At 35.7% G+C, this 144,179-nt stretch overlaps 7 protein-coding genes across 14 annotated transcripts; 6 read left to right on the top strand and 1 right to left on the bottom strand.

The window, feature by feature from the left end:
* The first annotated feature begins 6,755 nt into the window (after positions 1 to 6,755).
* On the top strand, positions 6,756 to 33,521 carry serpin-10 (serine protease inhibitor 10). Its single transcript, XM_028316628.1, has 9 exons — positions 6,756 to 6,917; positions 10,871 to 10,912; positions 29,279 to 29,400; positions 29,834 to 30,548; positions 30,956 to 31,158; positions 31,714 to 31,899; positions 32,320 to 32,394; positions 32,536 to 32,599; positions 33,143 to 33,521. Exons 2-9 carry the CDS (start codon positions 10,894 to 10,896, stop codon positions 33,313 to 33,315), a joined length of 1,557 nt encoding a protein of 518 aa, XP_028172429.1. The 5' UTR covers positions 6,756 to 6,917; positions 10,871 to 10,893; the 3' UTR covers positions 33,316 to 33,521.
* Positions 33,522 to 33,734: 213 nt separating this feature from the next.
* LOC114361557 (uncharacterized) lies at positions 33,735 to 44,533 on the top strand. The gene is made up of 5 exons (XM_028316631.1): positions 33,735 to 34,468; positions 35,843 to 35,988; positions 36,348 to 36,581; positions 37,503 to 37,741; positions 43,772 to 44,533. The coding sequence occupies exons 1-5, from the start codon at positions 33,853 to 33,855 to the stop codon at positions 43,986 to 43,988; spliced, it is 1,452 nt and encodes a 483-aa protein (XP_028172432.1). The 5' UTR covers positions 33,735 to 33,852; the 3' UTR covers positions 43,989 to 44,533.
* A 3,638-nt stretch (positions 44,534 to 48,171) lies between these two features.
* Positions 48,172 to 52,427, top strand: serpin-12 (serine protease inhibitor 12). The gene is made up of 7 exons (XM_028316627.1): positions 48,172 to 48,347; positions 48,667 to 49,214; positions 49,656 to 49,829; positions 50,176 to 50,389; positions 50,865 to 51,079; positions 51,399 to 51,581; positions 51,879 to 52,427. Exons 1-7 carry the CDS (start codon positions 48,335 to 48,337, stop codon positions 52,158 to 52,160), a joined length of 1,629 nt encoding a protein of 542 aa, XP_028172428.1. The 5' UTR covers positions 48,172 to 48,334; the 3' UTR covers positions 52,161 to 52,427.
* LOC114361556 (facilitated trehalose transporter Tret1) lies at positions 52,269 to 64,594 on the bottom strand. The gene is made up of 8 exons (XM_028316630.1): positions 64,283 to 64,594; positions 59,750 to 59,885; positions 58,002 to 58,230; positions 55,406 to 55,562; positions 54,803 to 55,023; positions 54,091 to 54,262; positions 53,220 to 53,506; positions 52,269 to 52,803 (listed from the first exon to the last, which is right to left on the bottom strand). Exons 1-8 carry the CDS (start codon positions 64,352 to 64,354, stop codon positions 52,524 to 52,526), a joined length of 1,554 nt encoding a protein of 517 aa, XP_028172431.1. The 5' UTR covers positions 64,355 to 64,594; the 3' UTR covers positions 52,269 to 52,523.
* Positions 64,595 to 66,412: 1,818 nt separating this feature from the next.
* LOC114361549 (uncharacterized) lies at positions 66,413 to 73,252 on the top strand. Of its 4 annotated transcripts, XM_028316618.1 has the most exons (5): positions 66,413 to 66,764; positions 67,882 to 67,922; positions 69,837 to 69,975; positions 71,588 to 71,665; positions 72,548 to 73,252. In XM_028316618.1, the coding sequence occupies exons 1-5, from the start codon at positions 66,743 to 66,745 to the stop codon at positions 73,213 to 73,215; spliced, it is 948 nt and encodes a 315-aa protein (XP_028172419.1). In that variant the 5' UTR covers positions 66,413 to 66,742; the 3' UTR covers positions 73,216 to 73,252. The 4 variants fall into 4 exon arrangements, with proteins under 4 accessions (XP_028172419.1, XP_028172418.1, XP_028172420.1 ...); XM_028316617.1 differs by lacking the exon at positions 66,413 to 66,764 and having other exon boundaries at positions 67,806 to 67,922; XM_028316621.1 differs by lacking the exons at positions 66,413 to 66,764; positions 67,882 to 67,922 and adding an exon at positions 68,196 to 68,304.
* Positions 73,253 to 78,504: 5,252 nt separating this feature from the next.
* Positions 78,505 to 116,581, top strand: LOC114361551 (uncharacterized). The gene is made up of 7 exons (XM_028316623.1): positions 78,505 to 78,768; positions 96,191 to 96,351; positions 99,525 to 99,699; positions 100,717 to 100,948; positions 103,117 to 103,266; positions 114,911 to 115,731; positions 116,253 to 116,581. Exons 1-6 carry the CDS (start codon positions 78,745 to 78,747, stop codon positions 115,702 to 115,704), a joined length of 1,536 nt encoding a protein of 511 aa, XP_028172424.1. The 5' UTR covers positions 78,505 to 78,744; the 3' UTR covers positions 115,705 to 115,731; positions 116,253 to 116,581.
* A 4,718-nt stretch (positions 116,582 to 121,299) lies between these two features.
* On the top strand, positions 121,300 to 141,743 carry LOC114361547 (uncharacterized). 5 transcript variants are annotated; one of them, XM_028316616.1, is made up of 8 exons: positions 121,300 to 121,526; positions 131,599 to 131,795; positions 137,599 to 137,756; positions 138,940 to 139,034; positions 139,151 to 139,252; positions 139,359 to 139,505; positions 139,590 to 140,679; positions 141,025 to 141,156. In XM_028316616.1, exons 1-8 carry the CDS (start codon positions 121,518 to 121,520, stop codon positions 141,042 to 141,044), a joined length of 1,818 nt encoding a protein of 605 aa, XP_028172417.1. In that variant the 5' UTR covers positions 121,300 to 121,517; the 3' UTR covers positions 141,045 to 141,156. The 5 variants fall into 5 exon arrangements, with proteins under 5 accessions (XP_028172417.1, XP_028172416.1, XP_028172415.1 ...); XM_028316615.1 differs by having other exon boundaries at positions 121,301 to 121,526; positions 137,599 to 137,747; positions 138,961 to 139,034; positions 139,590 to 140,687; positions 141,025 to 141,743; XM_028316614.1 differs by having other exon boundaries at positions 121,301 to 121,526; positions 137,599 to 137,750; positions 138,961 to 139,034; positions 139,590 to 140,687; positions 141,025 to 141,743.
* The last annotated feature ends 2,436 nt before the right edge of the window (positions 141,744 to 144,179 follow it).

Below are 144,179 nucleotides of genomic sequence, written 5' to 3'. Positions count from 1 at the left end.
TGGCTGCATCAACCGCAATTTTCTGCACAAGAATTTATAATTATCAGCCAACGTAACTTACCGTGTAAATAAACGGTGATTGATGATTTAATTAAATCAAAACCTGATATACCTATGTGTATGTTGCTCCATCCCAGATTATTTATTTCCTTTAATTAAAGCTATAGGAATTTTGATTTCGGTTGTATAATAATATTACCAATTATTACAAAAAGTGGCTTTGATTACTAGGTTGTAACTAATTTATAACATTTGGAGATATTTTCAATACTTACCTGCCTTAAAGAAAGCAACATTCTTTAACTTTCATTTCATTCTTCATAACATTTATAAAGGTAGCCCTAGCATTCGACTCCTAGGTTACGAAGAGTGCAATATCAAAATTGGAAATCCAAATAGTAATTTGATATTCGTACCGTGCAGCCATAACGGCATAATCGGATTAATCCGCGCCATATTTTAATAATGAAACAAGATGTCGCGCGCCAGTAATTAATTCCGCGCCGGTGATCCGTGATCCGTGCTCGGTAACGACACAATTTTAACTCTGCTCAAAAATCACCCCAATGACTATCGATTAGGGCTAGCTAGAGACTATAGATACCTACTTACAATGTGGATGTATAATTAATTATGTTCGATATACTTACAGTGTAAACTTTTTATAACGTCACTCGATTTGTACATTGATTTCCAGTTTATGACTGTAGTCACTGGATGTAACGACAAACTTGTTAAAACATCGACTTTGGTTGACTTTGTTGGTTTACTTTGTGTTATATCTGTCTACTGTCTCTCTATTTAACGTTCACACTCTGAAAAATGAAGTGTTTGATCTGTACTTTGAAAGTTAATTTCAAAGGATTTTCTTCTTTTTTAAGTCAATATTGACTCCGATCGAAACTCCGAACCCAATTGTATTCTCCGTATCCCTAACCATTATTTTGTTGATCAGGCGTTAAAGAACAAAGGGTCCTAAAAGTAGTCCGAGGGTTCTTAGATGCATACATAATTGTCTAGGCATTAATCCATTATGTTACTAAAGTAATCGGATAAATCTTAATCATCATCTGCAAAATATGCATCTGATAATAAATTAAATAATGTAGAGAAGTATCGTTAGTCATAGTTTGCCTAAAATTAGAGCAAGACCATTTTGTAACAAAGTTTCATAAGGTTACTTACTGCATATGGTGCGTTGTGGTTTCACCGTTTTTGCTCTCATGTCGCGTATGGAGTGTTTACTGCAACCTTAGTTGGGGCACAAAACTCTGTATTGTGGTTGGGGCCCGGGTGTCATCATTAAGGGCATGATCCGGTCGCATGAGCGGATAACTTATGGTCGCACGTAGAATCTGCATATAAATAGGATGAGCACGGCGGATCGTGAGCGTGGTCTCGAATTGAGACCGGCTTTACATGTTAATAAGTTGTTTGAAAGAATGCTCGCGTTTGTTTCTGGTATGGATTGGGTTGTTTTAAAAGAAAGAACATTAGGATAAAATAACAGACCTATTTAGTAACAAGACCAAATCTATATTATCATTTCGAGTTCAAGACTAGAAATGTAATTCTGCTACCATGACTGACGACCAATGGGTTCAGACATTAGCTCATTTTAAACAACGTGGGGTACGTACTTCAATTATGTCTATGTTCTGCGTGATGCAGAAAAGAAAAGAAAAACGTGCAAAAATACTTCCAGGAAAGTATTTCTAAGCATAAAATATGGTACTGAAGTAAGTGTGAAACAAAACATATTAGGAACGTACCTACATAAAAGGAAAATTCGCTTTTATGACCAATGGAGACGTAGAGTACAGTCAACATGTTACGAATGAAATTAAAAAAATAGAAAAAATCGTATTTTATTCTTGTGATGTTGAATATTTTTAACTGCTATTAAACGAGGGACAATTTTTCGCAGTTAAGTTTATTTTTTGCTTTAGAACAATTATTCCATGTCTTGTTTATTTTAGACAAAACAGTTTTCATTTAATAAAATTAAGAAAAGATGGCTATTAAGAAAACTAAGAAAAGATTACTTATGACCAAAATATTGCATTACCTACATTGGTTTTTTTTTCAAGTTTTTTTAAGAAAGAAGTGTTTTGGCCGTTTCTGCTGCCAGTACCATGTTGATCCCTCCGTAATGGAACGTATGCGCGCCGCGCCGGGGAGAGAAAAAATAATTACGAGGCGGTTTAGTACAAATCGGATTTTGTAGCCTCCTGAGCTTTTACTACTTTCGCTCTTTGACTTTATATGACACGTTGTTTGGGTTTTTGTACAATACAAATGTCAGTACCAACTTTATGATATAAATATATAAATAATAAGGTTACCCCACAAAACAAAAAGGTATGATAAGTAGTTTTTGTAGAATAGTTATTTTTTTACTTCAGTAGTTGTAGTTAAACATTTATGAAGATATTTGCAATGAAGAATAAGTCTGTCTTTGTAATTAGAAGACATTTAAATTTGAATTTTATCTCTTACACGAACTTATATAATTTTAACTAATTCATTGATTCAATCGATACCTGCAATAACCAAATTACTTTTTAAACAAGTTAACTCAAATCAAACGAAGAGTAAGTAGAGTATAACATTTATTTTCACTAAATCTTTTATTTTGCTAAATCGCCTAAAGGCATTTCCCCTGTAGGCAAAGCACTTGTCTGTACGAAGCGATGAAACTAAACCCTTCTTTAAACTGTCGAACACGAATCTTCCGCGCCAAAACCCCTAAAGCGCTCTAACAGTATTATGTTGTAATGCAGGGGAGTGCAGTGTCAGTAGTTTTCGGCCAGTGCTGCACCGCCCAAATCGCGTTCCAACTCGATTGTAACGCTCGCTCGTTTGAATACTCGTTTAGATAAAGCTCTCACTAGGGGTACCTATATACTCATATAGCATTGTTTTCTGGGTTCTGTGTGCTTACCATGAGTTTACGTTACGTATGCTCGCTAGCGACTGCGTAAAAAAATGACATTAAATGTATGACATATTGTGCAGCGCCCCGTAGCGGCTACTTTCAAGAAATAAAATCTTCATAGATTTTTTTGACGTACTCGCTAGCGAGCACACCTAACGTGAACTCATGGTAAGCACACTGTAGAACGTTTGAAACGATATCATTGGGAGATCACTCATATTATGGCGATTAGTGTCCTCAATCCGCGTAAAATGGTCATTTTGTAAAGCCTACTCCTCTTTTACTGCTGCACAGAAATAGTTGAAAAAAATATATCGTCAGTGGAAAGGAAAAAAGACTAAAGCGCCAAAACCGTACTTGTGGGAAATGAGGATCAAAGTTTTTTTTTTACGAAAAAAATTCGTATCTCTTTTGATATTAATGTTAAACAGTTCTTTTAAAATGCAATCGTGTTCTTGATTTTTTGCCTAAATTTTAATGAAAACACCAGGTTTGTAGCTCTTTTAGATCGTAAAATAGGTGTCGCTTTAGAAAAAGAGTCATGAAAATTCATTAAATGTTAGTCAGGGTAAAACTGCTAACCTCCATTTATAATCAAATATCCAGCAACCGANCACCCGCAGTCGCCACTGATAAAATGAAACAACGGTCTGTTTGCTATTACGTCTATTTGCGAACTGGCGAACCACACATCATACAGGAGTATTTATAATAAGTTTAAGGTTTACCCTCCATACATAACATATTGAAGAGAAAATCTTGCCAAAATCAATAAGCACCGGTTGATAAGACCTTAGGGTTTGTAGTTTGTTGACTTGGATTTCAAATACCTGAGGTTCGTATTTGACATTGAACCAATATGGAGACCGTCGAGTATAATGACGCGCAAACGCAATAAAAACAAAATGCATGTGGCCCAGATTTTATTTGACCATTTTTAGCGTGCAATCTGCAAAACTGGCTCCTTGTAAACTAATTAACTGTAACAGTAAATTAAGAAGTAATCTTCTCGCTCTTTGTTGGAGATATTTTGCACTTCAGTGCTTTAATAAGAACTGCATCAAAGTGGACTGTTGTGGTAAGTGTAGGTTGGTGGGAGCAGTCGCCCGGCAAGCGAAAGGTCATGGGTTCGATTCCCACCTTAGAAAATTGAGTCTATTTTATGTTTTCAAAATATGTGGTAGAGAATTGTGTAGTCTGCGCCAGTAGAAACCAATAAAATCTCGTTGAAAACAAACTTTTACCTATAGGTAGATGTAATCGTACTGTATACACTGTGTCCCAAAATTTTACGATGATATGCCGGCGCCGTAGTTTGTACATGTATAGTCGTGACTAGTACTACTTTGGGAAAAATCTATCTATATAAATAAAAATGAATTGATATTCGTTAGTCTGATTAAAACTTGAGAACGGCTGGGCCGATTGAGCTGATTTTGGTTTTAAAATGTTTGTCGTAGTCCAGGGTAGGTCTAAACGGTGAGCAAATAAGTTTTTCTGTAACAGACAACATTCCACGCGGGCGGAGCCGCGGGCGGAAAGCAATAAAATTCTATCTCAAATTTTTTTTTTACTTTTCCTTACTACTTAAACTTACTAGTTAAACTTTAGGAAAATCTTACTTGTTTTTTTCTTATTTTTCTTAAAGTAGTCATGACCGTGTCCACCCTACGTTGAATTTTGGGACAGTATGTAGAATATGAATATGAACCAATTCTCTAAATAAAAGAGACTTTAAAGAATCGCAGAATAGGCACATTATTACCTACTCGTACAAGCCTTTTTACTTATGATAGGAACATCAGTTTTTTTCATCATGATGATTGTAACATGCAGTAATTGACACCTAATTTAATCATGTATATGAGAATTAGAAAATCAGAATGCGAATAAAATAACTATGTTATGTACCTAATTGGGCGTAAGTAGGTAATTAAGAATTTATAAATAGACAGAAAACCTAATTTTTTGAGTGATCACTCGTGGATGAAGGCGCCTATGGACATGGTTTGAAAACGAATCACTTCTTTTTAGTCTGTTAATTATTTTAGTATATTTGTTTTTGTAAAAAACAGCCAACTATTTAGACTAATGACAAGATAAGTATCTATAACTAAGATTAAATAGAGTTTCAGTTGTTTTTTTTGTAATATACAGACGTTATAAGAGGTCTTATATACTTAGGACACTTAGGTAAGTAATGTTGAGCAAGTAATAAAACAACTTTAAATGGATCCATGACTCTACAGAGTCATTTTGTTTTGGATTATGGTTTCGTGTGGTTTGTTGTACATTTAGCCAATGTTTCGTGGGTCGAATCATGAAAAGATGGAAAAGAAAATTTGAAGTACATAGAAAATGCATTTCGGGCCATTTCCTGACAAGAATTCAGTCTTATTTACACTGTGGACCTACTAAGATTCCTAAGGAAAGAAGCCACTTGTTATCTGACTTAATTTGTAAGTAAGTAATGGGTATCCTAGCATCATCCTCTCTGTACAGTCAGCGTCTAAAAGTTCTTGACTCTCAAAGTAGCCATTAAGTTCGCAACACGTCTGTTACAGTTGGAATAAGGTTGTGTTATCATTTTTTTGGTCACTTTTGGGTGTCACGAACTCGTGAAGAGGTGTGACTCTGACTGTTACCTCTTTACAGTGTCATCTCTACCGATAGAGACGTCTAGTGGATGCCAAGCGGCATGTTTACAAGCTTTTCGCGCAAATCCTCTAGCCAATTAGCATTTGATGCGTTTGCGAATTTTTTCTGCATTATGAATCAATAGATGCGGCAAAGAAAAAATAGGAAATTCTAAGTTTTTTACTACTTGTACAGCACTCATCTTACTAATAAATATTATAAATGAGAAAGTTTGTGTGGATGTTTGTTACTCCTTCACGCAAAAACTACTGAACGGATTCTGATGAAACTTTACAGTAACCCAGTAACTTTACAGTAACATTTGTTTATAACCCAGAATAACACATAGGCTATAATTTATGACGATACGTGACAAACTTAATTGGACGCGGGAAGCCAGTCTATTAGGTAATTTGGAACTACGTTTTTAAATACCCAATTTCCTTTTTTAAATTTTAATTTAACTTAAAAATAATCACTAATATTATTATTTGAAACGCAAATCCAAATTGTAAACAGAAACAAAATGACATTGACCCCGCTGAATAGAACTATGTAAATCGTCAACATGCACGGTTCAGTGAAAAATAAAATTATCATAATTTATGATGAAAAACACAAAGGATGCAATTATTTACTAACGGAAAATGCCTGAAAAACCATTTTTGGTAAGCATTTGTAACAATAGTGCAATTAGCAGATTTGATCAAGATTTATTTATTTATAAAATTTTATATTGTTTTGTATCGGGTATAGTAAGATCAAAGCCTAACGTAGGTACACCTACAGTGTTAACAAGAAAATTACCTGAACTAATCAATTTAAATTAGACGAAAAATAACATAATACGAGCACTATTTAAAAAAAAATCAGGCTGGTTACCAACCAAAAGTCATAATATTAATATTAAAGCACAATTCTGTGTAATTTTCTGAATTACGTACTATTGCATAGGTACATCTTAGTACCTACATAGTGGTACTTTGACGCTTACGCCGGAAACTATGCGACTCTACAGTGTCTGAATATTAATGGATTCAGTGTCTGTAGAGTCAGGACCTCTACCACACGGCTTCTAAACAGATAATTGTAAAAAAAACTATTTTAAATCATTGTTTTACGGAGTCAGTTCTATTTCTACTACGGTTCCTTCAGATATAACTGTTAAATGTCTACATATAAACATTGAGCCCGCTTCCGCGACGTCACTCTCGACCGAGATCGGCGCACGCGCGGCCGCGTTCCCGCGCTTTTTTGACGTTTTACTTTTTTTCAACAAAAAGTTTGCGAGTATTTGAGTTTTTAATTATTGTGCATCTGTGTTGCAAGTAGCCAGTATAACGTAAGTATTGAGCCGGTCGTTCACATTAAAAAGTAGGTCATGCTTGCTTTGTTGTGGACATTAACGGACCTTTCCTTTATAGTTGAGCATTATGGTGCTTAATTTTAAAAAGAACTGTCGATTATCAAGTGCCATTGTTTTGTTTTATAAAAAAAAATAAGTTCTTATTGCCGAGTTATTTAGTTTTAAAATCCGCATTAAATACTTCGCTAGAAACCCGTTTCAATAGCCATTTGAGATTATCATTAATTAATGTTTTTTAAACAAAAACCGATCCGCATATTTTAGTAATGTAAATAATATTTGTCCTTCGAGCCGGTTTTACGAAATAAAATTCGATAATGAGGTGTCCGCTCCTTGTTTGACCGTCCATTTTGTTAAGCTTAGGACATAATATTGCAATTTTAAAAAATATTAGGATTCATAAAATATTTAGTTAAAACTTTAATTTATTTTTACAAGGATTTACAGCTATTTATAGAAATAAATAAAAAATAACATTGGTTTAGTTACACATTAAAAAAGTCTGTGTTTTATAGTAAAATGTAATATCTTTAATAATCTTTAATAAATCTTTATTTGAAACCAGAAACAATTTTACACAATCATTTTAGCGTTAACATTTGCAGTAGTCTAAGACTGTGTCGCAGATGTTAGCGCCCACCTCTAAGTAGACGGGCGTTTCAGACAAAGACATTAACAAATAACATTAAGTTGGTATACATTTAACTAAGAACAAAAATAGCAGTGTGTGAGTAATGTGTAGTGTATGATGTGTAGTGTGTTATAATATGATCTACTGACATCTTTTAAATGTCTTAATGGACTCAGATATTGCTTTGCGACCCTTTATGAATCGAAACTATGCCACAGAGACCGTTCTAGAATTGGAGACACACAGGAATTAACACAATGGCCATTCGCCAATTTAATGGAGTGACAGTTATAGGTTTCTCAAGTTGACTTACGCTGATCATCGGTGATAAAATGTTATTGATGTAGCTATCTGATTAAGAACAATCACAGGCTTGAAAATATTGAGTATGAGATGCATTTGAGTATCATGTTAAAATATCTTAAGGCTAAATGCGAAGAATAATTTACAATTAGAAAAGTCAAAACGATAGTTTTAAGTATGAAAAGGCCCTGGCCCTTTATGCCTTTATAAATTAAACCAGAAGTATGAATCTACTTAGGGGATTCAGGATTAAGAGTAAATTACTTTTAGATCAATCATAGGCTTGAATATTTTCTTGAGAACACTCGAACAAAATGCTCAAAGACTGTCGTTTCCGAATACCATTCTTAAAATAGTTACGAATATACTAAAAATAACCACTTAAATATTCATAATGTTTCTTATGTTAGTAACTTTAATGAAAATCACCCTTTATTACTAAACCTACACGCAGCTACGCATAATGAAGAATGTTCACTAATTTTGTTTTTTAGCTTTCGGTATTCTCTGTTAAAAATAAAAAATACACGTGAAAGAATTATTTCGATACGTCAATTAATTTCCAAGATATTGAATTTTAAAAGTGCGGGCGGCGGCCGGCCCGCCATTTTATGCGCGTGACGTCATATTACAGTGACTGGCTCATATTTGTATGGGTGGAATCTTGCAAGCTGAATTAAGACCCACTTCCGGGCAACCGATTAAGCTGAAATTTCGCATACACATGTGATTTGGATGACCATGCAATATTATGATGACATGGAGCTGATATGATGATGGAGCTGGAAGGTGGCCATAGGAACTCTATAATAAAACGACTTAAATCCATCGAGTTTGGGCTCGTTCGTTTTGTATTGATGAGTACTTTAATTCTATATAGTAATCAGGGTCTGATGATGGAGCTGGAAGGTAATTCGCAATAAAACGACACAATCGCATCAAGTTTGGGTTTGGTTCAATTTTAATTTCTGTGATGGGTCTGGGTGTTAATGTGTATAATAAGTATGTATTTACAAAAAAAAATGTATTTAAGTATGTTTATATCCGTTGTCTAGTGAGCGGACACTGTGAATGTACTATCGGGGACTCTTCCGCCTGACCACTTTGTAGAAATTTTAGCGTAAGCGCATCGCTCCGGTCACGTGCTCACCCCGTCTCTAATTGGTTACGCATTTTACTATATTTTTACTACGACCAATAAGAGACAATCAGGGCTTAGGTTGCAATACGAAATACCATTGTGCACTTTATTGTCATAGGGTTAAGGTTTAAAACGAAATGTTTCTTTTTCTTCAATCTTTCTTAGTTTTAGGCTGAGTTGCACCATCTAACTTTGACCGTAACTATAACGGTAACCGGTGCTTTTTGTATGGAGTTTGACAGAATTTTGACGTTTGTTAAAGTTAAAGTAAGATGGTGCAACTGAGCCTTAGAATTTTAATAATAGAATTTGGTTACAAACAAATAGATATGTATTTTTTTTAATATTGTGTTTTTATACGAGGTCTGTCTGCTTTTTGCTTTGGCGATCTGTCGACATATTCTCTCCTTTGTTTTTTTGTGAAGTTTCGTGATCAATAACCGATTGATTTGTGTTGACCCGTGCTAGTAATTGGACTGTTTGATTGCCTTTTTATTGACCTCCGCTCGATTACTGAACCATGCCTCTCAAAATAATTCTTATATTTACTTACAAACTTATCTATACATTGTTAACTGTTTAAGTGTTATTTAGTTTGAAGTTTAATTGTTATAGATTTAAGACCTTGTGTAAAGACACTTAATGTGCAATAAAAAATTGAATTTGAAATAAAACTAACTTAATATTATAATATTTACGATAACCAATTACCTGGATCATTGCTACCTAGTGCAATATTTATATTAAATTTTAATAACGTAGATAAGTGTTTCTTTAAAACGGAAAACAAAATATGCATTAAAAATAAATAGAAACCTATTATAAGTTTTTATTAACATTCAAGGATTTAAGAAAGTTATAGCCAGATCTTACAATAATTGTTTTTAAGCCACAAATATTCCTTAACTCTTTACTAATTAATTCAATAACATATTGTTTTAAATTATTAGTTCCGAATAAATTAAATACCTATTAAATAAGTAAAATTCGAAAGTAATTGTATGATTTTGTATTTCTCGCCCTAACTAGCTAAACTAATATCATGAGATTTACACTCATAATATCAACAATAATTGTAGAAAGGGCTACTTTTTTCTCGGGAAATTGCATAGTTACCTCGGAATGTGCGATAGCAATTTTGTGACCCGAGCGGGCAATCGCTAGTTCAAATTTTACACGAAGCCTCATATAATATTTTGTAGCGATTCTTAATTGGGCTTCAAATTGACTAAAATGCGACGTTGCCAAACGAGCGCTACGGATGCGGGTAATAAGCAATACTCAATCCTAAGTGCTTTACATAGAGCTTGGTTTGCTAGGGCAAACATCTACAGTGGTGCGCCGACGCTGCTTAGACTCGAAACATGAATGAACGGGGGCGGAGCAAAATCGAGCGTGTGTGTGCAAACAATTTAGGCCCTTAAGGTGTCAAGGCGTTCGAGTCCCCGATAGTACGTCACGCGGGGTCACGTGACCGTCGGCGGGACTCTATATTTAAGCGAACTTTGAATGCCTATAAAATCATAACTACTTGGTATTTTTGAATGAAATAAAAACAAATGTATTTGTATATGTAAAAGCTTAACTGTAACATAGGTTTCAAGTGATTTTGCATACCTAGTAACATTCTCAATTTACATTTATAACGTAGTACGGTTCCTATAGTAAAAGTACTTAAAATTAAAATTAAAAATTACAAACCATTGTAGTCCGTGAGAACCCAGCTTAACTGAATTTTATAATAGAACGTGGAAGGCAGTAAACGCATAAAATTTTCGAGTATTACAAGCTATAAAAAGAGCGTCGCATATTTGTATGCAGTTTGAAATTTAAAGTATGCAATTTTAATTTCAGATTGAGAGCAGCGCACTTTCAAGATGCGCCATTTTATATTGGGTGAGTAGAACAACAAATACTTTAGCATTTTACAATTTAAGGTTTGAAATAAGAAAAATACTGTAAGGCTGAGTTGCACCTAACTTTGATCATAACTGTAACGATAATTGGTGTTTTTTGTATGGAGATTGACAGATTTTGGACGTTTGTTAAAGTTAAAGTAAGATGGTGCAATCCAGCCTTAGTGATTTTGTTTGGTATTGTAGAGTTAGGAAAAATAATTAATGTTAGCGAACCATCTAACGAGAGAAAGCAAATAATGTAATTTTATGATGCATTTATAATTTTAAGTATATTATTACGTAATTGCCTATAAATATTGGCATTGTTGATCATGTCACAAATCGATGTCTGCGAAAATCAATTAACTCATTAACTACATGATAATTAAGTTGCATGTACATGATAAGTTGCATGTTCATGATAAGTTGCATGTATTGATTTGTATTGATAAGATGCATGTTCGAATAGCATCATGTTTACGTCCTAGTTAATCTTCATTTTAATTTTCATATAGTACAGAAGTGAGATTTAGAATTGGACAGTCGTTACCAGTTGTAAAAAATGTATTTAATATTTACATTACTTTGTTTAAAGAAATCACAGCTACATATCACACGAATGACGTCATTGATGAATACATAAACAGTTGTCATAGTAACAAAGTTTATTGTCACTTATTAACTAAAATTCATGAATATATTTTTTAATTCTAAGCAGCGACACTAAAAAAATGTTTTACTCTTTATTATTAAAATAGGTTACCTACGCAAAATAAGTAGTTGAGGTTTTCATAAAATATCTAAACAACAAGAGCAAATATATTTAATGTTTTCTAGTAAAAACTTTTTTCGTTCGTGCTAGTAAACTGGATTTCGAGAAACGATCAATTAATTAATCTAGCTAATAATCAATTGACTATACCAATCAATAATATGTGAGATCGATAAAGCTGAAAATTGGTTCAGAATTATCTAACGTACGAGTAGTTATATCACACACTTGCTATTACGATTATTTCCTATTCGAGCCTATTAATTTGCAGAACCATTTATATCATGTTATGAATATAATTAGGAAGGCGCTGGATGCAGGCCGCCACACGCAACCGGCCATTGTGGAAATCATTGGGGGAGTCCTATGTTCAGCAGTAGACTTCCTATGGCTGAAATGATGATGGTGATGATGAATGGGTGCTTGACATTACCTATTCATTTATGGTCTGTCATAATCAGGTCTAGAATTGATCATTTCATGATGTAACTTAACATTCCATGATAAATTATTATAATCATATCAAGAAACGGATAAACCCGCCGTCCACATTATGCCGCGGTCGGGCTAAGTACGATGTGCGCCGTGATAAAATCTTATCGGCGATTTTATGACAAATGTATGGGCTTATCGCGTAAAATCGATAAAAATAAATCAGCCCGGCTACTGTGGGCCTAGGAAGCGCGCCGTGATATACTTTATCGACGTCAAAATGTATTAGTCCAGTAGAATTAGCTTTTAAATCGGAAATAATTCCTACAAAAGATTTTATTGTTTTAATGGCTTCTTTGGTTGCCCATTAAGACTCTCCTAAGTTTTCGACTTCGACGGAGTTGTGCTTAAGTGGTGGGGGCCCCCGAAAGAGGCATTTTTTCGGTTTTCCGGTTATACCGCGTAAAGGACTTACCCTATCAAAAAGTGGTCTTCATGACGGTTGAAGGGCACTTAATCTTGCATTGAATAAGACCAAATTCATATGTTTTGGACAAACCGTTCTCGCGCTAAAGTTCGGCAAAGTAGAAAATATACGTATAATTAATGACCCTCTCCACGTCCAATGGTTTGTTACCCACAGGCTTCCAAGTCTTGAAAAGGGCCACCTCAACCAGTGTAACCCTATCAAGGCTTACGAGCTTGATGCGCCTATCCTTGTTCGTCCCAGCCGTTCCTTAACTGCGGTTGCTGCACCTCTTCCTGGCACTCACCTGAACGACTCTGTGTTACCTACTGTGGCTGCCCCTCTTCCTTGTATCCTCCTGCATGACTACGTTGCCTAGCCGTATGCCTGGTCTAAGGTTCGACGCCAAAAATCAACAACAACAAGTTCATATTAAAACGCTGAAGAGTTTTTTGTTTGTTTGTTTGAACGCGCTAATCTTAAGAATTACTAGTTTGATTGAAATCATTATTTTTGTGTTGAATAGCTCATACATTGAGGAAGGCTATAGGATATATACAATCACTCTACGACTAATAGAGGCGAAGCAGTAAAGAAAAATGTTGCAAGCACGGGAAATAGTATTTAAACTATTTTCACTCGTACGAAGTTGATTTTGTGGCGTCGAACCTTGGACCAGGCATATGGCTAAGCAATGAAATCGTACAGGAGGGTACAAGGAAGAGGGGCAGCCACATTAGGTAACACAGAGTCGTTCAGGAGAGTGCCAGGAAGAGGTGCAGCAACCGCAGTTAAGGAACGGCTGGGACGAACAAGGATAAGCGAATCAAACTCGTGAGCCTTGTTAGGGTTACACTGGTTAAGGCGACCCTTTACAAGGCTTGGAAGCATGTGGGTAACAAGCCATTGGACGTGGAGAGGGTCATTAATTATACGTATATTTTCTACTTTGCCGAACTTTAGCGCGAGAACGGTTTGTCCAAAACATATGAATTTGGTCTTATTCAATGCAGGATTAAGTGCCCTTTAACCGTCATGAAGACCACTTTTCGATAGGGTAAGTCCTTTACGCGGTATAACCGGAAAACCGAAAAAACGCCCCTTTCGGGGGCCCCCACCACTTAAGCACAACTCCGTCGAAGTCGAAAACTTAGGAGAGTCTTAATGGGCAACCAATGAAGCCATTAAAGCAAAAAAATCTTTTGTAGGAATTATTTCCGATTTAATCAATTTTTGTGTTTAATTCTACTGGCCTATATGGGCAAAATCGATATAATAATGGAGTGATAACCGCCTATAGCGGTGCGCATCCTAGGCCTAAGGCACAACCTGGCAACGAGTGCAACGACATATCCAAGGATTTAAGGTCTCAAATATATAAAATATTTAAAAAGCTTATTTACAAAGCTCGATTTTGTACCTAAAATTGCCACCACTATTATACACTAAATAATATTGTTTATAACCTATACCTTGTCCTCTAATGTGGAATCCGCGAACTTTTTCTTATTGTAAATAGTGATCACTGATCAGGTTTGGCTGACCTCTAATCAAGTCAAAGTAAAATACGAGTTTTAGGTTTTTGAACAACATTCTCTGAGAATCAACGCTATTATCTTTTTTCTTGGATTTCATGATAAATCTAGATATTAGACTTTCAAAACTTTTAATAAGTACTATCCTAGAAATAAAAAATATTGAGGTGCCATAGGAACAATAAATATTTTTTTCTTAGTTAATTAAATAATTATAATACCTAATAGACTCTATCGACTCTCCTTAGGGCACAAAACAATCTGGTGTGGTTTAAATACATAAGTATAGTAAAATAAGTCCATAAAATTGTTATGCATATTAATATGAGACGTCATATTGTACGAGGCAACACGTACGATCACCGATGACATTTAAAGAGATGAGCTCATGAAGGTAAGTATTAGATAACGGACGCAAATAGCACAAATCAATTCAAATATTTATCTTAGTTTTTTGAGGTCAAGCGACACAAGTAATAATAACTTAATAATTATACTTTGTTTCGACGTCTAGAACTGTGTCTGACTGTTAAACCCTTCGCCCACCTTACGATACATAACAGTTAACACTGAAATTCTACTGGCTCTAAACGCTAAAATAATGATAATCCTATATTCCTGTTTAATATAGCTCTCCTGAATAATTTTACAAAATGAGGTACGCCCCTTTGCGGCGTTGGCGACGAATTATGCTAAATAAGAAAGGTAGTACACAAAGTTAACATTGTACTTTTGAATTATANAGTCATCGGATTGAGTTGAAACCTAGATAGATCGACGCAGAAAAAAAAATCCTATCCAACAATGTATATAACTCATTTTGGCCAAAATGGCGCTTTAGTCCTTTTTCCTTTCCACTGACGATATGTTATAGGGGAGAGGGTGGCAAGATGGGGTACTTAAGCTTTGAACACCAATAAAAGAAAAATATACATAGTTAGACAATCATACTTATTTTTTAATTAACAATTAGTTAATACTCTTTTAATATTTGGCAATATTAGGAACTTTTAACTATCCATTTTAGGACAAAAATAAAAATAGAAAAAAAGGGGTTTCACCCCGTCTTACCCCATGGTGCTGGTAAGATGGGGTACCCCCCTGAGGTAAGATGGGGTAGTGAGAACTATCAGGCAAAAAGATAATTATTTGGAGTGGCAGAACTCGCAGACATGATCGCTGGCTTCGTCATCATCGTCACAATTCCCACACCATCTTCTACAATGTGAGCATGATATCCACCCCTCAATGGAAGCGGAATATACTTCACTGCATCACACATGGTGTATCCTCTTATTCACTTTAATTTTCAGATAAAGTCTCTGTAACTCTTCGTCGTTTTGCTGTTTTTGCTGGAGTTTCTGTAGTAGCTTTCTCCTGTATTTTTCAATTCCTCTTTTCTCTTCTATGTTTCTACTTTCTCAATTTTCTTCTGTTCAGCATCTTTTTTCTTTTGGGCGGTGACTTATAATTCTAGTTTGTAGGGAGACGACGTGATAATTTGTGTTTTCCCACGTTTTTTAGTAACACGAAAGGTTTTTTTGGTAACCGGAAGGGAAAGGAGATGTTTTGGAGAAGTCATTACCCCATCTTGCCTGCTAAGCCATTTTCTAATAATATTCAAAGAAAAAAAAAAACAAACGGCAATCTCTAGAAAACACAATGCCTACCTTATTATAGGTTTGTTTAAGCATCAATCACAGCCACGCATCATCAGCTAGCGTTATTAAACAATCTATAGTCACGTGCCAAAACAGAAGAAAATATAACAAGCAATTTGCAGCAAAACAGTTTTTTCAAGATATATTTTACACGCGTGCACTTGTGATGTTAATGGCCAGGCGACTGATAGGTGTCATGGCGGAGCATCAAACGATGTATAAACGAGCGTGATTGGTCAGTTTAAACTGTGATTTTTGCTGGGTACCCCGTCTTACCCGCCATCCCATCTTACCTCCTTCTCCCCNCAATTGCCGTCCTTCACGTTGAATTCACTCAATTTCGACATAGTTCCGAATCACAAGTAAATTAAGTAACACTACGAGTAAATATAACGGTCGCGTCAATTTTCAAGTCCACCCGCAGTCGCCACTGATAGTATGAAACAACGGTCTGTTTGCTATTACGTCTATTTGTGAACTGGCGAACCACACATCATACAGGAGTATTTATAATAAGTTTAAGGTTTACCCTCCATACATAACAAATTCTACTGGACTAAATGAATAAGCTAAATTTATCAAAACTGTTATAACCCTCTCTTAAATAATGTAATCTAACACAAAACGGACAGGACGTAACAATTCGCTGTATGTAACTACTAGTTGATTGAAAAAAAAATAGAACGATAATAACCGATTAAAAACCGAAAACCGGTTTTTTTTCTTGGAAACCGAAAAAAAAATCGGTTTTTGATAAACTTTCGGTTTTGCATACCCTATTCAGTACCTCGATGTAACGAGAGTCGATACGGCCGCGGTGCAGGGAGAGATTGCAGCACTGCCCAAATCTCGATCAAATCGAAGGCTTTCTCATAGTCCACGAACTCCAAGCATAGTGGCAAGTTATACTCTTCGATCTTCTGCATAACCTGCCGCAGTATATGGATGTGGTTTATCTATCCTTGATTTTTGCTAATATTNAGCGTCACCGCATCACGTGAACGTCAACGTTCGGTATCCGCGTGCTCAGCACATAAGTGCGCAACAAACAGCGTACGCTGAGTACACTGACCCACAAAAAAATGATGACAATGACGAAAATGCACTTAATGCACCGAATAATAATGAGTTTTTTCGTGACTAACAATCTAAATAATTTTATCCTGAGTTGTAATACTTGTAATAATGTAACTTTTCAGTTAGATAAAAATATAAATATAGATTTATTAATAGACAGCGGAGCAAGTTTATGCGTATTAAGATATGAATGGATAAGCCAACATTACGAGAGTTTATTAAATGATGTTATATGTGATCAATTAACTATAAAGGGTGTTAGTGGAAAACTTGTTTCCGAAGGATACCTATTTTTAAATTTAACATATGCAGGTGTAACATTCACCGAAAAATTTTATGTTTTTAGAAACATGTCATGTACTTCTAGTGGTATATTAGGAGAAAATTTTCTTGCAAAGTATGATGCTATAATAAACTATAAAAATAGCACCTTACAATTGACTTGTAATTATAAAAACGTTTGTATACCTATAAAAAATAATAGAAACACATACAAACACATTATTCCCGCCCGATGCGAAGTAATTAAATATATAAGCAGTAAGGGCGTAAACGATTGCGTTATGTTAGCAAGAGAGTTAGAAGAGGGAGTTTTTCTAGCGGGTGTTATTGCAAGTCCAAAAAACGGACGTATCCCAATCAGAGTGCTTAATACAACTGAGAAGGATGTAGAAATAGACTTTTTCAATTTAGAAATTTTAAACTTACACGAATTTAATGTTTGCCACTTCAATAAGTATTATTCTTCGGTCGAAAGAGTAAAAGTATTATTCAACCTATTAAACCTAGATTATTTGGATAAGGAAGAACGTTTGAACATTGAACAAATATGTGCGAAATATTCTGACGTTTTTCATTTGCCGGGTGATCGGTTAACAGTTACAAACTTAATGGAACATAAAATAACATTAAAGGATAATACACCGGTCTATTCAAAACCATATAGAATTCCTCATTCTTTAAAGTCAGAAGTACAAAAGCAAATCAAGGAAATGTTAGATAATGATATAATTGAAGAAGCAGTCTCAGAATGGTCCAGCCCAGTTTTGTTAGTGCCAAAAAAGTGTGACAAATCTAATGAGAAAAAATGGCGACTTGTTATAGACTATAGACAGTTAAATAATAAGCTCGTCGATGATAAGTTCCCGCTGCCCAATATTACTGATATTTTAGACTCCTTATCAGGTAGTATTTATTTTTCAAAACTTGATTTATCTCAAAGTTATTACCAACTTAACTTAGAGGAAAATTCACGGAAATATACCGCATTTCAATTAGATAAAATGTATCAAATTACGTTAGATAAAGGTTCGAGACAATATACAGCTTTTACTGCGGACAAAATGTATCAAATGAAACGTTGTCCTATGGGGTTGAAAACTTCACCTAGTGTTTTTTCAAGGTTAATGACCATAGCGATGTCTGGGATTAATTATCAAGAAGCAATAGTTTATTTAGATGACATAATTGTTATAGGAAAAAGTTTACATTCTCATTCACAAAATCTTACTAACGTATTAGAACGTCTAAGACACGTCAATTTAAAAGTTAACCCACTTAAATGTGAATTTCTTCGCACTGAAATAGTTTATTTGGGACACAAGATTACTTCCAATGGAATTCTACCAGACCCAAACAAAATTGATGCATTGAAAAATTACCCAGTCCCACAAAACGCTGACGACGTTAAGAGATTTGTTGCGTTTGCTAACTATTACAGACGTTTTGTACCACAATTTGCTAATATTACTTACCCGTTAAATAAATTGTGTAAAAAACAGGCAGTTTTTCAATGGACACTAGATTGTGAAGCATCTTTTAAGAAAATTAAAGAAATACTTATGACCCCCCCAGTATTAGCGTACCCTGATTTTTCAATGAATAATAAGTTTGTGTTACAAACTGATGCATCTCGTATTTTAGGAGCTATACTATCAAATAGCGATGGTCAAGTAATAGCTTATGCTAGTAGAAATTTAAATCCAGCAGAAACTCGCTACCCGATTATAGACCTCGAATTGTTAGCCATCGTATGGGCTGTCAAACATTTTCGACCATACTTGTATGGTAGGAAATTTAAGGTTTGTACTGACCACAGGCCACTTATCTATCTTTTTGGCCTCAAAGACCCATCTAGTAGACTGACTAAGTTCAGACTATACATAGAGGAATATGATTTCGATGTAGAATATATCCCCGGAAAGACAAACGCAGCCGCGGACGCACTAAGTAGAATTGTAATAAATTCTAATGACTTAAAAAGTATGCAAGAACAAGTCGTTTCAGTTGTGACTCGATCTATGTCACGAAGATTAAACCGCCCTTCAACTGATACGACCGCCGACCGCCCTACCACCCAAACAAATGATAACCCTTCTGTTGTTGAGGTTTTGAAAAAACCTAATAACGTTGTAGAGCTAAGATTCTGTTCCTTGATTGATGATAGGCAGAATAACCCGGAATATATTTATTCCGACTTAAAATATTGCGCATATGTACCAAAAGAGAATAATATTTTCTTAGAATCTCGATCATTATCTACCATGCCGGTGTTAGTGAGAGATCTAGAATCATTATGTAATAAATTAAATATCGCTGAACTACTAATAATAAAAAATAAAAGCAGCGAAAAATATATCAATACATTCGCCAGTTTATTGGCAAAAAATATTATAAATGCGCCACGATTATTAATATTAAAAGATGTGACTAGAATCACAGATAAGGACCATAAGAGAGTCATCTTAAATGATTTCCACCTATTACCCACAAGTGGTCATGCAGGGACCAATAGAATGCTAAATAATATTAAAAAATTCTATTATTGGCCAGGGTTATCGAATGATGTAATTGACTACGTTAGGAGGTGCAAGCATTGCCAAATACAAAAACATACGAATAAATACATTAAGGAACCAATGGTTATTACTTCAACTGCAACAAGCGCATTTGAACATATTAGTTTAGACATTATGGGGCCCTTATTGCCTGACGATAACAACAATAAGTATATCCTTACAATACAATGCCATTTATCAAAATTTGTCGAAGCCTACGCACTATCGACCAAAGATACAGAAACGGTCGCTAGAGCTTTTGTTACCAATTTTATTTTGAGATATGGAGTACCAAAAGAAATATTAACTGATAGGGGCACAGAATTTATGTCTTCCGTCATGACCGAGGTATGCACTTTACTCAATATAAAGAAACTAAACTCAACTTCTTATCACCATGAGACCGTTGGTGCACTAGAAAATACTCACAAGAATTTACGTGCCTATCTCAGAATCCAATGTAAACAAAATAAGAGTAATTGGAGTAATTGGCTACCTTATTGGTGTTTCTGTTTTAATACTACTGTCCACACAGAAACAAAATATTCACCTTATGAACTTGTTTTTGGAAAACACTGTGTACTACCAAATAACTTACAAACGGGTATAGATCCTTTGTATAACTTCGATTCTTACCCAAAGGAATTAAAATTCAGGTTGCAAAAAGCGCAAGCGGACGCCAAAGCAAACCTTATACATAATAAATATTTAAGGAAATATAATTACGACAAAACTTGTAATCCTATCGTTTATAAGCCAGGAGATCTTGTATTAATAAAAAATCATTTAGGAGATAAATTAGATAGTTTATTTTCAGGTCCATTTGAAGTAATAGAAGATATAAGTCCTAATGTTAAAATTATAAAAAATAAATTAGAATATATTATAGTTACATAAAAATAATACAAAACCATTTATTGGAAATTGTATAAAAAAAAATGATAATTTAGTTTAGTTCGACATTATAATTAAGTCTATAGTATTAATGTATTAATCATTTAATGTAATGTTCAGCGAATCTGTCTCGCTATGCTACANAAGCTACAAAAAGTGTCCTACAAAAATTTTCGAGTCTCATCGGATAGCCGAGTTATTGCCGAAAAACAAATTTTACCCCTTTTTTCAACATGGCGGCGAAAGCTCCTAGGAAAGTTTGGTCGACAATCTCAAGTTAAGCTTTTCTAGGCATCCCCTACAACATATTAAAAAATTAGAAGCGCAAATTCATTTTCTTTTATTTGCCTTTTTTTCGGACGAAATGACTGGACTATTATGCTAATTTATAAGAAAGGTAGTACACAAAGTTAACATTGCACTTTATGTACCTACTAATTTTCTTATAAATTAGCATAATAGGACAGGCGACGCCATATCTTTTGTTACTTCCATTCCATTAGAATATCCATTGCCTAATAGAAAAAAAATATTTTTAGGTTGTTAAAATATGAACAATTCGCTAAACAATATAGCAAAAAGTAACTTAACATTATCATCGTGCGAAGTTGTTGAAAGTGACACACATTACCTACCTAATTTAATTATGAAAAATATAACTATAACATTGTGGTGACTGAGTTTGTTGCGGCGCTTCTTCTCAGCACTTGCCAAATGTTGGTCTCGAAGCGCTGGTAGGGTAAAAAGATTATGAGACATGTAGTATGCATGTTGTAAGAACTATTTATTAGTCTAAACAAATAAAGAAATTTTGACTTTGACTTTGATTTTACGTCATCTTAGAATTCAGTAAAAAGTTGGATTCTGTGAAATTTTTCTTTTTAACCGACTTCAAAAAAGGAGGAGGTTATATGTTCGACTGTATGTATTTTTTTTTTCTATGTATGTTCACCGATTACTCCGTCAATTGTGGACCGATTTTCAAAATTCTTTTTTTGTTCGATAGGGTACACTTCTGAGGTGGTCCCATTGTCACCAAGTCAGGGTCTGATGATGGGAACCTAGGGAAATCGAGGGCAACCCTCAAATTTTATAGGCACGTATATCGTTTTTCAAACTTTTTCTTAAGTTATTCAAGTATTTGCTCCTGGAAATCATCATCTCATATTGATGAGCTGATGATAGAAGGTAAAACAACTTAATGCTTAAGAGTTGAAAGATAATTCTTTTAATTTTATAGATAAGTATAGTTTCTAAAGTTATTCAAGTGTTTACATCAGATATTCATCATCTCATCATGATGAACTGGTCATGGTAGGTACAACTCCTTAATGCTTAGGAGTTGGAGGATAATTCTTTAAATATTATAGGTACAAATAGACCAACAGTTGTATTATTTCATGTTTTTAAGGTGGGCTGACGGTTTAAGGTCTTTTTAGGTTTCCTATATGGTAACCTGTATTTTGTAGGGAATATTATTCTACACTAGACATGAAGAATATGGTCTCAATGTACTGCCTACCTTCTGTGGTAACATCAAGGTAATAATTAGTTAACTAAAAAGCAACAAATAAGTAAAATTTTATAAAAAAAAAAAACCGACTCCAAAAAACCTACACTAAAAAGTAGAAAAATAATTACTAATTACCTAGTTATTTACTAGGACGAATTAATATTTATGTAGGTATACCATGATTGGTACTTTTGGAGTCGGTGCAGGCAAACTTTACATGTTTCATAATCTTGGCACCGACTCCAGAAGTATCAATCATGGTATACCTACATAAATATTAATTCGTCCTAGTAAATAACTAGGTAATTAGTAATTATTTTTCTACTTTTTAGTGTAGGTTTTTTGGAGTCGGTTTTATTTTTTTGCGTTTTCTTTTCGTCACGAAGGAAAACAAAAAAAGCTCTTCGCTGACTGAAAGCTCTTCGCTGATATTTCCAAACACAAAAACTACTTTAAAAGGTTGGCAATCTAAGAAAAATATTATGATTGGATGTTCACAAGGTGTATTTAATAGGCACTTGTGAGCTTGCTGACCTTAAGTCCAATAAAACAAACATAATGCTCACGCAAGTAAACGTACTAATATTATTAGAATTCCATCTGTTTTATGTTTTATAGCAAAACTGGTTTGTGGTACACAATTTTATTATTTTACAAGAGCATAACTATTTTATAATAAACTGTGGTAGGTAATTGATAACAATCACAAAGGGATTTTAATTATAAGCTTTTAAATAAAAAGCGCTTGTGGATCAATTTTTTTCTTATCTGTTCGTGTGATTCTTGAAAAAGGTTTAAATAATATTATATGCAATTTGTAAAAAATAACGTCATATTATTAGGTATGAATTTTATCAAGGATAGATGAGGCACACGGTAACAGACTTCGTAGTTATTTTTTCGACTTGACATTAAAAACCAGTTCTTTAATCCTCTTGAAGTCTTGACTTATTAAAATATTATACTGAAGCATAAATTGTTCATTGAACCAGAAAGAAACAGTAAAGTGGTCATCTAAACGTTTCGTACTTTTTTTAGTTAATCAAATGTAAAATGTATCTCACAAAAATGCCAGATTTTTATGCTTTCCAATCAAGTAAATATGACTGTTTATTTGGAAAGAACCGCTAGCATTTAGCTTTACAGAACTGTAAAGATAATAACCTAAGATGTTTAATATAAATATGACATCCGTTCAATAATATTCTCATGTTTAACTCACGATTTTATTTCGAAGGAAACACGTATAGTGATTCCTTGAATTTGAATTTAAAATTCAAATATTTGCTTGTCTGTCCGGCAAATGTATTCATATGCAAGTAAATACGTAGTGATATAACCATGTGATATTTAATATGGTATTAATAAAATTAATACGCTATTTACCGGTAGCGTATTTGTTATATAATATCTTGTATGTAAATGATACCTAAGTATGTATGAGTCATCGCAAAAGCTCTTTAAAAAAATCACGTTTTATGAGTTTTGGTTGAATCATACTTTCATGAATATTAATATTTTGGCTAAAAACTGTTTTAATGGTGTTCAGTAGCGTGTGCGAGGTTTGCACGAAAAGGTCAAAGATTAATTATTTGAATTTCTCTAATATTATTTTTAAACAAAAGTAGGTACCTAATTATAACGCAGTTCTTCAGAGCTTATGGCAATTTAACTACGAGTACTTGAGGCTTGAAAATGTAAATAAATAAATAGTAAAATCGTACGAACATCGTAAGCAATTACTAAAACAATTTAAAACGACAGAGTAATAGGAGAATAGCCAGTCTAGTTCTTAGACAATAACTGCAAGTAGCGATTATTTACTTGAACGAGTACTAGCAATAATACTTTCCCAGGCGGAATGCGCTAGATTGCTTAGACTGGAGTACGGTCAGCAGATAATGCCTAAATAATATTTTAAGTAAAAAGCCTTCAAAAAATGCTGAAGAGATATTCAGCTGCAATAGCCGGTCGCTTAGTCGGTGCTTAGTCGGCCGTTTGGTGTAGTGGTTCGAAACGGACTACTATTCCGGAGGTAGCGGGTTCGATTCCCGCACAGTACAAACATTTGTGTGCATGAACATATTTGTTTGTATTGGACTGGGTGTTTTCTATGTATAATAAGTAAGTATTTACAAAAAAAAAGTATTTAAGTATGTTTATATCCGTTGTCTAGTACCCATAGTACAAGCTTTGCTTAGTTTGGGACTAGAAGCGCAGTGTAAAATGTCCAAGGATATTTATTTATTTATAATTTATTTATAATACCACTCTTCATTATTCCCATTCATCATCAGCATCTGATCGTTTAGTTTCCACTGCAGGATCACGACATTCACGACCCTCTCTAATTTATCAGAGGAAAATGGAGGAATTGGCCTACACTCTCATTAGTTAATCAATATTAGGAATATTTGGATAGAAAGTTCTCTCAGATGCGACTAAGATATTAGAATATAAGCTTAAGGCCTTATAGTTCTGGCCAGCATTTCATGAAATTTAGTATGATAATTATTACATTATTTTGATCTCACTCTAACACCACCACGATATTTTATTTTCAAAATTTTTGCAAACCGTACCAACTGCAATAATTGGAACTGAATGAACACAATCTCTTAACAATTTTTTAATTCATTAAACTATTTTCGTATTTCGGATGCAGTTTTGTTTTGCTATCGCTACGTGCGCCCGAGCACAATAGCTAGGGTCAGCGCAGTGCATTCACCGAGCGCATGCGCGTGCCTTACTTTACTGCACCGCGGTATACAACGCAACGGTGTTATATGGAACATAGAGATACCAACGATTTCTGGGCTGCGATTTTCCTAAAGATCATAAATTAGATTGTCCATATACAGGGTTACAAAAGTCTATAATGAGTTCGAAGTGTCTTCTTAGGTCTTGTGTTGTCTATTGTTTCTCCTGAGTGAAAATTAGTTTATCACAGATCGTCATAAATTATAGCTTATATGTTATTCTGGGTTATAAATAATGATACTGTAAAGTTTAATCAAAACAGTTCAGTAGTTTTTGCGTGAAAGAGCAACAAACATGTTAACATCCAGACATCCACACAAACTTTCGCATTTATAATATTAGTAGGATCATCGGTTCTTGATCTTGGTATTTCCCATAATCCCTGAAGCTAGTAGGGGTTCGCAGAGTCGTGGTGTAAAACGTAGGTAGGTACGGGGGGCAAACTGAAACTAAAGGCTATGGGAGAGAAGGAGGCGCTTTGTGAAAAAAATAAAGCAATATTTTGTCATTCTTGCTGTAAGTGAAGAGAATTTACTGTAACGTAATTTTACCGTTAATAACATCAGCATTAAGGTTGATTGCGCAGTCACGCTAGATGCGCGGGAGTTGTGGGACTCACTGCTCTGCAGTATGGAAACGTAGTATTAGGAAGTATAGTTAGTATCTACCAGAATACTGTGCCAGCAACAATGGGTCTTTTGTTTTACTAAAGGTATACAGGGTGTTAGGAAAATGGGTATATGAGCCGACACTAGCCCATGTTAACATGGTCATATAAATGGTATGGCGAAGTCAGAAATTTTATATCATCATTTTTTTTTTTAATTTTCATACAAAATTAATTTTATAAAATCCGATTTGTATGAAAAATAAAATAATTAAAATGAAGATATAAATTTTCTGACTTCACCATACCATTTATATGACCATGTTAACATGGGCTAGTGTCGGGTCATATACCCATTTACCTAACACCCTGTATAAGCCTACATGTTACCCAATGTTTACAAAAGAAGAGAAGATAGGTACAGTAAAGGAATTGACGTCTTAAGAAATATCTCTTTTATCGATATGCCTATTTACCGACACCTTCTTTATTACATAGTTTTTAAATCCAAGTATTCATCTGGAAACTGGATAAACAATGTACGGAGCCCTTTACATCTCACTATTATTAACTCACACATACCGCTGTTTTATTGTCATCATCATTGTTCATCATCATTTCAGCCACTGGACGTCCACTGCTGGCTGACCTTAGGCTTCCCCTAATGATTTCCATATCGCCCGGTTGTTAGCGGCCTGTATCCAGCGCATGTTTTATTTTGCAATGTAATAAACTGGTTATTCATATTTTGCATTGTAACAAACCGGTTATTCATATTACTGTGGCATCTCAATAAATGTACTTATTAGAATAATTATAACAATTATTTCGCACAAAGCTGCAATACGTTGCAGTATGCAACCTAATTATCTTTGGACTTATACAGGATGCTGCAAGATATTACATAATCTTTTATCACATTGCAATAAGGTTCAGAATTGTATGGCATGATCAGCCCATAGCTGCATGATAGTCATAGTAAACATTAGGTAAGCGACATTAAATCTGTTTGCTTAATTTTGGATTTCCGTATTTGTATACTACTTCCGCAAACACCGGTATTAATGAGGAAGACATTTTGATCACATAATGAAAATAAATATTACAATGGAGAGTCCAAATTAAGTGTAAAAAACTAAATCGTGAGAAGATAGCGTTGGCTTGAAATAACTTGAGATCTAGGAGGCTGGGCTATAAAAATTGTCGCTTCCGTATTTCCGCTTCTCGGGTCTATCTATCACTGTAATTAATAACAGCTTAGACCTGTGAGAGAAAAGGACGGATTAAACCGAAAATGAAAATATTGACATTGGGAAACCAATGGTATCGAATGATTTATGATAAATTAAGTTAATTAAAAAGAATGTAAAAGTGTAATTTGTTGCATGACAATTTAAGAATGGACACATTCTTAAATGAAATACTAATAAAAAAACTAAGCCTCATCATTAGAACTTCATCAGGTTTTCAGATATCTCTATCTTTTTGTCCTACATGTTTGACCATTAGCAAGTTGAAAAATTATTAGTGATATTAGGTTTTACCACCACAAAATTAATTCATCTGTCCAGTTAACAGCAAATACTGGTAAAACAGCTGTAGAGAAACAAATATCCTGTACAGTACAGTTAAACGAATGCATTGATACCGCTACGGGACCCAGATCGACACCGATGTAATCGATGCTGGACAGTTATACCGATAAATATCGATTAATTGTTCGCCAGACTCGAGATGTGTCTAATCGATTAACCTTTTGACAAAAAATATTGTTAATTTTGCGAATGTTGATCTTATCTTGACCCCGGTTTTTATTTTGCGAAACGGTTTTCCTTCCACTCGTTTGTCCTCCTATGTTCTTCTGATTAATTTCGTTGCGGGTCCAATGACAGTTTAACTTTCCCCCAGGACAAACTTGACCTTCATTGGTTGGGTTTTTGTGGCGGTGAAGCTGTAGATCCTGGCTACACAGGAGTTGCAGCGGTGGGAACGAGAGGAGGGAATAGTCCCATTCCACTCGTTTGTTTATCTTTCTTCTGTTTCTAGGTAGAAAGTTTTGGATGGAATATTTTTGATCCGTTATAATCTCGGTATTTTTCAACCGGAACAAATATCTGTTTTGAGCAATCATAAGCATTTAGTGAGAATTGGAACGGAAAATTATTCGAATTACAATGAAGATAATCTATACTAATATTATAAAGCTGAAGAGTTTGTTTATTTGTTTGTTTGTTTGTTTGTTTGTTTGGTTGAACGCGCTAATCTCAGGAACTACTGGACCGATTTGAAAAATTCTTTTTGTGTTGGATAGCCCGTTAGTTCCTGAAGGCTTTAGGCTATATATCATCACGCTAAGACCAATAGGAGCGGAGCACCAATGAAGAATGTTTCAAATCAGTGATTTTTTTCCTTTTGAGAGCTGACGCTGCGTAAACGGTTAAAGTTTCGCAAAAATCATGTATGACAGGATTGTTCCCCTTTAAAAGTTCTAAAAAAAAGTCCGCGATAGTATATGTCTATCTTTTAAGGTTGGCTCATAGTAACCCTTTTTATGCAAAAAGAAATCTGTTTTATATTAATGCATTATTTGCGGAGGTTTTTTCATAAACATGATATTAATCCTTATCCAAATAAATAAGTTATTCATCACAAGTATTTAATTTTAAACATACTTGGCCTTTACACCATTCGATTTCAATAAATATCTTAGGAGATATCGCAGTTTTAAAATATCATCGCAGCAAAATAATGATAAAGTACTGCGCGCGCCACTGATGGATCAATGCACAGCCTAAATCGCTGATCGTAGAGACCTGAAACTTGGACGGTGTGTTCTTTGTAAGACGTAAGCATCTGATAAGGATTTTCCAAAATTCTACCCCTAAGGAGGTAAAAAGGGGTGGCAAAGTTTGTATGGGATAACGAGATTCCTTCGTTCAATCTACTTCAAATTTCGCATAAGCATTCTATAACAGAATTAATGGAAGATGTGTTTCGTATTTTAGTGAAATGCACCCCCTAACTATGTTAAAAAGGGGTAGAAAGTTATTTTAGTGGTGTTTTGCTTCAAAGTTGATATTAATTACCTACTCATTAGTGCATTTTTTTTTACAATCATGTCATGTTACAGACTATCATACTCTAGGGGCCTCCACTTAACCAATAATACTGCGGTAGGTGTAGTTTTCGATTTCGTAGTAAAAAGATAATACCACCGAGTAACTTTCACCGGATCAAAGGCCGAGGTGCATATTCATAAAATATAAGAAAAAAATATTTTCATGTTTATTTTACCTTTAAGATTTTTATATTTTATAAGTATTCAAACATTTAGATAATAACGTTAAAAACATTTAAAAATCGTATGAGAACGTTTTCGACTTCTCCGCGGACGAAGTCGCGGGCAAAAGCTATTTGTAAAATAATTAGACTAAATTATTAAAAGTGCCTACCCAAAGTCATTATTCCACGCGGACGAAGTCGCGGGCACAGCTAGTGTTTTTGATAAATATCAACAATTATCTCCTCGTTTAAAAAAACATATCATTATTATGTATTATGAATCTTTATGCACAATAATAATGAGACATGTAAAAGTTCCTTAAAATCATATTTATCGATTTGCAAGTACTAGTTTAGGTAATTGGTCTTAAATAAATAAAAATATTTTTGATTGTGAATTATCATGAAATCAATAATCATGTCTGTTCGTCTGTTTCTTGAATGCTTGCTAGTATGTACAAGTAAGCACATTGATTACTACTAAAATGTCATCAACATACACTAAATGCAATTTTCTGCATCTTCCAGTGCTATGCCTGACGGTGGGGTTAAGCAGCGCGCGGTGGGTGCGCCGAGCCCGCTCCCAGCAGCCAAAGGACACCAGCTTCATTGGAGACGCCACCAATGAACTGTCTACGGCTATCTTCCAGGTGATACGCCATAAATTAGTAAAGAGCAGTTGCGACGCGAATAAGTAAAGCATGTGGAATATATAAACTGCAAAAGTTACCTATATAAAGTATACAGTTTGGCCTAGTTTCTCAATTGACATTAATTTGGTTTCAACTTTTCATATTAACCTCATCCTTGAGTAGAATCTAGATGAACATGCTCAAGCTGTAAATCTTAATCCAGAAACTAGGCCTATGACTATGAAATCTCTGAGATTCATGCGATATATCTCAACCGTGTACTATAAGTAACAGTACATTAAAGAAAATGATACATAACAGAGAATACAGTGGCAAATGTAGAGAAAGTTTCCACTCTAGTGAAATTTGCTATCTGGCTCGACGCCAATTATAACTTTCCTTAGTAACTTTCTACATGACTACAAACTAATATTTAAATTTTCGCTTTCAGGGATACATCGATGATGACAAGAATATTGCATTTTCACCCTTGGGCTACTCTGCTATACTTGCTATATTAGCAGAAGGAGCTACAGGCGAAACCAGAGAACAGCTAGTCTCAGCTCTTCATTTACCAAGTGATCCTAATCTCACTCGGAAAACCTACCGCTTCATCATGGAGAGATTAAAAAATACTCACGATTATAAATACAACCACCCAGAATTGAAGAACTTCTTCTACATTTACAAGAACTACACTATTAATGAGGAGTACAAAAAGATTTTAGAAGATTACTACTTAACTGAAGTCAGGTCTGTAGAGAAATATAATCCTGATCAACATTACACAAAGCCAGATGAGACTGACGAAAACAGCGAGTTTGTTATCGATATACCAGAAAGAAGGCCTGATGATAACAAAAATGATGATATTCCTGAGCTCATGCCACCTAAAGAATCAGATGAGAAACTAATTTTGTTTGCTGTTGAAGATAAGCCAGAGAAAGTAGATGTATCACAGGTAGATTATAAACCAGCCAAGAATATTAAAGAGAAAATTAAATTAGTTAAGACTTACCCCAAAAAAGATGAATCAGGGGATGAAGAAGAGACCATGGTGGCTGTTGAAGCCAGAAATCATGCCAGAAGTCTGAAAGTTTTGGAAGACAAAAATGATATCACATCCAGTATTTCCGTGAATAGCGTTGGAAAGAAATCTAGTAAAAGTAAGTTATTATATCTTGCTAAGCATATTAATTAAGACAACAATTTTAATTTGAATTGTGATATACATTTATTGCTGGATTAGATTGGATGCTAAAGGAAAGATCAGTGCTATAATGCTGCTATCTAGCCTTGAGTGAAAAGATTGTTTATTATTAATTTTTTTTAAGAAACGTATTTGTCGTCTATCTGGCGTTGAGTGCATGTTTTGTGGTGCATGTAACATCTGGTTGTATTAGGTACTCATTGAAAATGTTTAATGTTTAACAAGTCTTTATCAGATGTAATCAAAATATCATTGGGGGAGGCCTATGTTCAGCAGTGCACGTCCTATGGCTGAAAAGATGATGATGATGATAATAATAAATCAAATCAACGTTACCAAATCTATTTACTTACCTAATTACAGCGCCATCAAACTCCTTGATGATCATCTTCAACGGGATGTACTTCCGCGGTTCCTGGAAGCAGGCCTTCGACATCGTGGAGCCAGGAGTCTTCTACAAGTCGAATACCGAGAAGAAGCAGGTCCCTATGATGAAGACCAGAGGCGTCTTCAAGACTGGCTTCTTGCCTGGACTGGACAGCGAGGCCATTAAGCTGCCTTATGATGTAAGTTAATGTTGTGTAGAGCAGTGTATCTGGCACTCAAAAGCTGGAAACAAAGAAAACACAGGTAAATCGGGTAAATCTACATAAGTGTAAATTAGATAGGGTAATAACATCATAATATTACTGTCTATAGCAACTTTTTAAATGTACCTTTCTTAACTAGCATTGATTTCATTTACGGTGAGTAAATGAAATCAATGCAATTCTTGTGTATGAAATTAATACAAGAATTTAACAAAAATAAACATGGTGAATGCTTATTACGATATAAAATTATCATTATCACCTTTCTTAACTTAATAGTTCTGGTTTTTCTTGCCTTCTTACAAAAAAGATAAATGTGCAATAAACACTGGTTTAAAATAATATTTCTATTAATGTCGATTAAAAGTAGTGACAAGCGAGTTTAACTTTTTGTAAGGGGGCAAGGTATTAAGATTAGCGCAAATCTTTTAGGTAATTATAAACTTCTAATAAGATGATTTCAATTTAAACAGTAGGTACATACCTGACAGATTTATGATATATACTCATTGACGTTATTGTTCATTCCAGGGTGGTCGCTACGCCCTCCTCGTGGTGGTGCCCCGCTCCAGAGATGGCCTGACGCGGCTGACTGCCGACCTGCCGGCCACACCTCTAACCGACATCAAGGATAGTCTGCAAGAAGAGGAGCTGCTGGTCTCACTGCCCAGCTTCTACGTGGAGACCACTACTAAGCCTGTTGCGGCTTTGGCTAAAGTAAGTGCATCATATTGGAGTACAAAAAATGTAAAATCCATCACAAATGGAAATATTCATTGAAGGTTTCTAGTTGTTGACTGTTACTATTTACTATTATTTTATTTTATTTTGTTTGGAAAACATACAGTGAAACAATAACAGATTATTAACCACTGCTTAAGAAACTATGATCTGAAATGCATAACATTAGTGTAAAGTTAACTCGTAACGTATAATCTTCAAAATGTTTTTCAATTTTATTATTATCATAATAAGTATGTTTCATTTCAACTCTAAAAGTCTGAATTTCTGACAATCACTTGATTTCACTGATCTATCTAAGTCTATTATGTTCGTCAACCTGTCCCTATTTATTATTTTGAAATGACTTAGGTAAGTAAGTACTCCTAATTTAGCAAAATCTGTTGTATTTTCCAGTTTGGTGTTAGCAGTATCTTCAGCCGCGACGCCGAGTTATCTAAGGTGTCTTCGGCGGACGGACTATTCGTTCAGGTAATATTATTATCAGACAAAATATTTTTTCCTTGCATGCACGCTGCATTATATTAGTGAGTCAGTTATTTTATGAAATGTCAGCCTATATTAAAAAGCTAGATAGCTAGTCTGTAATTCATTGCTTCATTTGTCTTACAGGAGCTGGTACAACATGTCGCAGTCAGAGTCGATAATGCCGACTCATCTGCTTCGCAGTTGTTAGGTAAGGAATCTTTAAGTCTCATTACTTCAAGATAGAAAGGGAATTTCCAAGTCCGAAAGATTAATTATTTATCATCATTGTTATTAGGATTTAATTTTTAGTCTACACTGCAGGAACACGACTCTCTTAAATTTTCCAGAGGTCAATGGAGGGTTTGGCCTGAAAAATTACTTAGAAGTTGAATAAGCCAGAGCACTATAAATGTTGTTTTCAAGCTTTGTAACGTCGATGCATTTGCTGCTGACAAAATACACAGTGCTCGTCATTTGCTATAAGACATAGTCAGGGGCTTTTACTGAGTTTATATTTTTATACTATTGGGATATTCCTGGTCCATTTCCTTGGTATGAATGATGTATTAATTAAACTAATCGTATTTGGGTGCAATACACAAGACTTCTATTCTTACTAATTGGATTGTGATAGATAGTCATGAGATCAGCAATTCTACAAGACAAATGAAACTACTCAATGCAATAGATATAATTAGAGAGAGAGAGCAGGTGAATAACTTATCCAAGTAAAACTATTTTTAATTTTCAGCTGGTGAAGGAGTAGAATCTCTCAAGAATCTGCCGCTAGGGCCGGCGAAGCCCGCGCGGCGTTTCAACGTCGAACACCCATTCCTTTTCTACATCGTCGACTGCTTGGACAATCTTGTCGTTGTCGCCGGAAAGGTCACTGACCCCCAACAACCTACACCTTTCGAAATTTGAACACATAACTCGCGCCAAACGCCAACAAAACTCGTTTGTTTACATTTCAAATTCCATTTTCGAATACATTACGATGCTCATTTTTTTCGACACGTTCAAAAACCCACCAGTCCCTTTGATTTAGCTGTTCAACTATTGTAAACTATTTCGCTGTGAAATCAAACTGTTGTTATTTACACAATTAACTCTAAAAAACCAGATGCATTTGATAATGAAAAAGTACACAGCTTAGGTTAAGTTAGGTTAATTAGTAATTTATTTATTATAAACTTTAGATGTGATTTTATAATGTGTAAGATTAAATTATTTATTTTTGTCAAGTTTTCTTTTATTTGCTGCCTTATTTCCGAACGAAAACATTGATTTTATTTACAATTGAAACTGTAGGTAGATGGAAAATATACTTGAACGGTGACCTCAGAGTTTAGTTAAATTTAGTAAATTCAATTCAATTCAACGGTCACGCTGGTCGTGATCGTACGAGTCGTGACTTCAATTAAAATTCTTTGTGACTTGATAAGTTTATTCGTTCGTATAATGGAGTCGGATAAAGAGAATATAAACAGATTGAAGGGGACAACAAGAATCCCGTTACCTGTCCAACCTTTGCCAGCCTTGCCCAAACATTTGGTGGAGAGCAACAAACGTATGAATAAGGACATCAACGAAAGATATCCATTGAAAACGTTGAATACACAAGCATTGGCTTTACCCGGGCCAAGCCGGAGGTTCGTTACTGACAGACCTAGAATCCCAATGTTTGATCATAAACACGTCACATTAAGGCAAAGAGTGGAAGAACTGGACTGGGAGTATAAAGTGTTTAAAGACGACCGAGCTGATGATGATCAGGTTATCTTGATTAGTGATGATGAAGACGTTAGCAGGGCAGATGAGTTTAAGTATTTTATTGAGAATAAGGACAGAAATTGTCTGGGTGAGGCCAGGGCTGCTGTGACGCCCGCAGTGAAGTCGCCCTCCTTGGAGCCTAATAGGGTTAGAAATATAAAAAGAAGTCTAAAGAGGCCACATAGCAGGGAGTTGCAGGGCCTGTCTCCAGTGTGTAAGGAACAAAAGAAAGTAGATGAGAAGGTCAGACGTCGGCTACAATTCCACGAGCCGCTGCAGGAACGGCTGTCTTCACCAGATTTCTGTAAGTACCATTATTCATATTCTATTAATGAAATAAAACAATCAAAATCATCAATCTAATAGAAAACTTCTAAGTAAGCATAATCGTATAATGTTTCCGTAAACACTCAAAAACTGTAAACTCACATTTTTCAACTAAACGACACACCTAAGTTGCATATGCTTACACTAGAATTTGGACGCGGGGTCATTGGTCTCACAGCAATTAATTGCATAATTTTGTCTAGTAGTTATATGTATACTTCTAACTTAACCAAATCATGGTAAAAGCAAATAAGTTCCTAATGCTTCATAAACTAAGATCTAATCTTCCAAAATTTTATTACAACAGTGAGTTAAAAATTAATGGTTATTTTTATAAAAGCAATGAATGATTACCGATAAGTAGCTAAAGTTTGGCAACTATTCCCAAGGCAGTTCGGTATATTCAAACGGTATATTCCATTATATTGTGTAAGAATACCAATTATTTATTTGGAACTACGGCTGGTACATACTACAGGCCCTTTAAATTTAACTGACGCATCGACCAAAGGCACTATTTGTCGTGATCTTTCGCTGAACACACGAGAAGTAAGGGCCCAAGAGTCAAAAGTAAAAATGCATCCGATTAGGCACATAGGCAGTCATTAGATAGAGTGTGAAAAGATGAAGAAAAACACAATTTTATAGGTGATAGTTTAAATAAGTATATTTAAATTAAGGTTTAACCATCAAATAATATTAAGAAATGGAATAATTGGGTAAATTAAGTTTATGAGTGAATCGTCAACGTATACGTGGATATAAAATGGTAATAAAAGTTATTGAAAACAAATGAAATGATTGAATGTCACCGTTTGGATTTACTTGCCTCAAAAAGGTAACATTTGAATTTTGTTCTTTATTTGCATGCATTTTTTCCAGCCTTTTATTTCTTTACTAGCTGTGCCCCGCGGTATTACCCGCGGTAAAACGTAGCCTATGTGTCCAATAATCCAGGTTGTCAGCTCCTCCAATCAATTTAATTATAAGCCATTTAGACGTGAAGAAGTAACAAACATACACACTCACAAATTGCTTTTATAATATTGGTGTGATAATTACAGTGTGATTTTAATGATTTTAATCTTCATGTAATGTTAGATATTATGATGACTTACTTACGACGGGGGTGTGTAAATACCCCTACATCTTAGTAGGTTACTGAAAATTGCCGTAAATATGACATTGATAAAAAAATGGGTGATCAGTTTAATTTGACGGTATATTTTTCTAAGAATCTCTTTAATAAGGTATTTAGGTTTATCACTTGCGAACTTTAAACGAAGTCTTTTTCTGGACTAGAATAGGTATGTGTGCAACACCAATTTTTATGTAATTTTTTCTCGTACAGTGAAAAAGTCGTACATGACCTCATTATGTCGGGACTATGCCAACGACTTGTTCTTGTACTTGCTGGAGGCGGAGAAGAAGTGTGCTCCACCCAGGATATCCAGCGTCATGCGGGCTTGTGTCATCAACTGGCTGATGAAGGTCAACGTGAGTGTCCTCTTTTTAAAAATCTGGAGTAGTTGACTCATTTGCAAGTCATCAACCGACTTCTCAATCAATAGTTTTTCTGTTGTGTGAAAAAGGTGTGACCAGGGTCTACCGGTTTTTCCGACGTACGAGTAATATACATATCCGCTGTAGTATTGTTATTAATAACACTTAGTGCTATCTTGGTTTACCAGTATCTAAAACAAACAGTTACATTATTTATAATGCTTGACGCTAAAATATATATAGATTCAAATTCTGTTACAGTTTTCTCATGTGGGCCCGCACTGAAGAAAATATTAACGTAACATCCTCCCAGTTATTTTTGTACATTTTAACTTTCATCCTTTTTCCTGCAGGGTCCCGACGGAAACCCAGCAATCATCCAAACCGCAGCTTGGTACTTGGATTCAGTCTTGCACGCTGGCCAAGTCCAAGTGGACAAGCTCCAGCTGATCGCAGCTGCGTGCTACTGGATAGCACACAAACTGCACGGCTCAGGATTGTCAGCTAGCAGACTTGTCAGATACTCCAACCAAGCGTTCTCTCCTGAGAGGCTTCTAGCAGCTGAGAAAGCTATTCTGGAGAGGCTGGTAAGCAATTTTAAACTGGTTTTGATCTCTTCATTTTTGCTGTATTTCTTCTTCAGATCCTGACTAAAAGAGCTTAATTTTTGTTGTACAGTAAGGTCAAAGTTCCAGCTCTCATCAAGTGGTAATTATTTACGATAGATTAAGACGACATAACAGAATTGGGTAGCTGGAACAGCTGGGCTAGTGATGGGAACAGAACTAATTCAAAAAAGTGCGTAAGATCAACAAGTCCTAGGTTGCGCAGACGCGTATACATAGCCCTAGATCAATTATTACTTGAAGTACTACTAGTATGTAACATTTTATACATAATAAAACCTAATTAAATGTGGTCTTAATTTTTAAGAGCTGAAATCTCGGTATTAATAATAATGTATTTATGTTTTGTTGTATAAGTTCATTTGTGTCAGTTAAGAGTATTTACCATAATGCCATGAGCTAACTGTGAATAGTGAAACCTTTGCCCATGCATGTTGTTTACTGTTTACGTCGCTTGGGTGAACGACCTCTTACTTTCGAAGTTTAGTAGAACACATTAAGGCACGCACATGCAGTTTAAATACGCGTGCGAGTTAAGTATGACCACTTATCATTTGGTTGACAAATAATTTGGCACCGAATAGGAACCTGTTTTGATGCCGCACTGGGATTTATTTGATTTGATTCAAATTGGAGTAGTTATATGCGGATTTTGACTGTATCAAAACAGAAGTACGGTTAGTTAATCACCCTTTCCACATTAAATAGCCGATCAGCTAATGATTTTTATAATTAAGCATATCTCATAATAGTTAAGATTCTGACGTTTTTATGTAGGATAACATATTTTTGTAGCAAAATCCTACTTGAAGAAGCCTATGCAATACTCATTCATAATAAGAACTTTTATTAGTCTTATTCTCATTTTACATGTTGTTACAGAAATTCCCTGCCCAACCAGTGGTACCGCAAGAATTCATCACCTACCTCGCCTGGTGGTGTGACAACGGCCACCCCGGTGAGATCGAGGTAGCTGCCACCTTCATCTGCATGTCAGGGACCATGGTGGACAAGAGTCTTTGCTCTGAATGCCCTTCTGTCATCGGAGCTGCGGCTGTCAGGAACGCCCTTCTTCTCCTGAGGAAGAGGGATCTGATGATCAATCTGCAGATGTGTCCAGTGTAAGTTACTTTTGAACTATTTCTGTAAATAGCTGGGTTGTTTCTTGTCACATGCTGGTTCCTTATCTGATAGAGAGAGTGTAGTGGAGTGGAAAATCTGGGAAGTTCCGAGGCATTCTTGTCTGATAGTGGACAAAATTCCGCTGCACTTAGTGTTACCATTGAGTCTACAGTTACTGACTAAAGAAATCTCTACTAAGGTCTATCTAATTTGTGAAAGATTCTAAAGATTCGCCAAAATTGTTTCTACGTTTTCTTAAGCTAAACTTAATGCAAAGTTCGCAACGTGAATCATCTTGCTTTTGAGTTATGTTCAGGAATAGCTCAAATCTTTAACTACTAAACTAAAAGTAATAACGTGAGATATTTTATATCTGGTCTCATCTGATAGTTCGTGTAACGGGCTATGATGAAAGAGGTAGCAGGTTCAATCCGCAGACTAAACAATTTGTGTGCATCGTGTGATTTATTTCATCTTTTGTAAAATCAGACCATTATTGCAGACATAGCGTAGGTATTCGTAAAGTTTTCCTAACATCATCACATCTATGATGCATAAAAGCCACCTATTGTAGATAATTTAAAATGGATGCAAGGCTAGGCTCAGTTCATCTAATGACTCCGGTATTTTCCTACATAGTTGTCAACTAATCGAGATAAAACTAGTTTTAACGTACGTCATTAATTTTAGTATTGTACAAGTATAGATGACCCACGCTGAACTGTCCCACCAAACTCAATGACAGGGGGGCGCTACCATCGTTCAACTATATGGTTTCCAACATGGCAAAAATCGGAACCAGCGATCCGGTATTAACGGTGGCGCCCCCACTGTCAATGTCATGCATAGGACAGTTCAGTATTTTGGAACTATATATGTCTGCTCAGTTTGTACACCGTCGCGCCGTCTTTTGAAAAATAGAAATCATATAAGACTCATCATCATTTCAGCAGTATGACCTATTGCTGAACATAGGCCTCCCTACTATTTGTTGATTTTAATAAAGCATCTATCTCAATTTTAGCTTGCCAGCAATGTATGATAACATTGATAACTTCAATCCGGCAAGCACATCGGATGATAAAAAATATTCTAAAAGTAACATTTGAAAATACCCAGGGCAAATCCAAGTAATTTTAAATATTCATTGCATAAAATACACATAAAATCGTAATCCTTCTCTTAAGGCTCTTCTACTAAAATAAAAGTTTAGAACATGTTTGATCGAGTTATAGTTATTTTTATTCCAGGTATGGGTTTTTCCACACATGCATTTTTAAATTAAGCCGTTGTGTTGTGAGTGTGGGGTTACTATACTGCAATGACACCGTAAAAACATACGCAGTAGTATTTGTATTGAAGATTGTTTGCGGTCCTTCACAAATTAATACAAGTCGTATTATTTTCAATCATAGTAAAAGCAGTTCAGGAAAATATTTAAAATATTTTTACGTTACTTACCTTCTTCTGTACTGTGTCATAATTAAACCGATGCTGATATTCGGTGAAATTAAAACTGTCAAATCTGTGGTGTAATAAATTTTAAAAATACATTGAATTTAAAAATTAAAGCTGTTTACATTAAACCGGTCTGTGGAACTGGTTGAGTAAACCCGAGTACTTAGATGTTAAACGAGTTTAGTAAGGTCAAACACATGACAATACCCCAAGATTTTTAAGCGTAATGATTTTTTTTTCGGTATGCAATGAGCACTACTCAGTAAGTAGGTAATCAACCGGATGACTTTTCTTATCGGTCAATCAACTTTATAATCATGTAACTGTATATTTTGGTGCAAAAAGCACCATTAATACAGTCAGCGTCAAATAGTTTGAGACGGGTCCCGTACGTAGTGGCGAAGGGCGATTTATCGAAGTACGTTTTGGCAAAAAACACTCATGGTGGTACCAGAGTAAATACACAATAAGTATTTACTTGCTGTGTATTTACTCTTTGTATCTACCACCATGAGTGTTTTTCTTTAACTCGGAAAAAGTTAACAGACAATCCATTCCTTCCATTCCAATTGTAACAAAGACGTGTTGCGAACTTGTTGGCTACTTTCGGTCACGAACTATTTGACGCTGATTGTACACAAATAGGTAAGTTACTCAAGATACCACTGTATGCTTGATATGCTGTAAAAGTGATATAGGGACAACTTCATCGTAAAACCATATAATACCTAAGCTACGTCCCTTCCTTTCAAGTGCCTACGTTTAGCCGTTTAGGCTGTGCGTTGATATGTCAGTCAGTCAGTCAGTTTCTCCTTTTATATATTTAGAATGTACTAAGCCTACTACATTTTGCTCTAATATTATGTTATTTTTAATAATAAATTGTAGGTAGGTACCTACATTACATGATTGTTATTGAATACGTATATTATCTTACTGGCCTTATCCTTAGCATATCATAGCTACGTGTGGTTACAGTAACAAGGTACACATATTATACAGGTGTCCCAAAATGGGTGAATCAAACTGCTAGGGGAGGTAGCTCTACTAATGTACTATCCCTAAAAAATATGAAAAAAAATTTGAGTTCGGATTTTTTTTTATAATAATGTGCTCTAAACTCGTAATTAACACTAGAAGTGCCGAAGATTACGACCCCCCTAAAAGCGCCGCTGGGTCAATTTTGTCCCAACATATATTTTGTAACATTTTTTAGTTTCAGGCATGAACATTATGGTTAAAACTATTTGTAGTATCCTTAAAAAATAGTTTATCTATACAGTTAAATCAATATGTACTTATTTCTTTAAAAATATAAATGTATTCAATTTTAATTTTGAATTATTAAAAGACAGATATTTTTGGTTTCATATAAAAATAGTCACATATTACATGGTGTTATACTGTATTAAAATTATGAAATTACTAATTTAACTATTCATTATTCTTTTTGAATGAATAATAAATATCTTACAAATAATAGTGCACATTTTGCACAAAGATTTTTTGTATGGTTTTTTTGTCTCTTTGGTCTACGATGTGTTTAGGAACTTCTATAGGTATGGTTATTTTTCTGTTATCCGTACACATACAGTGAAGTTTTTTACCAGTTACAATGAAAAGTATGTACATTTAATTAAAAAAAAAAAAAAAGTCACACATTTTAAAAATGTATCAAATCATACAATGTATGAACTGGCCCATGTCTTGAAGTCACCTTCCTACTAATATTATAAATGTAAAAGTTAATAAAGATTGATGAATTGATGAATGGATGAACCGATGAACGGATAGGAAGAATGAATGGGTGGATTTAAGCCTTGAACTTGAACTAAGTGAGTGTGGATTCATGGTTAGATCGATTGTTGTTTTTTCAGTCTTTTACGCAAAGAATACTAAGCCGATCTTAATAAAACTTTGCAGTTTTATTGTTAATAATTCAGAATAACATAATATAGTCTATAAATAACAATAATATTCAGTCATTTGGTCAAATAACAACGATAAGTGTCAAGAAATTAGGTCTTTCTATGTTATACTTAATTTCTCACTAAATGAAGTCACAGGAAAAAACTAGTACAATTTAATTACATTTCTGCATTGTGATGAGTCACCTAAACGTTCCTCACCTCCCCATTCTCGTATTTCCTCGAAACAAGGACTCTTCATCGAATTATTGTTGCAAATACCAAGGTGGGACAAAAATGACCCAGTGGCGCTTCTAGGTAAAACCGATTTTAAATTTTTTTCTAATAATGTTATATTATCAAAAACATTAAAAAATGATAAAATTCAATAAATCAGGAAAAGTCAAAAAGTTTCATGGACTTTCGTTGAAAAATAAAAAAGTTAGAGACGATCAAACTCGCTAGTGGGACAAAAATGGGACGGCGGCCTTTCTAGTGTTAAGTCATTATTTTCAAAAGTTTGTTTACAGATAAACAAAGCGATCATGTACAATTAGTAAGAAAAAAGTACAAATAAACTCCAAACGCAGCAATTATAGCCAGATACTTAGGCAAAGCTGATTTATTTTCACTTTTTAAAAAACAATTTTTTGTGTCCTTATGCGCTTTATTTTTTTTTTCACATTTTTAAGGGATAGTACATTAGTAGAGCTACCTCCCCTATCAGTTTGATTCACCCATTCTGGGACACCCTGTAAACATAACAACATAAAGTACTATTAAAATGCAGATCATTTTAAGATTTTGACTTACCAAATCATGGTAGGTACTTACTTGACTTTTTTTTAGTGGAACTAAATAGAGACTCCATGTGGTCTATTCAGGAAACACGTGGTCTATTCAGGAAAAGTGTACCTTTGTATGCGAAAATCGCGTGAATTGCAAACGGATATTTTTTTCTGTGTGCTACGAAATCCCCTTCATGGAGGATATGGAAATTGAAAAATTTGATTTTCCGCTATTTGTAATATTTCAGACTATCTCTGTAAAACTAGTTTATACAAACTAATGGTAACTTTACTAGGGATGTTATGGATATGTAGTTTCGGTTATGGATACGGTTACGGATATTGGAATAATATTATACCGGTTTCGGTTACGGCTATTTTTTTATTTCGGATAAGTATCCGAAAGTTTCGGTTACGGATATCCACAACATGCTTACCGCCTAATGCGAGTTGATTAGTTTTGTTGTCACTGCTGCATAACTTTTATTCACGTTTTTTACACAGCTGACCGGTTGTGTGAGTGACATTAGCAGACCGTAGTGTATGACTGGTTTAACGACATCAGTACGATAAAGGGCTCAGAAAGACCAATAACCCTTTAACTGGATTTTAAGGGCTATATTTCACCGGGACACCATGGCGGCGCAACCAGTCGCCGGCTACCAACAAAATGTATACAGCTCTATAGAGCGTTACTCACCTGGTGTCCGTTTGGTTGCGCAAAGCTCTATACATTTTGTTGGCAGCGGCGACTGGTTGCGCAGCCAAGGTGTCCCGGTGAAATATAGCCCTTAGCACACCTGGACAAAATCTAACAATCGATATCGTTCGAACTACTTAAGCTAGTTAGTTCCAAATTAGCGACATTTCGAATCTGTTGAATCGAAATCTATAGATTTTATTACTTTTATCTAATAGGCACTAGCACTGGACTTCATACTTAATTATCAGTAGACTTTAAACTAGCTAGTATGTAGCTTTTCAAGGCGAGAGTGAATAGGCACTTACAGGGCAGATAATATGTACCATCCTAGACTGCAGCATCCCATTTATCAGGTGCGATTGTGGTCAAATAACTGCCTTGTTATGCATAAAAAAAATGTTACAAAACGGAGTTGCTGAGTAATTTTAAGGTTTACTTTTAAGGGCCCTCTCAATAGAGGAGCCACATTTAAGTGACATTATGAAATAGATATACTTGCTCAACGGAATGACCGATGCAGATCACGTATGGAACAACTAACACCTGTCACAATGTGTTGTACTTGTATGTAGTGACAAGACGTATTTTTCTGGGAATAGTACATAACGTACGAATAAGGGTGGATTCGACCAAATAAGAGTAAATATTAATCTCAGAATAAATCGTCAGTTTTGACATAATTTCCCATACTGGAACTGTCAATGTGCCAGTTATACCTGATACCAGGAGTTATTCTCGGATAAAAGTTTGGTAGAATCCTGCCTTATGGTAGGTATTTTTACTAAATATCCAAATCTGTGGTCCAACCCAGTCGATATTTTTGGCATCGAGGAAAATCTGAAAACAATAATTAACTTGAAACGTTGTTCTAAACCAAAAGGCGTTCAATTACCAGACTCAAAAAATCATCAACATCATTATCAACAGCCGTTTACAGTCCACTGCTGGACTATGAGCCTCCTCCACTATAGTGGAGGGTTTTGCCATAATCTCCACGCTTGGCAGGCGGGTTGGAGATCGCAGTTTAAAATATTGATGTTTTTCAGAGAGCGCTGCTGCCCATTCTCTGTTTGATGTGTAGTCCCTAAGTCGCCTCTTACGACACCGCCGCGGGAAGAGTAGGGGTTGGTGACAAATGAGTAGAATACTCAAAAAATAACCTATTATTATTAGTTTCAGAGCAGCCGAGAAGAAAGCAACCAACATCTCATACACCTGCTCCATACTACGCCGAGCGGTACGCACAGTGGCGTCACCTACTTACGAGTACCGAACCCCATTTGAACACTACGGAACCCCGCCGCACTACATCGCGCAAAGGGTTATCAACGCGGCCAACGAACTGTCAGTCATGGATGCTAGGAATACCTGTAGACAGAACGTATTTTAAAGATTTTAAACCATATACTGTTGGAATTACAGCTTAGAACTACTTGCACTGTCTAGGATTAGCGTCTTCATAGAAATCATAGATGTAAAGTGTTATTATGGAATTATTTAGTTCTTATTCTGAAACAAGACTCATCTTTCAAAAAATCTCGATTTTATGTTAGGAATTAACTAACTTGAAATCTAGATTTGGATTCAGAATACATAACAGGCCCAGTAATATTTTAAAATAGTATGAGCTTGTAGGGCGAGCATTCCAAGAATGTGACTGTTCAGGTTCACTCACTCGTATTCATTTTGAGCTAGATTAAGCTAATCCTATAATTGAGCAAGTAGACTTTACACTCAAAGTCATAATATTCACAAATCTGAGTCATTATTTATTTAGCACTTTGACCTAATTTATTTTTAGTAACATTTGACATTTTAGAAGAATGGATGAATGTACCTAGTTTAATTTATTGACTCATATTTATGACATTTTGTAACTGTGACTTGAAGCTGTTGATGTTATGTAGCGATTCACTAATAAACAAGTAACTATAATTGGTAAGTATTTTTTTATTTCATCCATCGGCACCAGCCGTGGCGTGGCACCTGCTAACCTAGGATGCGCGTCATTATATCGTTTTAACGAGGCATTTTATCTATTTTAGACGATAAGTCCATGTCATTTGTGTCTTAATTCAACGAGTTTATAAATGTAGGCTATAAATAACACTGGCCTACAGCCATTTTGGTGCCGGGGATTTAAGACCTGATTTTAAGTATGTCTTGCATGGCGATATCAAAAATGTAATCAGTTTTTCTCCATCAGCTCTAGTTCCCGAGATAACTAAAGAACAATTTTCCCAATAAATACATATTTTTATTAGCAATAAACATCAAGAAATTGTCTTTTGGGTGATTTTTTCGAATGAAACTTACTTGAGCAATCTCGCATGATTCTCCAACAGTAGTCGGTCATCATATGAGCGTCCCATCTTCCTTGGTAACTATTCCCCATTGTTTTTATGTCTTGGTGAAAACGTTTTCCTTGTTCTTCGCTTAGTTCTGCTAAATTTTGTTGGAATTGATCTAGTTTACTGTTAAAATAGTGTAATTTTATACCTATATAGCAGCCTAAATCTTTGAATTAAACCAGCACATCCTATACTAATTCTACATAGTTGTCAGCTTTATGCTTTCCCAGGAAATTTTGTACAACTGCTACAAAAGATTTCCACGCAAACCATTCCACATCGTTCATAGAAATCTTAAATTTAGTGAAGTCTTTTATTAATACAGTTATTTGAAGTCCATCAAATATACCTGCTTTTAGTTTTTCAGTACTTAAACTTGGAAATTTCTGTTAAATTAACTGGAAATATTGGCCATTTTCGCCATATCATAGGCACTCCAAGCTTCAAAAACTTACGTGTGCCTTTCTAGTATCTTCGCAGATGTTCAACGCACATTATACATACAATTTGAGGCACCTACACCTTACCTTTGTATTGAATTTTAATACCGAAGTAAGCGAAAAACAAAAAAATCGCCGTGTTTTTAATGGTTTCACGCTGATATTTCAGTAGTATTCACCACAAACTTATCAAAACTAATCAGGATCGTTAACACAACATCTGGACATACTATCCATAGCTAAATAGTAACATAAAGTTTATCGATGTTATTGTAATAATGACTATTTGCGAACAAGACGGGAAAATAACTAAAATGAGGGTAGTCGACAAACCAGAGCTGATGAGTTGAAATGAAGTATGTCAATATATTGTAGATTACCCATATTATCGATCGTATATACAAAAAGAGCTGCACCAAAAAAAAAATTTTTTTTTGCAGGCCTGTGTAATTTATTGCATTTATTTAAAGCACCATGATTAATAAAACAACCAGTTGTCATGTTCTTATTAAGCTGCTTACGTCCTGGGTTTTCACAAACGGGTTCTGGACTCGGAGATGTTATTTCTGAATTGATAGAATTTCAAATCGCACACGAATTTGCTACTTTCAAAGAAACAATTTGCTTCAAAAGCTATCAAAACCATGTTTGTGCAGCAATAGATAAATTATTATGACAATAGGTAGAAGTTAAGTTACAAACAATGCACGGAGGAAGATTTAGGCTGGGTTGCACCTACTCACTTTGACTGTGACAAACGTCAAAAATCTGTTAAACTCTATACAAAAAACATCGGTTAACGTTATAGTTACGGTCAAAGTTAGGTGGTGCAACTCAGCCTTAATGAAGGCTACTGACAACGCCATTCATATGGCGGAGCGGCCGACGCTGTGTCAGTAGGTTTGTTGTCGACACGACAAGAAGAAGAAGAAGAATAGTTAGAAGTGGTTGTTGACACTAAGACGTGAGTTTTCTGAAAACATTGCATAAGTTCTGAAAGCCTAGTAAGTTTCAATCCAATTAAGTTGGTGAACATGATAAGTCACAAGATCCTAGGGTCACAAATTCAGTAGGAGTTTTGCAGTATACTTAAATATCAACTGGCCATTGACTGTTAATTTAAAAATAGGTCTCCAAATCATCTTAATACGAGATGTTACACGCGAATACTTTGAAAATTTGTCCCCTGATATAAGACCTGCTTCCATTTTGAATGAGGAAGACGACAGCTAAAAACGTATAGTTTTATTCATTTTGTAAATAAAAAATATTTTAAAGTCATAATTTTCCGATCAAAGTGGATAATACATCGCACAAAGGATAATAATACTAAAGATACTTTAGTAGTATTCCATCTACACTTATGACTTTTGAAGATTAACCTGTCACTATTCAGACTTTTCGTTCCCACCGCTGCAAATCCTGTGTAGCCAGGATCTACAGCTTGACCGCCAATAAAAACCCAACCAGTGAAGGTCAAGTTTGTCCCAGGGGAAATTAAAATGTTAAACTGTCATTGGACCCACAACAAAGTTAATCAGAAGAACATAGGATTTCGAAGTTTAGGACGCTTGAAAGGTGCCCCAAGTGCCACGTATACCATAGTAACCACCTACCCTTAGGCAACTATTAATGCTTTTTGCTTGCACTCTGTCATCCCAGCAGCTAGACTCGCACCCACTCATCATCATCATCATCTCAGCCATAGGACGTCCACTGCTGAAAATAGGCCTCCCCCAATGCTTTCCATGTTACCCGGTTGGTAGCGGCCTGCGTCCAGCGCTTTCCTGCTACCTTTATGATGTCGTCGATCCACCTTGTGGGTGGACGTCCCACGCTGCGTTTTCCGGTACGCGGCCTCCACTCCCGCACCCGCTAATATCGAGAAAACGTCTAAGGGAAACTGGGATGCCCTGTAATCTTCCACGCTGTACAACTGCGCACAATTATTTATAGGAATATACTTCTTATGTCATGGGCTTTTACAGTTCATCACATCAGGTTGTATTCTTTTGTTTATACAAAACCATTGAAATTAGTGGGAAGCATACGTGACCGCAGTATTGTAGGTATTTTGTTGAGGAAAATTTGACCCTTTGTGGCTAAAATATTGGAGATCCTCGAGCTATTTTTAAAGTTTCCTACTTAAAATGATAAATTAGTCTTATTTAAAACGTAATACATCAGTTGTGACTATTACAGATTAATTTATGCCCTTCTTCTTGTCATCAGTCAACATAATATTTAATTTAGAAATTCGCGCCCTCACTTCATAAGTTTACTGAATTAATTGTTACAGATTTAAATTGAAATGAGCTACTATGTAACTGGTTAATGGGAGGTCATGATTTATTACTAGTACTCTATCTCTATTACTGGAAATAATTGAGGAATGCAATAGATACTTACTACGTAATTAATTAACAGAAGTCAAGTGTCGGTGTCATTGTTACTCGGCATTATTTATTTCCGAGAAAACCATAGTCCATCGATGCAGACTTAGATGATGAAATTGATAATGTAATCATCTAAAATGATTTTGGACATTAGCATTTAAAACCAAACAACAAACTTGGGATTTAAAAAAAGTCGCATCAAGGAAACTAAAACCGGCTGAGACGGGAAAACCAAAAACGTAGGTATTGCTTATAGTTCTGCTGTAGCATATAATACTTCAATAACAAGCGTCGGAATATAAGGTTTACCTCTTTGTTTTAAAGATGAATGTTGTTTGAGCGAAGTTGCTTCAATAACTAACTATACAAAATTATCTTGTTTACGGAGTGTTCGCCAGAGTGAATCGCGTTGAAGTGAGGCAAGCACACGTCCATGACTTAAATGCAAAAATGATTGAATAAAATAACTCAACCGAACATAAAGTGTTATTTTAAGTTCATCAAGAAGACTGATTTAGTTGTGATCCTCATAGTGTTTAGGATAAGACAATGGCCTTAATCGGTAAGTATTTTAGATCTTTTAGACAACACTTTTTTACTGAGTTTATAAATTAAAATCCTGTTATTCTAGCCAGTTGACATGTTGACTTAACTAGTCCAGTTTCTAAATGTTTGTTTTAATGACCTCAACAGTTTGATGACGCATATGAAATAAATTGTCTGCTTATAAATCAACAATATTCATTAAGGATAAATTCCAAATATTCCATCACTCCCACTACAATCTTGAGAATCGCTTAAGAAATCTTTACCATAGCAATTAAACAAATTCTTGTAGATTTTATCGAGAAGAACTAATTTGGATTTTTATTTCTTTATAGCAATAATATTAGTATCCAGTTTAGGCTTGGCAGTGGAAGCACAGTTCACAAACATCCCACTGGGACCTTTTAATCCTGATCTTATATTCTTCAATAATGATGCACAAAGTTATTCCATGAATGTGTTGCCAATTGCAAGCCGTCGGCAACAGGATGTGGTCGATTCTAGAAATGACAATTATGTGCAAGGAGCATACAAAGTGCTGACTCCAGTAAATATGATACCAGATACTCGAGTCGGGCCAGCCCCTGTGAATGTCAACGCCCTTCAAAGACCTAGTGGGGATTTGACACCTCCAGTTTATAGTCCTGATAACCAGCTGTTTTTACCGCAACAACAGCAAGCACTGCTGCAGCAGACACAAACACAAGCACAACAAACACAGAACCAACAGCAAGCACAATTTCAACAATCACTACCAAAAGTGGAAGAGAGATTTGGTGGAGATTCAGATAACAAAACTGAGAATGTTGTTCAAAATGTTCCACCTGCGCCAGTGGATTATGTGTCTCTTGCTGTTTCAAAATTCGGAATTGATATTATGAAGGTAAACTTGTTTATTTAATTAATTCATATTTTTAATTATTAATTAAGTAAAATAAAAAAACACGAAAGAAATAATAATATAATTAATTGACTTACATGATTAAGGTAAGTGTCACTCTTAATTGCCATTAAAATAGAAACCACCTTGTCAAACCCCAGGTATGATGATCGAGTAGTTAATGTAATGTTGTGATGAAGCTATGAAGAATTGGCTCAATTCTTTTCAACTACATCATTTCATTTTGTGATAAAGTCGTAAGGGATCGGCTCATTTTAAGAGCTTAGTAAAGTTTTAACCGTGTAAAGGCAGGGCGGGTTACTATTAAAAATTGAAATAAGGTCGCATTTCAAGCGGGCTGTACTGTAGCTGTATTTTAAGCCAGCCAGTATGTCGTAGCATCACTAGCATCGTCATTTTATCTTGTACAATTTGATGTTTCAGAAAGTTTTCTACCAGGAAGGCAACATAGTAATCTCTCCTTTCTCCATTGGAATGTTATTGGCTCTCCTGCAGCAAGGGTCATTGGGCGTCACCCAAAGGCAAATCTCCCATGCTTTGCAGATGTCACCGAACGACGCTGCTGACGGATTCAGGAGGCTGGCTGACAACCTGGAGGTAATTTAGAGACGTTTTAAATGAGATTGATCAAGGGTTATCACCCAAGGCAATAAATTCAGCAATGAAACCTTTGACACAAAGTGTACAAGGGATGTATTTCACACTTTTTGGCAGCCATTGCCTCATACTGGTCTATTTTTCTATGCAAAATGTACCTATAACCATTTACGCTGGCACGGAGCCAAAAGCTCAAAAGTTATGTTACACTTCAATACGTGTTAAAGTGACTCTCCGTTACTGGTTCTGGAAAGAGGATCATTTCTACTGTCAATGACATTTTGAGCTCAGCCAAAGGATATACGACAATCTTCTTGAGACTATCCAGTGTGGTTTTAATTTTCAGAAACGCACCTCAACGAACATCTTCAAGGTTGGAAACGGCGTGTTCTTAGACAACGGTTTCAGCGTAAATCCCTCGTTCAAACAGATCGCCATCAAAGACTTCAAGAGCGATGTGACTCAGATAAAGTTCTCGAGGCCTGCGCAAGCGGCGCAGAAGATCAACAATTGGATAGCTTCAAAAACGAACGACAAAATCACACAGCTCGTCACACCAGGTAAACTATTTGCATTATTGAACGAGTTATTCTAGTTTCTGTTGATATGAATCCTGATGTAAAACTTGTTAATAATATTCTAGCAGATTATTATTTGTAGCATAATCTAAATTAATTGAATTTAAAATAAAAAACCCGCTTCCTGAACTAATAAACTCAATCATTCAGCAGTCACAATGAATCAAGCAAAAAAGACATTGAAAAAACACATTCAAATTGTAGACACCACGTGTCCGTGCACCAAGAACAACTTTTAATTAATTAAGACTTTTTTTTAAAACTTACCATAATACCATCATAGATTTATTTAAACCCCGCTTATTTGTAATATTTATAAGCCCTTTCCAGGGCATTTATACACGTTCCAAATACCTATAGCGTGAAAGGACATCACCACATAATTATATCGGCTGGTGCTTGAGAACTGGCAGAAGAAACTCAGTCACCTTTGTTACCCATGTTTAATGAATTTTAGAATCCATCGGGACCAACATGCAGATGGCTTTGGTGAACGCAGTCTACTTCAAGGGCTTGTGGGCGGTGAAGTTCAGGCCGGACTCGACGATGCCCAGAGACTTTTTCATGTACAACGGGGCAAAGAAGACTGCCAATTTTATGCGCATGCGCCGATACTTCAGAACTGACTTTGATTCTAGCATTGGCTCGCAAATTCTCAGTCTACCGTTTGAGGTATGTTGCATTAAAACATTCAGCACTTGCGTCTCTTTAAACAACTAATTGATGGTCTCTATACAGCTTGTTCTGTGCCTATCTTGTTTAGGGGCCGCGCATGAGCACAGTGCACTTCGACCCATTGGGATCTTGTGTTCTATCTATCTATGTCCTAAGGTAGCCCCAACCCTTTGCCAAACTTAGGAGATTGTTACAGTTTTACATTTAAATAAATATCAGCAGTCCATACCCTTAAATGTACAATCTTGAAAGATCAGTAGGTGATGAACCATAATAATTTATTATCTCCTAATGTTCTTTTAATTTAAAATTCCAGGGAGAGCACTATACCTTAATGATCATCTTGCCATCGGAGACGACCAATGTAATGTCAGCGGCTGCAGCGCTGACGCCTGAGAAACTGTTGTCGTATCAAAACTACACGCCGAAGGAAGTTGCGCTGGAGATTCCAAAGTTCACAGTCAAGTCTGATACAAACCTCATTTCGGTTTTCCAACAGGTAAGTTGAACGACGTTGTACAGTAAAAGAAAGCATATTGCTGAACAGTAAATTTTTACATTGAGGCAAATTTCTCAGTTGTGCAACTGCAACATTTTAAATAATTGTGGATTTGTTTTAAAAGAGAGATAACAAATAAAATTTCATTGTGTTACAACTATGATTGATTTTTGCACTCTTGATGAATTAAGTCCTAGTAGAATCGTTATGTTATTATCACTAGATGGATGGTCAAGATATAAATTAAAAACTTTTTATACTTTTAAAGTACCTATCTAATAATTCCTTAACTTTCAGCTCGGCATCATCAACATCTTCAGTCCTAGCTCAGAGCTGACTGGTCTTGGTAACTACCGCGAGTTCGCTCCTCAAGTCTCCTCCGCGCTACATTCAGCTCTGCTGTCCATCGACGAGCAAGGAGGCACTGCTGCAGCAGCCACTTCTTTCGGTGTAGTGGCTCTATCATACGACGACCCATCAGTCATTTTTAAGGCCAACAGACCATTCTTAGCTGTTCTATGGGACAGACAAACCTCATTGCCACTCTTCATGGCTAAGATCGAAGATCCAGTATCGTAAGTTGAAGGTGAATCCTTGCCAATAGTTTTAGATAACTCAGCCGATGATTTCGGCGATATTAGAAAGTGTGAAAGACCGAAGCTTATTTTTACTATTGATTAGTCTGAGACTATATTTATCGTCAGATCTGATGTATAACTGTTTTTAAGATTGGGGATAGTGTAAGAGTGTTTAATACTGAGATTGATTTATTTGTACGAGTCATATAGTATACAATACTTACTAAACAACACTTATCGCATTTCTTTGTTATAAAATACAGAACAGGGAATGAAGAATGGAAATGATTGGTAACATTATTGTAACTTAAAACTAGTCTTAAATATTAAATATAATACAGTAATTTATAAATATGCAGTTTCATTATCTTTTGAGCTTTCTCTTGAAGAGGTTGATGATGGGATCGTCGGCGAATATCCTTAGTTTTCCACTGTAATAAGATTCAATTTCTTGGAGAGTGACGCCTTCGGTTTCGGGGAGGAAGAAGTAGAGGTAAATGGTGCCCATGTATGCAAAGCCAGCGTAGATGGCGAAGGCTCCCCATAGTTGAATGCTGGTCTCGAAGTTGATAAACGTTTTGGAGCCAACGAACGTGATGAGGTAGTTGCCTGCTGCGGCAATCCCTTGGGATGCTGCTCGACTCCTGAAATAGAAGAAAAATACATTGATACATTTCCGCATAGCATATTACCATAGTTAGTAAAAAAACAGGTAGGTACAAATATTATGGTAACTACGTAAAAGATTTATTGACATTATGCGCAAGCAAGACTGATTTAAAAGAAATCTTAATACCTAGTAAACAAATTTTAACAGACCATAAATTATTTTACGATCAATGAAATGGCTTTTGAAGAAAATTAGATCACCTTATTTTACTACGTAAGATACCATACTATTTGAAAGAAAAGTAGTGTTGGAGTTTTGCTATAATCGAAGTAAAAAATATTTTTTAGATTTGTCATGATACACAATACTACTCGTAGTACATATTATTTATTTCAAATTCTTTATTGCGTGCGTTAACAGTAGGTATAGACATTCGTAATCAGAACTCACCTGAATGGAAACACCTCTCCCAATAGCACCCAAGGTATACCAAACCCAGTGAAGACAGTCAGACCGTAGAAGAACACCAATGGTACATAGCTGACCTCCGTAGGGAAAGTAGAAGTATCGTAGGAGAACACAGAAGGGTCTAGATTGTTCTTTGCGTAGATGCTGAGGGCCATACAGCATAAGGCTGAGCCAAACATGGCGGAGATGGCCAGCTTGCGTTTGCCAAGGATCTTGATGAGGCCGATGACGAGGAAACTCGTGATAAAGGTGATGATGCCTATCATCAGCTGAAATTAAGAAGTATTATGGTTAGGGAAACAATTACGAGAACTAGTGAACTTAAAATACTTATTTATTCTAATGCGGATATAAAAAGAAATTATTTCTGTGTCTGTGCAGTAAAGTAAAGTGGTTTTCCAATTTCGTTCTTTACCAAGCTTGTTATCATTTTGAAATTAGAAAATTTTCCCTATAAATACAAAACTAATATTAATCAATAATCTTGCTCAAGGTGTACTATTTATATAACCTATGTAATCTTTCATTGCAATATAAAATGTCAAAGATCATCGAGTCATATCCAGTGGTATCTGTAGAAAATAGATGTAACTATGCCAGTAAGATTCGGTTTTGTCAATGTAGGGGGATCGAACCCATGACCTCTGGCAAAGTAATTCGGACTTTTAGTTCGTCCGTTCTTTTCAGCCAAATGACGTCCACTGCTGGACAAAGGCCTCCCCCAAGGCTTTCCATAACGACTGGTCCTGCGCTGCCCGCATCCAGATTCTTCCCGCGACCTTCGCCAGATCGTCGGTCCACCTAGTAGGAGGCCTGCCCACGCTACGTCTTCCGGCTGACTTTTAGTACGTACCACAATATGCTTCCCATCATCAGCCATGCCGAACGCTCCACACACGTTGACCATGTTAGGCCTGATTGGGGTCAGACCGCTCATGGTGTGGAACAAGAAGTACATGATGACCAGCGTGAACGGCCTCAGGGTCTCCTTGGTCAACAAGACGTATTTGAACTTCAGTAGGCCCCTGAAAGAAATATGCGATGTTTTGAGCGGAACATAGTGATAGATACCATTGGAACGTGTCACCATTTTTGGAAGTTATGTTGATGATTGATAGCTTACATTATTATTTTGTTAAGAATATGTATCTCTTTTTTGGAAAATAAATATTTATTGATAAAAAGACAGAAGTATCATTTTGTTGGAGTCTATGAATCCATACAAGTATTGTAGTAATACCACACACGACAAACATGGATTTTGGATCACGCAAGATTGAATTACGACCACATTATTTTTATCGATTCGAAAACAAGTTTTATGTTTTCGTCTAGACAGGTAACAATTTTAAGTCTAGACACAGATCACCGACTTTTAATTGGCCGATAGTTGGGTTGGGCCAGATTCAAATTTATATGCAGAATCGGTCGTTACCAAATCGGTGTAATGTGCGCACTTTCATACATCTCTATACTGATTAACAGCCCCATCCAACTATCGGCCAACTAAAAATCGGTGGTCTGCGCATAGGCTAAAGAAAACTCGAAATTCAAACTCAACCCACCTCTTTATAAAGTTCATTTTGTAGTGCTCGCAGTCCTTAGTCTCGTCTTCATCAGTCTGGCAGCATATAACGCAGCGCTGCAGGTTCTTCGTGTAGACCACCAGTTCGTTGAACTCTTCCCGGACGTTGTCTGGAGTGGTCCACCCTCGGAGGTAGCAGAGGGACTTGAGGGCGTCCTTTTCACGGCCCTTGTAGAGCAGCCATACTGGGGTTTCGGGTATCTGGTGCATTAAAATTAGACATTATTAACATGAAATTTAATAAAACAGCTTCTGTTGTCTAGTGGTAAGATCAGATCACCTGTCTCAGACACAGAAGTCCAAAGTTAAATTTTCAGAAGGTCCTAGGCTAGGGCTTGTTTTAAGTCCACCTGGCTAGCTATCACCTCACCTAAGTGTCGCCATAACTACAATGTTAAGAGTAAAAGCTTTCTTGTGTTAAGATAAATTGAAGGTGATTATCCTATGTGGTTGAGGGTTCGCTTCCATTTAGGTAAAGAGCTTTTCTATGGTGGAAAAAATATATCAAGTTCTAGGTAAAAAGTTACACAATATTTTTTTGTCTATAAACCAGCATTACTTGCGTTGTCAGGAAGGCACTCACCAATAGCACAAACAGCATAGAAACCACAGGAGCAATCAGACAGATTAGTGCCGCAGTTCTCCAGTAAGACACGTTCCCGAGTAAGTACATCAACATCACTCCAATTGCTGTGCAGAACTGCGTCACGGTGCAGAGCGCGCCACGGATCGACGGTTCCCTGTGGGGTTAACGTTTGGTTCAAAATCAAAGTCAAAAATATCTGTATAATAAAATTCTAAACAAATAGACTCGAAATTGTGAAATATTCATAAATAGCTGGTTAATCTGTGTAAATAAAAATACTGGAAGTATTAGTGCGTCTGAATTTGATGATGATGAGAGAATCCTTTTTACTGAAAATTCAGCGAGTATTTTGACTACTAAAATTACACCGTACCTTTACCTATCCTGTTTTCTAAAAAAAGAGCCGGAATTAAAAATATATGGGTACAGTGGGTACAAAGTATCTCAATCAAAAGATAAGCTAAACATTTTAATTATGAGAAAACCCAAGGGTATTTTCCAATATCCAATAACATAGACTCTCTGTTAGTTCGTTATCAGGATAGTGCTAAGTAATTATACCTACTTGGTAATAGGAGGCATACAAGACCTGCTTATGTAAATGTAAATACGGACTGTAATTCACCAAAAAGTGATAAAATAATGTTTTCAGGCAATCGTTATTACACATTTTGGGCTGAACTGTGTTTTCGGTGACTCAAATTGAAATAAGTGTTTTGTGAGTAGATTTCTTATTGATTCTAATTAAAATAATTAGACATGAGTCACAAATAGAGGCGAGAGGCGAGTGTAATATTCAATAATCCGCCTTTTGACGCAGTCGGGTAAAAAGGCATGGGCCTTCATGATGAACAGAATCATAGAAAAAAATAATTGAAAACTTTTTTATTAAAATAAAAGAAGGTTTTTTGCAAATTGATCGCCTAATTTTACAAGACTATGTAGGTATCTGGGCATAGAATTGCCATCTTATCTTCAAACCTTTAGAAAAATATTCTTCTATGACAAATAACACACATGACACATAATGTACCTTATGGAATCCTTGAAACAAAGAAAAACGCATAATAGCATCTTTTTGACTTTGTGTCCAAAGGTGACCGAAATAAACTCAGCACTAATTGGTCAGCCACTTATTACGTATGTAATACGCATGCTAAGCAAAAGCAATGTGTCAAGGTTTTAGAGAACACTTTCGTAACTTTACGTGTAAAACCATTTATTTGTCATCCTTCTTTCTAGCTACATTCAGACTCTTTAAGATTCAAGTCAGTGATAGAACAAAAATTGAGTTTTGCAAACTTACGAGTACCTATATCTAAGAAAATGCTACGTATTTGACATGTTTCATGGTGGTGGTCTTTTTGTCAGAGTTATTAGTTCAGCATTCCCAGAAGACTTATAAAATTACTACTCGTACATGTATACAGGGTGGAAACGATAAGTGATCTCACTCGATAATTTCTAAACCATACAAGATATTGAAAAACTGGTTACTGACCCTGAAAGCGCTTTACGAACTCTTTCAAACGGTACCAATAACAGGTTACAGAATAAACTGGAAGTATCTGAAAATTCAATGTTTCCAGCTTCCATCTAAATGTATGTCAACCACACAATATTAAGTGTAATTTTTTAAAATTAAATAATGAACCTAAAAAAAACTCGTAAATTGCATTTTTATTTAAAATTATTCAAGGAAAAAATTAGTTTTAGGCTTTACTTGCTATAAAGTGTTGTATCAAGTATCAAGAGATGAGTGCCATGACTGTGGTAGTACTAAATGTATGGGGGATGGAAACATTGGATTTTTGGATAGATCCAGTTTATTCTGTAACTTAATATTGATACCGTTGGATAGAACTCGTGAAGCACTTTTAGGATCAGTAACCAGTTTTTCGATATCTTGTATGGTTTAGAAATAATCGAGTGAGATCACTTATCGTTTCCACCCTGTATACTATGTTCCTTTTGTTAGAAAATTGCAGATTTATGTATTATCTAATTGCCTGATTAATTATACTAACAAAGTCAGAGACCGGAACCGATCTCTGTCAGCTAATTCATTTTGGTATATCTATGAACCATAGTGGTTCATTAAGTTTATCATCAAGGCTACATATGAATAGACTAAACTCGTCACCGTATGAAAATGGTCGTGATAACGAACATTTGATTCCAGTGTAATAAAACTTGTTACAGCAGCTGATGTTGGTAGGAAAAAAATCATGAGACAAGGTCGGTACATTGTGCCTTACCAGGACCATACTAAGGCACCGCCTGAATGTATAAATACTTGGATATGCCTATTATGTAGTTGTTTGTTAGTACGTTTCAGTCAAATGACGACCACCGCTGGACAAAGGTCTCCCCAGGATTTCCACATCGACCGGTCCTGTGTCGGCCGCATTTTAGGCACCTTCACATACTTACCTACACAGTAAGTAGACTAAAATACCTGATTAAATACTGCACTACTCATATATCCCGGGTGATTTCTTTTATTTGTTTACAATGTAGAGTTCATAGATTAGCACCGACAGTCACAAACGCAAAGTTATAACGTAAAATCAAATATTTGTCAAAAACTTACGTGATCTCTCCAACATAAGAGTTGATCGGGGCCTCCATCAGCCCCGTCCCAAAACCAAGTAATCCATTGGCGATGAACAGCATAGGCAAGTTCCAGGAGTAGTACATTAAAATCCACGCCACGAAGTGGGGCACGTTGACTATAAAGGTGGCCTTTTTGCGTCCGAAGTAGTCCACTATAGGCCCTGAGATTATCCCTCCAAATGGCTGCGTGAGGTAGGATATACTGCCTGGGAAGAAAAAATCAATTATGAATACAGTTCAGTTAATACACGGAGTTTTGATAACGACTTCATAGGTAGCAGGAAGGCGCTGGGTGCAGGCCTTTACCAATAAGCAATATGGAAATCATTGGGGGAGGACTATGTTCAGTAGTGGACGTCCTATGGCTGAATAATAATGATGATGAGTTTTGAGTTCAGCAGATTGGTCTGATGGCCTTAAAGCCCAAACAAAAAGGAGACAAAAGTGACAAAAATGCATCTCAGTTACTCTTGACTTTTGGCTTGTTGGTTTGTGCTCGTTGAAAAGATTTTATACACCGTTACTTAAATTTTATAGTTTATCATTCGTTGCTAACTGGTCTGATAGCCTTGGGATCTTGGACTTTAAAGCGCTATAGTAAGTGAGAGACTGGTTTACAAAAAATAAAACTTGATCGAGATTCTTTTATTTTTCAGTGTAGTATCCAAATTCAAATCACTTCTTTTTTGTCATGGGTAAAAATAAAGTGCATGTCTTTGCTGGTTAGATGAATACATCCACAGATTAAGGTAATCGCGGTTACCAACAGGAAGAGTACTCAAGGATGTGTGTCAACATAAAGATCAATGACCGGCTTCCTAATTGTATCCTCAGTTATCGCAATCGCTTCACACTGTATGTCCATTTCAGTGGCAATACATGTCACTGTGATAAATAAGTCTTTATGAGCCAGTGATGGATGTGTTCAAAGAAATTGTGACAGTTTTGGGTTAAACAATTAGCGCGCGGATAGTTAGGGACAGTTGCAGAATGATAGAGTTTATAGTATCGACTGACAGCTCAGGTGACCTACTAGAAGCATTATATTTTGATTCTATCGTAGGTACGAGAATGCTACATTAATCTATTGATATACGAGTAAATGCCTATATTCTACGTTAAAGATGTGTTTATTTGTAGGTACCTCCTCATATTCGAATCACATTGTTTATATAATAAACAATTTAAACTTTTATTGGTTAAAGGTGAAGTCGTTTGATAAATATTAATTAACAAATCACTGTACACAAATTATGACAAACCTATTAAGAAATTCCAGAGAAACAAATAAATAATGATAATATACAGGATGTTCCAGAATGGGTGAATCAAACTGCTAGGGGAGGTAGCTCTACTAATCTACTATCCCAAAAAATATGAAAAAATAATTATTGAGTTCGGATTTTTTTTTTAAATAAAGTGCTCTAAACTCGAAATCTAGTCATTATTTTCAAAAGTTTGCTTACAGATAAACGAAACGATCATGTACAATTAATATTAGTAAGAAAAAAATACAAATAAACAAACGCAGCAATTATAGCCAGATACTTAGGCAACGCTGATTTATTGTCACTTTTTCAAAAAAATTTTTTTGTTTCCTTATGCGCTTTACTTTTTTTCATATTTTTTAGGGATAGTACATTAGTAGAGCTACCTCCCCTAGCAGTTTGATTCACCCATTCTGGGACATCCTGTATATACAAAATATTAAATATATTAACATACCGAACCACGATGCTTGGTTTTCTGTCAACGATAACCCTTCTTTGGCATTCAGGAGGTCTGGTAAAGCTATGGTGCTGAAGCTGATAGCCATCCCCAGGTCTAGGAGAAGAAGATTCTGCGACATACATGCTATGACCTGGAAACATGATAAGCATTTTATTAACTAAAATTTAGCCTATGTTACTCGTGAATAATGTAGCTTTTGAATGGTGAAAAATTTAAAAAAGAACAGTCTATTAGTTTTTGAGCCTATTCATTACAACCAAACAAACAAAGTTTTCCTCTTTATAATATTAGTGTAGATAGCCCGTGCTTTCAGAAAAGGACTCAAAAAATAAATAAATTATTTTTTTGCAAGTAAGCTTCTTTTACACGTCCCAGTATCTTCGCTAGAATAGGGTTTCGATTCGTTATTGTAATTTGATCGTGCGTGCATCGCAACATGAGAAGTGATTGATTCACCAAATTTCTCATGTATACATTCCCCCCCTATTATTATTAGTTTTATTTTCCGCGACAAATTGTACCTATACTTAACCTATGTCACAAGGTGGACCGACGACATCATAAAGGTAGCAGGAAGGCGCTGAACTTAACTCTTTCCTGGACAGTGAACTGCTATAGTTAACAATAAAACTTCTATTGTGTCTGAGTTACTGTCCGGGAAAGTGTTAATAGTCTAGTTGTCATACCTAATACTTACTTTCTCTAATGTATGTCAAAATCTAAATATATTAGCACATCACTAAAGATGGAAATACATTTTGACCTAAGATATCTGATATTACCTAAAAGGTTCTCGACTCTTGGACAGCTAAAACCGGCAATAGCACAGTTAGTTGGGATCAGGGCAAAACAGAGACTAACCCATAGTCCGTGTTGTGATTACCATCGCCTACTGAATCTTTGCCGAAATTGAGCTTCAACGGATCAGGCTGATTACTTACCTACGTGTTCACCCATTGCCAGGATTATCCCAATCCCCAATTATTGAAAAAAACATTGCAAAAATTAAGTGGCAGTGGTAGACCGAAGATTTTGTGAAGGTCGCGCGCACCAAGATGCGGTCTTTGTCCTTTACCTGTTTGGCGATATTACAATTGGGGTATTGCCCGAGGCTGTGCAAGGGCGAATGGTGGCTATTTTGACCTAATGTTTTAAGCGCCACACAAATGGGTATGTGTATGGTGGCTATTTCACCTAATGTTTTAAGCGCCACACAATTGGGTAAGTACGAGGGACGGCTGAAAAGTTTTGAGCCTAGGGTATTAAAAATGCCGATAGAAAAGTATAAAAAATATATTTTTCTATTTAATCTTCCTCTACTACAACGGACTTCTTACATTTGCGTAAAAGAGCTTTTAACCCACTGAAAAAAAATTCGCAATCTTTGCCTTCGAAATGAGCCTTTAACGCCGCCTTCATTTCTTTGTCACTCAAAAATCTTCGTTCCTGGAGGTATTTTTTCCAATTTGAGAATTACAAAAAATAGCTAGGGATTCGAACTAAACTGTGTGGTGGGTGATTAGTTTTTTTAAATCCAGTTTAACATGCGCGGTGTGAACGGGCGAATTGTCTTGCAATAACAGATTTCCTTTCGCCAGTTTGCCTCTTAATATTTCAACAACCACTTGACGCACTCTTATCAACAGTACAGCATAATAATCCCCGTTTATTGTAGTTTTTTTAAAATTGGTAGTCAATGAATAAAATTCCTCCACAATCCCAAATATAGTGGCTATGAGCTTGGGTGTCGATCGCTCCACTTTGAATTTCCGCGGCGGCGTTTTCCCTTTTGAATCCATTGCATTGACTCTTATTTTGACTCTAGATCGTACTGCCGGATCTATTATTTATCAATAGTGACAATGTGAGAAAAAAAACTGATAGGATTATGGCCAAAGATGTCCAAAAACTCCTGCGAAGTTGTGACTCGACGCTGGTTGTCGAACGGCGTGAGCATTTTTGGCACTCATTGCGCACACCCCATTTTCATGTGCAAATGAGTATGAAAAATATCGCCTATACGTTCCTTGCTAATGCCTATAGCTTCAGCTATCCGTCACAGCTTAATTCGCTGATCTCTAAAGCAAGATTCTTTATTTTTTCATTATTTTATTCGTTAATGGCGAAATCTGGCCGCCCTGACTTGCGGTCATCTTTTAGCGACTCCCTGCCATGCTTGAATTATCGGATCCAATCTTTCATGGTGGCAAATGAAGGCCCAGATTCCCCATAAACTGTCGACATCTCTTCAAATGTTACCATCAGCGTTTTGTTCCTCTTTTTGAGGAATTTGATGACAACTGTGTACTTCAATTTCGTACATTGCGCGGATGACTGAGACATGATGATGTTTACGGATTAATTACTAAAAGCGTGATGACGCTAATGAAATGAAACTTTGTACATATACTAAGGAGGCTATTGGCAAATTAATTAAATTTAGTGCGAGTCAATAATAACACTTGAAGATACTTAGGCTCAAAACTTTTCAGCCGCCCCTCGTATGTATGGTTTTCGCTAATAACCAAATAGCAAATTCCGGTTTTATTATGATTATTTAAAGGTCAAGACCTCCAGAGTTGATTTGATAGATGACTTACAATAAGGCAAACAGGTTTAAGTGCTAATCAGATTTCCTATTTATCAATTGACGTATGTCTCAAAATCGGGTCCGTGGCCGAGTCCCCCAGTATTTGACGCACCCGTGGTGGACGCCCCCGATTTAAATAAATTTAATATCATATTTTTTTCGGCTTTTGCACTAAGTACAGTCAACGAAAAAAGTTTCACAAGCTAATTATTATACTAAACTATGCATGTTTGACGCTATTTATGCAATCTGGGAGCAAAATTTTAACCCAAAACCAGCAGTAGTAAGAAACAAAAAACTTTTGTAGGAATTCTTTTCATTTCATTAGATTCATTTTTGTGTTTAATTCTACTGGCCTAATAAATATTTATTCGTTTATAAACATTTTTGTGCCTGACTGTACATTTGATTAAAAATTGCTTCAAATCGAATTTAACTGACCGGGGGCGTCGACCACGGGTGCGTCGAAAACTGGGGGACTCAGCCACGGACCCCAGTTTCATCAGCAGTTACTTGCACCTTCGATCTTATAAATAAGTAGGTACATAAGATGGCACTGGACCTAAACCTTAATTTAAGGTCGCCATTATTTTATACCTAAGAATTCTAATGCTTCCAAAATACGTTTTTAATTACTTCAAATGTGTTTCGTGAAAAATGTTCCACTTAAAGATGTTTTAATGATTGAAGACACCATTATACCTACCGAGGAAAATTTGGAACAGTGCCTTTTTGTTTTAAACAATTGTGTTTCAAACCGTAATAGAATACAGTCGACATGCATTTTGAATACTTAATACAAGTACTATGCTAATTTAGGAAAAAGAAATGATTTTCGTATTTGAATGCCAATTGCAATGTTTTCCAGCATCCTTGGGTTTTTTTTAATTATCTGTTGTTGTTGTAATTTAACAACATCCTGTTAGAGAAAGACATTTTTGTCTAGTTCTTGTCTAGTCTTAGGTAAGTTCTAAAAATAAAAAGGTGTTTCATACAATTTTTGTAAAAACTAATTTATATCATGAACTTTATACTTTAAGCACTGTTGGAAATTAAAGTAATGAGCATAAAGATATTTATAAGACATACGAGCAGGTATTTAGGATTAATCAAAGAAAATGTAGGATAAATAGATGCGCCAATATTATCATTATTATGTTTTTTTCTATGACAAAACTTAGCTTCTAGTTCTAAAGACCTGCCTAAAGTTAAAATTTTTGGTTTGCCGAATGGTGATAACGTTAAAAGTAATTATTACCTAATACTTGTAAATTGCTGAGTATTTTGTGTGAGCAGCGCATTCTGATAACTTCCAAAGACTGTTAAATAGCATAAAGTATGCAAATGTGTAGAAATTCGTGACTACAGGCCTACTTTTATTAGATATTTTGTCTACGATGAATTTTATCGTCAGGTGGATTAGAAATTGGTCACGTTTTTGTTTATTGTGCTTAGACGCATTTTGTGTTTTTTTAACACATTGAAGTACGTCTAAACTGTTACCTCAAGTGCATGATTTTAAAATGAGGAGAATCGTAAAAATGGCTTGAATTAAACAGTAACTTCTTTTTTTATTTTACGATCATCTGACCATCTATGCTGACGCAGGCCGGTACTGACTGACCAATCTGGAAATCTGGTTAGGGATGCTTATAGTATACCGATAGCAGTGGACTTCCCGTGTTTAACTGACGAAGAAATTCATAAGATACAGATTGAAATTTAGTTAGGTACTCAAATGTACAATAGTGTTTCTTGGACAATAAGCAGGTAATACCCAATTCTGTGCTGATGATGGGATGACCTTTAACCTACCTGTAGCATAGGTAAAGAAATTACCCAATTCAGACGTCAGGCTTTCAACATTTTTAAGGTAATCCTGGTAATAATTTTGATCAGGTTTAAAAAATATGTAAGTATCATTATTTATAACGTACCTGTGATGAAACGGATCTGAAACGGCTTACAGTCTGGGGAGCTGGTGCCCCCATTTGCATTTTCACCACCATTTTTGTTATTTATTAAAATTTTATTTTACAAACACACGCTATATTACGAGTAATAATTTTACTCGGTCATAATTAAATTAATCACAGATTAAAATGTAAATTAAAAACTTATAAAATACTGGCACATAACTATCGTAATGTTTATGACATTTAAATGATCGAAATTCAAATTTTAAATTAACGCGGACGCGTTTGCTCCGTGCACCGTGGTTTGGCGACTGATACGAAAACTTTGAAGGCAGCAAATCGGAAGTATGCGCACGCGCAGCTAACGAATGCTATTATCACTAACGTATTTACTTTGCACTCGAAAGTCACCCCTTTGTATAGTCAAGTGTTTAAAAATTTTATCTAAAAATTCGAGTTGAGCGAGTTGAGAGAATGCTTACTTGCGTAAAGATGATTCCATATAAAACCGACGCCCTTACTAAAACAGTTATAGGTTAACTATAGTAAATAAATGAAAGTTCGTTATGTAGGTATGAAAAAGGTCACCCGCTCAGAATATTTTGTCGGTCAACTACCTACACCAATCCCGGAAATGGACTGATACAAACTGATTTTTGAAAATTTTAAGAAATATTTTATTTCTTACCTAAATAAGTGTGAACTTCACACTTATTTAGGTATTAGGTACTGCATTTTAAAGTGCATAGTTATAATTAACATTTGTACAAATAATATGAAATGTATACTACTTATGTTTTTTATGCATAACAAGGCTGGTATTTGATCGCAATTGCACCTGGTGTTAAATAAGATGCAGTCTACTTTACATAACTAGGCTTTATTTTTTAAAAAGCAAAGCTCTATAGTCTGACAAAAACAAATTTTGCACAGGTTACAATAAAAAACAGGAAGATTTTTGGGGAGGCTTAAATGTATCCAGAAAGGTATGAACTGTCCATTGGCTGAAATAATGAAATTTTGTGTCAAGCAAGAACATCACTAACAATTGAAACGTGCCACAAAATATCAAGAACATTCCCGCCCGAAACTAAACGTAGAGTATACCTAGTCGTACGTATGCGGTATATAACGAGTTTATTGTTATGTAAATTTAGTATGTTAGGTAATTTGTTAGTTGTACACACTATTACGTAATAGAGCGCCAGTTGTCAATAGAATAGCTTAAACGCCAGTTTCTATTATTGGAGCAGGATATAGGCAATGTATTTAACATCCTTGACTTTTTAATTCCGAAATAGAATAATAAGACTTTATTGAACACAACACAATTTATAGACAAAAAACAACATAGTTAACAAGAAAAAGTATTTAGCTCAGCATTTATCTTAACCTCGTACACACCTTAGCTTAATTTATTTATAAGGAAACTGTGAATGTATGGTGTATGTTTTGTTGGTTGTCCTTAAATAAATAAATAAGTGCATGCCAAGAAGCTGGTCTTCCGCGAACGCCCTTATTTTGCCATCTCCTTTCCTCCCTTCGGGGAGATACTCGAGTTCGATATTTCTCAAAAGGCTGCGCAATAATGCACGTTTTTAAACACGATCGATTATGAAATCGTTTCCAAGTTTCTGGAATGTATTCTTTCATCGCTCCGTGATCTTGATGTGTCTTGATCTGCATCTCACCTGATGGAAAACGATAAGGCTGAAGCTTCACCCGGAACCCTTAACCACAGAGGAACTGGCTATCTCACCTCTAACTGTCGGAACACAACAATGCCGTCAACATTTTTGTTATGCGACAGACTTAGGCCCTCGTTTCAGCCAAATGACGTCCACTGCTGGACAAAGGCCTCACCCAAGGATTTCCAAAACGACCGGCCCTGCGGCGCCCGCATCCAGGCACCTCCTGCGACCTACCACCAACCAAAACCAACATTGAAGGGAGTAAATGCGGCCTAAATTCACACCTGGTTTATTTCGTTTGTTTCAGCCAAATGACGTCCACTGCTGGCTGGACAAAGGCCTCCTCCAAGGTTTTCCACAATGCACGGTCCTGCGCTGCCCGCATCCAGGCTCTTCCCGCGACCTTTACGAGATCGTCGGTCCACCTAGTAGGAGGCCTGCCCACGCTACGTCTTCCAGCCCGTGGTCGCCACTCGAGATTGTTATTGGTTTATTTACTTAGGTATTTTATACGGCAATCAAAACTAATACTTCACGCGTCAAATTATATTATTTCCATTCATTTATCTAACGTAATTTAATCTTATGTCTGAAGGTTGGGTTGTATCACGAGAATTTTGTGAGTGCACGCGTATCAGTCAAGTTGGTCAATCCTAGCCTTGTCAAAACAAATAGACCCATAATTTCAAAATGCCGATAAGATATAAAACGTAAGCGATATGGAAAATATATGGGTTTTCATTGCAGCACATAAAACTGCAGAATGTAGCGGGATGTAGTTTGATTTACAATGTTCCTTTTTCTTCTGCTTGGTAAGTCAGTGTTTATTTATTTATTAGAAGTCATATTAAGTTATTTGATTCGATGGCGACAGTATTTGCTTTGAGTCCTAGGTTTGAATCCCTGTCAGGTTAATCTAGAAAATTGCGGTCTTCTTCTTATCGTGTCGACAACAAATCTACACAGTGTCAGCCCAAAACTCCGCTACAAGAGTGGCGTTGTCAGCTGCATAAATTAAATCCTCCTTCGTGCAGTTGCTCGGGCACTCAGGGCACGACATGATGTGCTAAATCGACTGGGGAACAAATACCGCACCTGCACTCCATTACAAAATTGCGGTGAAGAAGCTGTTTGCTATCCACCAATAGTACTGATCTCTCGGCTGATTTAACAACAGCCTTTTAGAAGAAATTGTTCCAAGTATGGAAGTGAATCGTTTAATTCTAAAACTATGACCTTACCAAATCGTTCAAAAACAAGATGTAATAGAATTAATAAAACAAAAAATGTTTTCCGGTAACGGTTACGGCATTCGAGTCAATGACATTTTTTGTTTGGACACTCGCCATTGGTCAGTCAGTCATGGAGAAATGACTCCAGATAATGTGGTAGGTAGCAAGAAAAGCGTTACGGAAAACGTTAAAAATAAGAAAATTCACATTCTAAAAGTTAAAGAAAACTTATTTCTTTGTGAACTTTTATTTTTAAAAACTTTATTTTAAACTGACTTACAAGCCAGTGACATTGAGTGCCTATTTCACGACTCTTCCATCGAAACCTTTTTCCGATTATTAAGCGTCAAGTGAAAGATTGATTTAAAGTTTTTCACAAAACACCATTTTCGTGGATTGACAATTTGACATCAATGGATTGTATGGATTGATAAGTAGTCCCGGAGTGATGTGTATTAACCAACACTATCTTTTTTTACCCGACTGTGCGATACAAAAGAGTGGTAATGTGGTTATTTCTTATGGCGTCTTTGGGATATTACGGCCACAGTTAAAGGTGCTTTAATAGTAAAAACAAGAGTTCGTTAAAACACATCACTCCTAAAGCGGTACCTACCTATACCAACCGGTTAAACAAAAATGTGTACCACGAATAAAATCTATTATGCAGATAATATTTCACTGTCATTTTTTCCAGCGCTGTGGACGGCTCATCAAACTCAAGCCCATTTGACATACGTAAAGACTTTTTATCATCATTTGTTTGCTAACGTTTGCTTTTTGTCGTAATGGTAAACTAACAAAAAAGTAGAACACGACTTAATTTATGTGCGTATGAAAGAACGGAGCCTAAACTTGATGGAATCGCAAGCATAGAGGGATGGGATTTTATAAAAATATCTTAGTGTTTTTAGTATGATTTGGGAATATGATACCTAGTTGTCTTAGGCTGAGTTACACCACCTAACTTTGACTGTAACTATGACGATAACCAGTGTCTTTTGTATGAGTTTGACAGATTTTAGACGTTTGTCAAAGTTAAAGTAAGATGGTGCAAGTGCAACCCAGCCTTAAAATTCTGCTTCTCTGTTAATTTATTCTTCTGTTATTTTTTTACCGAGTAAGTACATGTATCTACGCAGCATCATTAACAGAAAGATAAAAACTTACCGTTATTAACTAATTACTTAACTCATAAACAGATCATTAACACATTAATTAATCGACCAAATCATAGCTGGGTCAAGATAGTTAAAGAATTCAAATATTCAAATAAATAGCACTTAACATACGTTTATTTGTCCTTTTTACTCTTAACAATACAAATATTTAATTACCTAGCTATAACGACGGTGATTAGTTTTCATAATCTAAATTGTTTTATTATCTTAGCCCAAGTTTTAACATGCACTTAGTAAAAAATACCTCAAAATACATACATTAAAGTCTTATTCTTTACCTTTTCTTGTTTTTTTAAGGATCAAGGGATATTTTGTATCTATTCAGACTTTTTTTTATAATATCTCTTCCCTTCCCTTTTTTTTGACTCGAAAATGCTTGAACTTTATACATGTTTATTTATTTAGGATGTTTATGTTACTATGTGGGGCTCTACTCGCCTGAAAGGTAAGGTCTACCCACTAAAAACCAGTCGGCTCGGGTCCCTCTGGTCGCCCTTGGGGCAGCATACGAGTCGGGGAATCTTTCTCCCAAAGTAAGCTGTTCCATTTAATAAGATCCCGTTAGGACATTGCCCTAAATCTATATTATTGTGTTATTTAGTACCTATATCTACAACCAATAAAATTACTGTCGTCCTTTTGTTTATCATGTCACAACAAAGCAATTTATTAAACTGATATCGTCCAACAATGTGCGTTTGAGTTTAACTATGTAGTAACACTATCATTAGTAATTTATACCTACGGGCTACTTTTCTCTATGTATGGATGACCGCAAATTAATTTCTTTTTCTTTTTGACGTTCTTATGGAGCTGCTATAGGTGTTATGTTGTAAGAATTGAAATACATATAATTTGATTTGGCTGGGTTGCACCATCTTACTTTAACTTTAACAAAAGTAAAAAATCTGTCAAACCCCATGCATAAAGCACCGGTTATCGTTATAGTTACGGTTAAAGTAAGGTGGTGCAATTCAGCCTAAGTGATTTAAGTAATAAGTAATAGTCTATTTGGATTTTAATGTAAGTGGTTGCTTGCAAGATTTTCCTTTATGTGCTATATCCTGCTTTTACTAATTTAATCCTTGTTTCAATACAAAACTTTTGACTGACCATTTTAACGCATAAAGCTTGGGATATTATTAGTACGTTTTTGAAAATCAGTAGCGGTGGATTACATCAGCTTGACCCTTTCAATTGCTTCATGGTATCAAATGTAAAAACTTTCACGGACCGTGAAACGCAATAATGCAGCCTTTCTTGGTGGCAAGATGATTAGGTGAATCCTTCGGGGGAGGCCTTTGTCCAGCAGTGGACATCTTTCTTATGATGATTCATACCAAACTTGACCTTCACTGGTTGGGTTTTTATTGGCGGTCAAGCTGTAGATCCTGGCTACACAGGAGTTGCAGCCGTGGGAACGAGAGGTGGGAATAGTCCCGTATTAATAAAATCGGTTCTCCTTTCCCAGCCCATAGTGTACTGCAACATGGCGTCCACGTGTATCCACGACAACCGCATGGTGTGTGCGTCCACCATGGACGGATGCAGCCGCCGCACCTTCCTTGACCAATGCGATATGTATGAGTACAACTGCGACTATGGCACACGTACGTTCAATTAATATGAAAATAGATAAATAGGTATAGACTATACCAATTTTAATAGTCCCGTTAACCACTCATGGTAAGCTAAATAAATAATATGCATGAGTTACGAATGGGTTTCACGACAGCGGCATGGCGACGGGGTTCGAACCCGCGTTCCTTAGATTTGATAGTCCGTCTGGCTCCAAAAACATTGTGTTATTGTCGCTCAATTTGTTAATAATAAAAAATATTTTGTTTTAAATGGGGATATCAAGATGTCTTGACCTATTTTAAATTAAATAACTATGTCTTGACCTAGTTTTCCACGGGAAACCCGTTTGTTATTTCGCATCCTTTTCGACAAGGATGGTAGTACAAGTGGTTTATTTTTTCGTTTTCTTCTCTATTAAGCCTCGTATGGTTATATTTACTTAATTAATGTATATTAAGATAAATACCGTTTAAAGCGTCATTGACTAAATAAAATAGGGTCTAATCTAATCTACGTTAATTATACTAATCTTCGTTAAATATTCAAACGGTTAATTCTACATTTTAAAACAATGTATGTAGCTGAGTTATAGTTATGACAAACAATATTAAAATATCATTCATAATTACCGTCTAGGGTTGGCATTTCAAATGGAGGGGATTAAGCACAGAAATATTTTAATCACTAGGGAGAAGCTGAAATGCATCTCACCTAATGGAAAGTGATAATCAGGCTAAAGGTGGATATGACCTTTACCTAGAATCCTGAGAGTGCTGGTCACCTTATCCCTTAACACAAAAATACTGTTAACGTTGTTATGGTGACGTACTTAGTTAAGATGATGGTGGTAGCTAGATGGACAAACTTAGAGCAAACCTACCTCTAGAGATCAATAAATGATACCTTCTTGCTAGAAGCATTATTTTATGTTATGAGTGTCATTGGATACAATTAAAGAAAATTATCTACATTCCTTAAAAGTGTAAACCATGAGATGTTTTGCGAAGATTAGCAGTAGTTTACCGAGTTTAAGCAGTAAAAAGATTTTTTCTTAAAATAAAACCGACGTCATGTTGACATAGCACTTTTGTGGATTACCAAGTTATCTCCCTTTAAACTGTATTTTAACCTTGATTCAAAGTTAAAAAATAGGTTATCTCACTAAAATAACATTGGAGTAAAACTAGATTAATACAAAATCATGTTTTTATCAATTATTTTAATCTGGTATTGTATTCTTTCAGAATTCACGACCAGAATCACCAGTACGTGCGCTGGTGTGACTAATTTTGCGTGTTGACATTTGTAAATAAATAAGTATAAAATTTATGCTAGTTTTACTCCAATCCTTATTAATCCTAAACGAAGACGCTAGTTAAATATAATAGAGATAAAAGAAGATTACATAGAAGTAATGAAAAAGATAATTTTCATTTTAATATTTGATGGTTAAATGTTTTTGAGATTTGATAGCGTAGTGACTATGGACTCAAAGATCCTTTAAAAACTGTAATAATTATTATAATATGAAAACTAGATAACTTAGACTCCTTCCGGTAAGAATATAAATTAAAATGTTTATTGATGATGCTTCCAGTATCCACCTTGTTAGTCTTTTTTCAAACACCAACAAATTTTCAGGATATCAAGAAACATACAGACTTTTATGTTCAGTACAATATGATGAAAACGGTTTTCCTCAGGCCACGACTATGAAAGGTAATAATGAAGTAGGTAGTTATGATAATGAACAAGTTTATAAAGTTCAGTAAAGTTACAAAACTTTTTAACCACCACAGTGGAGTAATCACTCACAAGGTGATAATAAAGTACTTTTGCAGAAGGATTATTCATTCACAGTCTAAAATAGATGAAATAAAGATTAATAGAATTAAGATTTTTGAGGCACGCTCAAAGGCTTCGATATTTGTCACCTACTTACTATTCCTGAGCTAGAAGTTAGCATTTGTACACATAATGGTATAATTTTGACAGAATCCACAACCACAACAAAACTGTCATCTACAACTCTTAAGACCACTACTGAACTGCCAACCACTACAACAACATTAATTACAAAAGAAACGTCACAAATAGAGACCATTGTTGAAACATCTCCTGAAACTACTACAAAGAATTTGACTAGCGCTCTTCCAGTTGCAATCGTGTCACTTGACTCTACCAAAAAAACAGAACAAGTCAATACTGTATGTTGTCATAGACCTAAAACATGGGAAACTACTACAGAAAATGCCAAAACTATATTGTTTTTCCCAAGTGTAGACTTAAATACTATTGAAATGGATAAAAGTGAAGATAATTCTTTTGAAGAAGAAATAGTTACAACTACAGAACTAGAAACTACAACACAAGAGCCTATAACAAATAAAACTTTCATTTCACCAGAGACTTCAACGCAAAAAACAACTAATACTGTTGCAAAGACTACTGTACCGATAAAGAGTACATATCCCCCCACTACAACTTCTACTAAAAAACTTCCCTCGTCCACAGTATTTGAAATAGATACATTTCCATCTACTGTGGTATCAGAAACTATTGCAGCTACAGAAGTAACACAACATACTAACAATTTTACAGAGTCGTGTCGAAATAAAACGAGCGAAGTCCCAACCAAATCTTCTAAATGTTGCGACAGACCTCAAACCTGGGAAACAACAACAGAAGGAGAAGTAAAAACTTATACAATACCCAAATCGAGTGATAGTACAACGCCAAGTAGACCCACTGCGACTTCTAAACGATCGAGTGTTAGTACAACTCCAAGACCACTCACTACGACTTGTAAACAATATCATATAGATATAAATGATTTTATTACTACTAGTTTGGATACAAGTACTAACGTGATAAGCACCACTGCCTCTCCAAAGAACGAAGAGAAGCCAATCAGTAGCGATTCTTCATACTTGTCTGATGATAACATTTACATCAGCGATTCCAGTCCAAAAGTTATTCCAATTATAAGTAAAGAAGCTAGAAGCACTACAAGTAAAAAAGAAAAGGTTAAAAAAAGTACCACATCAGTTGAAAGTGAAACGACAATGTCTGTTATAAATAAAAAGACTACACTTAAGGCGAAAGATTTCCCTTCCAAGATTATTTTGACTCATAAAATAACGAACTCTATGAAGTATAGTCAGTCCCAAAGTTGGTGGTACCCAACAGTCTGCAACTCCAAGAGATGTCAACGCCCTGTTACATGGGAAACGACAATGAGACGTAAGAAATATCACGGACATCATTGAGAAGCAATGTAATATTTTGTAATAAACTAAAATATCAAGCAATAGTAAGTTTCATTTAACTTTTCCTTTATCCTTTACATTTATTTGTTTGCTAAAAACACTAATAAATTCTTAACTTTTCTTCCAGATTTCGAAGTTTTACCATGTGATAATGAGCATAGTACGTTATCATCGAATCAAATTGTCTCAACAAGTGAAAATATCCATGATTTGTACGAAATATTACCAGAATCAAAGCAACTAGATTTCAATAATGATGATAATGATTATCTAAGTTGGTCAATAGAAAAGTTAAAACTAGACAAGCCCCAGAAAATCAAACAAAAGGCGAAATGTACTGGTGGAATGTTTTGTGGCAGACCTTTTACATGGATGACTACAGCTAAAGGCGAAACCAGAGACTTTTATAGGATATTAAAATAAATAATGTACATTAAGTAAACTGTTTTATTTTATCTTTATTATTTTCTTACGAGTAGAAAAGATTTAGCCGGAGGCCTTTCTCAGCATTAGATCTAGTTTAGAAATGTTTATTTTTCTTTGTTGGCACCATCACGCGATCCACCGACCACTGTGCTAAGTGCACGATAATTATGACGGATGCATCCTTTTAACTTAAACACCTATAGGTTATTATAATGTAAAAATAAAAACATTGCATTGTAACGATTAAACAATTTATTTCTATCGTGAAGGTTAACATTAAACTAAAATTTGTACAAAGGAGGTAGGCGTGTTATACCTTGTTTCAATCAAAAGCAGTGTATAATGGAACAATACTCAGTCCAATTTATCAGGTTAAAAACTGAATTAATACTAAGTAATAAAACTAATAAATCAAATTATACCCTTCTCTACTATTAAACAATTGATAAATTATTATTTTATGTACTTTTATTCGGAAATAGCCTAGTGGTAACAGGTAACAAATATACACTACCGCCAATTTCTCATTATGAAGACAAAAATCCAATGCAATGACAAAGAAGAAATATGATTAATTTTCACATAGCTAAGAAATCGGGGCTCAACATAATCAGAGAAAATAACTTATCTATTTGACTAGCACAAATTCGCTCTCTCTCTACTATCTTGTCGCTTCTTTCTAAACGAGTTTATCAAAAAGTCATCAGCGAATATTTTTCTATCGCCTTTGTAAAATGCTTCTATTTCAGCCAAAGTCCTCGATTCAGTTTCGGGCAGGAAGAAGTAAAGGTACACGGTCCCAATTAAACCAAAACTAGCGTATATAGCAAATGTACCGCTGAGGTGGAAATTAGATTCCAGATTGTAATTAGTTTTAGAAGATAAGAAAAAGATGACGTAGCTGAAGGCAGCTGCAAGGCTGGTGGCGATTCCACGGCTCCTGGAAAGAAGGGAAAGTCTCGTTTAAATCTATCTATATTATATAAAGCTCGATTACCACTCACTGACTGACTCACTGACTGATCAGGGGTATTTTTGGGGTATTTAGAGGGGAGAGGGGTAAAATTGTTGTTGTTTGTTTTAAACTAGATTTTTCGACTGCCAGCTTTACTAGATTTTTTGAACCAAAAAACAAAATGGCGGCACTTTTTGAAACAGCAACTTTTTTGTTTTTCATCCTGAATTTTTTCCTTTTTGGGAGTTTATTAGGGTTGCCAAGGTGTGTTAAAAAATGTGAGAAAAAAACGGAAAAACAAAATGGCCGCGCCGCCATCTTGGATTGAAAATGCGATTTCGGGGTGTTTTTAGGGAGGTGTCACTCCGAGATGCGCCATTGTTTTTGAAAATTTCTTTTGAGTTTTTGTGACTTATATAGTCTGCTTCAAGGCCACATTTACAGATTATCAAAAAACAAGATGGCGGCTGAGCCGTCGGCCATTTTGTTGCGATCAAAAAATTCCCAAACTTTGGTAGCAATTTTCCGGTAGATGGCGACACCGGAGTGGGGTACAATGTTCCGGGCGATTGTTCGTCTGTTATTCGAGTGTTGCCATGAATCGGAAAAAACTACCATTTTGGTAGAAAATTATCCACCACGGCCCCGGATAGNTTAAGGTATAAAATGGTGAAAAACTACACCGGAAGTAGACGCATCTCTCACCAGATGCTGTGCATCGTCTCTGCTCAATAATACAAGTTTTATTGTTTTGTAAAACTTGTACTATTATTTAAAGTGACCAGTATTAAGTGACTGTTGCATCATTACTTAGGTACCTAAGGAGAAATAGACTTCACCGGCTTTTATAAACCACTACTCTTTGTCTAAATCTACGAGAGCGAAGCTAATGGCAAAAACCAGCCATGGCACCTATTTTAGGCCAAAATTACCCAATTGTTTTCTAGTTATAATATGTAACAAGCAAATGCTAGTAATATATGTATATATATATATATTCGAAAGGTACAAGTAAAGCGCTTTCAAATGATACCAAACACGGCATATTTATCTTAACTTTATTTTTTTACTTTGTATGTTTTGTCCGCTAGAGGGCGCCACATTCGATTTTGTGAAACCCCATATAGCCTATAACCAGCGGACAATTAAGACGCTTCTAATGATACGATCATTTGTCGAATTCTGATAAGTAGTTTAGAAGTTACTTACGAGGGAACAGATGAACATACATACATACATACATACATACATAGCCTGTCAAAATCATAACCCGCGTAAAAAAATACGCTTGCAATATTTAGAATATAATGACTAATACCTATGTAGAGTTTTGCAGTTTGTTTTAGATAAATTGCAACAGTTAGAAAGTCCCTAACGAGCTATTCCCGAGAAAGATCCCCGTTCTCGTGTGGTAAACCCCAGGATTTTCCTCAAGTCGTCCCAGTTTCGAGTCGATCAACGTCACAACGTCACAGCGACCGACTCTTGCGCCGGTAGCGGACTCGCAGGAGGATGTTCTTCAAGTGTTAAGTAACTCTAAGGCTACGACTACATTGTGCGGTTGCGTTACGTTGGTTACACTGTAGATGGTGAAATCAACAGTTTTAAATTATTTAAAGATATCCTTCACGTTAACGAAATAACAATAGGTGTTAAAAAGCGGAAAAATAATTTCAATTATCACGGGCGAGAGTGATCCGAAAGCCTGATTTATGTACATTTAAAAAATTAAATCAGTGAACTGCTCCTGAATCGAATGTACCTACTACTGCTATTTCTATTTATTTATATTAACCGGCAGACAGTGGTGACTGAGTTTGTTGCGGCGCTTCTTCTCAGCACTTGCCAAATGTTGGTCTCGAAGCGCTGGTAGGGTAAAAAGATTATGAGACATGTAGAGGCTCCCTAAGAGCAAGATGACGATTTGTAAGAACTATTTATTAGGTCTAAACAAATAAAGAAACTTTGACTTTGACTTTAAAAAGGATTATAATTTTCATGTAATCATTTTTTCTATCAAAAGCTCTCCTGCTTGGTGAACTAATGATCTGATAAAGGTTACGAGAAGTACCTCATGCGGAAAGCAAGAAAGAAGGGACCGGTCGTTGTGCAAATCCTTAATTAAATTATACTTAGTAAAAAAAACTTACAGGTTTATAGAGTGAACTTAGCCTTACAGTTTACAAGATTTGTGAGTGAACGTGGCCCGCTTTGGATATTCCGTTCATGTTTTATTTTAGTTACATTGCAGTAATTAAATCCAGTTTTAGACTCTACAAAAGGTAAAAAGATACGTTATATTGATGCAATAGGTGAACATTTGGAGAAGAATGTTGAAAGAAAGAAAAGTTATGGTAATCATACTTAGATGAATATTTTGTATAGCTGTGCACATGAATAATTATGTAATTTAATAAGGTAAGTCAGTTTGTTCTAACTAAAACGTCGTACGGTTTTATATACAATTTAATACTATACAGGGTGGAAACGATAAGTGATCTCACTCGATTATATCTAAACTATACAAGATATCCAAATACTGATTACTGATCCTGAAAGTGTTTCATGAGCTCTATCGAACGGTATCAATAATAGGTTACAAAATAAATTGGATGTATCCGAAAATTAAATGTTTCCAGCTACCTATCTAAATTCTTTTACCTAACTTGTTCTGTTTTGTATCTTTGACTTGTGCTAACTATACCTACTAAATGACGACGTATGAGACTTTGTCAGAGACTGCTGAAATCCTTGTGTCAAGACCTAAACAACTTAGGTTTTTACTTAATCGGGTTCATTGTTATACAGTTTTGTTATAATGAATATTAATTTTTCTGTACTTACGTAAATAATACGTAACATCAGATGTCAGGACATTTTTTATGCAAATTGTTTCTTACCCACTTCAAATATTTTTACTTATGGTATCTATAATATTGTCTAAGTATACGAAAGTGACAGTGGATTACAGCAGTGAAGTAACTTAATTACAGTGTAGGTAGGTATATTAACATTTTTGAATGGGTTTCATAGAAAACATTTTTAAATGTATAATCTAACTAAGTTTGTAGATAATATGCGAATTATAAGCACGGTAAGTAGCACAAGAGCAATTGCAATTATTACTGAAATTAATAAGGATATTTCAGTAATGGATTTGATTATAATAAAATTTATATGAGCAACAAATTACATTTCATAATTATATTAGTCTTAAAATTACGATTTACTTCCTACTAACAAGCATGTTATTATTTAAAATGAAGGGATGGGGCATTACACACCACGGCCTATTCGCACTGCGGTGCGAGTCGGCCAATGCATAATTTTATCGTGCCATACCAGAGAAACATTATCAACTGACTATCAACGGTCCTCTAGAGTTGTCTGGAAGATATCGCTTCACAGCGACGAGACCTCCTAATGTGCCACCTCTTTTGTGTATTTCTTGTTTTGTGTGGCGTACAATAAAGTTATCTACATAACTTAAAGCTTAAAAAGCTTTGAGACGTAGAGTTAGTCAGAAACTTATAAAATTATGTTACATGCCAAATGCTACCTTTACCAAATTAGAACAGACAACTAGGGTGATTTAAGCAGATGTTTACGAATTATAAATTTAATCAGACACAAGATACTTTTTGATTCAAATCAGAATCAACCTGTAATTTGTTTCCGGAGTTTATTTCTTCGCTAATTCGCTTTAATCTCTATTATTAGAAAGAAAGGCATCTATATGGAAGTGTTTAGCTATAATTGTCCACCAAACTATATTTAGAATGCAATCACTACAGCAATTAATTATTACTTAAACTAAGCCAAGTCCCAAATGTTGTGATAACGTCGACGTTATGCGATAATACACAATCACCGGAGCGGGGATCGCCGTTAAAATAAAAAGAAAAGTCAACAGCCGCCGGTTGGTGAGAGTGACAGCGACTACGCGGCCGTCGCACGCGCAGCACGTGCGAACAAACGTTCCAAATTCAAATTTGACAACCCATTTTGGCGGTTAAAAAACATAAAATTACAAAACAGGAATACTCAGTGCAGTCATCTGGGATATTGTGTTGTCTCTTTCGTACTCAAGTGAAGTGTGGTGACTGTAGTGTGGTAGGTGCTAAGTGACTTTCCCCGACAAATAAAGGATGACGAGCATACGTAATATTAAGGTTTGTATAGTACTCATAATTTACTATCTATTCGTTTAGCTCTCACATGTTTTCACCTGACGCTGTCTTGGTAGAAGTGAAAATATGTATTGAGTTTTAGAGCTAGATTATTTACGATTGATTTAGCGTAATCACTTAGCTAAAAATACCTAGCGAAACTTATTATTTACAATGAACATACCAAAAATACCTAAAATAGTTTAAAAAACCTAAGTGCATCTAAATAATGCTAAGATCGCATGTAAAGCGAGCATAATTGATAGTTTGTCAGTTTATATTGATAGTAAAAACGTAAAATATAGAAAGTGAACTCACGTCAGTTATGTGAATTTTCTTCAGTCTATTCTATAATAAACATTTATCATGCAACATAATGATACGTTTTCGTCATAAAAACGCAATTATGAAAAATCGTTTTCACTTATTGCAAACAATGGGGGTAGAAAAAGGTGTGAACTTATGGCAATGCCATGAGTGAAGCTCACACGATTGTTAAATTGTTATCGTGAAATGACGAGTCCTTAAATTTTTTAAGTTTATGACTTTTGAAAACTATCATTTCGGTGACATTTTGACATACCTAAAATTTCAATGCGGGTACACAAATGGTTACTTTAACGAATTAAAAATTCTAAATAAGGATTTTATTTAAAACTATGCTGTTTGCCAGGGTGTATATAATTGGATGAATAACATATCTCTGACTCTACCTATTGTATCTAAATGTAGCAAAAAGATATGCGGATTCATCATTTCAGCCATAGGACGTCCACTGCTGAACATAGGCCTCCCCCAATGCTTTCCATATTGATCGATTAGTAGGGGCCTGCGTCCAGCGCTTCCCTGCTACCTTTACGATGTCGTCGGTCCACCTTGTAGGTGCGGATATGCGGATTACTATTTATATAATTATCTCTTAAATAATAATTGCAATTATGGTATCCAAAATGGAAGTTGTTCTGTCTGATGTTAGAGCAAAGCCTTCCATATATCTACATCCATATCTTTGAAAGGATTTTCATTTCTAAAAGAATGTTAACAACAGATTGCCGAGTATATTGCAATATCAAATTAAGCTGTCCATACGCGATGTAAACAGAGCTAAATCGTTACAAATAGAAGCCTTTTGATTACTGGCCTGAGACTCTAATTAAAGCAGACATTTCAGTATCGGTACACCCGACTCTATGTTTACCGTCGTTTCCTTCAATTAGCACGTTATGGCGAGGACTATGCTTGAACACCAAGGCAAAAAACACCATCAATTCGTTGGTATAACGTAAAACATCATTTTAGCAATATTAATTAGGTATTAAGCGCTTTTGATATTCCTGACGTACGAAAAGGTAAGGCAATGTTTTAAAAGCCAGCTTAGTTTGGGACTAGGTTAGCGTACGATATCTAGTTTAAAATATCAAATTGTTTTATTTAAAGACTAAATAAAAAATAAAATAAATGTTAATTTTATAAAATTCAACATTAACCATCTAAATACTTCATGAATCTTTGGTACTTCAACTATGAAAAAAAAATTCCAAGAAGAAAGAGATCCAAGAAAAAAAACTAGAGAAAAATACCTACATTTATGTCTCTACACATCATTTAATTGGCAATAGACATACCAGATTTCCGTGCCAATCGATCACCAATTCGATGGGCCTCATTTCCTCATCCACCATAAGCTTTTCAACGACGAACCGTCAGATGCGGTCTTGGTGTGGTAACATACATAGTCGCAAGCGCATACTAACCTATAAACTATGAACATGAATGAATACTTGTCAGTAAAATCATGTGAGTTTAAAAAAAATATTTAAAAATATACACGTATTAAATACCCACCAAAAATTTGAATCGCGCTGAAAAAAAAGATTTGTGAAAAATCTAGGATTTAAGGGGGTTTGGAAGCTAAGGTCACAAACGCTAAGAGAAAAACCTAGTTCAAAAGCAATAAAGTAATGAATATTAGTTACTCTGTTGTAAAGTCAGCGTCAAATAGTTGCCAAAAAGTTCGCAACACGTCTTTGTTACAATTCGTATTGTCAACTTTTTTTGGTCACTTTGGGCACGGTAGTATTACCGTGCTTTGGGTGTCACCAAGTACATAAATATTTGCCTTTGACTGTACAAACGACACACATAAAGTTAAACTCTACAATCTTGCAGTTGAAAGGAGTGCCTTTAATTATTTGCACTTGGTGTATAATCGATTGAATATCAGTAAAACAAATACCAGTACCTCTAGTACGAAAAACTTTCGAGTTCGTTTCGTTTGCGTATTCAAAGTGTCATCGAAAAATTTTGTATGAAAAATTAAACAGCGCCCCCTAGGGCGGCTATAATATAGGGGGCGCTGTTTAATTTTTCATACAAAATTTTTCGATGACACTTTGAATACGCAAACGAAACGAACTCGAAAGTTTTTCGTACTAGAGGTACAGTTATAATACTTCTAAGCAAGTGTGTTCGCTAGAAAAATACTTCTTAGAAGAAGTATATTTCTAGCGAACACACTTGCTTCTAGAGAAAACCCAAATAAAATTTAATAAAAATAAAAATTTCAATGGTTTACACAACTCCCGGAAAACAGACAGAAGCATGTTCTGTCTCACGTTTTAGTTTTTACCAACCAGTTACATGCCTTATTTTAAATTATGATAATTCATGATGTAATCTATAAAATTAATTAAGCTAAACGAAATTACTAAAATGGTTCAGTTACATCACTGATTTATGAATAAAATATCGACTTATCGTTACGTAAAGTTACCGTTTTAATATCGGAATATTATGAGAAATACAATTTTATATTTTATGTTTAGCCTTAAAGCCTTAATCACGTAGCACTTTCAAGAAATTATTATAATGAGGGTAGACACGAGCCACAAAAACCTAGACACTAACGATGCAGGCGGAAGTAGGATGATCACGGTTGACTTAGAAATCGAGCTAGAGTTTGTGTTATGTAATAAATAATGGTCTTCCTAATATAAATAAATAAAGTATAAATTAAAAGAATTTGGATTTCTTGAATTACGATTTCAATTTCCTCAATGAAGACGATAAAATTATAGTTATTTATAGTACATTAGCTACCTTCATTGATTAAAGGTTCGTCTCAAAAATATTGGGCTTATTCCCAAAGGTCCACGAAAATTTACTAAGAAAATACTTTTTTATTTTTAATGTCGTGGATCTCGTAGACCTGTTGGTAATCAAATTATGAACTTACATTTTTTGAAAACAATAGAACTGTGAGCCTGACTTTTAGGAACAAGCCAAATATTGATAGAGGATAAAATATGCTATACGGATGTAGGTACTTTTAAAACCTACCATAATTATTAAAATTATAAATAAACGCACTGACCACAAGAAACAATGAGAGACGCAGTAAAATTTACACTGTGGTCGATGGTGGACAGGGAAACTACCGATGAGGAAATACCACTCATGACCCACTTTAGCCCACAAGCTGTAGATCCTTGCTATGCAGAAATTACAATGGTGGAATCCAAAAAGAGAATTACTCCCAAGTCATTAATATAGTTTCATTGCGATTCAAATCCACAAGTCTGGAATAAGGCCCAGAACCCAGGCATTACGTCATTTATCGTTCGTTATGCTCAAATATGGGATGTTAATGGCCATGAAACGTCAAACAAACTTTTTATATGATTTTCAGCGAGAAAACGACGCTAGTGTTTGAGAAAACTGAAAAAATTACCTAAAAAAGGTAATTTTTGGTACATAAATGTTAATATAATTAAACTGGGTACTGAAGATAAACTTATACTGCTAAATTTGTATGACTTTCGACATTCAGATCGTTCGACATAAGTTTGAAGACCCAAGCAAAGTTTCCGGTGCGATTCTAAAAATACTTTATTACGAAATACCTATTGATTGACTTAGTAACCTTTACGAATAGTGAATGTTGCATCTGCACTCTGCAACATCATTAGAGTGTTTACTTCTAATTTCAACATGCCCAAGATAGAGTTATAAGATCGCCAATCACCATTCACTGCAGGATCATCTCTAAAAGTAAAAGGAGAACTACTTATGTTGTAACCCTCATACGCTATTTGTTTTTCGTTATGTCGAAGAGATAGTGGGTCAATCTACCGTGTTTATTGAATGTCTAATGGTAATACCTAAGTACTTACTAAGTTAAACTTGCAATTGCAACAACAACACTAATATGTTACGTTAAATTAATTTCAAAATAAATTTGATCACCTACATCTATGATTGTTGATTGCTACTAATATGTTTAGTATTGACCAATAGTGTTTTTGTCGTAGGTACTATTATATTGTTTTTTCTTGGAGTAGTCGTACTGTAAGGCAGTGATTGTATTTAGAGCTCCATACGAAGTTGATTAGCATTGATTTTATCAATTATTTTTGTATTTAACACTTCATTACTTTGGGACTCCGAATAATACTAGCATCTTAAGAGCGTTTACGTCTAGCGTGGCATGTCAAGTTTAGGTAATTTCGATGCTAGTTTTATTCACACTAAAATAATTATGACTGTGTGCGTGTTCTCACGCTCTATAGTCAAACCAAAATACTTTGATCCACCATCGTAAAAGTGTGCCAGGCTGTCAAGTGACAGCCCAAAGAAACTATAAAATCTTCAAATCTTCCAACACCGACTCTATAATTATAAATAATGGTATACATTAGTCCTAATCAATAATAAATACGTAAATTCTTTATCAAATAGTAAATTATCAAAGGTTTTTTACTATTTTGAGAATATTTTATACAGCCTATGTTCAGCAGAAAAAAAAATGAATTTTAATGGTGAGAGATTTTTTCAAATCGGTTCTATTTAAAACAAACTTTTCCTGTTTACTATTTTTTTTTATCCGGAAAATGCATAACATTTCATACCCACCAGCTGCGGGGGCAGCTAGTGGGTTATGTGGGGTTCTTCCTACCAGAAGGTGGGTAGCCCCTACACCCACTAAAAACCTGACTGTTTCTGCCATGATCCATATAAGTGATATGAGGGAACGCGGGACATCGCCATTGGCTGTTGCCTGTAGCATTCGTCCTTAGCCGCCACCAGACACCTCCATGTCTAGCGACCGAGGCCTGTTAGGAAGGGACAGTTGGAGACCATAAGCTGTCCTCTTGCGCCCAGGGTGTCGGCGGCGGATAACCGGAGTGTCGGCTGAGGCCTCTCGCTCCCCCTTTCCACTGCTTCTTTCTGTGAAAGTGTTCTTTCAGCACGTAAGTAAGCACACTATACCATAAGATTATTTGTCTCATCATATATTTTATACCTACTAATGTAGATATTGTTTCCGAAAGCGAGCGGGTTCATTCCGTACCTGTACGCTTCATGCGTTCTCTAGCAAAAGCTGAAAATCAGTGTTCTGCCCTTTTGAGGGTAGTGTTTATACTGAGCTCTTTGCTTTTTGCATCGCTGCGGCACACATCACTCTGACGCAGGGAACTATTTGAAACGCTAGTCATCTTTATCTTATGTTGTTTTGTCACTTTTGTTATGTTGCAACTGTTGAAATTATTAATAACCTGTGTAACAAAATACCAGTGGTGTCACCTAGTGTGTTTCTTGACTAACTTTATTTCGATATTGAATTGAATTTCAATAGCTACTATACATAATGTGTGTGTTAAAAGCATTAAAAAAGTGTGTTACAACAAATAAACAGTTTATCTATCTATCTCACGCCTCTTCCCGATTGGTAGGGAGAGGTCATTTCCAACCGCCGCTCGTTCGCTTAGGCTGGGCACTGTTGGAGCGTGTCAGTCTGCTGCGGTGACTCACGTGCCAAGACTGTAGCGTTAACTGACAACCATCTACAGGCTCTCGGCCTATACGGTGGAGGAATGGCCCGAAGCACCCATGGCCCGGTAGAACCTGGGTCGCCCTTTGTGTGAGGCGATCATGCCGTCGCACCCACTCCTCTATGGTGCGACGTAAAATTTGGCTGACGGCCAGGCGTACCCTTCAGCACTCTGGGGCCTAGATCCTCAAGCCTCTACCTTTTGGTTTCCACCTCTCGTGGTGCACGTACACGTACATTTCCCCTTGGGACCTATGGTCATCTCGCAACTGGCGTCTATTCTCGGTTGTAGCTACAGGCTTTCTCACAACTTAGGTATGACAAATTAGAATAATACATCCCAATTATGCCTAGTGGGGACGTACACAAATATTGACGCAAATGTCATCGTGCATGACATACGTAAAGTAAAAGTCAAGTAAGACCAGATGAATACAAATATTATTAATTTTATTTTGAACTAGCGGCCGCCCGCGACTTCGTACGCGTGGACCTCGTTTTACTCCTTAGTTCGTAAAATCTGTTGTTTGATATCATGTTGATAGATGGCGTTTCACGGCTTCCCCCGCATGAATATTTACGAACGTCAAAAACAGTAGTTTGTCCAGCGCTGTAGATTTTAACCAATGACGATAGATTGCGCTTTTTAGACACGTCTTATTTATTTATTGAAATTTATTTGTCACATATCGTCATAAATTATAGCCTATAATTATGTTAATCTGGTTTATAAACAATAATACTGTAAAGTTTCAACAAAATCCGTTCAGTAGTTTTTGAGTGAAAGAGTAACAAACATCCAGACATCCAAACTTTCGCATTTATAATATTAGTAGGATTGTTATACGTCGCCACTAATGACAATATTTTTTTTCTCATTTATCCTCAGTAGGGACATAGTCAGTGTCCATAGGACTGCGGATACTATGCGGTATCCACGAATTACCTCTGCCTGTGCCTCAGTGATATCATGCGTTGCGCTTTTTTGAACAGTAGGATGCTCCACGACTACACAGCACTGTGCCATACTCGAGCCCCATATAGGACCATATAACGCGCGACGCAAAAGTATAGTCAGCGACTCAGTGCAGCCGGGCCTCCGAGATTAGGCATCAACCGGCTTAGTGCGCCGGCGGTAGCCAAAAGCTTAGGGGTGAGACGATTCAAGTGGCGGTCAAATGACCACTGTCCAACTAACTACAATCCGAGGTACCTACCGCAAAGATTTTCCGACTGTAATATGTTGTGTATGTTCCCCCTACAACTAGGTGGGACCCTGCTGGCAGAGCATTCCTATTAACTATTCTGTAACCACCTATTTATGGCAAATAAATTATTAGTATTATTCCTCTTTATAATATTAGTAGGTATACATACATAACTTGCTGTTCCAAATTTTCGTCATTCGTTTTCGTTTCATCGCTAAAAATAACTTAATTTTATTTTTCATTACGTCTGAAATAGAATTTGTAGTAAAAATAGACTGTAATGAAAAATAACAATAAAATATTTTAATTACCACGTGATCGCAAAATCTACCACCAAGATTTTGCGGATACACTATAAAAGTCCAGCTACCTGTCAAAGATCAACGTACGCGTGACACATGTCAGCAGAGCACCGAGCGACGTGACCTCACTCTGGAACGCCTCGAGGCGGACTGAATTTGAACGATTCGTGCGCGGCGATTTATAGTAGTTTTCAAATACTCATAGAAAAAAAATTACAATGAATTATTTTAAATTTCAAAGTAAATATTTTAGATAAGATATTCTTCTATTGTATTAAGCTATTTTTGTGTTGAATAAAGGAAGAATATTGGTGAAAAAATCACTTTGATTTTTGGGTATTTCACGTTTTTTTAATTTGTGATTTCTTATTGTAAAATGCTTAAATCTAAAAAATTTCTCAGATAACTATTTGCCCAAGGATCTATGCTATAGGATATAAATGTTTGTTAAATCGTTTTCACAGTATTTTTATAAAAATTTCAGCTTGTAAACTGACGCTAAAGTGGAAATTTACAAAACCTGTGTGGACTTATCTTGATATAATTCTTGAATACTAAACTAATCGCAATATTTTCTCAATTAACTATTTAGACGACGAAATTGCCTAACTATTTATGCCTATAACATATTTGTAGTATTACTGGTTAATGATTGTAACGAGTTGAAAAAGTACTGTTTTTGCGCCAAACGGCGTAAACGCTCTTAAGAGCAATCAGAGTTTTTGTCCAGTTAGCCTTCCATTATGCCATATGTTTTATTACCGATTTTAAGAAAAGGATGAGGTTCTCAGTTGGTATTTTATTTAGTAGATATCTTAGAATATGTATTGTATAGGTAATACATTTCGATTGATTGATTGTGCTTAAATTAAGACTTCTAAGTTCGTCTCTTACCTACTGTTTTTATGCAATTATAGTACTGCTACTTAACTTATGTACCACACCGAATATTTGTAATTGATTACCTCTATTATTGTATTATTGTTTGAATTTATTAATTATTATTTGGGCAACTATTACATCGAAATTTTATTTTATTTTAATGTTATTGATTACAATTTCCTTTAATGTTATTGATTAGTTCGAAATTTGAATTATGTAAACCAAATTTACATAATTCAATTTTTATTTATTTTATAGCTATTTGTTTACTATTTTTTACCCGACTGTGCGACTCAAAGGAGTGGTAATGTGTTTATTTATCACTCAAGTTAATCAAAACCCTGAGTCATCGATTATAGAAAATAGGTATTTTACTGTTTTTTTTTTAATTGTGATGGTTTGAGTGTCAATTACCTAACTAAATTGAAAGTGTAGGTAGCGAAATTGTTGCATGAGTTTCAGTGAAATGTCTTTAAATTCATCTATCATTCATTTATCTGCGAAGAGGATGATGTTTGATTTGACAAACTTCCGCCAATTTTACCTGCGATAATTTGGCAATGGCTGATAGAGTCGCTTCAATGTATTGTGCGTAACTTCGGACGAAGCGATCACGACCTTTATGCGTATTGCGTAATTTTCAAAAGCATTTCTCAGTAAAAATGGTTGCAGAAACTTGTCAAAAATATGCATAACCGGCCCTGTAACGTCAAAGGTCAACGACATGTGTACACCCCAGAACGAAAGTGCCGCCGTTTTGCTTTCTGAATAACACCGTATGGCGATGGATTATAAACATAAACATTAAGCCATCAGTGGTTGACACTATGTGTTGGTGGAAAGTGGAGACGACTTCGCACTATGAATATAGGTTTTACGGCACATTGTTCACAGTTTTAGTTTTTTTCAAGTTCGGTGTGTAAATTTTTCAATGTGTCCGTACTGTTTTTATTCTACGACTTACAGAATATTACAAAATATTATGTAGCCACGTCAGTGGTCTAATGGTTTGATTGCCGAACTCTCTGTTAAAGTTTGATTTCATTACTATAAAACTGATTTTGTGTGCAGTTAAAAAATATGCAGATAAAAACCTACGAAACAAATATGCTGTACGACATACAGTATTCTGTAAGGTCTGAAAAAAGGTCTCTGAAAATCTTGCAAAAAAAGAACGAGCCATTCTATCAAAGAGATTTAGAACTTGTTGATTTTGTAAACAAACTTTTTTACTTGTATGTTTATTAAATTACTAGCGGCCGCCCGCGACTTCGTACGCGTAGATCCCGTTTTACCCCCTTCATCTACTTATGTTACGCGGTTTAGATTTTTCATACAAAAAGATTTTCCCGCTAACTCCAGTTCCCGTGGGAATTTTGCAATATCCTATTGTAACTAAGCTTTAAGTTTACTAAGATATCTGCATGCCAAATTTCAAGCGTCTAACTTAAGAGGTTTAGATTTTTCATGCAAAAGGATTTTCCCGCTAATTCCCGTTCCCGTGGGAATTCTTAAGTATACTATAACCTGCCCTCCTGGGCAGGTTATAGTATACTTAAGAATTCCCAGTGAGTACGAAGAATAATTGTACCAAGTTTCGTTAAAATCCGTCGAGTAGTTTTTGTTTCTATAAGGAACATACAGAAGGACAGACAGACAGACGGACAAAAATTTTACTGATTGCATTTTTGGCATCAGTATCGATCACTAATCACCCCCTGATAGTTATTTCGAAAATATATTTAATGGACAGAATTGACCTCATAAGTATAGATAATACCTAACAAAAACTAAAACATGATATTATTAATTTCGAGATGACGTTAAGTACTAGTTAAGTATATTGATGTCAGTAGATAATTAAGTAATTATCGTGTTAACATCCTCACTACAATCTAAGTGATTTATTGTACTGATTTCATGGCCTAAAAATCATCGTAAACGGTTCTTAGATAAGACAACAATCGCAATTTGCTTTAAAATCCGGTTTACAGTAATTTGAAATCTTAATCTTGTATTTCAAATGGACGTGCGTGCGAAATATACTTGTGTGTATACTTATATTTATACTTAATTGCAGATGATTATATTTAACTTAATTGCTTTTATTATCTCAGGAAAGAATTAAATAAATTGTTGCGTTTTTTAAATCTATAATGATTTTTATACTTTGACGTATTTAGAAAATAATGAATGTAGCTTCATCGGAAAGTACGATTTAGTTTTCATTCATTCATTGATGATTGATTAGTGTTATTCATTTAATTTTAATTATTATCTTTGTGCCTACAAATAGGCTTCTGTTTTTTTGCAATATCATCGTTGGTTTAATTACTCTTTTGCTTTACACTATTCTCTTTTTATTGCAGTGACTTCATATCTAACTAATTCGTTATATGTATGCTAGTAACGCTTTTGCCCGCGGCTCCACCCGCGTGAAATTTAGTTTTTCACAGATCGTCCTAAATTATATAAAATTATAGCCAAATAGTAAATGTTTTTCTTTCTTTCTTTCTATATGTCATTCTGGGTTATAAACAATAATACTGTAAAGTTTCATCAAAATCCGTTCAGTAGTTTTTGCGTGAAAGAGTAACAAACATCCAGACATCCAAACTTACGCATTTATAATATTAGTAGGACTGTACCTATATCCGTTACTTGACTTTGAACGCGGAAGACACAACAAGTTCTCGGGTTTATTCATATGATTAAAACCCACTCCATTACATACATTCAACCCGAAGAGGAAAGAAAGTTACCTCCTACCTCTCTCTGCGTTCTTTGAACAGGTTGCGGTCGCTGCACTCGCGTAAATGACAACTAATTAGGCCCTTCCTTATTTTACATGCTTTCAATAAGTAATCGCTGTACATAAATGAGTATCGTGTTGTATCGTTCAAGTTAGGAAAAATACAAATAAAATAAAAACTACTCAACCAAAATTAATTAACATTTTTCGGGACCAAAATGACAACTAGTCCGCAACGAATAAAAGAATCTTGTAAATCGGATTAGAAAAAAAAAACAAACCGAATTGAGAACCTTTTTTTCAGTTAAAAAAAGAACCTTGTATGAAAATTATATTTTCTCTGAATGAAAACTTTATTACATTTGAAATAGGAACATGCGACCAATTAAAAATATAATTGACAGTTTTTGTACTTGTAATTGTAGAGAATTCACATGCTTTCGGAAGTAATCTAGATGGTTAGGAAGAGTAGTTTGTGTGTATTTCGTAATTTATTGTCACATAAACTAACGCGAGACAACAATGAACTAAGTGCAGTACATTTCCTGGTATTTGACGATGAGATTAATGACGTCATAATAGCATTTACATAAGTTAGACAATGAATATGCCAAAAACGATTCGACTGCATCAGGCTAAATGTGCCATATTACGTGATAAGTAGTATAGCAGCAGTACCTACCTTATGAAAATTAAGATCTGTAAAATGATTTGTCTCTATCAAAGCTGAATTGATGGACAGCTAAGAAAACTTAAACTTATGTAAATAGTGTGTGATAAATAAAACAAAAACCATCACAAAGATAGGCAGCTTACACGTCTCAATTGCTTGTGTCTATCTCTCTCGCTTGTTTTGTACGAGTATGCTCTAAGTAAAACCATTTCACTCCATGAAGCTAGAGAATTAAGTGATCGTTACTAAGTGACGTGCAACACTCAGCTTCTTCGCACAGTTCAATGAGCGCGCGTGAATTCCATTAGACGTGACGTATGAACTACAGATAAAGCAAAACGTACGTAATTTGCATTAGTGTGCGTGCCAGACTCGTGCGTGTCTTAAATAACTGTATCACAGTATATTTATACGTCATTAATGAGATTTTAAATGAGCCGTTATACCCAGTTTCTTTATTTGTTGCATATTTTATTTTCAGTAGGTGACAGTAACATTATTTTCATGAATACCAATGTTTAAATTGCTTTAATTACATTGCCTTAACGTTAGTGCTTCTAGATCATACAAAACGAGAACATGTTGGTATAAATTACTTGAGAGCGATCAAGAAATACCACTTTCATCGATTTGAGCTTTTGGAGACGATTAACTTTCGCTCAAAATGGCTATAAAATGGCCAAAGTAGGTCACTATTTATTGTTTTTCAAAAGTTTTTAGCTACGACTGTTTCACATGAGTAGAGTACGATACGAGAGAGTAACAATAAATGCACACTATGTCGCTCGATTGAGTATCGAGCTGAGCTAAGTAGGTATTATCTAGTACTAAGTAAAGGCCTTTGATGCCAAAGTCCATTGAAACCAGCCCGTTTGAAGGAGATACAGTAGAAATATATTATGCAAAATAAGAATTCAAAATACTATAAAGCAACTCTTTCGTAACGAAGGAAGATGTAGCACAAACTTATTAACTTGTCAACAGCTTCATGAGAAGGAAACCACCAAATATGCATTTTCAAATAATTTGACACTTAAATTGATGCGTCGAGGTGTCATTACAACATGTTTCATCACATCAATCTTTCAAGCATCCGTCGAAACATGTAAAAATGTAACAGAGGAAATGGCGAATAAACGGCAAGGCGCCATTATTCGGTCGAATAGAGATAGTTCCACAACGTGGTCAGTATTGCTTTACAACGAATAAATAGCTGGTTAAATCTAGACGTTACTGACAGTTTAGGTCCATACTTAAACGGTTATTACATTTTTTTTGCTTGGTAGAATGCAATTTTGGTGGATGAGGTAATTTTTAGCATTTGACGTTGCACTTCACAACCATCAAATGTCTGAAATAAAGGTTTTTTCATGAGCATAGCTTATACAAGCAAAGGGGCACTGCCTGGCCGGTGAGCAAATTTTCATTGACGAAAATCTACTAGAATTCACATCAAAATAAGAAGAACTAGCCCACTATTGGAGCTATGTCAAGACCATTCAAGTTACACAACATTTTTATCCACTAGCCTACAAAATTAACGACGTTTCTTTCCATTTGCGTTTACTGTGCATAATTTTATATTTTCTGTCAAATTTTCTCGTCACAATTTTACACAGCTCGATTACCGTTGTCAAGAGGGCACCGTAAAGTTGTCTTTCCTATGATTTAACGCTGAACGTGATTGTATCATATCGCATAATAGCCAACGGAATACTGTCACTTTCTTTTTGGGCGTACTACTTTGTTGAGCGTCGAATCAAGTGTGCGTAACGAACACGAAAAACCGATTAAAAACGCGGTCAAGTATTAAATGAGGATCAAAATACGGTAGATTGTGTTTTCGAAAATTTAAGTTCAAGTTTCTGATGACTTTTGAAAGCCTACTGAAAAAATTATTAGAGACGACGCATTGTGTAGTTAGTAGGTAAATAAAAGTATTTTCATGCGGGAATAGGAATCTATACGCACTTAGACTACCTCCCGACTCTATCATCAGACCAGTACCATAATATTGCATTGTCATCGTACATACTCGTACATCAAAGTCAAAGTCAAAATTTCTTTATTTGTTTAGACTAATAAATAGTTCTTACAAATCGTCATTTTGCTCTTAAGGAGCCTCTACATATTGTCTCATAATCTTTTTACCCTACCAGCGCTTCGAGACCAACATTTGGCAAGTGCTGAGAAGAAGCGTCGCAACAAACTCAGTCACCACTGTCTGCCGGTTAATATAAATAAATAGAAATAGCAGTAGAAGGTACATTCGATTCAGGAGCAGTTCACTGAATTTACCATGCATTTTTGTTTAGTGTATCTTAAAAGAATGGGTATACAAAATTGCGTGGTATATTAAACAAGGTAGTGACGTGCTCATATCTAGACTTACAGATTAAGATACTAGTAGCAATGACTCGCATACATAAATTGGAATAACTTGGATTGACCAGTCCCTGAAAGCAGCGCCTGTTCACACTCGACCATATTAGAGGGAATGTAACGACCCGCCTACATACTTACATAGGTAAGTATACCAAATTACAGCTCGATCGGTTGAGGAGAACTGGTCTTAAATTCAGTTGTAAGATTTGTCCCATACATACTAACAAAGTGAAGTCAATATAAAGCTTGAAATAATAACAGGTATTCCTCAAAGTGCACTCATTTTCAAGTAAACCTAATGAAGGGCACCTAAACTATTCCACAAAGCGAACCTTTTGAATTTATTTGGATTTCATTAGCGCAATAAATAGGAGCACTTCAAAAAATGGCTCTTAAAAATGGGTGCGAGCCATACCTCAAAAAACAATTAAAAATTATTAAAATTAATTCAATATCACGGATGAGTAAGGTCATCAAATTTCCAACCAGACTGAGTGTCACGGATTCCGGCATTAAACCAATTAATTACAAATAGATAACTTTTTCCTCAATACTTAATTTACAATGAGTTCACTGGTTGTTACTAGGCCGATGTGGGAATTTAGTAGCCAGTGACTTACTGTGGTCAATATAATTTAAATTGATAGATGATTTACTCATCTTTTAATGACCAATTGAATTGTGACAGATATGTTCCTTTTATGGGAATAAAATTTTATGAGATGATGCTTCAAAATGCTTAACTTTATCACGACTTTGGGTCTTTTGAAACTATGATATTTTATAAACTCTACATTACAGTTTTACAGTTATTATGAATATTATTGTCAGACCTTTTTCTATATAGTACTGAAACCATCTAGTTCAGATTTATATTGCTTTTTTAATCTACACCAATATTATAAAGAGTAAATATTTGATTTTTTGTTTGTTTGTATATAGGCTTCGAAATTAATTTGAAAAAAAAAAAAAAAAAAGAAATTCACCATTTAGAATTCTAAATTATTTCTGACAAACATAAACGGTACGAAGTTCGCGGGGTCAGCTATTAGTTACAAAAGCGTTGCATCTGCTTAGTTATGTGAAAAAGATATCAGAAATACAGACGCCCTAATGACCATCAAGTCTCAATCAAACCTATGGTATCTCATTCCATACTCACAACAGAAGATAAATGCTATGCCACCAGTCGACCCACATTTACAAAGCATCCGTAAAATCGTTTTGGCACACCCAAGTGTGTTCACGGAATCCATTCGAACTGTGACTCCACTTGACGTGTGGCCACTAAATATTATGCAGATTTTAGAAGCTCATTTTAAATGTGTACATGTGTTTGTTGCAGATGTGACATTGGCATTTTTTGTTTTAGGTCATGTTACAAAAGTGTCTAAGTTTTATTAAATGGGATTCAGATTGGTGCTTAATATTAATTAAAACTTAAATGCATAGTCAAGTGGTTAAAAAGAGAAAGATGCATTTATTGTACGATACTCATTAGCATTGTGACGCAAAATTATCTACAAAAAGCTTTGGGTTGTCAATAGATATTTCCTTTTTGCTAAAGGTACCTATGTAGGTACTTATTGCATTAAAATAGTTTGATGTGCTGTAAACTCTACAAATCTAAAATGATACAACTGACCTAAATAGGTTATAAATAATAGTATTTACTACAAAATAAAATGTACCTATCTGTGCTTTTTTATGGTGTTGTTTTACAATGGTCGCTGTTTTCATGGCCCGAGCAGGCGGAAAGAGCATGCAATGTCGTCACCGGCGCGCGCGCAGAGACTTTCGCTTTTCACTGCCAAGGCTTAAGATGCGCCGTCTTGTTTATGTTTTAATTAACTATTCTTTTACCTCACTTTTCTGATTGAAAACTCATTTTGATTCTGCCTCCGTGTCTAATAGGGAATTCTAGTTTCAATTTCTAGTTTGTTTTAATTGTTGAATTGATTCTTCAGAGAGCCGTTGGGTTAAACGGTCAATATAAAATATGGGTAATAATGAGAATTTATATCGTCTAAATGATTGCACGAAATATAAAACCAAATAATATTTGAGAGAGGCATTTTAATAATTTCATAATGGTCAAAATAATAAATAGAGCGGAAAATTTAAGTATCTTATAAATTAAACTTTTCAGACATTTTAATTTACTCGTGGTTTTTTATCCCAATTAACTTGATAGGTAGATAATGTCTGTGAAACCCGATAATTTGAATTTATGTAGAGATAAATCTGGATTATTAAATTTAATAGACTGAGGTCAATAAATAGTTTATTATACATAAATAAATAACATATTGTTATTAGGTATGTATTACAAAAACTGTACATCCTAGACTGCATCTCACTTAACACCAGGTGCGATTACGGTCAAATACCTGCCTTGTCTAGCATAAAAAAAAACAACTTGTAATTTAATTGAACGCCAAAAAGGTTACTGTTAATAAAAATAAATTATTTATTGTTGTTTTTAATCATGATATAAATTGCGTAGCATTTCACTTTAGCGTAACTTTGTATGACTCAAGTTACTTAATAAATTGGTTGCGTTGCTTGGTTGAGAACAGGATTTAAAAAGTACTCATAAACTTTCCAGTTCAAAAAGAAATATAAAAGGAGAAGGATAGGTACTTTTATCAACAACAATATTAATAAATAAACATCCATATCTCACTGTATAGATTTAAAAAAAGGTAATCTAAAAACTATGTGCGTTAAGGAGTGTTTCGGTCATAGCAATTTATTTATTAGTTACCGATGACAAAATCAGAGTTAAAGCTGATAAATTATGTCTGCAATTAAAGACGCGAGAATGTTTTTAATTTTAATTTTTAAGAAAATAATAAGTATTGGTATGAGACAGTCAAAACAGAAGATGATTTTAACTTAACACTCTACATTCTGATAAAATCTTGATGCCTTCAAATTCCATTCAACATTTGGCTAGTATTTGCATTGGTAGTTTTTGCCAGGTAAGATCCTGGCATTTTGTGTTTGAAATAGACTCGATTTCCCAATTAAAATGTAAGTCAGATATGCAGGCGACATTTGGCGGAGGTTATTTGGTTACAGAATAACGCCCGCGACTTTGTACGAGTACCCCTTAGGGGTTGAATTTTGCAAAATCCCGTCTCAGTAAGCATCTACTTTCTAAAAGGAACCATGCAAAATTTGAGATTTCTAGCACTTGTAGTTTGAGATTTTGTGATGAGTGAGTCAGTCAATCAGTGACCTTTCGCTTTTATAGGTATCATCATCATCATCATCATCATTTCAGCCACGTCCACTGCAGAACATAGGCCTCCCATAGAACATAGGTTTATAGGTGTAGATTTTGTAATAAGAACATGCTTATTCTCACCTACTCCTCTTCATCCCCAGGTGTGGCTCAGCCTGGCGTGTCTAGCCACGTCAATGGCCGCGCCAGCGATCCAGCCCTACCCGCTCAAGCTGGACATCATCGACATGGCCGCCATCAGCAGAATGACGCCGCAGCAGCTGGAGTCTCTCGCTGAGGGGCTGGCTGCGGCAGAAATCATGAGGTAAGGGATCTGTGTGAAGTTGCAAGAGGTCTTAAAGATACTCTGTTTATAAAGACTACTGACGACTACTAAAGAGTACTGATGACGCCGCAGCAGCTGGAATCTCTCGCTGAGGGGCTGGCTGCGGCAGAAATCATGAGGTAAAGGATCTGGTGTGAAAGTTTAAGAGGTCAGTTCTCTCTCGTTTCAGCCAAATGACGTCCACAGCTGGACAAAGGCCTTCCCCAAAGATTTCCATAACGACCGGTAATATACTACCCGCATCCAGATACTACCCACCACCTTCACCAGATCCTCGGTCCACCTAGTGGGGGGCCTGCCCACACTACGACTTCCAGAAATTTCTCCCCCAGCGGCCATCAGTTTTACGAGCTATGTGCCAAGCCCCGCTTACTACCACTTGATGAAATCAAGAGGTTGGTTATAGATACAGTATCATAAAGAGTCATATCCGCTCAAGCTGGACATCATCGACATGGCCGCCATCAGCAGAATGACGCCGCAGCAGCTGGAGTCTCTCGCTGAAGGGCCTGCGGCAGAAATTATGAGGTAAAGGATCTGTGTGAAGTTGCAAGAAGTCTCAAAGATACTCTGTTTCTAAAGACTGACGACTACTGAAGACTACTAAAGACTACTGACGACTACTGAAGACTACTAAAGACTACTGATGACGCCGCAGCAGCTGGAGTCTCTCGGCGAGGGGCTGGCTGCGGCAGAAATTATGAGGTAAAGGATCTATGTGAAGTTGCAAGAGGTCTCAAAGATACTCTATTTATAAAGACTGACGACTACTGAAGACTACTAAAGACTACTGACGACTACTGAAGACTACTAAAGACTACTGATGACGCCGCAGCAGCTGGAGTCTCTCGGCGAGGGGCTGGCTGCGGCAGAAATTATGAGGTAAAGGATCTGGTGTGAAAGTTTAAGAGGTCAGTTCTCTCTCGTTTCAGCCAAATGACGTCCACAGCTGGACAAAGGCCTTCCCCAAAGATTTCCATAATGACCGGTAATATACTACCCGCATCCAGATACTACCCACCACCTTCACCAGATCCTCGGTCCACCTAGTGGATGGCCTGCCCACACTACAACTTCCAGAAATTTCTCCCCCAGCGGCCATCAGCTCTACGAGCTATGTGCCCCGCCCCGCCCACTGCCACTTGATTTCACAGAGGTTATATCCGCGTAGTCTCTCGCTGAAGGGCTGGCAGCGGCAGAAATCATGTGGTAAGGGATCTGTGTGAAGTTGCAAGAGGTCTCAAAGATACTCTATTTATAAAGACTTCTGACGACTACTAAAGACTACTGATGACGCCTCAGCAGCTGGAGTCTCTCGCTGAAGGGCTGTCTGCGGCAAAAATTATGAGGTAAAGGATCTGTGTGAAGTTGCAAGAGGTCTCAAAGATAGTCTGTTTATAAAGACTATTGACGACTACTGAAGACTACTAAAGATTACTGATGACACCGCAGCAGACGGAGTCTCTCGCTGAAGGGCTGGCTGCAGCAGAAATTATGAGGTAAAGGATCTGGTGTGAAGTTTTAAGAGACGTGTTATAGGTACAATATGCATAAAATCCATCAGCCTATGCACAGAAAGAAAAACGGTAATTGTGTTGTAGAACAACAACTTGTTGTATTGGATCAACATCGAATTTTTAAAAAATAATTTCACGTCTCCATACCTCATACCTACTAATTGTAAGGGCTATAGTTTGTTATTAGACATAATAGTTGTTGTTTTGGTGATCGATGTTGGTCGCTTATAAAAGTTGTTGAAAGTGATTGAGCTTTAACGAAACATGATTAAGATTCCATAAATTTTAATATAAATCACTTCCCTCTTTCATCGTTCCACACCTTTAATTCTGTATTACATCAGTTGAATCAAAAATAATTTTGAAGAATATAATGTTACGTATGACTGGATGCGGGCAGCGCATGACCGTTCATTGTGGAAAACCTTGGGGGAGGCCTTTGTCCAGCAGTGGACGTCATTTGGCTGAAACGAACGAACGAACGATAATGTTACGTAACTCACTGATCGTAATGAATATGTACAGGGTGGCCCAGAAGAAAATTTACTTTTGAAAATTCAAGAAAACGAAAACTGTACATATTTGTAGTACTTTAACTATTGCAATTTAAAGGAAATTTAATGAAATTTATTTTAAAATTCACTTTCTTTTATAAATTTGATCGCACATGTGATTCCCTTGACGTTTACAACATTCGGTCAACATACATCAAAATTTTGGAAAACTTTCATTAATGTTACCTCGAAATGGATTCAGGATGGATGAATGCTGCAGAGTTTTTGCATTATTAGAGTATACTCTGCTCATAAGGTAACCCCACAAAAAGAAGTCTGCTGGAATGAGATTAGCGCTTCTTAGAGGCAGTGAGATTTCACCCCTGCTTAATTGATTTGTTGCATTGAAAGGATGATTAATTTTTGAGAGCGCTATAGGTACCTACTGGTAGGCTGAAAAGCTTTTTGATTTCAAATCTGCAAGATTCGCAAGGCTATGACAGGAGCTCTTGGTTTCATCAAGATGGGGCTACGTGTCACACTTCAAATGAGAGCATTTAGATGATAAGAGACATGTTCCAACAAAAAAATAATTTCAGGCAGGGGTGACATCTCCTGGCCACCAGGAAGCCCTGATCTCATTCTAGAAAATTCTGTTTTGTTGTGTTACCTTAAGAATAGAGTATACTTTTATAATCCAACAACCATACAGCAACTGAAGCTGAACATTCGGCAAAAAATTTAAAATAGGTTTCGAGGTAATTCTAACGAACGCATTTCAAGATTTTGATGTATGTTGATCGAATGTTGTAAGCATCAAGGAAATCTCCTGGGCCATGTAATTTAATAAAGGTAAAATTAAAAATAAATTGCATTAAATTTCCTTTAAATTGAATAGTTAAAGTTCTACAAAAATGTACAGTTTTCGTTTCCTTGAATTTGCAAAAGTGAACTTTCTTCTGGGCCATCCTGTACTTAACTGTCATAAAAATTCTGCAGTAGGTGTTATGACAATTTTATGAAAGAACCAAATAAAGTTTCGCTCGCCTGCATAAAATAAATGTAAATGTTGCATAATATCCTTGAGAATATGAAGATGCAATATGATCCTCAAATTTCAGTAACGTTTTCTTCTTCGCAGAACAAAGCGGTCGTCAGCGCAAGCCCTCACTTCTGTGATGTCCAAGGCATCCTCTGGACTCCAGAGCAAGGTGGGCCTGCTGGGCCAGGCGTCAGCAGGCGCCGCTACCCTCATCGCGTCCGCTTCGAGCAAATCAGGGGGGCATTCCGAACACCCTGGTTATTCATATGAACCAGTAAGTTTTTCCAACTATTCATTAGCATCATTTCAGCCACAGGACGACCACTGCTGAACATAGGCCTCCCCCAATGATTTCCACATCGACCGGTTGGTAGCGGCCTACATCCAACGCCAGCTACCTTTATGAGGTCGTCGATCCACCTTGTGGGTAGACGTCGTACGCTGTTTTACGGTACGGATTAGAACTATCATTTTCTTATGATTAATTTAATTGCGGGTCCAATGACTGTTTAACTTTCTCACGGGACAAACTTGGCCTTCACTGGTTGGATTTTCATTGGCGGGCAAGCTGTAGATCCTGGCTACACAGGAGTTGCAGCGATGGGAACGGGAACGATTAGTGCAACACTTCACAAGTCTGTGGTGCTCGAAGCAAACAAACGTTGCTACCCTCGTCACGCCCATCATCATCAGTCAGTATCTAGAAATCAATTAAGGGGCATACAGTGAAACTGTGGACCATTTGCACCCGCAGTTTCATGTCCCTCTATAAAGTTAGGACATTCAGACCCCTCATTATTATTAGTATGAACTGGTAAGTGCTTAACGCTCGTATTCACAAACGATGCTTGCTTAAGTGAAGCAAAGCATCGAACGCACAGCGTTGAATAGAGCTCTGTGATTGGTTCGTATGTCACCCTGTGCGTCCTAACGCACTGTGAAACCTCATAGTAACGTTTGTGAATACGGGCGTAAGTATGTCACAATCACCGTTTTCTTCCATGGTGTCAAACAATGACAAGTTGAGAAGTGACCACAACAGATTTACAATACAGATTGTGAAAACGTAAGGTGTTGTGGAATTTCCTCGCTGTTTATACTTACAATAGATTTCAGGTATTCATTTGCACATAGGTACATAGCCATGAAAAAAATTGTACTACGTTGTTAACCATTTAGACCCAAACCATGACACAAACTTGACTCATCTTTGTAATAATCAATCTTGATTTCTATTCTTATTTAGTTTAGACCAAGACGCAGTTTGCTAAACTCCTTTTCTTATTTTCAGCACGACGAAAAATACGACTACTGGGGTCTAAAGAAGTCGATTCTTTACACCCTGTTTCAAGCCGTGAAGGCAATCACCGGAGGAGTGACCATCCTCAAGGGCCAGCTCATCAAAGGAGGAGGAGCGCTGGCCTCCACATTAGGGAAGGTGATCGCAGTGAAAGGAGACGCTGTCAGCAATCTAGGAAAGAAGATCGTTAGCTCAGCCGCTTTAAGTTCTAAGAAACCTATTTGTGAGTATTCAGTTTTTACCACGCTTTTATTAGGTCGTCATGTATGTAGGTAACTACCAAACTTTGGTATCATACGCAGCCGAAGGGGGTAACTACTATGTAATAGAATCTAAGAATCTGAATTACACGCATTTCCAATTCTTGTATCATCATGAAACTTGACAATTACATGTAGATTAGATGATAATACAATATTATGGTACCATCGAGTTTGTGTTCATCGATTTGTGTTTTCGAACACTTTAGTGCTAGATGAGTAATTAAATGCGTGTTTTTAGTTTTTTTTAACTATTAATTTATTTTAATGCTTTAATGGTTAAGCAACGAAAGGAGCCGAATTTTCTGCGTGCGTTTGTGCTCTACAAATCCCAAGTTCCTTTTGGGCAAGCTGGATGACTATATCATACCTACAGATAGTATTTGTTTGGTTACGTTACGTTATTACGTCTTCAACATAAGACTACTTATTCTATTATAAAAATAAGATTAATAAGATTCAATTTGTATTATCAAATATGCAATTTCAAATCGCAATCGCTTATTTTGTATTTCAAGTACTTAAATGTGATGAAGTTCAGTTTAAAATTCATTAAAATGGGCACATATTTGTTCAGTCATAATTTGCTCTATTTAAAATTCACATTCATCGAATCTCACGGGGAAACAGTTTTCACAATCAAGTAATACAAGTCCCACATTGATACAAAATATTTCTGCTTGCCTGGCCGTTATACAACCGCCTGACCAGTAAAGCGTAAAGCTTTAAAATACTCCAGTATAATAGCTGAATTACAATCTAAGAATAAGATTCGAACAATATTTATTTTCATCATTTTGTTTCTTAATTTAATTTTGCGAACTTTTTTTTTGTTTGATTGGTGAATCAAGATTTATAAAAGCATTTTGAACGAAAGCTACTGAAACGTGAAATAGGTACGTGTTTAAAAATATTTCAAGTACGAGTATGTTCATGTCGCTATGGTGACGTCCAAGTAGGTCCAGGTAGGTGAACTTTATTGCTCGTTATATCTACCATTATTCTACCATAATATCAGTTTAAATGCATTTATATGCAAGAACACGTAGAATAAATAATTCTTTTAGAGGCACCTTGACCAGCACCATGAGTGACACTAAAATTACCATAGATATTGTGTATTGCTTCATAAAGATTTTATAGTATGGGGGTTGTACACCTTAGGTTTATATTGCTATTTCCTCAATAATCTTTTAGAAAACAACGTCTTCTAAAACTGATTGACCATTGTTTCAATATGTTGTTTTGTTTGATTTAATAGCATGTGAAAATCAGAAACTGCTCGAAAAATTGTGATCAAAGAAAATTGCCTTAAGCTGGTTAAAGTGGAAATATTCCTAGCAGCGTTCCTGAAATTCCCGATCAGTGGGATAACCCACTACTAGACTATTGGGAACATTTAATTTACGTACGTAGCGTTTTGCCAGCTCTTATAGCTGCCAAAACGCAACTTTGCCATAGCTTTTGGAATCGATTGGAATAAGGGAAACCGCATTATGACGTCACAATTTGCGAAATCAACTATTTATTTTATTGATTTCAAAGCTACTGAAAATCGAATTGTACAATGAAAAGTAACTCGCTTTTAAGAGTAGATTGAAGTGTATTTTTAACACACTTTTATTAGGAATCTATGAAACTGAATTACACGCACTTCTAATTCTTGTATCATCATGAAACTTGGTAATTATAAGTAGATTAGATGACAATACAATATTAAGGTACCATCGAGCTGGTCTGATGTTGGGACTAGATGGTGGCCATAGGAACTCCTAAACGAAACGGTAGAATCGCATCGAGTATGGGTTCGTTGATTTGTCTTTTCGAGCACTTTAGAGCTAGATGATGTTCAGGGTCCTGATGATGCAGTCGGAAGGTGGCCATAGGAACTCAACTAAGAGCGTGTTTTTAGTTTTTTGCGCGCGTCCCTGTTTCAAAAACCGGGCTAAAAACTATCCTATGTCCTTTCCCGGGACTCAAACTATCTATATGCCAAATTTCATCAAAACGGCTCAGTAGTTTAGGCTTGAAAGTAAGACAGACAGACAGACAGAGATACTTTCGCATTTATAATATTAGTATAGATACCTTATTCTTCAAACTATAAAATGCCTTTTCCCCTGAATTCCAGCGACCCCAGTATATGGCCCGCCGCCATCCCACGTGGAGTACGGTCCTCCACCGAGCGCGTACGGCGCGCCCACTGCGCCGGCGCACTACTCGCATACGGCGCCGTCTGCGCCCACCGGGTATGGACACAAGTATCCCGCGCATTTGGACGGTAAGTTACCAACAAAATGTAGGTAGTATTATTAGAAATAATGGAGATTGTCAAGTGGCTGACAAAAGATGGCTCAGCGACTTAGAGCCAAAGCACACGATGCGTTGCGGCGGCATGCAGTGCGACGCCAGAGCGATGTCGCTGCGTCGTCTTACATAGAAATACCTGTGGCGGGCACTCAACGCATCGTGTGCTTGGCTCAAGTCCGATAAGATAGATAAGTTACAAATTATGGAAATGTTTGATGTTATACAGCTCCTGTATTTAAAGGAAAAGGGATAGGTACGGTTGGGAACATTTTTGACTACCTACCACAACTTTTTCAGTGATATCAGTGAAAAAGAAAAATGAAGTTCATGATTACGAGACTACCTTAGTCACTTCGCCTTAAATTGATGTTCATATAACACAACCTAGCCTATACAATTTCTAACGGAAGTAGCGATTCCATTTGCCAAACTTTGTTTGTTATCATTATTACAATGTCATGGATCGACTGTAATGACATTATTTTACGCGTCATAAAACATTTGGTCGAACAAGAACAAAAGTAAACATGGCCGCACATTAGGTCGCCAATGGCAACCACAAGTAGCCAACGAAATTTTAAACTATAGGTTTAGCGCATTTACTCAGTAAGTGCCTGAGGTATGCGGCATGGTAGGGTGTTTTTGGGACGTCAATCGTCAGCGAGACTTAAAAAAAAGATTCATATTTGTATGCTCTGTCACGTCATAATATGTCAATGTCACCCATCCCGTGCACTCTCATACCTCAGGAACTGACTCCGTGTGCTAGACTATAATCAGATTAAACAAGCAAACAAGTGCGTTATATTATCACTTAAATAAAATTCCTAATCCAGACCGAGATTCCTTCTTTTCTGGATTCAGATGGGAAGCAGTGCGTTCGAGTAGTCCAATCTAAACCTTTGAGAAAAGTGCCGTTTGAAAACATAGATGTAGTTTTAGATACAAGTAGGGTCATTATAATCCCTATAGCTCTATTATTTTATTTTGCGTTTGATGCATTAATTTTTGCTTGTGGCTCAAGGAAAGTATTCCATAGTTTAAGCCGCGGACAGTATAAATCCGTGGTAGCAACTAGTGGCCAAGTGTGTGGCTCTGAATTATTTACAGTGGGCTACTGTTTTTACGTAACCCCGCAAGGTAACAAACTGGAAAGAACGCCGGCAATAGATAGGCGTGCGTCGCGTTTGTTACGCAATCTTTCGTTACACTTTTGACAAAGCGTTAACGAGTACGTTTGAGTAAAGTTTGTGTGCCGTAAAAAAGGAATTCATTAATCACCATTTAGGCAGGATGACATAAATAAAGTTTACCAAGGCTACCTATTTAATATACTTGAGCAATATTAGCAATAATCGGTAATTTTGGCTGTTTTATGATGAAAAATAATGACTTTTCATTGCCTAAACACACAAAGCTAACGACTTTCGAAATGTTTCCTATTTAAGCAAAACATATCCACAAATTAGATAGTTACCTATTGCACGCTATTTTATCATTTTTCTTTTGTTCTTTATTCCAAGAAAATACTGCCCATATTATAATGCTTACTGGTTTTTTATGTAGACATAAGTGCCAATTGTTACAACATCAAAAACAAAAGAACAACTATTCAGCATGAATATTTATAACGCTATGTAACATTTGTGACTCGTTACCAAAAGTGTTACAAGAGGTCACGTGATGTAACGCGCGGTCAAAGTTCCGACGCACCGGAACTGAGCTTACTCACCCACTTATAGTCAGCTTATGTACAGTCGAGTGTAAAAAAAATGTTTTTACTATTATTAAAACTATGATCTGATTAATTTCGTTGCGGGTCTAATGACAGTTTAACTTTCCCCGGGACAAACTTGACCTTCACTGGTTGGGTTTTTAATGGCGGTCAAGCTGTAGATCCTGACTACACAGGAGTTGCAGCGGTGGGAAAGAGAGGTGGGAATAGTCCCGTATTAAAGATAAAGATAAAGATAAAGATATTTATTTACATAAACATGTGTGAAAACATATTACAAAGCAACATGATTTGGTCTTACAGTTTTAACAGGTGATAGGTACAACATGTTTTACCAAGATATTGGCATGTAAATGATATGTCAAGTAAGAATGTCAAATAATACATTAAAATTCATAATAACAATAGGTACATCTGATAATTGATAATAAAAGAAAAATTAAAATTAAAATTAGTCAAATTTTGTCACTCAAGAAGTCTTGTACAGTATAATAGGCCTTGTCAATTAGAAAATGTTTAAGTTTCTTTTTAAACATAACATTAACTATGTAATTGTTTCAAGTTTTCTGGGATTTTATTATATATTTTTGGTGCCATACAGATAATACTTTTATTTAATAATGTGGTTTTGGCCAAATGTAAGCAAAGACGGTCCCCACCGCGGCGATTACGTACAATTACATCAGACATTCGAGGAAATAGATGGGGATTGCTTTTAACAAATAAGGCTGTTTCAATGATGTACAGAGACGGAAGTGTCAGAATCTTATGCTTAACAAACATTGGTTTACAGCTATCAGTACCTCTAGTACGAAAAACTTTCGAGTTCGTTTCGTTGCGTATAAAAATTTTTCATACAAAATTTTTCGATGACACTTTGAATACGCAACGAAACGAACTCGAAAGTTTTTCCTACTAGAGGTACAGTGATTTGAAGTCCAAACATAGCGCGTAGGCATCGTTTTTGAATTTTAAATATTATTTCCTTGTTGGTCGAGTTACCCCAAAAAATTATGCCGTATCTTAAATGAGATTCGACTAACCCTAAACTAAATTATTATTATAACTTGTAGAGTTGCAAATTGTATACTCTACATTAAACTTATCTGACAATTATTGGAAAATTGGTCCTTTACTTAATTTATGATCCCACTCTTTTTTACCTTTCTTATAATTAGGTAATCTTTTTACTCTCAAGACACTATTCATGAATCTCTGAATCATGAATTTCTATAACACAAAACCTGTTGATAAAATTTTGTATTAAGTGAAGCAGTTTTGTCAAGATTACAATGGGTCAAGACCGTGTTTATTTAAATTACTATTTAGTAAGCCTTTTCTCACGAAATGTTTGCTTCGGGAAAATCGAAAAGTGTGCGAAAGCGAATATCCTGGTAAAGAATAGAACTTGACAAATAAATAATGTAAGATGACCTTTATGAGCTTTAGTAAACGCTATTTAAGCTTGCATAACATTTCCGTTTCAATACTTGAGTAAATACAACATTTTGTGTTAACACCTCATAATTTCAATGTTCCAGGTACCTATGAGGCATAAAAAACTAATAGATGTATCTTTATCATACTTTGCTTGATTTAGTCGCAACAGTTAAGGCTGTATAAATTACTTATGATGCTAAGATTGTTTGTTCGTTTTATTACGTTGTAAGCCAAATGCATTATTGCTAAGTACTGTTATTTAGATTTTTTTTACAAATAATAGTATTATTATTTAACGGAAACTATAATTCCCGTTAATTATAAAATACTATTGTAAAACTGTATAATTCTTATTCAGGTCAAATTAGTTAAAAGACCTTGTTTGTGTCGTTGTACAAAAATCATATCAGTAGGACTGGCCTAAGCAACATTTTTTATATTGGGCAAATCATATAAGGCCGTGAGAATTTTTTAGAAACCTCTTTTTAATTAACCAAGGTCTTTCTAAATAGTTTTTGTCCATTTAATTGAAAAGCCGAATTTTTCGATAAAGTAAAAAAGTAAAATAATACTCGTAGTAGAAAAAGAAAACATAAAAGTAGAGTCCCTTCGTAAACAATAGCTTTTCCCTTTAAGTCATTATCCAATCCACGTACCAAATTGTTCAACAAACTTATTGTATTGTAAAATAATGATGATTGATGCGTGTACTTCAACGTAATGATAGTGATGACTGAGTTACGTCACAATCTGTAAATTGAATTGTTTGGAACCAGCAATTTGATGTTAGTTGATCTACAATTTGTTAGTTACCACTTTCTTAGCATGGGTTACCTTATGATTCTTTATGTGAAGAAGTAGGTCATCATAATCATCATCTCAGCCATAGGACGTCCACTGCTGAGCATAGGCCTCCCCCAATGCTATCTATGTTGCCCGGTTGGTAGCGGCCTGCGTCCAGTGTCTTCCTGCTACTTTTGCGATGTCGTCGGTCCACCTTGTAGGTGAAGAAATAGGTCAAGACCAAATTATTAGGTACTGTCCTATTTTACTATCAAAAGGATCCACAGAGCCAAATAATATGGTATTCCAATAAATCGACAAAACGGCCTTCTGACACCCTGATGGGAAAATAAATTCTACAATTTCTAAGTAGCTCAGAAGGTGAGAGCAGTAGCCAGCAAGCGAAAGGTCATGGTTTCGATTCCTATGGCAATTCGATTTTTCAAGTTATTTAAAATTTAGAAATTCTAGAAATTGAGAGAGTTGTTGTATTTTTTCCAAATGCTTATTCATATATATTAATGTTTTATTTTCCAGAAGCTATAGTGATGTCGGCAATAGTCAAGGGGGTCTACCCAGACCCGGATCCTCCGTTTCCATCAAGCGAACTATTGGAACGATATTATGATTTAGTGAATGCGCTCTGGTAAGAGGGATTGATAGCCCAAAACGTCTTCTCTCTTGATTTCAATATCAATCTCTTTCAATCCATCTTTAGAAGAATCTGATTGTTGTATTTCATTTGAAGACATTCCTTTTCAAACTTTTCTATGCATGAATTTGTAGCCTCTACTATTTGTATACTGTATAGTTCAGTCTTAAAAATATTTCTCCCGCAGTTTACCTCTACAAGTACCTATACTTGTATTTAGTCTTTCTTTACTCGTTCTGCTACCACTAATGCGTCTTCATTATAGCATTTGCTATTTTATTTAGTTAGTCGAAATTCTGTGGACCTATCTCTTCTTGACGCTTCAATGTGTTTTTCAATGTGTCTTATATTACTTTGTCTCAGCTTTGTTATTTATGAGATTTCTCTTGTTCAGCTACAGTATTTTCGATTTCCATGTTTACTGTATTAACTGCAGTGTTGCCTACTATCTCCTCTTAGTAAATAGTTATGTTGTGTATATTCTTGATTTGACTTGTCACTTAACATCTTGTTTATCGATGCTCTAACGAACGCATCTGTCTAATCTTTTTTATTTGATTTCACCTAAAGGCATGTCCTAGATTCAACGCTGGCCTTCAAAGCATGACCAAAAACATATTTGCATACTCGTTCACTTTCCCTTAAACGGAAATGGATGTTTTTGTCGTGGCGAAACCTAAGCGCCATGTTGGCGTATAATTTGTGAAACCAATAATTTATTTGGGCAATAGATACAGTTACGAAAAAGATGTATCATTGCATGATTCCTTGCTTCATAAAACATGAAAATTCTGTTACAATATTTTTTAAATTCGCGTAAATTCGTGTAGATAGTTTCGTAAAGGTACGTTCAGGTTTATAAGAATAATCATTCATTGATATAATTATTGTGCGTCAAAGGATGATGGGCATTTTGGGCGTTAAACCAACAGAAACAAAAAGTATACTAAATTAAAGCTTAATACTAGTACTTCATTTCATAGTATGACAACAATCCTGAAATACGCGGGGATACGGAGATAGAGGTCGTTGAATATGCAAAGTTTCCATAGTATTTCACATCACATTAGGGTAATAAAAATAGTATTAGGTCAAATAGATTGCTTTTATCGATCATATTGAGAGTATTGTATCATATCTTACTATCGATTCTATCGATTTAGTAAGTATGTATACCGAATAAATCATAATCGATTATTCGATTGCAATAATCGATTATATTGCTGAAAATAAGGAATTGAATTATCAATCAAATGATAGTAATGATGGTAATCAGTAAAATCGATTAATCGAATTGTTAATCGATACATCGATATTTGGCAATATCGATTAATAAAATCGATCCGTGATCGATTATGCGACAACACTACAACTTAACTGGTAGAAATCCTCTTGAAACATGACTGTGTTCATGTCCTTTCTCTAAATGGTACCTAGGTATGGTCCTACGCTTATAATGTAGAACATGGTTTAAATATACCATTTGTTGGCTCCACTCCTGAACTGTTGGACATGATAATGGATAAATAACTTAATGTATTTAAAATGTAAGTAGATAAGTATATTAATTAATAATATTTTTTGTTTGCGCAATAAAGCACCTATTACTATTACACATTATGTCAATTTCCAAGCAAACCCGGGAGTTTTAGGTAGTTATTTATATGAAAATATATTTCTGATATTAAGTCCTAACAAATAATAATAGTTACATTTCTGTTGGTTTTACGCCCAGATTCCATAGAAAAGTGCCCATTATCCTTTGTAAGTAACTAAACATACCTAATAATTATAAATTATTGATGAACAAGTTAACTACATAAAAATGTACCTTGTCAGTCGTTAATTAAAATTACAATTAATGTGATTTAATTATGCCAAATTTATTGTGGTGCTTAGAATGAAACCATTTTGTGTAGTGGCCATTTACTTATATTTTCTAGGGAAGGAATGCGTTACCAAATATCCGTTAATTTGCCTGAACATTGAGGTAAATTACGAGCAAGAAGTAGGTAATTTCATTGATTAAAATAACGATATTTGTTCGATTATTAAAAAGGTCAAATATAATTTGAACTATACCACTTTAACATAAGGAAGTTTCCAGCAACAACAGTAGCAGATATTGTGTCATAGCCATTTCGCGGAAGATCTCAAGATCTTCCGTGATCTTAAGACCACAATATATCTCACCCTTCGCAGCGAAGGTCTGAGTGAAAGTGCATTATATCAGAACCCGTCAGACTGGTCTGAGCGCGCCTTAAGATAAAGCGCGCTAACTGGTGTGCACACATCACTATTTAAACGTAAATCGATGTTTTTGATAGAAGACGATGAAATGAGGAAATCAAATATCATTTTTCATTTCAATATTTAACATAAACATATTATAGTAGTTATTAGTTTTAGAAATCTTCATATGACTATCAAGATGTTAATTTGAATTCTAACGAAAATTCCACGTTTAATGTCAATAACTGAATTTGAACCAGAAAAGTTCAAGCATCACTAACCCCTTTTGGATCAATCGGAATTCGGAATCCTTCTGTAATGTATTTTTCAACAGTCAGGATTAGATTACGTAAGTGACGTGACTGAAATTTTCAAATATTCGGCTAAAAGTTTGGAAGAACATTCTAGTGTTTCTTGTACTTGGTAAAGTCATTATTATGAACTAAGTTATTTGGCTGATCTTATAGCCTAGAGCTAAGCTTTCAGACATAGCACATTGCGTCACAATTGAAGTTAGTTATTGGTAATAACGGTACCTGTATGGAATCTGATTCCCCATTATGGCTGTTACTTAACTGGGACTTGTTACTTCACTATGAGTTCATAATCCTACATCGAGTGCATCATTAATGGAGGTGACATTTCATACTTTGATCGTAATCTACTCGTAGGACTGGCTTAAGAAAATGTAACGCCTGTAGCACTTCACGTCATTATTATGTGAGATTAAAATGCAGATATGAATGAGTTTAGACAAAAATAAGGGATTTGGCAGATACAAATGAAGGATTACTTTCATTTTTAAAATGAACACTTTTAAATCCTAAAGTCTAAAGTCTTTGAAGATTACAAACTTATGCCAAGAACTGTGAAGACGGCACAAGAACAAACTCGTAATAATAAACTTGGAATTTGAATCTTGTTTGTGAGATATTTTTTTAAAGATCGTTGTATCTTAGTTTAGAGATAGTGCAATCGGAAAATGTAAACCTATTTAAACTTTACTTAATAAAATTTTATAAAAAAATAAAACCGACTCCAAAAAACCTACACTAAAACGTAGAAAAATAATTACTAATTACCTACTTATTTATTAGGACGAATTATTAATATTTATGTAGGTATACCATGATTGATACTTCTGGAGTCGGTGCCAAGATTATGAAACATGTAAAGTTTGCCTGCACCGACTCCAAAAGTATCAATCATGGTATACCTACATAAATATTAATAATTCGTCCTAATAAATAAGTAAGTAATTAGTAATTATTTTTCTACGTTTTAGTGTAGGTTTTTTGGAGTCGGTTTTATTTTTTTATAAAATTTTACTTATTTCTTGCTTTTTAGTTAACCAATTATTACCTTGATGTTACCACTGAAGGTAGGCAGTACACTGAGACCAAAAAAAATTGGTTCATAATCGGCGGAGATATTGTGTATAAAAAAGTTCAACCCCAATTTTCCACCCTTGGGTGTGAAATATTTTCTTCAAATTCGCATGAAACCACCCTTTTGATAATACCTATTCAACAAAAAAATAATCGTTCAAATTGGTTTATAATCGGCGGAGATATTGCGTATAAAAAAGTTCATCCCCAATTTTCCACCCTTGGGGGTTGTTTTTTTTATTATTAAATTTAAATGGGACCACCCTTGAGGTATTACCTATACGCCGAAAAAAGATTTGTTCAAATCGGTTCATAATTGACGGAGTTATCGCGTAACAAACATAGAAAAAAAAAAAAAAAAACATACGGGTCGAATTGAGAACCTCCTCCTTTTTTGAAGTCGGTTGAAAATAACTAGTACACGTAGTATTAATGAAAAAATCTAGATTCAAGATGTTGATAAAAATAATGCATATACTGGTCACTGGGGTGTATAGGATTCCCGCTTTTCCAATGAATATTCAAATAAACATAATCTGTATGCACATAGTAACGATTTGAATAATTGCACAGTGAAAATGGAATTTCATCAGCAACACTTTTGCATCAATTTCCATTGAAAGGAATGAGTTATGTCAATTAGCTAATGCCTATCGTCGCTTTATGTAATTTTAAAGCTATATAAGTATATACCTACGTCATTACATACGGTAATATCTATGACGCATGAACAAATGTTATGTGCCTACCGTACAATTATGGTTTTTGTTGAAGTACCTACGAGTATGTATGTTATGATATGTACTTGTGTACCGTACCTACTCGTAACTACATAATTATATTTTGTGATATGTAATTACCTAATCCAAATCGGAGCTTTTAAAGTCGACAATACTTCAGACTATGCGTAAAATAGGACACTGCAAATGCTAGATCAGTGGTTCTCAACCTTCAAAACACGAGGGACCATTTTACCGAATTTCTGTCTTGTTAGGGACCACTTATATATTTTTTTAAATCCTATGAAAGGGGAGGTCGATTTCTCGTCCACTGTGCGCCGTTTGCGTTATGTTGACTCGACTCATCACGTCACTTCACTTGTTTATTACGATGTCTTCGTGGACCACTTGGAATGCATCCAGGGACCACCAGTGGCCGCGGACCACCGGTTAAGAACCACTGTGCTAGACCGACGATCTGGTGAAGATCCGGACCGGACATTAGAATAGAATAGATTATTTGTCTCAATTAAGGAAATTCGTCAGGGAAACTCTTATTCAGAAGTGTTCTTTAGGTTGATGAAACGTAAGAACAGATCCAAATAATTATTTGTTTATCCTGGCGTTTCTTCTCACCAATTGCCATAATGTTTACCTGAAGCGCTGCTAGAACTCAAAAGATAAGGAATGATGTTAAAATGCCTCTAAAACTTCCTTTTTTTGTGCTAAATCCTGATCAAAACTGAATAAAGACATAATTTTTGGGTAAAAAGTACAAGAATACAAATTGAGCGCGTTATCCAACAAATGCTGAAACCTAACCGCGGTTGATTTAACTTTTACAAAGATTCTCACGAATGCAATTTTGATAGTTATTTAGGAAGTGGTTGCATAATGCCGTCTGCAGTGTCGAGTATAGCAAACCTGTGAAAGGAGTGCAACCACACCAATTGGGCACTGATGATACTATCATTTCAGTTATAGGGCTGGCACATTTTTTGGGGTAACAAAAGATAGAGTTAGTTAACTTTAAAATAAAACTGAACAATTAAACAGGTAATAATAATATGTATTTTGAAATTAAAATTAAACATGCCGCACCTTATAAGAGTAATAATCAATATCGGGTACCTATACCTAATTCCGAAACACTTGACTAGACTCTACATTTAGGTACTTTAGGTGAAGGGAAATCGAATTATTCTATTATTAGCAAATATGATAAAATAAATATATTGAATTTACGGTATTTGACAGTTTGTTAATGCAACAATAAAAAAATCTAACTCGTATCGTAGTAAAAAATTTTTTCAAACTTCAAGACGCTGCATTTTTCTTAAAAGCATGCGTTCCTAAGAAGTAAATGCAATAAATAAAAAACGTCGACAGCCCTAATAATCCAGTGACCAGTTACGTGATTTGTTTTGAAGAACCTATGTTACTGTCTCGACTTTAACTTTACATAACACCTACATCTATTACCGGTAGAAGTAGGCTATGACTGTGAGGTCAGTGTTTAACCTACATTCGTAAATGTTAATAAACTTTAAACGTAATTTTAGTGATCATCCTTAACATTCGTTCGTTCGTTTCAGCCAAATGACGTCCACTATTGGACAAAGGCCTCCTCAAGGATTTCCACAATGAACGGTTCTGCGCTGCCCGCATAAAAGTTTGTGGGCAAACGGAGATTAATTAAGATCCATGCCAATAGCTTAAAAAGTATTTGTCCTGTTAAGTTAAGTTTTTGTCCTGAAGCAGTGGTAGGGTTAATACTGGGACGTGTAAAAGTGCTTTTTTTAAGCCTATTTACAGAAATAAATGAGTTTTTAGTACAAAATTATATGTGAAGGTATATGAGCACCGGAATAGATACATACCAATAAATACTCGAATAAAACATTATATTTTAGGTAGCTAAATAGTTACCTAGTTTTCTACATGTTTTCCAGTTTCAGATTTACAACTTCTTTAAATAAAGTTATTTTATTTCTTTCTTTTCTTTCTTTAATTATTATTTATATTATATAGTTGCAATTACTCTTTTTCTAGGGGAGCAGATGTACGAAGAAATCCCTGTTTACTTTCGCAGAATAGGTATTCCTTTAGGTAAAACTTGTAGACCAACAAAAAGTAGTTATCTAATGGTAGAGTGTACTTATTGTAGAGTTACCTCTTGTTAATTGAGAGATAGTTAATCAGACCTGACTAGTGAAATAACGGTTATAATTAACGCTATATTATTTAACCAGGGATTGCGACATTTCATCAACAAATATAACAATACACTACAGTTTATTAAGTAAGTACACCTAACAACACAATAGGTACTGTGCTGTAATAATATATTACCCATTGATCGATTGCCCTTAATATGGTCAAATCGGTGAATAACATAGCCTTAATTATAAAATTCGTTTTAGTATTTGGTTGTTAGACAGTAGGTAATCAGGTATTGCCAACACCAAAACAAGTAGGTAAGAGTAAGTAAGCTGTAGTTAATTATGTAATTTATGTCGTTCATATTGTGGTAGACCGAAGAGCACCAATTATTCGAAAGGAGGAAGCGTGTCAATGACTCATCGATGCGCTTCCTCGTTTCTCAGCACTCTCCAAATATAGGCAGGTGTGACGCAACTTGACTGACTGAACACTTTTTGAGACAGGACGAAATAAACTGAGCGGGGTGCACGCCGGAGTGGTCATTCTGACACCGCTGGGGGACGCCGCGCCCAGCGAGGCGCATGAGGCTGCCAGCGAGCCCGCGGCACACACGCCCCTCGACCCTCCCCCCTCCATCCTCCACACAGTCTACAGCGCAATCAAAAATGCCTTCTCATCAGCCGCACCAGATTACGCAGAAGAACCAATCCTCACCCACCAGCCTCCACCCCCACCACAACCAATACCACCCTTCAAACCCATGACATGGGACGCCGTCAACTCCTACGGCGAACCTGCCATGACTGACGCCTATCCAGACTACGACCCCCGCCATCCACACCCTCAATTCAACTACGCTTCAGCCAAGCAATCTGTCGTCCCCCATATACACAAACACCACACAGGGTTGACCCCTGATAAGATCCAAAAAATAAACCACAACTTGAAAAAACTGGCCGCATACATGAATCAAAACCAAAGGTCTTCAGAGGTCTTTCCTCCTACTTTTGTGGGCCTGGGGAAATATCAGGAGATGCTAAAAAAAGGCCAGATTCCACTTTTCCCTACTCCCGTAGTCAGTGACAATGAAATAGGGGTCCTTCCCGCCGAATTCCTCCCCGATCCCGATCCCATCTCGACTGTAACGACCAAAGGCACTACGACCACTTCAACTACTACAGAAAAACCAAAGACAACAATAACCACACAAGGAACCACTACGCCAAAGCCCGAAGGCGAGAACAGAAGAAAAGACGTGAAGTACATACTCCGAGGGAACAAGATTGTCCAAGTTTGAAAAAGACTGACTATGACTGACTGAGAGGTATGTGGTGATGACCAGGTGACTGAGTCCTTCGTTCTGGTGAATCACCAATATTAACTTGGATTTCCCTTTAACTTGACAAAACGACTACCACGACACTAACAGACTATCCTATCTGCATGTACATTTTGTTTTCTATTTCCAGATGTAGTTAAATGTAGAAATGTATAATGTAGATACTGACAATATCTTTGAAATTAACAAAATTAGACTTAGCTAAAAGGTGCTTACAAAAATCGTTGAAATCATAGAAATGAAGACAGTCTGATACCACAAAAAATGATATAGATAAAGTAAAACCAAATATTTTTAACTCTACTTTTTTTAAGACGTTCATAAGTTTGTAGGCACCTTAACCTGTAATATTTAGATGTTCTATCGCTTTCATTAACTAACACCATATCCAAATAAACTAGATTTTAGAAAGTAGACAGATCAATAAAACAAAATGTAGTGTCTAACTCTATTAGCCTTAATGTTTGCCAGTGAAATTGATTTCTAATTCAATATTTTTATTACAGAGATTCCTCTGCAAGGAGCAGTGTTGGGGGCAGAAGAGTTGCAGCACTACTACGGATAGACATCAAGACAGTAGATTCTTTATCAAATAATACTCGGTGATATTTAATTTAGAATTGTAGATAGACCGTGTAGTGTGACTTCTGTCTAAACACTAGTACTACGTCTTAAACTAAACTATGTTATTTGCACATTGTACATTATTTTTATTTTTATACGTGCGAACCAAAAACCATTTAATTTTATGTAATTTTTAAATTGTACTATAGGTGTTTCGAAGTTACCCAGTGGATGAAAGTTCTTGTTATTTTCAATATTTATATTTGTGTTTTTTTTTTAAACAAAGCCACGACATTATTTGTTGGTAGTATTAATAGAATATTAAAACAAACTGTTATGTAATATATTGACCTAAGTCTAACCAACATTTCATTTCACAAATTAATTGTAAATTATATTTAGATTTTCTTCTTCTAGTTGTAAATATTTCTTAATCTATTTATGCCTTGAAATTGTAAAATATTGTTTCTTTACTTTGTACATAAATTATGAGGGATGTGATGTAGAAATTAAAAGATAAAGGGATGAGTTTGCATTTTATTTTTTCAAAAAGACGATTCAAAAACGCAAGCTAAAAATAATCTGTTTTCGATTTGGTTAACAATCCATTGTTGATTGATAGTATACATAGAGAACTTATTTTCCAAATGATATTAATTTATTTAATTCATATTTGTTTCATCTCAACATTATAGTAGGTACCACAGATTACTAATCTATATAAATAAAAATGAATTGATGTTCGTTAGTCTGATTAAAACTCGAGAACGGCTGGGCCGATTGAGCTGATTTTGGTGTTAAAATGTTTGTCGTAGTCCAGGGTAGGTCTAAACGGTGAGCAAATAAGGAAAGATTTGCTTATTTATTGCCTTTAAGGCGGAACAGAGTTCGCCGGGTCAGCTAGTTAATTTAATAAGTTACTAAGTATTAAATTAAACAAAGCCAGCCAGCGTGGGGAGTGTAGACCAAATCCTCCATTTGCCTCTGGTAAATTAGAGGGGGTCGTGCTCCTGCAGTGGAGACTAAATGACCTGATGATGATGATGAAATTAAACAAAAAAATATTTTAAAGCTGGAATCAGAAAAAAGTTGTTTGTAAGTTTTCGGTTTACTGAGGCAAGTTAAGAGGGAAAGGTGGTATTTCTACAGACAGGCCGTTACGCCGCCGCCAAGCGCCTAAGTGAATGTAAACGGCGTAAATGTTGGTGCAAAAATTTGCAGTGGAAATTACCGTAGGATACAATTTATCGTATAATGCGACGAAGGGACCAATATGTGATACATCAGGCAACTCCAGCCCGTTTGGTCAACGTGTAGAGTTTTGGCCAAAGCGTTCATTTGTCTCTGGTATATAAGAGATACTCATGTGTAGATCGACTATGCCGTGGTGGTAAATGAGAAAAGCCTTTGGCTGAATGTCAGATTTGTATTTGGTACATAAGTAAATAAGTGATCGTGGAACGCAGCGGGAGATGACTGACTCATCTTCATAGCGTCCCGAAAAATCACGACGCAAAACGTGAAAATACGGCGCCGCAGGGATAGGTATTGGGGAGCAGGTCAAGTTTATAGTAGAGTTCGATCTTAAGATTTCTTCAATATTAAAATCGAAGATTGATTGTAAAAATCGGGCGTTAGCCCCTACATTACATAGGTACCCCGGTAAAGGACGTAAGTAAAACGAGTTTTCTTTTGTACAATTAAAAAACAGAGAAATGGTAGCCAACGACTATAATATTTCTGGTCAATAGACAAAATTTAAAATCTCTCTAGAAATAATCAGATTAATTCCACTTCAAGGAAACTCAACGCCTAATACAAGTTATCCCCAGTAGATATATTATAGGCAAGTAGTAGTTAGTTCACAATAGTGATACATTGCTAAAAGAGCGGATAAGGCGTTATTGACAAACGTTATGGTAAAAATACGGGCATAAAACATTAAATGATTTTTATGTTGATCACAATCTCTACTGAATAATGCTAATTGCTTTAGTTAATGCAGCGAAAACTAATAAAAATTATTTGTATAACATATTTTAGCATGTATTACAAATACATCTTGATAGTAGGTAAAGCAAGTCTCCCTTTTAAAATAGCTAAACTATCATTTAACTTTCAAAACTTTAAAGCACAGATAATATAATACTTAAAGTTAATAAGATAGATTAAAATAGACCACAAAATAAGTACTTAGACCTAAAATACATATAACGTTCCTCAACGTTCCCTACGTCATAGTAATAATATAAACATTTTATTATTCAGATAAAATCAGTCTGTATAAAGCTGCTAGTTGGTTATAACATAGGTAATATCCGTTTGGAATTATAACCTTATGTAAACCAAGTCTCACTAGCAAGCAAAGCCATATCTCTGTGTAATCATGTAAATAATAGAGTAAAGCCTTTTCACTGGCACCGGAAAACAGCACTTTTACTGGTTTTCATAGCACAGATGCCAAGTAGAAGTACATTTCTCAGTAAGCGTAATACAGGAGAATACAGTGGGTTTGCATTGCGTGGTGTGGGATAAGCCTATACCACTTAGGTAGAGTCAGTCAGAGCTAAAAAGTATGTATCCCACTAAGGCTCGGCGCAAATGGGCCAGCTTAGTGGGATACACATACTTTTTAGCTCAGAACTAAAAGCTGTAAAAGCACCGGTAGCTGTCGCGCGCTACCGTCACATTTCTAAGAGTGTCAGAAGCGAGCGACAGCCACCGCCGCCACTGCTGTCTGGAAGCCACCACATATTCACGAAACGGAATAAGCTGAGGCAGAAGAAGAATAATGCAGCCAAGAAAAGACCATAAACGCCACCCAGGCATTGTAAAAAAGTTATTAGATCTCATGTAGAACCAAGCTTGGTCTAACTTCATGCTCTCTACCTTAAGGCAAAATATGTGGCTTGGCCGTTTCGTTACTACAATAACTATTTATTAATTGTACTTAAAACAGAAAAGTAATGAACTAGTTTTTCACCTTCCACCCATGGTGGGACCAGCCAAGTTCTTTGGTATGGTAGAAGTCACTTCTATTTGTTACTTGCCTTAACAAATAGTTTTCTGTGAGCTTACTGTTCTCGTTTGTATCGTGTGTGTATGTAAGGCATCTAAAATGTTGGATACGAGAAGTGTCTTTCCTTGAAAAAGTTCTGATACAAATTGAAGGGAATTTGCGGCATCGGAGTAAACATTGTACCGCTTATCGATATCAATTAAGTGTACTTAAGCGTAATATAGGGTAATTGTATTTCTTCGTAGTACAAACGATGGGACATCAAGGTATACGTTGTGGCTAGTGTGATTTTAGAACTAAAATATAAGACCGTAGCTGCGTAGGAAGATGCTTTGCAACATTTAGGTCACTTGTAAGTAGATTTTAGGGCATTAAGTAATTTTGAAAACTGTTAAGTACTCGTAACTCGTACCTACCAAACTAGGGGGTATGATACGCTTTAGTTCTTTATTTGTACTCTCAATTAATTTTGCACGAAACACTCGCCATGTTTTATGCACATTAGCATCCTTGCAAAACTACTTTTAAAACGTAGATACCCCGATATTTTTAGCTGAGGATCTCTCATACAAATTAGTCGCAAGTTAGATAAATGCAAACGTTGTGTTAACAGGTAACTAAAGATATAGTTACATCGTCCTTATCTTTTTCAATTAAATAAAATCCTAAGTGTTTTCTTTTCTTACTTCATCACCACTTCCAAAACCGCCATCTAAACAAAAATCCGCCTGCTCTTTCATACAACCAAGTAATTACGGAAACGGAAGCCAGACCATAGACAAAAACCATAGTTTTACATAAGGCATAATCTATGGTGCCATTAGCGAGCAGGAAGGCTAGTACTCGCTTTCCACTGATTGAAGCCTATAGAACTACAATTAGTGAGGTGGCTGACCAGGTTCTAGGATATCATGACGTGTATAATCATTTATTCATAGTTATTAACGACATTCTGGATAGAATAGATAACATACTAGTCGATATCCTATAAGGAATTGCTATTACGTTAGGTTATATAAAGAAAACGGGGAACGGATGTATCCGTTTAAATGTATAAATGGTTTGTTGTAACAAACCATTTATGCTTTTTAAAATAAATGATTTCAATTTAAAAAAAATGTAGGTACCTAATCCAAACTTGACAATGCAGGAATTGAAATGTTTTCCAATTACGAGTTGCTCAATTTAGTGAAAATGCACATTGTAACTACAAATTGAAAATTAATTAAAGGTTGTAGCGTTTTTCACGGAAGAAAGTTAGGTGAAAGCTTTAAAACATTGAAAGAAATAAAAAAGTTGTATTTCGCTCTTTCAGATTACTATTTTGTTGCAATTTCTTACAAAACTTTGCGCGCAAAAAGCAAATCTAGTATGAAAATCATCAAACTTCTAATGCTCGTAACTCAGTTCAGACTGAGTTTAGAGGTATACATGTCATAGTAAGTTTGGTTTATTACACTATTTTGTAATCAAAAAATAAAGTTTGGTCGATGGCCGCGCGAAAAAAAAAAGACGCCAATTTCCGGCATTGTCTTTTTATCTGTATTACGTATAAACTTTAAATCATGTTTTATTTAAAAAGTATATTAGATAAATATAAAATGTATTTTTTGCAATTTGACAGTTCACGTCAGTCTGTTTCAAATTATTCAGAAGATCCTCCTAAACAATTGAATTAAGAATATTCAATGTTACCAAACCGATAAATAAAATGAGTAGGTAATCAATGTTAACTGTCGTAATTAATTTAGTAAGCTAATTTATAAAACGATAATTTGACACAAGTAATTGCAGCACATAAATAAATAATAATTTAAAAAGCCTAGGCATGTCACGTCATGCACATAAGTTCGTAACTTAAGTCAAGTCAACAAAGTGAAGTGACTCTATGTCCACCTGTCTAAGCTAAGTGGCAGTGCATTATGAAGCAAGAAAGAGGGGATCATATAAAGCGGCGCGATGACCTATTTCATTTCTCACTAGCTCGCCAGTGGCCCGCATACATGCTGACGGTTTGAAAAAAAAAAACTTTCCCGCCAAACAGTTGACGTTTATATTTTTTCTAAATCCAAATACAGGCAAAGAAATCTTGGACAGAAATGACTGTGTGTTCAAGCACGTGATCGGTTGTGCTTTTGTGTTGTTTATTGTGGCCAGTGTTTTGAGGACTGTGTTCCAGAACTGCAAGATGATAAAGGTTGGTTGGTTGTTCTTTTCTCTTTTTAAAAAGTTAAGGGTTCTTTCTGTTTAAAAATAACTAAAATTAATAAAAACAAATGACAGTGATACAACTTGCATTTGAAAAAGGTACTTTATTTTACTATTATTACTATACCAATCGAGCGATTTTTAACATTCTAGTCATAATTCGTAATTAAAACAAATAAGTACACAATAGCAATGGCGTGAAACTTCATAGTATTCTTAGTATGTACTAGACTAGTTCAACTGTATTTAAGTAAGTATTAATCAATATTTTATTGATAAAGAATAGATAGGTATTAAAAGGGCAATCTAAGATGTCTAAACCTCATATTTCTCATAAACTCATCCAGTATCAATCAACTCGTCGAGATAATCAAGATTTCTAATTAAACTTGTAAAACAAGCGACGGGTTGGTTTATAAGATCTCAAAGCTGTATTAGAGAAATCCAATTAGCATTTGCAGCTATGCATTCATTAACGGCCTCCCAAGGACGGGCATCGGCCTTCAAGATTGTGCAACATTTCTTAGAGCATATAACATGGACTTGATTTTAAGATACTCGTAGGTACACTTTGATAGGTATTGGTTTGTGGAAAGTATTATCTGGAAATGAATGGAATTACTTAACCACACACATTTTTCATAGACTAAAATGACTTGAATTGATTGATGAAATGAGGAGTGGGGATCGAAATTGTTTTTATTGATAGCAAAAAAAAATATCTGCGCAAAATGAATAAAATCTAGACTTTATTTATTGACACTTAGGTCCCATAAAGTGAGAATCAATTGAAGACTGAAATAGTGCATAAGTGTGCATTTAAGTGCACAGTCAAGTACAGGGTTAAAAGCTTCGTCAGACAGCGGGCATTGACGCGTCGCGTCGTGTCAATTTCTATGCGTGCGAATCGTCACACAGTTTAGTACCTAATTATACTTAATCAGTTAATTAACAGCTAATTAGCTGTTAGATTTATGCGCCATGATCATAAATGGTTTCAGGGTTCCGTACCTCAAAAGGAAAAATGAAACCCTTCTAAAATTACTTTTAAGGTTTAGTAGGCACATCAAAAGGAAAAACCGAACCCCTTATTTTGTTGTCTTTCTGTAGAATATTCATAATAATTGACCCACGATATTTGTCTTATGAGGTGGTTCCACTGCACTGTCATTTACGCCCGTATTCACAAACATTACTATGAGGTCTCACAGTGCGCGTGGATGCACAGGGTGACACACGAACCAATCACAGAGCTCTATTCAACGCTGTGCGTTAGATTTGCTGCTTCACTTAAGCAAGCATCGTTTGTGAATACGGGCGTAAATTAAGTAGGTGTTATCATTGTTAATCGTATCAAAAGTAAAGTGCCTACCTCGACGCACCGTTTAAAAATGCAAACCTATAACTGCAGTGATTACGTCATTAAAGAAACTAAGCCACTTATGTCTTAGTATCTCGTGCTTGTAATATCGCGGGCAATAACTTTCTGTTTTCACTGAACATTATTTTCGTACAACATAATATTGTCGCGTTTACGTGACATGGTCAGTAAATGCAGTATGACTTGCCGTCCACAGTTTGCGTTGCACACGAAAACGACATAAACTAGCTTTCAAGGAAATTAAATGGATTAAAGGCGATGACAGAAACAATAATAGTGATTTAATCATTGTAAATTGAACTGATGCAATCATAGAAATAAACTGAAAAACTAGTGCCCACGTGAATTTCAGAGGAAAGGATGTTCTTTTCGGTTAATAAAGCCTCCCATTCTTTTATTGAAAAAACATGAGTTCCGAATTTCCCATTTAAACTCACTTTAGCTGCAAACACATTATGTCCGTTTCACTAGTTACATAATAATATGTATTTGCTAAAATTCAGCAAAGTTTTAGCGTTTATTATGACGAAAAAAACCAGCAATAGATACCGAACTTAAATAATACAGAATAATTTAAGTAATTGTATCTTGATAGTTTGTATTGAAACCAAATAATAACTTAACTAAGGGTAGTAAAAATAAATTATTATCATCATAAATAAATTTGTATCAATTAAAATAATTCATCTACAACAAAATGGCCAATATTTTTCGCGCGCATTTTTCACTGCCCCATGCAAGAGAGATCCGCCCGGACCGGTCGACCCGCGTTTCACATTGAGAACAGCTCAGCGCAGTGTCATCTGTTATTTATTACATTTGAGTAAACATAGTTGATGGAACAAACAAAGTTTGACCAAGAGAGGAGATAAAATAATCTATACAGTGTGTCCGGGCATGTAGTGATCAAACTTTAAGGGCGTAATCTATGGACAATTTTATCGATGAAAATACTTCAAATTTGGGGCTTGACCCATTTCTCGAAAAATTACATCGATTTAAGTTTTTAATTTTTAGTTTACACCTCTTCTTTAAAAAAACAAGTGAAAGCGTGGGTAGCTTAACATTAATAGGCAAATATTTTATATCATGCGATAGCCAGTAAAATTATCTATTAGTAGAAGAAGAAACCAGACACAAGTTTCATACATTTTATGGGAGTAAGAATGGATTTAATTAGAAAAATACGTTACTTTTTTCACTTCTTTTTCAGTTATTTTCCAACACAAGAAAAACCAGGTCGTTAAGGTATGTTTTATTTGCATTGTATTATTAGTATTTGAGCTATTCTACAAAACGAATGTAAATTTATTAGTCTACGTAAGTAACAACCACCACTGTGGTCTAGTGGTAAGGCCACCTATTTAGGACAGCCAATTCCTCTGTGGTTTAGGATTCCGAGTGAAGCTCGCTGATCATCCATCAGTTTTCATCAGGTCAGATGAAGGGCAAGAGATTCCTCGTTGTGGATAAAAAAATGTTCTGTTCAGTTATTGTCTTTAAATGTGTTCTAAGTAACGTAAACTTAGAGAATTTCAATCATTAGTTAGTCCTAAGAAAGTCAAAACATGTAACGGAATCTCTGACTTACCACATTAGTGGAGCGATTACAGAAAATAATGGCCTATTAAGTACATGTTTTTTTGTGTTAATATGAAAGTTCAGAAAACTGCGCAGTTTTTAAAATTATTTTGGACCTATGGAATTTCTTCTTTTTTTTTTAACTTTTAAGTTGAAAATTTTAGAATGTTCCGCTAAAAGCATATTTTTTATGTTTCTAGCAAAAATTTTGTATCTTGCGTCAAAGATAGGAAGTTGATTATTTTTTTCAAAAATCTGCAATCAATAGGGAATCTGTCAAAAAAAAGAAATCTGAGAAAAGTCGACCCAAAAAAAAGATAAAAAAAATTAAAGCCTACTAGGTCATACAATTTGAAAAAATCACAAAATTAACGATAACTTCTAAACTATGAAAAATCGTAAAACATACATGGGGGTGAAATCGATAGGTCTAGTCCTCACCTATCACCTGCCTTCGGCTTGACACCTTACAAGAAACACCCTGTATAAAAGAAAGTCGTGTTAGTTACTTCGCTTATAACTCAAGAACGGCTGAACCGATTTAGCTGAAAATTGTTAGGGAGGTAGTTTAGAGCCAGGAGAAGGACATAGGATACTTTTTATCCCGTTCGAAATTAAAAAAAAAGTCTGCTTATTTATTGCCATTAAGGCGGAACAAAGTTCGCCGGGTCAGCTAGTAATCCATAAATCTGAAAACAACTCTACATTTCCACGTTTATAGCCACTGAAACAGATTTAATTAATTTGGTTAGTCTAGGTATTTTTCAACCTTTTTCATGACACGACACCCCTAGTATGAAAAAATATATTGCGACCCCCCGACCGCTCGCTTTTTTTATGCATTTTATAATGTTACAAAGATGTTGTAGGAACCGAATATTTCAATCCATGCAACATTTTATGCATTTGCATAATTAGATTGCGGATAAATCTATTTTTATAACTTTACTGTTTTTTTACGACCAATCGCGTTTTGGTAGTTTATTACGACCAATGGCGACCCCATAGACCCCCTGAGGTTGAAAAACACTGGTCTAAACAAAAGACATTTAAGTTAAATTACTTAACTGTCGTTGCAAAAAAAAAAATTAACGGGGGTGAAATAGGGCCTGTATTGCATAAGCAACAAATAATTCCAGGTGTAGGTGATATGAAAACTTTTTAAGGTTTTGTTTTCAGAAATACATATTTATGCAAGTACCTAAGATTTGAAAGATATAATATAATTAGGTAGAGTTCAATTCAATTAGTTATAACATCATTGTGCATTGATTGCTTTGTTTGGCATACAAACTTTCATTAAAAATAACGCGATCACACGCGATCAGCCGGCGTGCAGCGATGGCGACCAGACTTAAATGCATTGATCGCCATCGCTGCACGCCGGCTGATTGCGTGTGATCGCGTTGGTTTGACCGAACCTTTACTGGCTAACTGTTTGGCCATTATAACACACTGTTTAGTGGCATGCATCCATTTTCTCGGCAGCAATTAGACTGAGGAGCACCGTTAGTGTTCTGTTTTATTTACGCGCGTTTTGTAGTCACAGTAAAAAATAAGAAGCGTTTACGAAGTAACTTTATTTACCATTGAATTTCTGTTATGTATACAAATAATGTAAATAAATAAATATCTTTGGACAATCTCACACAGTGCCATCTAGCCCCAAAGTAAGCAATTAATATGCTTGTGTTATGGGTGCTAGCTTAACGGATATACTACTTATATACTTTTTTTAAATACATACATATTATACATAGTAACACCCAGACCCGTCACAGAAATTAAAATTCATCATTTCAATTTCTGCCCGGCCGGGAATCGAACCCGGGACCTCTCGGCATAGTAGTCCATTCTGAACCACTACACCAAACGGCCGACAAAATATAAAGTAAGACATTTTTCGGAAAAAAATACTAGATGCGGTCTCTATAAGTAGTAAAATGATTATTGTCCGTATTTATATGATAGACAATAGTTGCCGTGATCATTTGTCATCCGCGCTGAAGGGACGTCGATCCTATCTTCGAACTCTTCTTTATATCTTCTTATTAACTTCATTGCGAGTCCAATATCATTCCTTTAAGTAGGTAATTCCAGTAACTTAGCCTAGTTAGATTTTTATTGGCGGTCAAACTGTAGATTTTTTCTCTATGCTCTAAATACAAATAGCAATCGCAGAGCTGGGAATAAAAGGTGGGAATAGTTGCGACTTAGAAGCACGCTTATACGAACGCTTTTTGATTTTCTGGAACTCTAGGGTATTAATAAGACCACTTCAAAGAATGGAATGGCATTACATTTTTTGTTAAATTCAACAATTTTTTTCGACTTGTTTTTTCAAACGAAATTATTTAAAAACTTAACTGTACTACATATTTTTTACTGAAATAATTCATAATTTACATACACTTATCAATAAAAAGTCTGCACAAAAAGACTAGCTAACAAAAAAAACTAGATTGATTATACTATAATCTAAATCAACTAGGTATCTTCTAAATCTAGAATCCACAATATCTTCAAAAATATGCTTTTAGAAACACATACTCCTAAGACTCTTTAACTAGTTTTTATTTATAGAATATACCCCTAAAATTTCCGGAAAACAAAAGGAGCACGTTGTATACTACCTACTAAGTATAGGTACCGCTTTACTATGAGCGAGTGCATTCATGCATGTAATTTAATGTACAATTGTCTTGGATTGGATCAGGCAGGTGATGATTGCTACATCACTACTCATTAGCTATTTACTTGATGAAATCTTTTCGCAAGTGTCACTTTCTATGATTCATTATTACCGTGTCTGTGTTATGTTACTGTCTTGACTTGTATCAAGTCTGTTAACAGCAGGTAAACAGCAACTACAGATGACAGCTACAAGTGGATAAAAATGTTTTACAGAACAGAGAAACACGGGTCTCAACGCGACGAAAAATGTTTTAATTTTACATTTCAATCAAACTGGTATTAGGTACTAATTTAGGTAGGTATGGTTTTTACCGATGGAGATGATATACATTGAAATTATGTTCTACACTAGGTATTTTCAAAACTATCACAATAAAGAAATAAACGCAATCAATCATATGAATTGACTACTCAATAACATCGATGTAAGAAACAAAAACACGATTGCTGAAAAATCTCGACAAAAAGCAATTTGTAAAGAGTTAAAAAATAGATATCAGCTACAAAAGAATTAAGCCGTCAATCATACTAAAGCAATTAAAGACTTTTTTAAAGACGGTGATTAAACTCTGCTGTAATGTGTGACAAAAGACACTACAGTGAACTAAGAAAAACTGATTATCGTGACAATGAAAAATTCTATGGACTATGGTTGTATAAAATGATAATTATTGTTTAAATACAAAAGCAAATTGATTTGCTTTATCCCCACTTTAAATCATGTTAAAGTTATTTTAATGTGGAAAGAGATAGACCCAACACGACAAAGATTTCCTTGAAGAAAATTTGGCATTATCTTAAACATTAAGAATAAGAAATTTATTTTTAATATTCATTACATGTCAAATTGTACATTAACTAAATTAGAGGGAGGTTTAATAGAGATCGATAAAATTCTCTTAAACTTTTGATAAAGGATAGGTCACTTCTCCATTGGAAAGTTTGGTTGGAGATCCAAGGTTCCATTCCATATTACTAGCCGCGGGAAGAGTGGCGAATTTGATTAAAATTGTTTTTTTTTTTAACTCATTTTGCGACCGATTAAAATCCACACCGGCAAAGCCGTGGACAGAAGCTAGTTTACATATTAAACGTATCGCTATTACCACTATTACACAATCGATAAAAATGACAGCCCATTTCCAAGATACGTTCACCTATCGCATGCGGGTTTATTCAAAGAAAGATCGCATTTGCCACTGTCTGCCGGATTCCAAGTGAGTTAGAAAGAAAATACTACAATTACCTATGATAATCATTTTATAATCGCACTAGTACTAAACAGTTCGTGACTAATCAACTCGAGTAGTGAGATGCAATTAGAAAATGTAAAATCTTAAGTTACAACGTTGTTTTTGTAGCGGTTCCTCATTAGGGAATTTATCTACTGAGCTTCTAACTGTAAAGATTTAATTAAAGGAATTATTTAAAAAATAAATAATGGCGACTGAGTTAAATGCAGCTAGAAGAGTTTATGTTTAGGAAGCATTTTAGAAAAAACTTAAAAGAAATCGTTCTTAAATTTTTGACGAGTTAAGTAACCTACATATTTTATGTAAATAAGCACTTTTTAAGGAATATCTCTTTTCAGCATTGCTTTACATCATATTCCTGAAAAACTGGGACGTATACAAGCGCCTTATAAAAGCGCATCATGTATAGGTAAAAAACATTGTCACTTTACCTGTAGGTCTAGAAAAGTGGCACTTTTTAATTGAATCGAAAATCGAATCAGTAACCGAACTCTATACCAAAAAATTCCATTCAACCATCTTTCGACATTACAACGACGCCGCGAGCCGCCGTCTGCTTGTGACCACGTCAAGCCTCACGGCTTGACGTGGTACATAGAACTCCGTCATAAATGTCACGTTATGATCCGTGTCTTTGTATTTTACGTGACATTATGGCTGGTTTTAGTGTCACGCGGACCGTCCGGTGCGGACCCGCTCCGCACGGCCGATCTGTATGAACTTCTAGGGAGCGTTTAGCGCGCAAGCGGTGGTCCGCGCGGATAACTCCGCGGCACGGACGCGATATGCGAATGGCTGCGGAGCTGTCAGCGCGAACGGTCGGCCGTAGGGACCCCTCCGCATTACTCTAAAACGCTCCCTAGAAGTTTATACAGACCGGCCGTGCGGAGCGGGTCCGTACTGACAGTCCGCGTGACACTCAGATCGGCTGTGCGGAGCGATCCGCACTGACAATCCGCGTGACACTAAAACCAGCCTTTAAATGTGACATTGTCTAGGGGGGCCGACCACAGACCGCATTCAGTGTGATAAAATACTTAGAAGAAACAGAACATAAAAATTACCTTTACCTTACGTTTTCGCCCGCATCAGTCCGTGACGTCTTTCACTGCCCGAGGTGGCCTCGCATGATCGGTCGGAATGTTATCCACACATCAAGAGCGAAGTGAGTTGATACTTTAGTATTAACATAGTTTCACCTGGCTGGAGTTTAGAGAGTTAATCCCTTTGTAAGGCTACATCTTGAGCGGCATAATGTTTAGCACGAGTGGAAAGTTCACGCAAAGGGCAAGGGCATAATGAAACTTTTTCATGGAATACCTTGGTCCCTGACACCTCCAAGTTAAAAGGCAAGACGAACAACCAAGATTTTTTTAATAACGGCTTCATAGCCGTTATTTTTGGCCATCTTTGGCCTGTTGTAAAAAAAAATATATTTTACACCTAGTTAAGATAAGTAACCTTATTTCATACTTAGTGCTAAAAATTTAATAATATTATTTAGATCACTGTGGTATAGCTTTAATCAAAGATCCGATAAAAACACTTTTATGACAATTTTGGACTAAAAACTGCGTTTATCCGGTTCAAAAATAAATCTAGAGCATAATGCCTAACAATTTTCTGCAGGCTTGTAATGAACGGCTTTTAAGTTGTATGGTGTCTATTAGCTATTAGATACCACGACTAGGGTGTCCACAAGGCCGAGGAGTTTTCAGGACGTCTCCGATTTCCATCTGTTAAAGAGGTCAGCATTTTGAGCAAATATGCACATTTGAAATCAAAGTTTTGGCAAATAAATAACGGCAATTAACATTTACATTATTTGTTTATGATATTCAATTATTACAATTAGATGTATTATAGGGATTTCAATGACAAAAACTACAAGCAACATTGACTGACGACGGCGACTAGCTACAGTCTTTCCAATATCTAGATCCAAAAAATAATGAAGGTTTATAGTAGGTAGAACTGTTTTTCACTCTCGTATGTCACTGCTGCTGGCTTCCAGGGTCAAGCAAAACTTCAAACATTCTATTCTATCCTGAATTTTTCACTCTTCATGGTGCCACTACGCCCATGGGAGTGTTTACTGTGAAGCGTTTTCTCATGGACCGGTTTATCAAGTCTGCAACACTTTTAGCAATGATCACCATTACGCTGGAACCTAGCATTTATTGATCTAGTACTTTTGTTCAGGGCGTGGAATAGGCGAAATAAAACGCACAAGGTGTTTGTAAGAAACCTACACGTAGAGTAAATGATATTATAAAGATATTTATCGTTTCCATAGAATAAGTCGTCACAATATTTGTTATTCTATAATATATTGAAGTAATTTATTTAATTTTATGGTAATTAAGGACAGGACAACATTATTATTAATAAAATTTAACTCTCAGAAATAATTCACACACTTCTTAATTATTTCTACAGACTCAAAGAGGAAAGCTGTGAAAATTATGTCTGTTGTAAGCTTGAAAGGGAAAAGCTCAATTTGCAAGTAAAGTAAATAATAAATATTTTAATTGACTTGGCGACTATTACTTGCCTTATCGAATTGAGACTCGCTCGTTGCTGCATTTTAAAAAGGAACTGTGAAAGTAAAGAAAAAGTGGGATAACTTAAAATGTCAGTGATAATGACACTTCTTACCTTCCTACACGTTTCGGCTATTGGAGATTTAATTATTATAATTACCTTATTGTCACTTGTTTTTTGGATGGCTCCATGCTTATTTTTCGAGATTCGTTTGCGGTACCCCATTGTAAAACTGCGTATAACGCAGGTAACTTGATTCAATTCCACCAGCCCTCTTCCATAAATGGGGAACCCGAAGCAGGTTAGCGTATATCATCCCTACATTGTAGACTTTACTTTTCGCTAACTCTTTTAAATGCAAAAAACTAGGAACTGAAACTAGGGACTGGAATTCACTGTCTGCTTATACAGAGTGTCCCAGAAAGTAGTGTCAAGCCAAAACTCAGACCCGTTTCCCGGTGTCTTTAATCCGGGCTTCGTCAAGGCGGAAAAGAATAGGATTTAGGTACCATCCAGGGCACCTGGCTTATCGGCCTCAAGACTGCACCTCAAATACTTATCTGCCTTTTGATGTAAAAAATAAAATAATTTAACGTATTTTTCTATAGTTCCAGTTAATCTACCTCACGCTATGCTCGCTGACGCAAGCGGCGTACTACAGTCGGATGGCCACAGTGAACAGGCTCCGAGTGCCAACAGCCTTCAGGCCGGGGGTGACTTTTCAAAGACCCTGGACGCACCAGCGTCTGATGCCGGCTGCGTCGCACCGAGTGCCTTATGTGGTGTATAGGAATGCTCCCCAAAGGTGAGAACCACAACTAATGATGTTAGCTAGCTAGATATGGGAACATCATTCCGTGCTTAATAAGTATTTACTTCAAATTCACTGAGAAGTAAGAACTGTAGATGAGTCTAATAAGGACCACTGCTAACTTGATATAAAAACAGTACTCAGTGCTGAGTACCTATAAAATTAAATTGACTGAGAAGTGAGAAGAATCGAATATTTCCAGAGAAATCATAAAAGGATTAACACTAGAAGTGCCGAAGATTACGACCCCCCTAAAAGCGCCGCTGGGTCAATTTTGTCCCAGCATGTATTTTGTAACATTTTTTAGTTTCAGACATGNCAAATAAATCAAATCAAAAATTTGATTTGATTTGAAGTAGTGCGTGGTAGTTTATTTTGACTTTCAACAAATAAGGTGAATAGTGTACCTGAAGTCCATTCAATATAATATTTAAACTTTAAAATATTTATAATTAAAATAAAGGGCGGCGGATTTCCGGATGGCCCCGGGCGGCGAAAAGCCACGCTACGCCACTGACTAGTATTAAGTTCAGTGTGTGCACTGGGCCTTACCGCGGGTGGAGGTCCACAAATTACTTAAGGCTGCGGTGAGCGAAATATATTTAATTAGCAGCTTTTCAGCTATTTTAAAGCGCCTTTAGCGGCTTCCGCTGAGACGGCCTGAATAGATGAATGTTCGGCTATCTGATTTTTTAAAACTCATTCAGGAAAATTAAGTGTTTATGTTTAAGCTTCTTAAAATCTTTAATTGATTAAAAGCATGCATCTTTTAAACTAGGATCTAGTTTAATACGAAATAAATACAAATTTTAATTAAACAAGTTGGTTTAGGTTTACATAGTCATCATTATTCCAAAACAGCACAGTAACAGCAGTGTCTATGTGCAGCCTACTTTTGCTTGGGCTATGCTGTGATATATTTTTCCTGTTTACGTTTTGTAAAAAATAGTAATAAAATAAAAGTGGTAGAAAACTGAACCATTAAAATTGAACTCTTTTTATATTCGTCGTAAAGTTTATGACCATAAAAATAGGAATATTATCGACATAAAGCCCTACGACTGTAACTCGCGCAGATAAGTGATTCGCGCCGACTGTGCCGCGACACGTTCCGTGCGCGAATATTTTACGGCACTTTTATGTGTTTATCAACTTGTTTTGATCAGGATTTATGTATTTGTAACGCAGGTATGTACCTGCTAGTCATTGTTCTCCAAGCGCTTAGCATGTTCGCATTTCAATCAAATAAAGTGTATCTACCTACAATATCCTACCTTCAGTGTAGATTGAAAACTTAAATAAGTACTAATCTTCTCTTTTATACTATCCTACTTTCTACAAATCGCTAAACGTGTCCGAACACACCAAAAATTTTGTCTAGTACTAAATCGTCTGTCGAGCCATAATTAAAAACGGTTTTTGTTAATAGCGAGTAGTTTAGTTACTAAAGGCGAGTTACTCTACTTAATTACTAGACTAGTGCGAACCCTTGCTTAAGACTTCGACTTACCTCATCGATGACAATAAGGCACGAATCCCAGCGGTTTCTGGACGGTGTCGGATTCGTCCCCGTAGATCGCGAGCAGGGAGTCGCCTCGCGCGCCGCTCGCGCAGACCTTCAGCTTGCTCGACTCCGATTCTTTCTTGACTTGGGCAAGGCACTGCGGGGGAGAGGCACGGTTAGATGTTTTTGGAGGTTCCACGATGGCGCTTTTAACATTGTGTTTAATAGGTGTAGGCCGAAAGCTTTCCAAGGTGTGCAGATAATCAGTAAGTTTTGTAACCTTAAGCGTAAACCGAATTAATAATGTAGGTACTTAGGTAACCTAAAAATTATCAACAGAGTAATGCGTCGATAAATTTCCAAAGTATTCTAGTGCTTATGTAATAAATAAACACAAAATAAGATTCAAGTAATTTTTACATTTTTACGAGATGAGGCTTTTACGTCGTGAGCTTTTTAAACTGTAAGTTTTATTTTCATGAAACTTTACAGTAAGTTTTAAGTAATATTTAAAAATTTTAGTTATATGAATGAGTTTGAGCAGAGTTACCTTCGTTTCAAACCCACTCTGACCAGTTTGTATAATGCTCTGCCTTCCTTTGCTCAAACTCATTCATATAACTAAAATGTGGCTATACGGAGCGACATGGTCGCCTAATGTTGATTGAGCTCCTTTAATAAAAATTTAAAAAATAAGTATTATTTAAACAGTAGAATAACATAAGGCTATAATTTATTTAACGATCAGTGACAAGTCAAATTTCAGGCGGGCGGGCTGTGGGCAAAAGCTAGAAATGAATAATTATTACTGCAAATTGAAACGAACAGGTTTGCAAATCGCGAAAGTCAAATAAATGGTAGGTATACGCAATTGATTATAGGCATCACAGAATTTTTATAGCTTCACCAATATCTAAGAATAGAACCTTTACAGTGGCGTCTTTTATGAGGACGGAGACAGATATTTAAACACAATAGGACTTGTACTATGAACTCGTATTTTCCGAGACATTCAGCTGTTTCCAAGACACGCGCGGAGGAGTGGAGGGGGTAATGAAAAAATAAATTTGTTTCTTACGGGCGCTCCTCAATACCAGGTCACCGCCCCAGCACCAACGCAACTGTCGCTTACGTACGCACGAGTCAGCCAACAGTTCAGTTTATAGGCCATCGGTATCTGGCGGATATTTTGTGCGGTTTGAAAGCTGAACCTTCTTTCTTCTCGACACGGTTATGGTATTCATTCCCAAGTCGGACACTTAAGTCCTGAAATCATCACTCATTTAAGTCCGGGAATCACAAAATCGCATTGATTTTGTGATTCCCATTTGAATAGGTATTAGGATACTTATTATAAGTAGCAAAAAAAGCAAAATCAAGTTTTAGCTGAGTGAAAAACTGTTTAAAAGTCTTAGGGTCAAGTTTGATAAAAACTGAAGCTTCGATTTACGTCACTAAAAAATATTGACGCCTGTNAGGTATTTATTACATAACGAAAAAAGGATTTTATGGGAAGCAATGATATGTATTGAATATTTCTGGGTGATGTCGGCCGACCTCGTTGCGAATGTGGCCCACATGCTGAGATGTATAACGAACCGGTCTCACGGACAATGGACATAGTAACAAACCATTTTCGGGGAATTTCTGGGAAAATCTCCTAATCAGCCTGATAATTGTTTCCGGGAAACAGAGGACTATAAACATTATGATACCACCTACAAATGTGATAAGTCGCCTAATACAGACGAGACGAAACGAAGGACAGAGAGCGCATAGTGTAAGGACCACTTTAGTGGATTTTAAAAAGTACAAAAAGTGAAAAATAGACCCAAAATTCCGCAGTTTTTCACGTGCGTGCTCGCCCAGCGTGCACAGATCTTTTAAAGCTGCAAACATGGATGTATGACAGTGGTCTTAATAAAATATTTAAAAAATCAGAACTAGTTCGTTTGCAATTTCAGCGATTTTCCTGGTAAAATATGACTAGCCTATCTTCTAGTTCTAATACTTCTAATAAACCTTCAGGAAGGAAAAACATCTGCTAGTTTCAATTACAGATACAATAAATATTTTTAAGCAATTGCTCTATACTAAGTTTTAACATTCGTATTACAAATACGAAAGTATTTTTGACCTGTGTTTCTGTCTACCTTTTTCTTATACATGCTTATTTAAATTAGGAGATAGTTTGAGAACCAGGAAAAATAGGGATGCTTATAATTATCCTGGGGTTGAAGGAAATCACTCGCTCGTTTAAGTCTTTTTGTTGCAGACCTATATTCAAAACCTACAACTTAAATACAATATATCACTACGGCTTGCGTGAGTATACTTAACTGGGGCGTAGTGTGAGTTTACATCAAACGCATTAGATATTGACTGTGTTAAAAAATATTTTAAGATTTTAGTTCTTGAAAGTTCAAACCACATTTAATGTCACTTTTTTACGCAGTCGATTTCAAACGCGTTTGACGTAAACTCACACTACACACTTTGTTCAGTAAGCGCGCGAAGGCTGGGAGCAATTTGGTAACGTGTTTCCAAATGATGCCGTAAATCTTGGGGAACTTGGATAATCTGGATATATGACAAGCCTTTGACCTTTTGGAGCAAAAACATATTTTTCCTTCACTATTCATTTCTTGTAATTTAGGCCTTGAATTATGGCCTTTCACTTACATTTTAGTGCCTAAATCTACCTAATTAATTTATTTGTTTGTTTTCCGTTTCCATATCACATTGTGAGAGTAGGTACCTAAGTAACAAAGATTAGATAGTAAAATAGGTACTTTTATTTTGTAGTTAAAATTAAATAATGTTCATTCGTTATCAAAATTTCTTAGCTAAATTCGACTCTAATAAGAGTCGCTTCTCAATTCTCTCTCTCGCCTCAGGCAGTCCGATTTTTTCAAGTTAATATTCATTAGTAGAAAAAGAATTGAAAACATATTATTTCATTTCCATAATTTTCTTTTTTTATAATAAAATTTATTTTCCTATTTGTAATTTCAGGTAAGTTAAGGGTAGTAATGGCTAGGGTAAGTAGGGCATAATCTCCATCTATCTTAAATTCAGTATCTTAGTTAGTGCCCTCTACTGGCGTGAATAGTAACTTCACCAACAGCGCCAAACTAGCCAGAGTAGCGCAACCGCCAACCACGACTCTACCAAGTGCCGACACGAACAAGCTGTCTTATGTTGTCGACAGATGTCGTTGGGTGTCCCGCACCTCGTTTAAAAGTACTATTATTTTAATCAGATACCATTTTAACAGCCATTAATTCAGTAATTTATCGTATTAATTCAATAACTAAAATTACAGCGTGGATAGTTACTACCTCCTACTCTTTGTCAAAATGAAAGATTTATGTTAAAAACTCTACATTGCAATTTTGTTGATGTTATTTCATTTTACTTGGGTAAATGTCTATGATTTTAGCAAATCCAATGACTGAAGAAGAGAGGAAAGGAAATTAACACCGGAACTGTTGATGCCATTAAACAAAAGCATAAAATAATACCTACGACTTTGCTAAATTATAAATTATTTTATTAATGATTTACAGAGTACAATAGATCCCATCAAAAACAATACTTGTCAAAAAAACCAAGTCTCGCAACTCAGTTGTTCACACTAAATATTTTAATTTACACGTGNAATCAACACCCTGTATTTACATTTCTGAATTGTCACGAGTCACCTAAACTCTCCTCACCTCTCTACTTTCGTATCTCCTCGAAAAAAGGACTCTTCATCGAATTATTGTGGCAAATACCAGGGTGGGACAAAATTGACCCAGTGGCGCTTCTAGGTAAAACCGATTTTAAAAATTTTTCTATTAATGTTTTATTATCAAAAACATTAAAAAATGATAAAAATCAATAAATCAGAAAAAGTCAAAAAGTTTCATGGACTTTCGTTGAAAAATAAAAAAGTTAGAGCTGATCAAACTCGCGAGTGGGACAAAAATGGGACGGCGGCCTTTCTAGTGTTAAAAAGAAGAACAAGAAAAACATGCCCATCACCAATTAAGTTTTCAAAAATGTTATGCCTTCATTAATCTCGGCATGCTCTTTCTTTCACTCAACATCTGTGCTGGTTATCAATGACAAAGGATGTATATTACCATACAGTCATTGCTTGCCGTCTCATTCAAAGTGATTTCGGTTTCCCAGTCAACAAGACTTACCATCTGATCTTCTGATCTAGGCGACAAATAAAATCTCTCAGCAATCGACCATAGCAGAGCAAAGAGTAGACCAGGCAATAACCTCTCCTTCACCCCACAGATACGCAATGAAGCACTTCGCCCCAGGCCCGACTCGCACTGTCTTCAGCCACGGCTGGAAGACCACAGCCCGCCTCCCGCCGCTATCTCCCTCCACGCCGGAATACGAGTTCGTCCGAGCCGCCTCCTCGCCGTCGGCGGTGCACGATGGTGGTACAGGTTGAATTGCGCACACGCACTCACGCACTCTTTTATTTATACACCATATCAGCATCAGCTTAATAATAACTTCTAGACTGGTGTTTGGTAACATTACCTACCATACCACATATCCTTTTCCTAGACAGGTTTTGATAAAGGTCCGGGTGATCATCTGCCTCAACTGCAGGAACAAAACCCTCTCCAATTTACCACTGCCTTGCATAATTATTATTATTCTCCCTTACTTAGTCGCCTTTTATGACAACAAGGCAGTTACAGGGCACAGTTTTACAGGGCAGTTAAATGTACCATCCTAGACTGCATCTCACTTAACACCAAGTGCGATTGCGGTCAAATACCTGCCTTGTCTGGCATAAAAAGAAAAGCCTTCCAAGGGAAGAGTGGTGGTGGTCCTATTTTACTGTATATTCTATACAATCGCATAAGATGGAATCACATTGCGTCTATTGCATTGGCTTCCATGGTGGCAGGATTAATGCTGCTTCTTTCTGCAATAACATTTTAGTATCCTCACATTATCCACAAATTAATCTTTAACAAAGATTTAACTGACACATACTTTTATTTACGTGCAGCAGCTGTATTATTTTTGTTTTCACGCATAATTCATTTATTTTTTCTATCATAACTTGCGTTACTTTATTTCTTTTAGATTATTATTTTCATAAAACACAACGAAAGCATTTTATAATTTACATGTAATTAAGATTTTTTTGTATCTGCTATTCACTCTTTACAAATGGAATCTAATGTAAGCATTATTGGTAGCAACGCTATGCTTTCTACAATGTTTCACTTCGTGCACTAATTGCACCAAGAAAATTAGATGCCCGTTCACAGAAATATGAAAGGTGCCATTTACAAAATGTTTGACATCTAAAGCCTCATTCGTATTAGGGCGCATTATCACAAAATAGTTTTGGCACAAGTTTAAGTTGTATGAAAGTACGAAAAGACAAAAATATGCCAGTTATAAGAGAGTCGACTGACTTGTGTCCTAATCGGACGAGGCTTTATAGCTCACGCAAACAAACAAAAATAAACTATTTTTAACATAGTTATAGAATTTTTAAGCAGTATAGAGCATAAAACTACTTTGCGGTATTCTGGTCAAGTTTGCGTGAGCTTCAAATATTTCTGTGGACGGACGATGGTCGGTTTAGCGTTGTGTGACCGACAGGTGCCATCCACACCATCCCAGCTCCGAACCTGAGCCTCTCGGAGAAGCCAATCGTGGTGGTCGACTCGGATAACCTTCTCAAATCGTCACAGGACGTAAGTTGAACAACGATTTTATCAACTGACTATGAAATATGGCATCGTTATATTACTGGATTATTATTCAGTTGCGAAAGTAGTGAATCTGCTTGAAGTTGCTTATAAATTTCTAGGGTCACAGGCCTACGTATGAAGTGACAGAAAAATTCTTGGAGCCCGGAGTCTACCAGGTGTCACCCAAAGTTGAAATACCCGTTGGATTCTCTAAACCTTCTGTAAGTTACCTTCAGTGGAAAATGTGAAATTTTCATTTTGTTACAGATTTGAAAGAAAGAAAGAAAAAATGTGTAGTGTATTTGTTTGATAATGTTTTTTTTTCAGTCGCCGTCGTCTAATGGTGTGCAGAACTTGTTTACAAACAATGCAGCAGCATTGCAGTTCGCTTCCGATTATGGTTTGTCAGTATCCCTGCCGCAGACATCCGTCGTGCAACCACATCAAATTGTTCCTCCACAATTCAATATGCAGGTACCATCATATCAGCATGATAACTCCATGATGCATAAAAGAAAACGGAGGGTAAATGTCTAACACTTATATTTTCTTTTCCAGGGTTTCCCTTCTCACCAGGATATAGTAAACGCAGGTTCAGAAGGCATAGTAATATCACCGCAAATGTTATACCAAGCTGACCCGTCGTTCTTGCAAAAACTTCAAGAGCAACTAATGCAAAGATACCCCTCCGTGGAGTTCATACCTTATCCCGCTGACACCCCCTCAAATAACATCCAGCAATTCCACCACCAATCTCATATCCAGCAACAACCACAGAATAACCTTTTCTTGTTGGAAAACGAGGAAATAACAAAACAAACGCCAACATCATTCGAACCACAAAAGAGCGTCGTGCAAAGAGAAACTCACGAGAGTGCCGTAATGTCTCTCATCCCTCACTCTTTCACCCAAAACAATACTACAGAAAAGCATGTTGAAGTGACATCTGCATCCCAACCTCACAATGTAACAGTTGAATTAGTAACGGCGGAATCAAAACCAAGCACGACCACAGTTAAATACATAATAGAAAGCACCACCCAGGAGCAAAACGTGACTCCTATTTACTACGCGCAAGTCGGTCAAAGCATTGGAAACATTATAGCAAATGGATTCTATTCGGCAATCAATGACGTGAGGGCAGCAGCTGCATTAGCTCAAGTCGAGAAACCTCAAGAACAACAAGAAAATGCGACCACCACTACTACAACTACTGCCGCTCCAGAGCTCATGGCATATTTTGTACAACCCCCTGAAGGTTTTAAGAATCACACCGAGGTGAAACCTCATATCGGAGTTCCATTTACAAAGACTGCCGATTCTGTTAACATAGCTTACACTCTTCTTAGAGCGAACAATAAAGAGCCCCAAGTGACAAAAGAAGGTAACGTTTATGCTGGTCAAATAGTAGAAGCAACGATAAGCGAGGATCAAGACTTCAACAAACAAAAGGCGACTCTGATTCAAAGGAGAGCTCCATTAAGAATAATAGCGGTGACAGAAAAGAAACAAGATCAAGTCACATCGACGTCAGTGCCTCCCAAAATTACGGTGGTAAAGGCGAAAATACCTCCGAAAAGCAAACTCACTTTTGACGATAAAACTGGAGAGCCTGTGCTGAGGATATACGCAAGTTATGTCGACCCAAGTAAGTCGGTAAGTCCAAACATATTATAATTTTTGCGATGTATTTTCCGTATTTCCGACGTTATAAGCTGAGGGTCTAGAAAAAGAGCACATTATAATCGCAAACCAGTCGAAAAATGGTCGAAAGGCCTTTTGTTGTATGGAGTTACGACGGATTCGACTTTCGATTCGATCAAAAAGTGCAACTTGTCTAGGGGGCTCGTCTGATTGAGTACTATGGCATTTTAGTCTTGCTCCATGGTTTTGACTTCAGTTGTGCGTCAGTCTTGAATATTTTAACCCTATTCATAACTAATATAAACTTTTAGAAATGTGACTTTAAACAATACTATTTATTCTATTACAGAAAGAACTATTAGCGTCTAAACTGAACAACATAAAGAACGTCAAAGAAATAGTGGTCAAAAAGCCAGACGGTGTGGAAAACTGGACATCGGCTATGGTGAGGAAAGCAGACAAGACCCAAGGACATGATGCTAACCAGGTCACTGATTTTGGACTCAAGCTTAGATCGAGAAGCGACGATTATATTCCTTTATTTGAGGAGTATGAAGAGTAGTTTTAAGTTTCGTGGAGTGATGTTTATGATAAGTCTGTGCCTTTTTATTTAAAACTTAGGTACACTGTCTCAGTTGTACATCATGTAGATTATCTTTTAAATTGGAAAATATGTACGGGACATGTATAGCATAATATGTTACTTCTTACAAAGACAATTTTGTTCTCATTTTTCTGGATGAGGAATTTGTGAAAAAGGAATCTGCATTTATTCTCAAGATATTTTATCCACATAAAACTACCTTTTAACATTATGTCTGTCTGTATAATTACACTGTCTCAATTATGATCGTAATTGAGACAGTGCAGACCTAAGTAATTTTCAAATATACTTACTTATGTATTTAATGTATTAATTTGTGATGTAAACACTATTGACTAATTTATATCATGGATGCAATAGGTACGCACTTCTATGCGATACCGGTTTTATAATAGTATCAAAGTCACCAATACCGATAACGAAATTTTAAGATATTGAGATAAAATCTAACAGATAATACTTCCTATTTTTTGGAATGTCATAGAATACTCAGTTCAAATTAAAAATGTATAATTAGGGGCTCGATTACATAAAGTGATATAGGCCCGAGGATAGTGCGATAAACATAATGGAATATCTATAGTGCGAAATTTGCGTTGATTAAATAAGTATACACAATCATACAGTCGATATAGTAGTAAACATAATATCGGTATCGGTATTTTTGATACATCCCTAATCTAAACTTTAATGAATATGTCTTCATAATAATAACGTTTATGTGCAATTTCTGTCAATTACTTTGCAATGTAAATAGTGCTTATTAATTTTAATGTAGTTAACACTTATTTAAGAAATATTTAATGCATTTAGAATGTATTATTGTTATGATAAAATGCCAAATTGTTTTAATTGTTTAAATAATAAAGCAAAATAACTTTTAATATTTTTTATTTTTTGTTGCCAGTTTATAAAATTGTTTTTATAATTTAAGACACTCAAAGTGACTAAGTTGTCGTCACAGTTTACAAATCGGACTAAAACTAGATTTGTGAAACACATAGAAACATAAATATAACATATTGTCCATACATAAATGCTTATGTTACATGGGCGGAGGATATTGTTAGTCATATACCAGTACCAATATATTTTTGGGATTTTCTTTTATTGCTGTGGTGTTGCCACTTTAAGGATGTGCCACACAAGATGACAGATCTAAACATAAATTACGGTAAAATTCTAATTACCGTTTATAAAGATATTATAAAATTTACATTGAATCAAAACAAGCAGTTTTTATGTGCGTCTTTCTTTATAAATTCTATATTTAGTTCACTAGGCCCGTTAGGCCACTTTAGGTTCAGAAAAAAATCTTTAAATATTATCTGGAATATATTTCATGTTCAATATTAAATCGGTAAACCGATTTAGATACAAAATATCGTGTGAAAGTGAAAAACTGTAGAAAACCCATTTTCTAGCATTATAAGATTTAGGGAAATTACTAACCAAATACTTAATTATATTTATTATGTTAAACCGCTGAGGTGGTTTCTGTCGTCTACTTTCTCAAGGATCTTTGGCTTTAAAGTAATTGATCATATTTAATTATTTATATATTCTTTAAATATCACAGTCGTCTTACAATCTGTGATGTAGTACTAATTTATTGCTATTTTTACAATCTTAATTACTTTTCATAATGAAACAGGAATTAATTCTAGCAAATTGTTACATTATGCCCGTTTTCATCATCAATCTCTAATTTTTAAGGCTGGGTTGCACCATCTTACTTTAACTTTGATAAACGTCAAAAAGCTGTCAAAATCCATACAAAAAGCACCGGTTATCGTCAAATTTACGGTCAAAGTTGGGTGGTGCAACCCAGACTTAAAGTGACCCATATGGTAACATAATATAACAGAAATTTTGTTTTCATAGGGGCCACTTAAAAATTTGTAGGGATTGGTGGTGAAAACGGGCATTAGTATTTTTGGCAATGTCAGTAACCCCTATCGTGGTTATTCTATACTTTATTCATTCACGTCCAATTTTACAATAACCAGTTATGTAACTTTTACCTGAATAAAACTGGGGTATTGTCAACTTTGGTAAAAGTTATCTGGTGTTACATAAATGTGCCCTTAAGACGCTGACAGGAGCTTAATAGTATATTTTTAAATTCTTCCATCAATGGAGTTTGACTTATCTCCTCATCATTTCAGCCACAGGAAGTCCATTGCTGAACATAGCTTCCAGTGATTTCCACATCGCCCGGTTGGTAGCGGCCTGCATGCAGCGCCTTCTTGCTACCTTTACGAAGTCGTCGATCCACCTTGTGGGAGGACCTCCTACTTATCTCCTCAATAAGAAAAATCTGAACACCTCCTATAAGGGTTCATTTTGTTGTCTGTCCTTGTTCTTCTATTCTTTTTTTCCGTTAGTTAATCGGCCTTAATCAAAGTGTCTGAACTACTGCATCAATTTAAAGAATACTTGTAAACTAGCCTATTTTAGAAGTCACTAGCTGGCCCGGCGAACTTTGTTCCGCCTTAATGGCAATAAATAAGCAGACTTTTTTTTTATTTCGAACGGGATAAAATGTATCCTATGTCCTTCTCCTGGCTCTAAACTACTTCCCTGACAATTTTCAGCTAAATCGGTTCAGCCGTTCTTGAGTTATAAGTGGTGTAACTAACACGACTTTCTTTTATATATTATATAGATTAAAACAAAAACCGCTTGCCAATTCGCCGGGTTATGTCAGCGACTTTTACGTTTACGGATCTCCATTCTGATTCGATCTCATAAAGAAACACCTAGCATAACCTTTTCCATAGTACGCTGTGCAACTTTGAGCTTCTTTGAGGCCTATAGTGAGAGGCCATTACAGGTTCGTCCTGTGGCTGAAATGATGATCAAAACCAAATCCATTGGTGGTGCTATTTAGCTCACAT

This window comes from Ostrinia furnacalis, unplaced genomic scaffold, assembly GCF_004193835.3.
Source record: "Ostrinia furnacalis isolate ACB-3 unplaced genomic scaffold, ASM419383v2 OfSCF5816, whole genome shotgun sequence".
NCBI lineage: Eukaryota > Metazoa > Arthropoda > Insecta > Lepidoptera > Crambidae > Ostrinia > Ostrinia furnacalis.
This window is presented reverse-complemented; position numbering and strand designations above follow the sequence as displayed.

Coding starts and splice junctions, on each gene's coding strand:
- LOC114361551 (XM_028316623.1), top strand. CDS start 78,745: ATGACGAGCATACGTAATATTAAG. Junction 96,352..99,524: donor GCTGCGGCAGAAATCATGAG/GTAAGGGATCTG, acceptor TCTTCTTCGCAG/AACAAAGCGGTCGTCAGCGC. Junction 99,700..100,716: donor CTGGTTATTCATATGAACCA/GTAAGTTTTTCC, acceptor TCTTATTTTCAG/CACGACGAAAAATACGACTA.
- serpin-12 (XM_028316627.1), top strand. Junction 49,215..49,655: donor TCGGAATTGATATTATGAAG/GTAAACTTGTTT, acceptor TTGATGTTTCAG/AAAGTTTTCTACCAGGAAGG. Junction 51,080..51,398: donor TTCTCAGTCTACCGTTTGAG/GTATGTTGCATT, acceptor TTAAAATTCCAG/GGAGAGCACTATACCTTAAT.
- LOC114361557 (XM_028316631.1), top strand. CDS start 33,853: ATGGAGTCGGATAAAGAGAATATAAACAGATTGAAGGGGACAACAAGA. Junction 34,469..35,842: donor GCTGTCTTCACCAGATTTCT/GTAAGTACCATT, acceptor TTTCTCGTACAG/TGAAAAAGTCGTACATGACC. Junction 35,989..36,347: donor ACTGGCTGATGAAGGTCAAC/GTGAGTGTCCTC, acceptor TTTTTCCTGCAG/GGTCCCGACGGAAACCCAGC.
- LOC114361556 (XM_028316630.1), bottom strand. CDS start 64,354: ATGGTGGTGAAAATGCAAATGGGGGCACCAGCTCCCCAGACTGTAAGC. Junction 58,231..59,749: donor AAACCAAGCATCGTGGTTCG/GTATGTTAATAT, acceptor TTTTCTTCCCAG/GCAGTATATCCTACCTCACG. Junction 53,507..54,090: donor ATGATGGGAAGCATATTGTG/GTACGTACTAAA, acceptor TCTTAATTTCAG/CTGATGATAGGCATCATCAC.
- LOC114361549 (XM_028316617.1), top strand. CDS start 67,824: ATGTGTACCACGAATAAAATCTATTATGCAGATAATATTTCACTGTCA. Junction 67,923..69,836: donor CTCAAGCCCATTTGACATAC/GTAAAGACTTTT, acceptor CTCCTTTCCCAG/CCCATAGTGTACTGCAACAT. Junction 69,976..71,587: donor CAACTGCGACTATGGCACAC/GTACGTTCAATT, acceptor ACAAATTTTCAG/GATATCAAGAAACATACAGA.
- LOC114361547 (XM_028316612.1), top strand. Junction 139,035..139,150: donor TTCTCAAATCGTCACAGGAC/GTAAGTTGAACA, acceptor ATAAATTTCTAG/GGTCACAGGCCTACGTATGA. Junction 140,688..141,024: donor ATGTCGACCCAAGTAAGTCG/GTAAGTCCAAAC, acceptor ATTCTATTACAG/AAAGAACTATTAGCGTCTAA.
- serpin-10 (XM_028316628.1), top strand. Junction 31,900..32,319: donor CTGTTGCGGCTTTGGCTAAA/GTAAGTGCATCA, acceptor TGTATTTTCCAG/TTTGGTGTTAGCAGTATCTT. Junction 32,600..33,142: donor ATCTGCTTCGCAGTTGTTAG/GTAAGGAATCTT, acceptor TTTAATTTTCAG/CTGGTGAAGGAGTAGAATCT.